This window comes from Pongo pygmaeus, chromosome 14 (assembly GCF_028885625.2).
Source record: "Pongo pygmaeus isolate AG05252 chromosome 14, NHGRI_mPonPyg2-v2.0_pri, whole genome shotgun sequence".
NCBI classification, from domain to species: Eukaryota; Metazoa; Chordata; class Mammalia; order Primates; family Hominidae; genus Pongo; species Pongo pygmaeus.
In genome coordinates, this window is record NC_072387.2 from 24,514,728 (window position 1) to 24,618,444 (window position 103,717).

The window sequence follows — 103,717 nt, forward strand, 5'->3', positions numbered from 1 at the left end:
TACTATTCACAATAGCAAAGAAATGGAATCAAACTCAGTGCCCATCATTGGTGGATTGGATAAGGAAAATATGGGCCATATACACCATGGAATACCAGAACACTATGCAGCTATATAAAAGAATAAAAGCATGTCCTTTGCAGCAACATGGATGTAGCTGGAGGCCATTATCCTAAGCAAATTAACACAGAAACAGAAAACCAAATACCACACGTTCTGACTAATAAGTGGGAACTAAACATTGGGTAGACATGGACATAAAGATGGAAGCAATAGACTCTGGGGACTTCAAAAGTAGGGGGGGGAGGGAGGAGGGGAGGTAAGGATTGAAAATTACCTACTGTGTACTATGTTCACTATTTGGGTGATGGGATCAAGAGAAGCCCAAACCTCAGCATCACATAACATAGCCATGTAACAAACCTTCACATGTACTCCCAAATCTCAATTTTTTAACCAGATTGAGGAAGGTGTCTCAATTGATAGAGGTTTATTTAGCCAAGTTTGAGGATGTGCCTGAGTAAAACACAAGCCACAGGAGCATCTGTGACTTGTGGTTTCCGAAGGTTTTGGGAACTCAATATTTAAAGGAGGAAGAACAAGCAGGGGGAAAAAGGAGGGCAGGTAGGCAGTGAAGCAAATGCTTGCATTCTTGTGTGGCTCTGATTAGCATCAGGATATCTACATTTTACATAGGAAAGGAGGGAGCAGGGGAAACAATTATGCGTTCATCTCGCATTCAGTAAATCTTCATTTTACATAAGGTAAAGTAAGCATGTGAATAGAGGGAGTGGAGTAGAGGAAAAGTCAATGATTCATTCATCTCAGGATAGGCAGAGGGATGATTTCTGGTCCTGACCTTGTCCCAGAACTATGAAAATAAGCTGGTAATTGAGATTGTCAGTGTGAAATTGAGCCCATTCACTTTTAGGGATAGTTTATAGGTGGGATGTGCATTCTGAAAGATTTAGGGGCTCACAGCAAATTGTGAGGGAGGACATCTGAGGAGACATGCAGCCTTCTGTCACTGTGGGAACCTGGCTTATGGATGAGGCTATGACACAGGGTTGTGAAGTTATAGCTCTATGTTTGAGAACAAGGAAGGCAGTATTGCATAACTCATTCCCAAGATTAATTTTCCCTTTGACACAGTGAGCTTGGGGTTGGTGTCTCTATTCTCTTTTCTCTCACAAAATCATATGGGAACATTCCAGAAAATGTGAAGTTCTGCACTCACTGTTAAATAAAAATGACCAGGAGAGCCATGGGTAAGCTCCCTCCTCAGTCATCAGGACCGCAACAGAGAGCTTTCCCCTGTGTGGACAGGGTCCTGAACTCTGCAGGATCCCATGGGGACACAAGTGCCAGGATAGAGGCGTTCATTCAGCCAGGCACAGTGTCTCACCCCTGTAATGTCAGCTACACTGGAGGCTGAGGTTGCCCTGAGGCCAGGATTTCAAGACCAGCCTGGGCAACATAGCAAGATCCCATATCTAAAAATAAAATTAGCCAGGTGTGGTGGCATGTACCTGTAATCCTAGTTACTTGGGAGGGAGGCTGAGGTGGGAGGATTGCTTGAGCCTAGGGGTTGGAGGCTACAATGAGCTAGGATTACACCACTGCACTCCAGTCTGGGCAACAGTAAGACTCCATATGTAACAACAACCAACCAGTTCTGTGTTCTGAGTGTAAATTACCATAGCCTTTGTAACAGAAATTAGGCAGCAACTTTTATCATTCAAAATGCATAAGCAATTTGGCCAAGCAATTGTACTTCTAGTTTGTTTATTTATTTATTTATTTAGTTATTTATTTAGTTATTTATTTATTTATTTATTATTGGGACAGAGTCTCACTCTGTCCCCCAGACTGGAATGCAGTGACATGATCTCAGCTCACTGCAACCTCTGCCTCATGGGTTCAGGCAATTGTCCTACCTCAGCCTCCTGAGTAGCTGGGGCTACAAGTGCGCATCACCATACCCAGCTAATTTTTGTATTTTTTATAGAAACAGGGTTTTGCCATGTTGGCCAGGCTGGTCTCAAACTTCTGACCTCAGGTGATCCACCCACCTCAACCTCCCAAAGTGCTGGGATTACAGGCACTAGGTCCCTAATTTAGAGCCATATTCTTTAATGTCTAAAAGCCCTCTTGCATATTTATTACTGCATTGTTTGAACTTAAATATCCACAACAGGATAACAGGAAAATTAAACAGTTAATTGCACTATGGCACATCCATCTGTTAACAAAATGAAATTGATCTCTTTGTACTGTGGTGGAAAGATTTTCTGAACATAGTTCAGGTAAAAAAAAGACCACTGTTGAATAATGCTCTGGTATAACACAATGTGTTTGAAAATGTACACAATACACTGTAATATCCAATGCATACATCTATCAAAGTAAATATATTTTATTCTAGGGTAATTATTAAAACATTAAGAAATATTCTTTAATCATATATGTTAAAACTTGTAGAAAATCAATAACATACAAGTAAAGAAGATCAAGAAGCCAAAAAAAGTAATTCCAAGTATAGAAAACATGGTGAAAAGTGATGGAAGAAAACTGCAGAAATTTAAAATGCAAAATTAAAATACAGCCCTATAATTCATGATACATAATTCTTCATTGAACCCCGAATCTGTCAGGACATATGTGTGATCTTGGATAATGCATTCAACCTCCTCGACACTGAATTTTCTTGACTGTAAAATGTTTTAGAGATGTTCCTCACCGGGTTGCATGAAGCACATCCATGTGTGTTAAGGCACTTCCCATAGCATCTGTGACACAGAACAGTGGCAACTGTGCTCTTCGTGGTCCCTGCACACAGACCCACAGCAGAATGTTGTGTGGTTTTTTTTTCATATAAAAGGCTTTGAAAATGTCCCACAGCTTCCTCAGTAACTGACTGTCAAAAGGGGCAGCCTTCAAAAGTAGAATTCTGGCAAATGTCTTCAAAAGACACAAAATTCTGGCAATGGGCACATTTCCCCCTCCCGCCTTGCTCTTCTGGATGGATCCATTCTCTCCCACAGCATAGTCGTTTTCTTCCACTCCACGGTAAAAATTGTCCTTCTAGTGGCAAGAGTGACGTAAGTGATATGCGGAAATTTCTTTCGAAGCCTGCTTGGAGAAGCTTCCTCTGCCTGCTTCTCTTTGGCCACCTCCAGGGCTGCTCTGTCATCCACAACAGCATGGACCTCACTGCAGTCACTCTGGAAGCTTCCCTCTAAAGGAAGCTTGTGCAGGAAACATCATGCATCGAGCAGCATGGGGACAGGGGCTGGCCAGCTGGGCAGGGCTCACACCCCTGACACCCAGACTCCAGGATACTCCTCTGTCCCCACCCAGGGCAGATCCCTGCCCTAAAAGTTTTCCCTCTCATGTCCAGCAAATGCTGCATGGAGCCCTAGAATTCCATGTGGAAAGCTAGGAAGAGGGAGGGCTGAAATGAGGATGTAATCACCCTTTCCAAAGAGGTCAGTCCAGTACTACCCTGTGCCTCTGGGCAAGCTCTCCAGGCTGAGGGAACAGGAGCAGGGGTTATGTTGGGTGAAGGTGGAAATGAGGGACCTCCCAGGAAGTGTAGAATATTCCACTACGGACACCTCATACCCTTCCAGGATTAGACCTTGAGGCCTGGAGATCCCCAGGCAATTAGTATTGAAGGTCGAAAGGCCAATGACAGGAATAGGAAGGCCCACTGTGTCATTCACAAAGCACTTCCAAACCCATCACCACAGGTGACCGTCACAACAACCTGTGAGACCTGCAGGGCAGGGGCTCTCACAAAGGGGGTGTTGGGTATGTCAAGATTTTAATACCTTCTCCAAGTCAGGCTCAGAAAATGCTGTCCCAGCACTGACCTATATTCCCTATGCTTCCTCCCACAAAACAGCTTAGGGTGACTGCCAACTTGTGGGTAGAGACCCTCACTTTCCATTCCCCATGAGGGGCTGTGCAGTGGGGAGGACAAGGCTCCCTCCTCTGACTCTCTTCTCCAAGACCCTGTTTTCTGAGGAAGGTCACTCTGGGAACTATTGGCCTCTGCAGATGGGGGCCGGGACCATGTGGAAAGATGACGTGAAGGTCACACCTGGCAGGGACCAGCACTGGAGGGCAAACCTCACCTTTAAAAACTCACACTTTTTATTTTAAATTTATTTTTATTTTTAATTTCTATGAGTACATAGTAGGTGTATGTATTTATGGGGTACATGAGATAGTTTGACACAGGCATGCAATGTGTAATAATCCCATCAGGGTAAATGGGGCATTCATCACCTCAAGCAAGGGAAATGCCAGATGCTTATAAAACCATCAGATCACATGAGAACTCACTTACTATCATGAGAACAGCATGGGGGAAACTGCCGCCATGATTCAGTTACCTCTCACTGGGTCCCTCCCATGACACATGAGGCTTATGGAAATTACAGTTCAAGATGAGGTTTGGGTGGCAACACAGCCAAACCATATCACCTTATAAAATGAATAATGTGAAAATAGCAGTGGGCCTGAGGCCTGGCACCTGTCCTGTGATGCCCCCTCTTGGGGAGGGCCTGGCTTCTGTGCCATGAAGAAACTTCCCTGTGCTTCCTGTGGGCTTGGGGTGAGCCAGGTCCTCCTGGGGGAGCTGGGCACTGTGGGACAGGAAGGTCCCTGCACTGCGGTCTCCATTTGCCTCCTTACCCCATCAATGAAACACCAGAGGGGCCAACACAACAAACCTCAATGCATGGCCCTTCCTGGATCATAGGTGTGCAGGGCCCCCTGAGCTGCCCTGGGGCAGAACACTGGGCAGTGGCCAGTGCTTCCTCAACAACTCCCCCATGCACAGATGCCTGGTGGACACACTTCCTTTAACCCTGCTCAGCTGGAGCTCAGCCCTCCTCCTAGTACCTCTGCCTCCTCCTCCAGGGCAGGAAAAGAAAACCCAACTCCAAACCCATGGAGAATCCCCATCTTGGGTGAGGCCCTGACTGAGACTCAGCCTCTTGTCAGCCCCTCGAGGAGCTCCATCTTTCCCTGTTTCCCTGCCCCATGGGACCCTGGGCCTCTGGGAAAGAGTTGAGAGTGTCGTCCGCTCAGCAGGTACCGCATGATCTTTGGGAAGGATTTGTGTTATACCTGCTCCTGGTGGGATAGGAGCCTCTGGAGCTGGGCAGTATTTGGGCTGCAGAAAACTGAGAAGCCCCTGACCCATCATGCATCAGAGCCCGCCCTCTAGATGTGGAGCCGTCAGCTGGAAGAGCTGGGCAGTGGCAGGGGACCCGTGACCCTGAGGCCTTCCTCCCTTCCATCAGGTGACCCTACCATGTGGCCTCAGCTCTAGGGAGGTGGGCCCTAGCTGGAGGCACTGCACAGCAGCATCCTGGGTAGAGGTGCCAGGAGGGCAGGCCTGCCTGAGGCTGTGAGGCAGGGCTGAGGCAGGCAGTGGCCAGTGGAGGGAATGGGGTGGGTGCTGAGGGGCTACATGGCCATCTCCTAGACATGGGGTCGGGCTGGGGGACATGGGATGGGCAGACACTGCCATCTAGACTTCATTGGCCCATCTGTGGGCTGGGAGGGCAGCTGGGAATGTGGCCAGCTGGGAAGTAGGAGGACTCTTGGGGAAGTGACAGTCACCTGCATGAACTCAGGGCTAGAGGGCTGTGGCTCTGGGACACACAGGGTGGCCAGGGGGAGGCTGCAGTGCCCTCTGCTGTTGGGGATGAAAGGTGTCTGCCTTGAAGTGAAAGGGTCCCTGTTCAGCTCTGGGCTCCTGTGGGACCCTCAGCAGGGATGCCCTGAAGCCTCCTAAAAAGCTGGAATGCAAGGAAAGTGCCTTGCCTGGATGTCAGGATCACCCAGCCAGGGTGGCCTTCCCATGACCTGGCTGTGTGTGGCCCTGGGGGTTGCTGTCTCCCTACCCTGCAGGGAGTGCCTCTCCTCGGCCATTAGCTGATCCAGTGCCCAGAAGGTGTCTTCCTCTGGCAGATACAGGAGGAGGATGGCAGTTAGGCAGCTCATGTCCCTGTGGTAGCCCACCTCCTGCAAGAGCCAGAGTCACCATGGAAGCATGTCACCTGAGAGGGCTGAGGCCATCTGGGAGGACTCATGTCACTTGAGAGGACAGAGGTCACCTGGGAGACCTCCCTCAGGCCCTAGGGGATTTAGGGTGCAGACTCTGCACCCCTCCCCTGACCCTGGGCATGAGGACTAAGCAAGTCCCCCAGAACTCAGTTGAAAAGGGACCTGGAGGGACTTCTGCAGTGAGTGTCCAAACTCACATGGTCCAAAGGGGCATGGGCAAGGATCATTCACGTCCCCTATCCTGGGCCAGGCTGGGAAGGCCAGTGTGCCAGGCCTGGGGCATCACCTGTGAACTGCACCCACCACAAGCGCAGGCAGTGGGCCACTGATCACCACACAATGGGTCCTGTGATGGCCCAGGGGCTGCCTGACAGGCACAGGAGGGTGGCTGGGTCCAGACCCCATGTGAGCAGCCCATGGAGTGATCTCAGTGGCTCTCCCTGCCTGGAATGGTCTGGGAAGTGAGGGCCAAGCAGGAACAGCCACCTGGGTGACCTCCTCCCTGTCTACTGTGCTCCTACGTGGTTAAGGCAAAGGGGAAATTGGATCCCTGACAGGTTTCCAATAAAAAGTCTTCCTCAGGATGCAAACTCATTTCATGAAAAGAGCCTGTCCCCATCAGGCACCTCAGCAACTTGTCAAACATGTCTCCTGCAAGGACTATCCTGTGTGCAACACTGCTAAGCTCCTTGTTTGGGGCAACACCAGGAGGGGAGGGTCATTTCTTCTTCTGAGACATGGTGGTTGAGTCCAGGTGACATCAACAGTCTGGGCCCTGACCCCTTTCCATCTCAGCGGGACCCCTTGAAACACCAGCTTCCCTTCCTTGATTGGGTGTCCATGCCAGCAGTTCTACCTACTACGTTATTACAGCCAGATCAGGATAAATGTCCTCTCTCTGGAATAAATGCAATGACCACTGTTCTTTGAGCATTATTTATCTTAAATTATTGTTTTAATTAGAAATATATCTAACTTATATTAGCCAAATTTCCTTTCAATGTAACCAAATTTCTTTTAAGTGAAAATTAAATGTTTACCTTCTGCTATCAAGCATTCTATGAATACAAAATATTTATTGTTTTCAACTTTAGAAGAAATTTAAAATGTCTACATGCTACTAATCTAAAAATACAGGCTCTAGGTTTATATGGTGTTAACCTTTCTTCCAAAATTTAAGGAATAGATATTTAAATGCCATCTACTTTGTTTTAAAATACATAAAATGTTTTAAGGTTTTGACCTCAAAATTTACAGTAGCACAGCTACTGCATAATGAATAAACCACAGAATAAAAACAAAGAAAGATTCTACAGACCAGTCTAACCAACAATACAATTATAAACTAGTGGTTCAAATAACAAAAACCAATTTCAATGACAAATGCATGGTATGAAAACCCCGCAAAGGTCAAGTCAAATATATTATACTTGAATGAAATTATGAGTTGAGAGTAGGAAATCTATGTTTAACCAAACAAATTAAATAATGTTTATGAGGAAATTATACTGCTAATGTTTTATTATTTGGCAAGCTATTCAGTGGAACACAAAGATATTCTTAATGAAGTCAAAAATATATTTTAAAATGTTACTGAAGTGGATTAAAAAATAATGAGGACATGAATAACTTTTAAAAGTATTCAGGGATGAAGAGAGAAAAATAAATTTCATACATACATAAAATATATTTAAAAAGTTGTGTTTTTTGGTTGCTCGAATAAAGGGAGCAGATATTTAAATTCCATGCCTTTCATTTTAAAGTTTAGAAAATGCTTATAGCTTTCCACACTGACATTTATACTAACACAGTTAATCTAATCGAGTGATAACAAAATCAAAACAAGCAGAATTCTCTTGACCAATCTATTTTTTTTATTGTAATTATTATTATTATTATTATTATTATTATACTTTAGGTTTTATGGTACATGTGCCCAATGTGCAGTAAGTTACATATGTATACATGTGCCATGCTGGTGCACTGCACCCACCACCTCGTCATCTAGCATTAGGTATATCTCCCAATGTTATCCCTCCCCCCTCCCCCCAACCCACAACAGTCCCTGAAGTGTGATGTTCCCCTTCCTGTGTCCATGTGTTCTCATTGTTCAATTCCCACCTATGAGTGAGAATATGCGGTGTTTGGTTTTTTGTTCTTGCGATAGTTTACTGAGAATGATGATTTCCAATTTCATCCATGTCCCTACAAAGGACATGAACTCATCATTTCTTATGGCTGCATAGTATTCCATGGTGTAGATGTGCCACATTTTCTTAATCCAGTCTATCATTGTTGGACATTTGGGTTGGTTCCAAGTCTTTGCTATTGTGAATAATGCGGCAATAAACATACGTGTGCATGTGTCTTTATAGCAGCATGATTTATAGTCCTTTGGGTATATACCCAGTAATGGGATGGCTGGGTCGAATGGAATTTCTAGTTCTAGATCCCTGAGGAATCGCCACACTGACTTCCACAAGGGTTGAACTAGTTTACAGTCCCACCAACAGTGTAAAAGTGTTCCTATTTCTCCACATCCTCTCCAGCACCTGTTGTTTCCTGACTTTTTAATGATCGCCATTCTAACTGGTGTGAGATGGTATCTCATTGTGGTTTTGATTTGCATTTCTCTGATGGCCAGTGATGGTGAGCATTTTTTCATGTGTCTTTTGGCTGCATAAATGTTGACCAATCTATTTTCTTGATTTTTAAAAGTAAATGTACTCTCAAAGAAACAAAACTATTATTCGTGGATTCTGTTATTTGAAAATATTTACTGATCATTTACCTTACACCAAGTGATCTCCAGCTCATGGAAAAATATGTAAAGTTGCCCAGCTTCATTAAGCTTAAACTCTTCTGAAGGAGAAAAGAAGCAATGGAGTACGGACATTAAAGCAGGAGTGTGGTGATATGGCTGAGACTTCTACTCGTACACTGTGGTAGCTGTGTGGAGAATGGATTGAAAAAAGGGCAATGACAAAAGCTTAAATTAGTATCAAATATGGCAATCCTATAATTTTAAGGGTCCTTGAAATAAGAATGTATAGTAGTTCTCATTATTTCCCCAAGAAATCTCTGCACTTGGCCTTGTGAGGGAAGCGCTATAGTTACCAAGTGGTGGCGGTGGGAAGGTGAATTTGAAACAACATTTGGAATTACTACGCTTTAAAGGTAAAGCTGGCAGGAATTCCATACACATCAGATCTGAAAATATGTGTGGGTGTGTATGTGTGTGTGTGTGTCTGTGTGTGTTTGTGTGTGTGTGAAGCAGGGAGAGAGAGCAAGAGTGAGAGTGAGCAAGAGAGAGAGGAGAGAGAGGCAGAGAATCAGACAGATACAGAAAGAGAGTGACAGAGCTACAAAAACAGAATTAAAAGGGGACACCAAGAATATTGAGCTGAGAAACTATAAAATGGGAGTTGCCATTAAACAGAATGGGGAAGAGCAAATTTGGGGAGTTTCAGTGGCTCCATATAGACACATTAATTCTGAGATTCCTAACTGACATCCACGTGGATAAGTCAGGGAGTGTTGGGTGTAGTGTCCAGTGTTTAGGTGTAATATGAAATATCAGGAAATTAATGACACAAAAATTAGTAAGAAAGCAAAGATAAGAAAGATAAGAAGTCAAAGTCCTGAGCCTAATGGTCCTCTAACATTTAAAAAATTGTAAAGATGAAACCTGCAAAAAAGGACTAGGGGTAATTATCAAAAACATGGTGGGGGGAAAGTAGGTTAAGTGTTCTGGAATTCTATAAAAAAAGTTTTACAAAGAGAAGGTGGAGATGAACTGTGTGAAATGCTGCTGATATATAAATTAAGACAAAGGCTGAGGATTTATGGTTCAATTTATAATTTAACAATATGGATCGCACTTATGTTTTGATACGAGCAGCTTCATTGGAGTGAGTAGGTGAGAAACCATATTGGAGTGGTTGCTGAAATGAAAGTCTGATCTCTGGATTCTTAAGGAAAAATTTTATTGGACTGCAGAGGCATAAATTGGATTTTTAATTCTGGAGTCAGGATGTGCTCAGTAAACATGTGCCAATCAATGCCTCCTCACATTTTTTTTTTTTTAGCTAGGTATTCTGTTATCTTTTAATAATATAATAATTACCTGAAAAACCTACACCCATTTTGCAGCAAATCACCATGACACATGTATACCTATTTAACAAACCTGCATGTTCTGCACATTTATCCCAGAACTTAAAGTATATATATATATATATATATATATATATATATATATATATGTATAAAGAAAAAGAAAACCCAGCCAAGTGTGGTGGCTCATGACTGTAATCCCAGCGCTTTTGGAGGCTGAGACAGGTGGACCATCTGAGGTCAGGATTGAGAACAGCCTGGCCAACATGGTGAAACATTGTCTTTACTAAAAATACAAAAATTAGCTGGGTGTGGTGGGGGGCACCTGTACTCCCAGCTACTTGAGAGGCCAAGGCAGGAGAATCACATGAACCTGGAAGGCAAAGACTGCAGTGAGCTAAGATCATGCCACAGCACTACAGCCTGGGTGACAGGGTGAGACTGTCTCAAAAAGAAAAACAAATACAAAAAAACACCCATTTAATTGGGAAACGTTATAAAGACTGATACTAGAGGTTGTTGGAGGGGAGTTTGTTCCACAAAATATTGTGTGAGTTGCCGATGGACAAGTAAGATGGTAAAATGCCTTTGAAAAACTGACCATACCTGCTATACTTAAATATTCAGATACCAAACATCCAGAAATTCCATCTTGTCATTTATTTCCACAAGAAAAAACAAGAGACTTGTATTAAAATATCCATTTCTATTAAAAATAATCACACTAGTTTTCCTGAAATTTTTTTATTAATAGCTCTTGTTTTCATCAGTACAACTTCTAATATACATGTGTATATATACTTAATATATGTATATATATACACATATACATATATAATATACATTATATATTATATATTATATATATTTATACATATCATCATATATTATATATTTATATATTATTATATATCATATATCATATATAATGTATATTATATATGATACTATATATACTATATAATAGTATATAGTATATATAATACATATAATAGTATATAGTATACATAATACATATAATAGTATATAGTATATATAATACATATAATAGTATATAGTATATGTAATCCATATAATAGTATATATTATATGTAATCCATATAATAGTATATATTATATGTAATCCATATAATAGTATATATTATATGTAATCCATATAATAGTATATATTATATGTAATCCATATAATAGTGTATATTATATGTAATCCATATAATAGTGTATATTATATGTAATCCATATAATAGTGTATATTATATGTAATCCATATAATAGTATATATTATATATAATACATATAATAGTATATATAATACATATAATACATATAATATTATATATCATGTATGACATATAATATATAATATATAATAAATATTTATTAGATATTATATATTATATATATTTATTATATAATATATATAATATAATATCATATATAATATATAATATATTATATATCATATATAATATATAATATATTATATATCATATATAATATATTATATATCATATATAATATATAATATGTATTATATTTATTACATATTATATATATTATAATATATTATATAATATATATTATATATAATATATATTATATAATATATATTATATTATATATTATATAATATATAATATATTATATATTATATAATATATAATATATTATATATTATATAATATATTATATAATATATATTATATATAATACAACATATAATATATAAATATATTATATATTTATTTATTATAGTTTATTATATTTTATATATTTATAAATATATTTATATATTTTATATATTTATAAATATATTTATATATTTTATTTATACATTTATATATATTTATAAATATATTTTATATATTATGTTTATTTATTATAATTTATTATAATAAATAATTATATATTATATATTACATATAATATATTATATACATAAACATATACACATATGTATATATGTATTATATACATATTATATATGTATTATATATATATAAAATATATTATATATTTATATATAACATATATTATATACATATGTGTATATATAACATATATACACATATGTATATATACATATATACATTATATATGCAAATACATATATGTATATGTATAATATACATATATATCTGTGTTATATATACATATATAATATATAATATATTACATAATATATGTAGCCTATAATAATATATAATATATTATATATATTATATATATTATATATTATATAATATATATAATATATTATATATTATATAATATATATAATATATATAATATAATATATTATATAATATAATAGAATATATAATATATAATATAGTTTATTATATATATAACATGTATATATGTATATATTAGACAGATATATATGTATATTCTACATATACATATGTGTATATATACACATATGTATATATGTTATATATACGCACATATGTATATATGTTATATATATATACGCGTATGTATATATGTTATATATACACGTATATGTATGTATGTTATATATACACGCATATGTATGTATGTTATATATACGCATATGTATGTATGTTATATATACGCATATGTATGTATGTTATACGCATATGTGTGTATGTTATATATACGCATATGTGTGTATGTTATATATATACGCATATGTATGGATGGATATATCCATACCATACGTATGGATGGATATATCCATACCATACGTATGGATGGATATACCCATACATATGTATGGATGGATATACCCATACCATATGTATGGATGGATATACCCATACCATATGTATGGATGGATATACACATACCATATGTATGGATGGATATACACATACTATATGTATGGATGGATATATACATAATATATGTATATATATTAGGCAGAGTTTTGCTCTTGTTGCCCAGGCTGGAGGGGAATGGTGCAATCTCGGCTCACTGCCACTTCCACCTCCCGGTTTCAAGCGATTGTTCTGCCTCTGCCTCCCGAGTAGCTGGGACTACAGGCATGTGCCACCATCCTCGGCTAATTTTGTATTTTGTTAGAGATGGGGTTTCACCATGTTGGTCAGGCTGGTCTCGAACTCCTAACCTCAGGTTATCCACCTGCCTCGGCCTCCCAAAGTGCTGGGATAACAGGTGTGAGCCACTGTGCCCGGCCTATTTTGAATTTTTTAATGTACCACACTCTAAGAACACATATTTTAAATCAATTTGTACATTCAGTGCCTAGAACAAAACCAGCATTTTGTAGATTCCAAGGAATTATTTGTGGTATAAATGGTGAGTAACTTAAATAAGTTATTATTTATAACATCTATATACAAACAATATATTACCTCAGAATACAGTGATAACATTTTTTATGTATAAAATGATTTCAATCTCAGTTAAATATTTTTTGCATGAGTTATTGTCATATACAGATGGTCACATCGTTTTGTTTATATGAAAATGTCTGTAACTACTATGGACATTTTTGTTACTTAAGCCTTTTGGTCTTGCTGCCGTAGCAAATACTGTGCCTCTTAAGAACATGAACCTGTTTTACTTCATTTTTTAGCAGATTTCTTAATGAAATATATACCATACTATTTTGTTTAACACATAAGCAGACACCCTGTCAGAAGCAAAGAGACATCTACTCCACAATTACCACCCATCCCTCTGCTAATGTGGCTGCTGAAGATTTTACCTAGAGCAGAGGACTTTTGTGTTCAACCTAAGCACTTTATATCCTTTATTTTCAATTGGGTAGGAGATAAAATAATTCAGCAGCAATAAAAGTCACACTTCTTAAAGTTGCAGTCTCACCAATGTACCACAGTGTAGCAGTCTGTCTTGTGAGGTATCACCTGGAGTTCTTCATCTCACCACCAAGATGATTAAGGAACAGGGACACACGGGTGAGGTTGGAGTGAAAGTTAAATAAGCAAAAGGGGGAGGCTCTGTGCAGCAGACAAGGGGGTCCGAGTGGATTGCCATTTTTACAGTTGAATCAAAAAGCTTTTATAAGAAACTCCTCTCAGCTATGTATAAAACTGTCTGCACAATTCCCTTTCTATGTCCAGCTGTGTGTATGTCTCTAGTCAAGCACAAAGTGGGCTTCTTTTGTTTCTATAACTGGGTTTGTTTTAGGTAAGCCCCCCTCCTCCCTGTGCAAGTTCCCACAGAGGCCACCATGTACATGCCTGAAAAAGGGAGGAAAATTTTTCCTGGGAGCTTGCCAATTACACAAAGGACAGAAGGCCTCTGTGCTGGACCCTGCATGCTTATCTGTTCAGGGCTTATCTGTAGGTGCAGTAGTTCTGATTTTTCAGGCAGACAGCTTCCCTGAGGACCAGTCTCTTACTTGTTTACTCAACTAATTTTCCTTTCCTTCTCCCTCAACATTATGCAGCAAAACAGAGTACACTTCTCTTTCCCAGGAAATCAGTGTTGGTACTCCACTCTGAATACTTGTATTATTGGATTTCTTAGAAAAAAAATATTTGGGATCATAATTTAGATGCCATCAAACAATGAACAAAAATATGCTACTTTGTTTCCCTTCTCTTCTCTTGTTACCAGACAATAGCTAGTTTTCTTTTCTCTCCAACTCCTATTTTCTGTGCTTCTACCTGATTTTTAAAAAAACTTCTATACATTTCCAATCTTAGTATAGCAGATGTTAAATATGTGGTCAAACTACGTACATAAGAAGAGTTGAATTATATAATTATATTTAAGCATTTTAAAATAACTCCCCTTCAGTTTGTTTTGCAGTTATTTTACATAATCAAATGTCTTCCTGATATACATCCCAACCCAGTGGTTGTCAAGCTCTGCTTTGTTTTCTAATTGCATCAGAATTAGCCACAATTCTTTTTTTTTTTTTTTTTTGAGATGGAGTCTTACTGTTGCCCGGGCTGGAGTGCAGTGGCATGATCTCAGCTCACTGTCATCTCTGCCTCCCTGATTCAAGTGATTCTCTTGCCTCAGCCTCCCAAGTAGCTGGGACTACAGGTGTGCACCACCATGCCTGGCTAATTTTTGTATTTTTAGTAGAGATGAGGTTTCACCATGTTGGCCAGGCTGGTTTTGAATTCCTGACCTCTAGTGATCCACTGCCTGGGCCTCTCAAAGTAAGAGTTATCCAAAATTCTTATGATAAATATGGGTAAATCAGCACAACTCAAGATTTAAGAAATAAAAATTTCCAAGAGAAGAACCCCAGGATTATGCATTGAAAATGTCTCCCTCAGGTGGTTCTGATGTGATATGTGGTCTGAGTTTAAAATGCAAGGAAAATTACCTTCCCTGCCCTCCAGTTGGCCCTTATGTCCAGATGTCCCTCTTCCCCTTTCTTATTGTGCTCTCTCCTTCTGTGCCTTTGTTCTATTCTCCCTCCACTTCTCATCCAGATGTCAAGCCTTCTTCCATCAATTGTCCTAAAACTCCAAATGGTCAGTTGCCTCTAAACTTCCCTCTGTCCCATGAACAAGTTATGCAGGCAAATGTAGAATTTAAGCTTGGACCAAGCTGAATCAAGAGCTGCAATTAAAGATTTCCCTAAGCCCAGAGGGGACCAGCAAATATGTATAGAAGATTTTGGATTTCCTCTGAATGCATAAGGCTCTGACTAACCTGACGCTATAGACCAAATGTTATTGTCCCCCTCAAATTCAAGTGTTGAAATCTAATTCCCTGTGTGATGATATTTGGAGGTAGGGCATTGGGCAATGATTAGATCATGAAGGCAGGGACCACATGAGTGGGATTAGTAGCCCCTGTTGAAGGCACCATGGAGAGCTCCCTCATCCCTTTTGTCATGTGAGGACATGGTAGAAACATGGCTGTCTATGAACCACAAAGCAAGCCCACACCAGACATGGAATCTGCTAACCACTTGACCTTGAATTTTGCCATCTCCAGAACTGAGAGAAACAAATTTGTTCATAAGCTTCCTCATCTATGGCATTCTGTTTTGACCCCAGATTAGCTAAAAACACCAAAATATCAACTTCTACACCAAATTTTGGAAATGGATGCTAAAACTTTGATGGCAAAAGGTGACTGATCTGCCTGACAAATGAACCTACATGATCCCTCTTTCCACAAAGCTGGAGGGAGAGTCAACACAAGCAAAAATAGGTCAAAGTCTTCTAAAAGCCATACCTGAAGGGTTTTCAATATCACTTGATCAGATGGTAATTTAATCACACAAAGAACCACAACAAAACACACAACTATCAGAGGTTTTCAATGCCACCTCAAAAACACTATCTACAATATTAGGGAGTGAAAGAAGTCATGGAAGTTTCAAAAAATCAAACTTTATTTCAGTGTTACGGTAGAAATTTGAAATTCTTAGTTAAGCTATGAATAAATCCTTGGGCAGGTGCAGGCATGGAGATTCTAGGGTGCAGCTGCTGAGTTTAAAACCTTCCTTTGGAGATGCCCCCTGGCCCCCTCAACCCCTGTCTGCCTGTCAAGAAGAGGCCATCCTGGGCAGCACATTAGAGGCAAATTGCCCAGATGCCCAGCTGAGGGCAAACCTCCATGCCTGGAGGAGGAGGTCGCCTCTGGGAGCAGGAGGACCTGCTGGAACCCCTGCTCACAGGCTCCTTTTCTTGCTCTCCAGCACCTCCTGCAGGCAGGCAAACACCCCCAGCAGCAGTAGCAGCAGGCCCTTCAGCAGCAGGACTGCTGCTCTGCTCAGTGAGAGAAGTCCCTCTCCAGTGAGGCAGAGGAGCCCAGGTTGCACACCCTGGTCTCTGCCTCCATATCTTCCACTGTGCCCAGGACTGGGAGCAGTGTGGGAGCTGCTGGCTGGAGCTGTGCTGGTCACCCCCTCTCTGCCACCTCTAGCTCCAGCCACACTTTCAGCTCCAGGGCTGAGGCCGGTGGCTCTACAGGAGGTGCCATGAAGTCAGGCAGCTTCTCACTGGGCTTGTCCTGGGCAGTCCCAGGGCAGTGGCAGGAGGGCCCTGGAGATTCCTCTAGCTCCAGCGCTGTCCTGGAGGGGGCTCTGCCCCTGGTGCTGGCACTGGCTCAACAGCTGGCACTGGAAATAGCTGTATTTCTGCACCTGAAGCAGGAGCTGAAAAAGGAGAGAGGTCACCAATATCACTCACTTTCCACTGGAATTTCCAAACATGAAAACAACCTCACTGAATTTAAAGGAATTTCAGCCTGAAAACATTGTCCCTGGAAAGACTTCCAGACTGCAGGTGACCTCACCATGTGCCTGTGTCTCAATGAGCTCCAGAGGCTCCAGCTGGACAAGGACAATGTGCAGATGTCGCCCTGGTGGGATCACTGGTGAGGCCTGGCCTGGTAGCTCCATCTGGGGCCTGGTGTCTACCTGGTGACTCCTGTGCTGTGGTACCTGGGGGGCCTTCTGCCAAATGGCCAGAGGCATCTGGGGTGAGGGATGAGCCTACAAGGGCATCATCGGAAAAGAAAGGCTCTCACTCCCGCCATTCCTGAAGCAGGAGCCTTGAGATGTGGGGATGCAGCACAAGAACATCTGGCTCTCTTGAGCATCTCCCGCCAAGTGAGCTGGCTATGGGGCTAACTCTAGGATGTGGGTGCCTGGTTATCGGAATTCATTTTTTTTTTTTTTTTTTGAGACATAGTCTCATTCTGTTGGCCAGACTGGAGTGCAGTGGCATGATCTCGGCTCACTGCAACATCTGCCTACTGGGTTCAATCAATTCTCCTGCCTCAGTCTCCTGAGTAGCTGGGATTACAGGCATGAGACATGTACCACCACACCTGACTAGTTTTTTTGTGATGGTTTTTGTTGTTGTTGTTGTTGTTGTTGTTGTTTTTAAGACAGAGTCTCGCTCTCTTGCCCAGGCTGGATGGAGTGCAATGGCGCGACCTTGGCTCACTGCAAGCTCCGTGTCCCGGGTTCATGCCATTCTCCTGCGTCAGCCTCCCGAGTAGCTGGGACTACAGGTGCCCACCACTACGCCCGGCTAATTTTTGTATTTTTAGTAGAGACGGGGTTTCACTTTGTTAGCCAGGATGGTCTCGATCTCCTGCCTTGTTTGTTTTTTGTATTTTTAGTAGACATGTGGTTTTACCATATTGGTCAGGCTGGTCTCGATCTCCTGATTTCATGATCCTCCTGCCTCAGCCTCCCAAAGTGCTGGCATTACAGGTGTGAGCCACTGTGCCTGGCCTGGTTACCAGATTTCTAAGTTCTCTTAGGGTCTGTTGCCAAGGAAGTGAGGTCACTTCTTTAAGGTTCCATCCCCTCGGCCTCCTCCTTCCAGAAGACCTACTCAGGACCCCAGTGGGCTGCTGACTGCTCACCTTCCCCACAGGCCAACTCCTTACCTGTATACAGTTATGTCCACCCAGGGCCTGTTTGGACACCTGCACGTGATGTTCATCAGGGGCCTAGGAATCCACTTGGGGCCTGGGATCCTACAGGGGCCTAATGTTACCCTGCAGATTGGGTAGCTACCTGGGGACCAGTTATCAGCCTGGGGACTGTGGTTGATTTGCGGGCTAATGTCCACCTGGGGACTGGTTATTCACCTGAGGCCTGATGCATACCTGGGGCCAAATGTCCCCCTCAGGGTGAATTCCACCTCAGGCCTGTATGTCCACCTGGGGCCTGATGTCTGCCTTAGATCTATGTCCCACTGGGGCCTTGTGTTCACCAGGGACTCGTATCCAGCTGTGGCCTGATGGCCTACTGCATCCTGTTGCTCACCTACGGCCTGGTGTCTACCTGGAGCTTGGTGATCCCCTGGGAGCTGGATATCAACCTGGGGCCTGGGTGTCCACTTAAGGCCTGATGTGTGCCTGGGGCCTGATTGTCCATCTGGGGACTGGGTGTCCACCTTGTGTCTGATGTCTACCTGAAGCTAGGTATCTATGTAAGTCTTGGTGTCTACCTGTGGCCTGATGTCCACACGAGTCTGGGGTTCGGTTGGGGCCTGCTGTACATCTGGGACCTTGGTGTCTACTGAGGCCTGATGTCTACCTGGTGACTGCCATCCTCTTGAGGCCTGATATCCACCTGGGAATGGTTTATCCATAGAAATGGTTATGTCCGCCTGGGGCTGGATGTTGCCCAGGGGCTAGATGTCCACCTGTGGCCCTGAGTCCACCTAGGGCCTGATGTCTACCTGGGGCATGGTGTTCACCTGAGACCCGGGTGTTTACATAGGGCCTGATGTCCAGCTGGTGCCTAGGTGTCCACTGGGGGCCTTGTGTTAACCTGGGGACTGGTATCCATCTGGGTCCTAATGACAACCTGGGTTGAATTATTCACCTAGAGCTTGGTATTCACTTAGGGCTTGAGTGTCAGCCTTGGACCCGGTGTCCACCTGGGCCTTGGGTATCAAACTAGGGGTTTGGTGTCCAGTTGAGACATCATTTGCACCTGGGGTCTGAGTGTTCTCATGAGGCCAGATGACCACTGGGGGCCTGAATGTCAACCTGGTGTCTGAAATTCACTGAAGGCCTAGGTATCCACCTGGGGTCTGATGTCCATCTGGGACTAGGTGTCAACATGTGGCCTGATGTAAACCTCTAGTTCAGTGTCCACCTTGGGCCTGATGTCCACTGGGGGACTGATGTTTACCTTCGATCTGATGTTTACCTGGAAACAGTGTATTCACCCACGGCCTGATGGTCACCTGGGGTTGAATGTCCAACTGTGGCCAGATGTGCATCCGGAACCTGGGCATCCACCCAGGGCCTGATGCTCAGCTGGGGCCTGGAGTTCACCGGAGGCATGATGTCTACCTGAAGCTTAATGTTCATCTGAGTGCTGGATGTTCACCTGGGGCCTGATATCCACCTGGAGCCCAAGGACCCTTCTCAGGCCTGATGTCCACAAGTTGGCCTGGTATTCATCTGGGGCCTTCGTGTTAACCTGTGGCCTAATGTACTCCTGGGTTCTAGTGTCCTCTTGGGACCTGATGTCTACCAGGATCCTGGTATCCACCTGGGGTCTGGTATCCACCTAGGGCTAGGAATCCACTTCATAACTGGTGCCCATTGGGGTCCTGATGTTAACCTTGGGACTGGGTAACCACCTGAGGCCTGATGTCCACTTAGGGCATAAGTGTTTATCTGGGGTCTAGTGTTCACATGGGGCCTGATGTCAACCTTGAGACTAGGTATTCACCAGAGGACTAGTGTCCAGCTGGGGCCAGATATTCACTTGGGGCCTGGTCAACTTGAAGCATAGTTGTCAACCTAGGACCTGATGTCCAGTCCAGTGTCCACCTTGGGCCTGTTTTCTACCTGGGGCCTGTCTGTCCACATAGACTCTGGTATCAATCTGGGGCCTGGGTATTTACCGGGGTCCTGGATATTCATTGGTACATTATGTCTACTGGAGTCTTTGTGTCAATCTGAGCTCTGATGTCCACCTAGAGATTTGGTATCTACCTAAGGCCTGGTGTTTACATGGGGCCTGTAACAGGAGGTCCCAGATGAACTCAGATGTCTACCTGAGGCCTGATGTCCACCTGAGTTCTGAGTGTTTACATAGGGCCTGCTGTCAACTTGGAACCTAAGTATTTACCTAGGGCCTGGGTGTCCACCTGGGGCCTGACTTCCAACTAGATCTTGTGTCAACATGGGGCCTGATGTCCACTTTGGGCCTAGGTAACTTCCTGATGACTAACGTCCACATGGCTCCTAAGGACCATCTGAGGCCTGGTATTAATTTAGAGACTGGTATCCATCTGGAGTCCAGGTATCCACTTGGGACCTGATGTTCACCTGGAGTGTAGGAATTCATGTGGAGCCTGGTGTCCACCTTGAGTGTGTGTATCCAATTGAGTGGTGGTGTCCACCTGCAGTCCAGTGTATACCTGGGGCCTGATGTACACATGGGGCCTGGGCATCCATCTAGGACCTGATGTTCAGATAAGGGCTGGAGTTCTCCTGGCCTGGTGTCCACATGGAGCCTAGGTGTACAATTGGAGCCTGATGTCCCAGGTGGATACCTGGGCCTCAGTGGTCATCAGATCCTAGGAAACTCTCAGGCCCCAGGTGCACATAAAGCTCCAAGTGGCCACCTAGGCCACAGGTTGATACACAGGGTCCAGGTGGACACTGGGTGCAAGATGAACACCAGGCCCCTGGTGAACACCAAGCCCCAGATGTCTACCTAGTCCTCAAGTGGACACCAGGCACTAGATTGACACATAGGTACCAGGTGGATATCAGGCTGCAGGTGAACACCAGGCCCCAGGTGGTTGGGTTACTTATACCATAGGTGGCCGTCAGGTCCCAGGTCTGTATCCACTCCCCACCTGAAAATCAGGATCCAGGTGGATACCCATGTCCTAGGTGAACACCAGGTTCCAAATGAACATCAGGCTCCAAGTGAACACACAGGCACCAGTTCAATACCAGCCTCAGGTAGACATCAGGACCCAGGTGGACCCCAGGCCCAATGTACATGCCTAGTCTCTTGGAATACATCATTTTCAAGGTGGACACCCAGATTCTTCGTAGACATCTGGTGCCAGGTGGATATCTGGCTGCAGGTGGACATCAGGCCCCATGTGGAGACCCAGTACACAGGTGTAAATCAGGCTCCAGTATTTCATCAGGTCCGAGTTAAACACTTGACTAAAGGTGTGCATCAAGACCCGGGTTGACATCCAGGCTTCAGGTGCACACTAGGCCCAAAGTGTACACCCATGCCCAGGTGGGCATCAGGCCCAAGGTGTACACCAGACCCCAAGTGGACATCAGGTTCCAGGTTGACACCAGTCTCTAGGTAGATCCTTAGGCCCCAATTGGTCATCAGGCCCAGGGTGGATACCTTGACCCCAGGGGGTCACCAGGTCCCAGGCAGGCCTCAGATGGACACTAAGCCCTAGGTTAACACAAGGTCTGAGATGGTTTCAGCCTCCATGTGGACTTTAGTCATAAGGAGCTTACCTAGGCCCTAAGTGGACATCAGGCCCCAGGTTGACATCAATGAACCATGTAGAAGTCAGGCTCTAAGTAGACACCCAGGCCCTAGGTAAATACTTTGGTCCCAAGCCGACATCAGGCCCTATGTGGACACCCAGACTCCAGGCAGATGTCAGGCCCCAGGTGAACACTGAACTCAGGGTTGTCATCAGGCCCTACGTTGACACATAGGCCTCAGGTAGACAATAGGCCGAGGTGAACTTCAGGCTCCAGATGAACATCGGGCTCCAGGAAGAAGTCTGTGCCCCAGTTAAACACCTGGTCTTAGGTAGACATCAGGCCTCAAATGGATGCCCAGGCCCCAGGTGTATACAAGGCCTCAGGCAAACACCAGGCCCCAGGTAGACATTAGACACAAGATGGACATTCAGGCCACAAGTGAACGTCTGTCCCCAGGTGGACATCCATCCCAAGATGGACATCAGGCCAGAGATGTACACCCAGGCCCCAGGAGAACCCCGGGCCCCAGGAGGACACTCAAGCACCAGAAGGACACCCAGTCCCTAGGTAACTACAAGGCCCCAAGTGGACATGATGTTCCAGATGGATATGAGGCCCCAAGTGGATACTAGGCCCAGGTGGACCCCAGGTCTCAGGGGCACACCAGGCCCCAGGGGAACACCAGGCCCTAGGTAAGCATGCAGTCCCAGGTGGATATCAGGTGCCAGGAAGACACCAGGACCCAGTTGGTCATCAATCCACAGCTGAACACCAGTTCCCCATGAACACCAGTCCTCAGGTGTGCACCCGGTCCTCTCATGTGCATCAGGTGCCAGGCTGACATAGGCACCAGCTGAACTCTGGGCCTCAGGTGAACATCAGATCCCAGGTTGTCACCCAGGCTCCAGGTGAACACCAGGTTTTAGGTGGACACGAGGTCCTAGGTTGATGTCTATGCTCCTGGTGAACCTCAGGCCCTAGTGGACACCCAGGCCCTTTATAGACATCTGGCTCCATGTGCACTCCCAGGGCCCAGGTAGACATGAGGCCCCAGAGGAACACCAGTCCTTAGTCACCTAAGACTGAATTCCCCTAGGGCTGGAGACTGAGTATTCACCTTGGGCCTAGGAATCTACCTGGGGCCAGATGTCGATCTGAGACCTGATGTCTACTCAGGTTCAGCTGTCCACCTAGGGCGGGGTGTTTTTTTGTGATCCAGAGTCTACCTGAAATCTTGGTGTCAACCTGGGGCCTACTTGGCCCCAGACTCCACTTGGAGTCTGATGTGCACCTGAAGCCTGAGTTTTCACCTAGGATCTGATGAGCACCTGGGGCCCAGGTTTCCATCTGAAACATCAGGCTCTAGTTATACATCTGGGCCCCAGGTATACACTAGACACCAAAAGAACTCCAGCCCCTATCTTAACATGAGGTCCTAGGTGGATGCCCAGGCCTCATGTCTACACTAGGCCTCAGGTAGACACGACTCCAGGTGGGCATCAGGCCTGATATTGGCTCTATATCTCCACCCAAATCTCATGTTGAATTGTAATCCACATGGGTTGAAGAAGGGGCCTGGTGAGAGGTGATTGAATCATGGGGGCAGATTCATTTGCTGTTCTCGTGATAGAGTTCTTATGAGATCTGGTTATTTGAAAGTGTGTAGCACATCCCCCTTCTCTCTCCCTCCTCCTCCCCCATGGTAAAAAGGGCTTGCTTCCTCTTGGCTTTACATCATGATTGTAAGTGTCCCAAGCCCACCCAGTCATGCTCCCTATTAAGCCTGAAGAACTGTGGGTCAGTTAAACCTCTTTTCCTCATAAGTTGCCCAATATCAGGTAGCTTTTTATAATAGTGTGAAAATGGACTAATACAAGGCCTTAGGATAACAACCATGCTTCAGGCCATAGGTAGACATCTGGCTGCAGCTGGACACTATTCCCCAGGTGGATACCTAGGCTCAAGGTTGACATTAGTCCCCAGGTAAACAACAAGCCCCAGGTGAATACCTATGCCCTAAGTAGACATCAGGCCTCAGGCTGACACTCAGTCTAAGCTCAACATTAGGCTCCAGGTGGACACCCAGACTCCAGGTGGATACTAGACCCCTGGGGTACACCAGACTCCTGGTAGGTATAAGGCCCCAGGAGGACACTAGAATCCAGGTGTATAAAGCCACTGGTTGACACCAAGCTCTCAGATGAACACCAGGCCAACTAGTGGACTTTAGGCACATGAGAACACTTGGGCACCAGGAAGGTATCAGGCCCCAGGTAAACATCAAACTTCAGGTGGACATCATTCTCCATGTAAACTCTAGCCCCAGCTAAACATCAGGCTCTAGGTGGAAGCCCAGACCCCAGGTGCACTTCTGGCCACAGTTGAACATCTGTCCCCAGGTGAATATCAGACCATGGATGGATAGCAAGTCCCCAGGTGGACATCAGGTCAAAAGTGAATATAAGTCTCTAGGAAGACATCTGGCCCCAGGTGGATACTGAACTAGAGGTTTACATCAGGCCCCAGGTTGACAGCAAGGCCCAGGTAGACAGCAGGCCCCAAGTGAAGACCAGGCCCAGGTGTATACTGAACTAGAGGTTTACATCAGGCCCCAGATTGACATTTAGTCCCCAGGTGGTCATGACACCTCAATTGGACACCAAGTCCTCAGGTTGATACCCAAATCCCAGGTGGACACCAGGTCAAAGATGAACACAAGACCTAAGGTTGACACTCAAGCCCTAAGTGGACACCAGGCTCTAGGTGAATAATATGACCCAGGGGATCATTAGGACCCAGCTGCATACCAGTCCCCAGGTTTACACGAGGCTCCCAGTAGGTTCCTAAGCTCTAGTTGGACATGTGGTCTCCAGTAGACACCCAGGACTAAGGTGGACATCAAGCATCAGATGGACGTCTGGCCGCGGATGAACATCAAGCCTCATATGGATACCTAGTCCCCAAGTAGACATCAGGCCCCAGTTTGACATCAGTTTCTGGATGGATCCCTAAGCCCCAGGTGAATATCCAGTCTCCAGCTGAACATCAGCCCCTTGTGGATGCCCAGGCCCCAGGTGGATATCAGGTCTCAGGTGAACACAAGTCCCCAGGCAGACATCAGGCACCAGGTGCACACTCAGACCCCAAGAGGACATCCATCCCCAGGTTGACATCACTGTCAAGGTGTACATTAGGCAACAGATGTACACCCAGGTCCAAGGCAGACACGAGTCCCCAGTAAAACTCAAGGCCCCAGGAGGATACTCAAGCCCTAGGTGGATGCCCAGACCTCAGGTAATTACAAGGCCCCAGGTGGATATCAGATTCCAGATGAACATTAGGCCCCAAGTGGATACCTAGGCACCAGGTAGACACCAGACCTCAGGTGCATCCCCCAGTCTCAGGTGCACACTAGGCCCCCAGTGAACACTGGCTCCAGGTGAACACCCAGTCCAAGGTAGACACCATGACCCAGGTGGTCATTAGGCCACAGCTGAACACCAATCTTGAGTGAACACCAGATCCCAGGTGGGTACCTAGTCTCCAGGTGGATATTGGGCCCCAAGTGGACACCCAGCCCCCAGATGAACATCAAGCTTCAGGTGGACATCGTGCCTCAGGTGAACTCCGGGTCCCAGCCCAGCTGAACATCAGGCCGCAGGTGGATGCCTAGGTTCCAGGTGCACAACAGGTCACAGTTGGACATTCATCCCCAGGTGAACATCAGGCCATGTGTGGTAAACAGTCCACAGGTGGACATCAGGTCAAAGGTGAACATCAGTACTCAGGTGGACATCAGGCTCCAGGTTGACATCAAGCCCAAGGTGGACACTGAACTAGAGGTTTACATCAGGCCCCAGGTTGACACCCAGGCTCAGGTGGACATTAGGCCCCAGGTGGATACCTAGGCCCCTAGTAAACCTCAGAGCCTAGGTTGACATTCAGGCCCCCAGTAGTCATTTGGCCCCATGTGGACACTGAGGCGCCAGGTTTACATGATGTCTTAACTGGACACCATGGGGCCAGTTTGATACCCAAGTCTTATGTGGATGCCAGGTCCAGGGTTACACTCAAGCCCCAGGTGGACACCAGGCCCTAGGTGAATAATACAACCCAGGTGGTCATTAGGCCCCAGAATGACACCAGTCCCCAAGTTAACAGGAAGCCCCCAGTGGGTACCTAGGCCCCAGCTGGACATCAGGCCTAATGTGGACACCCAGGATCAAGATGGACATCAGGACTAAGGTGGACATCTGGTGACAGGTGGACATCAAGCCTGGTGTATACCTTGTCCCCAGGTGGTCATCAGGCCCCAGATCAACACCAGTCCCTGGGTGGATTCCTTGGCTCCAGGTGGACACCCGGTCTTCAGCTGAACATCAGACCCCAGGTGAACACCAGGTCTTAGGTGGACATTAGGCCCCTGGTGGACATAAAGTACCAGTGGACATCCATGCTGCAGGTGGACACCCAGGGCCCAGATGGGCATCAGGCCCCATTTGGACATTGAGGCCCCAGGTGGATATCAGGCCTCAGGTGAACCCTAGGTCCAACATAGACATCAGGCCTTAGGTTGACACTCAAGCACCAGATGGACTGCTGCACCTAAGCAGAAAACATTCTCCTATCTGGATATCTAAGATACAGGTATACAACAAGCCCTAGGCTGACATCCAGACCCCAGGTGGACAATATGCCCTAGGTGGACACCATAGCCCAGGTGAACAGCAGGCAACAGTCTGGCACCAAGTACCTAAGTGAAACAAAGCCTTAGGTGATTACCAGGCCATAGGTAGTCATTAGTCTCCAGCTAGACAATAGTCCCTAGGTGGATACGTAGGCCCCAGGTGGACACTAGACCCCAGATTAACACAAAAAACAAGTAAAAAATCAAGCCCCAAGTGGACAACCAGGCCCTAGGTAAATACACACATCTCAAGCTGACACCAGGCCCTATTTGGATACCCAAGCCCTAGGTGGACTTCAGGCCCCAGGTGAACACTGAACTCTAGAAGGTCTTCAGGCCTCGTGTTGACTACCTGGACCCAGGGGGACACCAGGCATAGATGAACTTCAGGCACCAGCTGTACATCAGGTTCCAGGTAATTATCCAGGCCCCAGGTGGATATCAAACCTCAGATGAAAACCAGGCCCCAGGTAGACATCACAAACCAGGTGGACACTCAGGCCCCTACTGAATATCCATCCCCAGGTGGACATCCATCCCAAGGTGGACATCAGGCCACAGATGTACACTTAAGCCTAAGGCAGACCCCAGGCCCCAGGAAAACTCCAGGCTCCATGAGGGCACTCAGACCCCAGGTGGATGAATTGGTCCTAGGTAAATACAAGACCCCAGGTAGACATCAGGCTCCAGTGAACATGGGAGCCCCGGTGGGTACCTAGTCCCCAGGTGTGCATCAGGCAGAAGGTTGACCCAGTCCCCAGCTGAACTCTGGGCCCCAGCTGAACATCATAACCCAGATGGTCACCCAGGGTCCAGGTGAACACATAGTCTTAGGTGGACATCAGGCCCCACATGAACATCCAAGCCCCAGGTAGATATCAGGCCTTAGGTGTACACCAAACCTCAGGTGGGCATCTGGCTCCAGATGGCCATAGGTGGATAACTAAGCCTCTCCTGGATATCGGGCCCCAGGTAGACACCAGGCTCCAGGCGAACATCTAGCCCCAGGGGGACATCCAGCCCCTGGTGGACATCAGGGCTCACATGCATAAACAGTTTACAGATGGTACCTCACCTCTACTCCCTGAAACCTCACTTCCCCTCATGGGCCTTCTGTCCAACTTGGGGTACCCCTAGCCACCCTAGGCGCACACTGGACTCGAACCAGGGACGCCAGGGTCCCTGGGGCTCAGCGCAAGGGTTCATGGGAATACACTTTCGTCCGTGGGGAACCCAGTCCCCGCTTCTCGGCGGCGCAGTTGTTTTTTTTTTCTCTGCCCCAGGTGCCTCACCTTCCCCTCATGGGCGTTCTGTCCACCTTGGGGTACCCCTAGCGGCCCGAGGCGCACCCTGGGCTCGAACCAGGGATGCCAGGGTCCCCAGGGCGCAGCGCAAGGGCTGATGGGAGACACTTTCTTCCGTGGGGGACCCAGGCCCCGCTTCTCCGAGGCACGTTTTTTTTTTTTTTCCTCTGCCCCAGGTGGGTCACCTTCCCCTCATGGGCCTTCTGCCCACTTTGGCGTACCCCTAACGGCCTCAGGCACACGTTGGGCTCGAATAAGGATCGCCAGGGTCCCCAGGGCACAGCGCAAGGGTTGATGGGAAGACACTTTCACCCGAGGGGGACCCAGGCCCCGCTTCTCCGCAGCGCGTTTTTTTTTGTTTTTTTTTTCTCTGCCCCAGGTGACTCACCTTCCCCTCATGGGCCTTTGCCCGCTTTGGGTTACCCCTAGCAGGCCAGAAGCGCACCCTGGATTCGAGCCAGGGACGCTAGGGTCTCCGGCGCCCAGTGAAGGGCTGATGGGTAGGGACGTTCGTCCGTGGGGTCCCAGGCGCCACTTCTGGGCGGCGCAGTTTTTTATTTTTTTCTCTGCCCCAGGTGTCTCACCTTTCCCTCATGGGCCTTCTGTCTGCCTTGGGGTACCCCTAGCAGGCCGAGGCGCACCCTGGGCTCGAGCCAGGGATACCAGGGTCCCCGGGAGGCAGCGCAAGCGCTGACGGGAAGACAGTTTCTTCTGTGGGGGACCCAGGCCCCGCTTATCTGCGGCGCGGTTGTTTTTTTTTTCTCTGCCCCAGGTGCGTCACCTTCCCCTCATGGGCCTTCTGCCCGCTTTCGGGTACCCCTAGCGGCCTGAAGCGCACCCTGGTCTCGAACCAGGAACGCCAGGGTCCCCTGGGACCAGCGCAAGGGCTAATGGGAAGACACTTTCGTCTGTTGGGGACTCAGGCTCCGCTTCTCCGTGGTGCGGTGTTTTGTTTTGTTTTGTTTTTTTTCTGCCACAGGTGCCTCACCTCTCCTTCCTCAAACCTCAACTGTCCCTCATGGGATTTCTGCCCGCCTTGGGGTACCCCTAGTGGGCCCGAGGCGTTCCCGGGGCTCGAACCAGGGTCTCCAGGGTCCACAGGGCCCAGCGCAGGGGCTGATGGGAAGGCATTTTCCTCCGTGGGGTACACAGGCCCAGCTTCTCCTAGGCGCGGCTTGTTTTTTTGTTGTTTTTTTTTTTTTTCTGCCACAGGTGCCTCACCTCTCCTCCCTCAAACGTCAACTTCCCATCATGGGCTTTCTGCCCGACTTGGGGTATCCCTAGCAGCCCAAGGCGCTCCCTGGACTCGAACCATGGACACTAGGGTCGCCGGGGCCCAGCGCAGGGGCTGATGGGAAGGTACCTTCGTCCGTGGGTACCCAGGCCCCGCTTCTCAAAGGTGCGTTTTTTTTTTTCTCCGCCCCAGGTGCCTCACCTTCCCCTCATTGGCCTTCTGCCTGCTTTGGGGTACCAGGAGCAGGCCCGAGGCGCTCCCGGGTCTCGAACTAGGGTCGCCAGGTTCTCGGGGCTAGCGCAGGAGCTGATGGGAAGGTACTTTCGTCGGTGGGGACCCAGGCCCGGCTTCTCCGAGGCGCTGATATATTTTTTTTTTCTGCCACAGGTGACTCACCTCTCCTCCCTCAAACCTCACCTTCCCCTCATGGGATTTCTGGCTTCCTCAGGGTACCCCTAGCGTGCCGGAGTCCCTTCTGGCCCTTGAACCAGGGTCGCCAGGGTCCAGGGGGCCCAGTGCAGGGGCTGATGAGAAGGCACTTTAGTCCGTGGGGGACCCAGGCCCCGCTTCTCCTCGGCACGGTTTTTGTTTTTTGTTTTTTTTTTCCTGCCGCAGGTGCCTCACCTCTCATCCCTCAAACCTCACCTTCCCCTCATGGGCCTTCTGCCCGCTTTGGGGTACACCTAGCGGGCCCGAGGCGCACCCAGGCCTAGAACCAGGGTCGCCTAGGTCCACGGGGCCCAGCGCAGGGGCTGATGGGAAGGCACTTTTTTCCGTGGGAGACCCAGGCCCCGCTTCTCCGTGGCACGGTTTTTGGTTTTTTGTTTTTTTTTCTGCCACAAGTGCCTCACCTCTCCTCCCTCACAGCTCACCTTCCTCTCACGGGCTTTCCACCGGCGTTAGGGTACCCCTAGCGGCCCGAGGCTCTCCCTGGGCTCAAACCAGGGACCCCAGGTTCCCCGGGGCCCAGCGCAGGGGCTGATGGGAAGGCACCTTCGTCCGTGGAGGACCCAGGTCCCGCTTTTCTGCAGCGCGGTTTTTTTTCCTCTGCCCCAGGTGCCTCACCTTCCCCTGGTGGGCCTTCTGCCGGCTTCTGGGTACCCCTAGCGGGCCCGAGGCGCACCTGGGGCTCGAATCAGGGTCGTCAGGGTCCATGGGGCCCAGTGCAGGGGCTGATGGGAAGGCACTTTCGTCCGTGGGGGACCCAGGCCCCACTTCTCTGTGGCTCGTTTTTTTTTCTTTTTCTGTGACAAGTGCTTCACCTCTCCTCCCTCAAAACTCACCTTCCCCTCATGGGTTTTCCGCCCGCCTTTGGGTACTCCTAGCAGACCCAAGGCGCATCCGGGGCTCGAACCAGTGTCACCAGGGTCCACAGGGTCCAGTGCAGGGGCTGATGGGAAGGCGCTTTCGTCCGTGGGGGACCCAGGCCCCGCTTCTCCGTGGCGCGGGTTTTTTTTTTTTTTCTTTTTCTGTGACAGGTGCCTCACCTCTCCTCCCTCAAAACTCACCTTCCCCTCATGGGCTTTGTGCCCCCAAAGCCACCCTTGGGGTGCACTTAGCAGCTGAGGCGCACCCTGAGCTCGAACCAGGGACACCAGGGTCCCCAGGTCCCAGTGCAGGGACTGATGGGAAGACACTTTCGTCCGTGGGGGACCCAGGCCGCGCTTCTCGGCGGCGAAGTATTTTTTTTTTCTCTGCCCCAGGTGCCGCACCTTCCCCTTAGGGGCTTTCTGCCCACCTTGGGGTACCCCTAGTGGCCCGAGGCATACCCTGGGGTCAAACCAAGGACGCCAGGGTCCCCAGGGCCCAGCGAAGGGGCTGATGGGATGACACTTTCATCCGTGGGGGACCCAGGCACCGCTTCTCGGCAGCGCGTTTTTTTTTCTTTCTGCCTCAGGTGCCTCACCTTCCCCTCATGGACCTTTTGTTCGCTTTGTGGTACCCCAAGCGGTCCCGAGGCGCACCCTGGGCTCGAACCAGGGTCGCCAGGTTCCACCGGGCCCAGCGTAGGGCCTGATGGGAAGGCACTTTCATCCGTGGGGGACCCAGGCCCCGCTTCTCTGAGGCGCGGTCCTGTTTTTTTTTTTTTTTTTTTTTTTCCTGCCGCTGGTGTCTCACCTCTCCTCCCACAAACTTCAACTTCCCCTCATGGGCCTTCTGTCCGAGTTGGGGTACCCCTGGTGGCCCGAGGCGCACCCTGGGCGCGAACCAGGGATGCCAGGGTCCCTGGGGCCCAGCGCAAGGGCTGATGGGAAGACACTTTCGTCCCTGGATGACCCAGACACCGCTTAGCGGCGCTTTTTTTTTTTTTCTCTGCCCCAGGTGCCTCACCTTCCCCTCATGGGCCTTCTGCCCGCTTTGGGGTCCCCCTTGCGGCCCCAGGCTCACCCTGGTCTCAAACCAGGGACGCCAGGGTCCACAGGGCCAAGCGCAGGGCATGATGCGAAGGCAATTTCTTCCGTGGGGGACCCAGGCCCCGCTTCTCCACGGCGCGCTTTTTTTTTTCTCTGCCCCAGGTGCCTCACCTTCCCCTCATGGGCTTTCTGCCCTCCTTGGGGTACCCCTATCAGGCCGGAGGCACACCCTGTGCTCGAACCAGTGTTGCCAGGGTCCACGGGGCCCAGCGCAAGGGCTGATGGGAAGGCATTTTCGTCCGTGGGGGACCCAGGCCCCCCTTCTCCGTGGCGCTTTTTTTTTTTTTTTTTCTGCCACAGGTGCCTCACCTATCCTCCCTCAAAACTCACCTTCCCTTCATGGGCCGTTTGTCCGCCTTGAGGTACCCCTAGGGGCCTGAGGCGCACCCTGGGGTGGAAACAGGGACGCCAGGGTCCACTGGGCCCAGCCAAGGGGCTGATGGGAAGGCACTTTCGTCTGTGGGGGACCCAGGCCCCACTTCTGTGCACGCGCGTTTTTTTTTTTTTTTCTCTGCCCCAGGTGCCTCACCAGCTACTTGGGAGGCTGAGTCAGGAGAATTGCTTGAGTCTGGGAAACCGAGGTTGCGGTGAGTCAAGAGATCACAGCACTGCACTCCAGCCTGGACGACAGAGTAAGAGTCCATCTTAAATAAAGAAAGAAAGAAACTAAAGACATAATAGGCATCACTGAAAAAGTTGGAATTAGTTAATACAGGGAATATTAGGATGAATGATATAAAAGAACTAAAATCAAAATGAAAATAAGTATGCTGACTCCTCACACTTTTATCTCCATGATGAAATAAATACAATTTAAATACCAAGATATGATATACATATTAAATGAGTTTTGAGGAAGGTCAGTAAAAAGTAACCATGCATCTTGTATTAATGAACCAGATAACCTATTACATATGGTTTTAGCAGTAAGATTTGATAATATATGTATTTCATATTATTTCATAAGAAATATTTATACATGGATTTTTCTAATAAGATTTGATTATATGTATTTCATATTTCATAAGAAATATTTAAATTATACGTGGATTTTTCTAGTGGCTACTTCATCTCCCACTTCTTTTCATAGTACTGACTAGATTTTAAATTACTGATCATAATGTGTCTTAGTTCACTGAGATGATAAATAGCAAAACATTTTGAATTTAAATAAAGGACAGAAATTTTAAGTTTGATTTTTCCACTAAGCTGAGCTACCTTCCAATTAGATTATTTAAGATCTCACAAACAAAATAGTATCACAGCAGGACATAACCTCAGGATTCCTTTTCACTTCAAAGTTTTTTACTTTCAAAACTCCAACCTTTACACTATATTGATATAAAAGGCAGCAAGACCCATAGACGGGAGGTAATGTTATAAATGTATGAATCTCTTATCTATATTTAGATTTATACTTTACATAAAGATGTTCCCAAAACAGAAATAATATTATTAGAAATACTAAAATTGAATTTCATTAATAGCTAATTTAGATAATACTTATGAGGAAAAGCATGTATTACACTTCATTGTACCTTAAATTTTTCCCATACCTTCATTCACTAGATTCACCATCAATTCAAAATTAGATAACCCATGAAGGAGCTCATGTATATGTATATATACTGATGAAGCACTACTATGTTACTTTTGGAATAAAAATTAATGCTTATCTATATAACTTGCCCATTAAAATCCCCAAGCATGGCAATGGGTATAGTCAAAATAGCTACTAGAATTTATTTTTAAATTCTTGTATATATAATTCTAAGATATAACAGTAAATTAGAGTCTGGCACATAAGGTTTTTTTAAATAAAAGAGAAACTATAAAAGTGCACATGAAATTACACTCATTAGAAGAGATTTAATTTTTACATAAACTTGGATTTGCCACTAGTTAGATTTGAGTCCTCAAACATAAACTATATATAAATAAGGGTTGATGTCAATTAATATTATGCTAGACTTATGCCACGACAAAAGCATCATAAAATAATACCACTCTTTAAGATATAAATTATGTAATTGCTAATAAATATTATTCTTCTGAATAATTTTACCCTAGTAATTTTCTTCAACCTGACAGAGTTTCATGGACAATTTGAACCATGAGTATATGCAAATGTAAGGTCAGGATTCATATTTTCCCTCAACTACATATTATAATCACTATGCTATCTTTGTTAAGAATTTTCTATTTATTGTCACAAACGGCATTCCTTTATGATATAACAACCTAAGTGTCAGGGTTTTCTTTATTTATTGTATAAATATCTATCTGCATTAGTTCTAAAAAATTTATTAGCACTTTAAGGGCAGAACCCAAATACTGTAATACATTTACACAGCATGAGTACATCATGCATAGTCTAAGTGTGTATAAAATACCAGCAATTGCACATGTAAAGAAAACTTACCAGACAGTTGTTTCCACTTGACTGTCATTGAGCTGCCAACTATCCAATTGGGGAAACAGTGGAAAAAGCACTTGAATCTGTCCAATTGAATGAATTGCACTATGAATTGAATGTGTTACTATCCCTTTCACATCCTATGTCTAAAACCAAAAATGTTTATTAAACTTCTATAGAATGATTTTCATCACTATTTCCTTGGTCCAAATACCTTTATAAGGGAATTAAATAACATAGTTGGACATTTTTTAAGGCTTCAATTATAATTTTTATACACATATAAGACAAAAAAGTGAGTACCTTTGCTAATCACTTTTAAATTTCAAATCTTAGGTTGAGACATTTTTACACTAAAAATATGAAGTTAAAATCAAATATTATTTTAAAATCAGAAATACTATTGATGGATTTAAAGACAAGTAATTTTAATGTTACAGAATATTAGTAATACAATCTTAAAGCAAAGTATATTTTTATATCTAACAACTAACTTATTCAGTTAATTGATTTAATTTGAAAGGCTGTATAATATGTAAGATAATAGATATGACAGATTTCCTACTAAGGAGACAAGGCCAGGGTAAAGCATATTGCTACAGAAAAGATAGACATTCTTTAAAGTTTCACTTAAAAGATCTGCAAAAGCCAAAAAGAAACAAAAAGTCACAGATTTATAGATGAGCAATGTTTGATATATAAAATAAAGATACTGTTAAATTCTGACAACAACATGAAAACAAAGCCACGATTCACCCACCTGAAGCATTAGAGCATGTTGGGAATGCACAAAAATTGATGCATCCTCTTTTGGTGATGATTCCAGGCAGAGTTGAGCATCAGTGGCCTTAGCATTATATGTAAAGACAATGCTACTTGAAAGTTTCCCATCGTATAAAACCTGTTTATGATGTTCTGCCAAATGAATATCACTCTCAGATTTAAACTTGAAGGTACTCTGAAAAAATAAAACTAAGGTAAACACTCTTTTTAAAAGCAACAATTAAAACACAAAAGTTTTAAAGCAGAGAAACATTTGCAATAAGAAAGTACTTGTGTACCTTTCATGTGTCAGGGACTATTCAGTGGTGTTACTTTGTTATTGTCACTTCAATTTAATGAGAGTTAAGTTTTATTATGCCAATAAAGATGCTCAGATCTTCATTTTCTAATTTAAAGTTTTTGATTACTGGCAAAATCATTTCATTAGAAAAAAATATCAAACCTGATATTATATATAATAGGATTTTACTTGACTATATCATAGCATAAGTTTAATTTTTCTTGTTAACACTTTAAAAAGTATTTATGTAAATAAACAGTGCCTGACACATGAATTACTTATAAAAATGACTATCATTTGAGGCTATAAAAAGTTAATATGCAAAAATATTCATATCTTTACTCAAAAGCAAATCAACCTATGAAATACCAATGCTACTCGACAATAATATCACAATATACATGCTAAACTCAGAAGAGAAGTTTGTTAAAACATGTTATTACTTTTTATGAAAGACAACTAAACATATGCCATCGATAACAAGAAAGGTATTGTTAGACGTGGTTAAAATTGCTCTGCAGATAGGAGTCTAATAATGATAAATGATATTTAACCTTTGCAATAATCACATATCAATATTACTATTACTTTCAACTTACAACTATGAAAGCTTAATGTTAAGAAATTAAGATGTAGAAGGGAAGGGGCCAGCATGTAATTCTAAGTCTTCTGATTTATAGTCCATATTCAATGTATCGCTAGTGAAATCATCTTAAAATCCTGACTCTGCCACTAATTATCTTTTTCAAGCTTAGGAAGTCATTTAGCTGATGTGGCTCCAATTTTCTCACTCAATGTTATAATAAGGTTAAATCAAATGTCCCAAACTCAAGTTCTCACAGGAGGCACACAGATACGCATGTAAGTGAATTTGGCCAGATGGGGACTTCCTCAAACTAGAGAATGTCCTTTCTAAAAGTGGCCCCTACTCCTCAGCTCAAGTCAATTGTTCAATGTTGCTAATTCTTCCATATTTTTCAAGAGAAACATGAAATCCGAATTTTTATCTAAAAGCTCTATATTTTAAAATTTAATTCAAACATTTTAACACTGTGAAGACCAATCATGTCAGTTTTTACTTCTGGACTAGTGTGTAGAGACTAATACAAAACTGGATGCAAACTATTAATTATTAGGCATGTGTCAAGACAAGAGCAACATGAATAATTAAAAATTCGTGTAGGCTGTAGTCTGAAGTATTTCATTGATAATACTTTTTTTTGAATGAGGAGGGTAGTGTTATCACTAGAATGCTTAAGAAAGCATATCTGCATTCAAAAAAACAATGACTGAATTAAAACACACAAGATATGTTGTTAAACACTAAATCAGCTTTCCGTGTCTGCATTTTACCACTGCTGAAACATTTGTACATCCCATTGTCTAGAACAAAACTCTTGCTTTCATTTTGTTCATATTGCTTACACTGGAATTAACAAGTTTTAATATATTATCTTAAAAGATTTGAAATACTTTTGTGGAAATGTAAGATGTCTAATAAAACCTATTCTTATTTGGAAATACATTGGTCTTAGTTTTTCTGAGTCCATGACACATACCATACCCTATTTTGGTTTGTAGGAGGAAAACAAGTTTATGTAATTAAATCTAACACTTTTGGGTTAAAAAAAGTGTATAATGTAATTTAAATATAAACATAGAATCCATTAAATAAAGATAATTTTCTTATCTTCCCTTATTTGTAGTATTAGGTTATTTCTATGTCTTTAAATTTATATATAAAGGCAGACATGGGCAATGGCTCACACCTGTAATCTTAGCACTTTGAGAGGCCAAGGTGGGAGGATCACTTGAGGCCAGGAGTTTGAGATCAACCTGGGCAACACAGAGAAAGACCCCATCTCTACCAAAAAATTAAAAATTAGCCGAGTGTGGTGTCACATGCCTGTAGTCCCAGCTTTTCAGGAGGTGAAGTGGAAGGATCACTGAGCCCAGGATTTTGAGGCCACAATGAGCCATGATCATACCACTGCACTCCACCCTCGGTGACACAGTGAGACCCTGACTCTAAAAAAAATTTAAAAAGAAAAAATTTTACATAAAAGTATAAGCCTTTATATAAATATCAATATTTATTGTATTATTTCTTTCAGAAGGATTTTCAGAGGAAGAATTGTTATATAAAACTGTATGAACAGGACATGGATGAGAATGAGGAGTGACTGCAAATAGGCAGGTAGGATCCATCTGGGGTGATAGAAATGTTCTAAAATTAAATTGTAGTGATGTGTGCACAACTTTGTAAGTTTATAAAAAATAATTGACTTGTACACTTAATATTAATGAGTTGTATGGCATGTAAATTACACTTCAATAAAACTGTTATAATTATTTTAAAAGAAGAAAAGAAGGTATGAATATATTTTGTACCAATTATACTCAAATGAATAGAGTATTATGCATGCTTTTCAATACGGATCACTTCAGCATAACAAAGAAGGTGGGTGGAAGCAAAGTTATACTGAGCTAAGGAAACGATTCCAAGTGGTAACTGAATCCACAGAAACAAATGAAGGGATTCATAAATGATAAATCAGAAGATCAATATAATAAAATCTACAAACATATACTGTATCTCCTTTCTTCTCTCAGCTTCTTTAAAATACACAATTATATGAAGTAATAATTATGTCATGTTGGGTTTGTAACATATACAGATACTATATGTATAACAATAATGTCACAAAAAACAGAAAACAAATAGAGCTATATAGAAGTGACATTTATATAACTCACTAGGATAAAATTAGTATAAATCTGAGGCTGATTCCAGTGAGTTAAGATGTATATGGTAAGCCTTAGTGCAATCACTAAGGAAATGTTTTTTTTAAGTGAAAAAAATTATTTAAAAATTGAAAATGCTATATAAGAAAATAAGCACATAATCCAAAGAAAGCTGTAAAGAAGAAATAAAGAAATAAAAAGAACATGAGACACATAGCTAACAAAAAGTAAAATGACACATGGAAACCTATCAATAATCACATTAAAGATGAATGAAATAACCAATCCAATCAAAAGGCAGAGATTGTCAGACTGGATAATAAAGTAAGATTCAATAACATACTGTTTATAGAATATTCAAAGATAAGAACATATTTAAAGTAAATGGGAAAAAAATAAATCACAAGAAAGCTGGAATGGCTGTGCTAATATCAGACAAAACAGACTTTAAAACAAGATATATTACTAGATATTAAAAAGACATTGGATAATGATAAAAGGGCCAATCATGAGGAGGATATAGCAATTGTAAACATATACGCACCTAACAGCAGAGTGTCAAAATACATGAAGAAACATCTGGAGAAATGAAGGGAGAAATGGAGAAAAGAAGTTAACAATAATAGTTGGGCACCTCAATACTCAACTTTCCATTCATAAAATCAAGAAAGAAACTGAAGATTTGAACAAAAACCAAACAGAACTAACAGTCAACTCTAGAACACACCATCCCAAAGCAGCAGAATACACATTCTTCTAAAGTACACATAGCTGGGCTAAGTGGCTTATGCCTGTAATCCCAACACTTTGGGAGGCTGAGGTAGGAAGATCACTTGAGGCCAGGAGTTCAAAACTAGCCTGAACTAGCAAGACCCTGTCTCTATAAAAAACTGAAAAATTAGTCAGACACAGTGGCTTGTGCCTATAGTCCCAGCTACTCAGGAGGCTGAGGCAGGAGGATCACTTGAGCCCAGGAGTCTAAGGCTCCAGTGTGCTAGGACTGCACCACTGCACTCCAGCTTAGGTGACAGAAGGAGAGATCCTGTTTCCAAAAAATACATACACACAAAACATTCTCCTGGATAGACCAAACTCAGGTCATAAAACAAACCTCAATAAATTTATGAAGACAGATATAATACAAAGTATATTATCTGTCCAAACTGGAATGTTAGAAACCAATAATAAACAGGAATTTGAGGAATTCACAAATATGTGGAAATAAACACATTCCTAAATAACCAATGTGTCAAAGAAGAAATAATCAAAAGGGAAATTACAAAATATTTTGAGATGAATAAAGGCACAAATACCAAAATATAAGCAGTTAAGGCACTTAGAAACTTATACATGTAAATGTTTTTATTTAAAAAGAGGATTTCAAATCAACAACTAAACCTCCCACCTTATGACCCTGGAAGCAAAAAAGCAAACTAAACATAAAACAAGCAGAAAGAAAAAAATAAAAAGAATTATAGAAGAACTTAATGAAATAGAGAATAAGAAAACAACTGTGAAAACACAATAAAATCAAAAGCCAGTTCTTTGAAAAGATCAACACTACTAACAAGCCTGTACCTAGACTGATTAACATATTAATATTATTATCTCAACAGATACACAAAACCTATTTGACAGAATCTAACACTTTTTATAAGAAGCATTGAACAAACTAGGAATAGAATGGAACTTCTAACTACCAAAAAAAAAGCATCTATAAAAAACCTACAGCCAACAACATAGTGCAATTTGTTGCAGGATGTCAGAGCATAAGAAGGGTAAGAAGGGTAGGTAGGAGAGCTGCCCAGTTCATGAAGTCAGAATTCCAAAAAAGTGATAAGGCGTCTACCTGAAACAATAAGGAAGAGGCAAGTGGGTTGTGCCTTGACATAAAGTTTCTGAGTATGTGCAAGGTAAGGAAGGTTAGGCACACTAAGGGCTTCTCTGTGTAGAGAGTCAGAGCCTGAAAAGGGTGAGAAGGCATCTGCCTGAGAGGAGAGGGCAAACCATGGGAGGCAGCTGGACCTAGAGTGGGGGTTGAAAATCATTCATTTGGTGTGTGGCTTGACATATTGGAGTCTGGGCAGCCAGAGAAGGGCATCCTCACAGGGGGTTGCCTGGCTCAGTTTGTTGTAGCCTGAAGATGATGAGAAAATATGCATAAAGGGAAGCAACCAGGCAAGGGAAGGCACAACACCAGCAGGGCAGGGAGCACATTGCCTAAAGGAGTAAGCCAGGATGGGGTGTCAATAGTTCTAGAGAGAGGGTAGCATCTGAATAAGAGGGCTTCCCAGCAGGAGGTAAAGAAACCTGGGGCTCCAGAAGGATATAGGGAAGGCATCAGCTCAACAGCCTAGCTCAGTGTATTGTGCTAGAACTGAGGAAGGTTTAAGAGGGCATCCATGATGGAAGGTAACCAGAAAAGAAGCCAACACCTGCCTCAGGTGAAGAGGGCATCCATATGGAAAATGCAGGAAAGACTGAGAAGCTGTTTGATGCATTATAATGTAAATGCAGTAAATTGGATCTTTTTACTATAAAATATACAACAATTAGCAAAATTTTAATGGAGTCTGAGAATTAAATGGTAGTAACAAATCATTGCTAATCTCTTGATTTTATGTTACAGAATAATTATGTGAAAGAATGTTCTTGTTTGTAGGAACATGACATTCAGGAATGATGGATCATCATGTCAGTAGTTACTCTCATAGTTCAGGAAAAAAACTGACTGGCATAGTGCTTGTAGCTTTTCCGTAATTTTTATTTTACTTTTAAATTTAAAAATGAGAGAGAAATAAAGAAGGAGATAAAGATTTAAGAGAAAGTGAAATAAAATAAGTGATTTAAGAGAAATGTTAAAGATAAGCAAAGTAAATAAACATGCATAGTCAAGTCTCTGGAGAAGAAAACCAAAGCAAGGAAATAGAAGAAATTCTAAAAGTATAGTATAAGAACAATTTCTTAAAATATGAAAAGATGCAAACTACATATGAAAGTGCACACCACATACCTGAGAAATTAACTCAGAATGACCAACACCAAGACATATCTACCAAAATTACTAGATTTAAGGAAAAAGAAAAAAAAGTCCTTTGAACATCTAATAAGACTGAGTGTCTTGTAATGGAGAAGATATTACATTGTCAACAGACTTTCAATACTAATACCTCATGCCAGGGAAAAATTAGTAGCATATTTAAGACATCCAAAGAGAGAAAGAAAAGTCAAGGGTTTTGTAGCCAGGCAAAATGACTTTCAAGTAAAAAATATAAAGCACCTTACAAACAAGTATCAAAATGCATTTCTCAAGAAATACTGTTTCCCTGAACTCTTCCTGAGGAATCTACTACAGAAAGAGCTAAAATGCAGCTAAAACACATCAATATAAGGAAATAATATAAGCCTTAAACACACAGGTACTTATAGGACTATGATTAAATAAGAGTTAAGAGAGAATGGTATGTAATAACTGTGTGTGCTCACAATGTAGATAAGACCTTGTATTAGCTTGCTGGGTCTGCTATGACAAAGTACCAGAGTCTGGATGGCTTAAATAAAAGTTGTTTATTTTCTCATAGTTCTGGAGGCTGTAAGTCTAACATATGGGTGTAAGCAGGGTTTTCTTCTGAAGGCTCTCTCCTTGGTTTGAAGACAGCCTAACTACATTTTCTTCCCTGTGTCTTCACATGGTCTTTCTTTTGCATGTGTCTGAGTCCTAATTTCCTCCTCTTTATAAGGATACAGTTATACTGGATTAGGACCCAATAACCAAAATGACCTCACTTAATCTTAATTACCTCTTTAAAGACCCGTCTCCAAAAACAGTCACATTTCAGGCTACTGAGGGTGAGAATTTTAATGAACTGTAGGGGAACATAATTTACCTTGTAACATGCCTCAATCATTTTAAAAATGGCAAGAGGGAGAATGAAGAGAACACATAAAAAAACAAATTAACTGTATTTTCAGTAATTTAACAATTGGGCATTATTGGTATTATTATTCTGAGGCTGTTCTTTGTGTATAATTATGGGATTTTCTAATCTATTATCCTGTGTGTATTTGACAGTCAGTCTCCTCAATGAAGAAAGGAGATTTAACTTCAAGTAGGTCAAGTTAAAACACCACACTCTCCTGCTTTTTCTCCTTATTCCTTTGCTCTCTTCTTTCTCCTTTGCTGGTTCCTCTGCATCTCCTCAACCTACAAACGCTGGCTTTCCCAAGGACTCATTTCTCAGTTATCTTTTTCTCTGAACTCACTTCATTGGCACCTAAATCCAGTCCTTTACCTTTAAATCCTGTCCATATCCTGCCAATGCCAAATTTCTATCTCCAACCTAGATGTCACCTCTAAACTCCAGACTTACTTCATTTTTCCATTTAGATGTTTATCGGGCATCTCAAACAACTATGCCCATAACCTATGTCCACAACCTAATATTTGATCTTCTTTGCCAAAACTTATTTCTTCATAGTCCTCCCATGTCAGTAAATGACAACTCCATCAGCTCAGTTGTTCAGGCTGAAATTCATGGGGTTACTTGCTCTTCTCAATCCTCTCTTGCTCCCTTACCTCATGTTCACAGTGACAGAAAATCCTACTGGCACTACCTCCAAAGTATATCCAAAAGCTGACCTTTTAGAGTCTTAGATATTTTAGATATGCTTTATCAAAAATCTAATCAAGTCTCAATACTTTCCAGAGCTCTTTCACTAAATAACTGCAACAGCCCCCTAACTAGTCTGCCTATTTCCATCTTTTCTCCCTATTTACCATAGTAACCAGAGTGATCCTTTTCAAATTGGTATCAGGCCAGGACACTCAAAACTTTTCAATGGCTGTCCCTCTCACTCAAGCGCAAAAATAAAGTCATAACAATCCTCTGGAAGCATATAGTTGTTCTCTGAATTAATCTTCTTTGACTCTCTGCCTTGCTCCTTCTGTGACAGTCACAGGAAAACGTAGTCACAGTGTTCTTTAATCTGTGAAGTAAGCTTCTGCTAATGGCCTTCATTCTTGCTCTGGCATTTACCCCTAAAGCTCTTCCCCGGATATCCACTTGGCTAGCGTCAACTTCCATCTTTTTTACCTGCTTTGTGTGTCTCATAGCTCTTATCACCATATAGACACTATATATTTTTCTTTTGTTTTGTTATGTCTTCTCCCATGATACTGCAAACCCTACTTCTCCAAAATACAGACATGGGGTTTTTGTTGGTTTTGTTTAATTGTTATGTCCCTAGCATCTAGAACAGTGCCCAACTGTTTAATAAAAGAATGAATGGATGAATTAGTGAAGGCTAATTATTTGTATTTAGTTAGCATTGATTTATTTTGTTTTTTCTTTCAACTGGGCTGTTGTTATCTTTAATTTGAAAGAGGGGTCTACAGCATATGCTGTGGGTAAATGAAATACTGGATACATACCTATCATTCAAGAAAAGACACGCAATTTTGACTTTGATAATTTTGTTTTAGCCATTGAATTGTAGTCAACATCATTCTATCAAGACACATTGCAAAATACATAACTTTTCAACTACATAGGTGCATGTATAGCCTCTCCCCAAATCTTTCTGTTAGTTATCATATGTATTACATGTATATACTCTGAATCTTCCAGGTTTTCTTCTTCAGTCAGTAATGAGAGTCAAATAACAACAAATTTTTTAAATTTTCTTTCAAAAGACTTAAAGAATATTTTCACTGGATAAAAAATTCTAGGTTGACAGATATTTTTCTTCCTTTCAGAACTTTAAAGATTTTGTTCCACCTCTACGGCTTCCCTGCTTTCTGATGAGATGTGTACAGAAATTCAAATTATTGTTCTCTTATCAGTATCTAGTTTTCCTCTGCCTGCTATCAAGATTTTCTCTTTATCTTTGGTTTTCCACACTTTGACTGTAATGTGCCTACTTTGGTTCTCTTTGCATTTATTTTGGTTGGAGTTTTCAGAGTTTCTTCAATCTATAAATGTAATCCTTTTACCAAATCTGAGAAGTTTTTTATCATCATTTATTCAAATATTCTTCTGGCTCTTTCTCTTACACTGTGCCTATTAGACCTTTCAAAACTGCCCCCATACATCTCTGGGGTTCTATTTTTTCACCCCAATCTTTCATAACTCTCTTCAGATTTTCTATCAATCTATATTCAAGTTCATTTACTTCTCTATAATATTAATTCTGCTAATAAGCCCATACAGCTTATTTTTAATTCTGATATATTTTTCAGTTCTAGAATTGCCATCTGATTTTGTTTTATTTCATGGCTGATACTTTCTGTCTTTTAATTCATTATAAGTAAACTTTTCTCTACCTCGCTAGTTACAATAGACCTCATGTGATATTTCCAACATGTGGGTTATCTTAGAGTTGGTATATGATGATTTTCTCTTCCCTTGAGAATAAGTCACATTTTCCTGACCATTTTTAGAATAAGTACTTTTGGATTATATGCTAAATAGTGTGACTATTACTCTGTACAATATTATGGAGAAACTTTCTGGCCAGAAAGTTTCCTATAAAGCAAAAAATGGGGATATCAGTCCATGTAGACTGACTCTTCCATATTTTGACTACCCTCCAAAGCTTGCCTGATTTTATTCAATCTCCACAACCCTCAGATAGATGTTATCTATATTATGTGCAGAGTTTACAAATGGTTATTTGTGAGAAGATCAGTTTGTTAGGAGCTCACCCCTCCACACAAGTATTGGAAATCCTCTGAAGTGATTTTTAATATTGGAGGTTGTGTTATACTTTTTCTCTTATCAGTTAGAACTTTATTATGATATAGCAAATTATAAAAACCATTATGCTATCATATTCATAAATGAAAGAGAGAACTCAAAGCTAAATTTTCAAATATCTGGCCATGAAGACTAACTGCTTGCTACAAGGGATTAACAGAACAATGAGAAAATGTCTAGTAATAATTATAAAATATACAAACTTTGTTAATATCTGATTTGCAAGCTTATGTCAAAGGGCCACCTCATACAGAATCTTGAAGACATTAAATAACCCCAAATAGAGATCCACAGTAAACTTATCTGGTAGTAAATTTTACTATACTAGACAAATCTACAGTGAGATTTTCTGTATTTTAAATATTTTCTGTATTTCTGTATTTTCCAAACTGAATGGTTTATTTAGTTAATAAGTGATACCCTAACTTATTTACCATTTCCAGAAAATAACCAAGTACAGAATATTTACTGATAAGCTGCAATGCTCAAAACCAAATATTCGACAGAAAAAAATTTACCTAGCACTACAGTGACAAACAGGTCAAAATCATTTGTGAGAGGCTCTATTGAATATATAGTTTGATGACATTATTTGAAGGTAGAATTAACTTATTTTATTAACTTCAAAGCCCATATGTTGACATGCTATCCACACTAAGCTCAGAATCATAAATTTTGTCTGACCATTACAATGAAAGAAAGTTCCATATAACTTAAGGCACTAAATATAAATACTATGTTATTATACAACACTAAGTAATTTAAACTCCATTTGTGATTTATCCAAATGTCCATTAATTATTATATTCTCTACACCTTAAAAATTCCACTGTAGCCCTCTACCCCTTCTCTCACAGAGAGTGACTTTACTTAGATAATTGTGACTATGATGTGTGAACTACTCAGCTTTTCTGTCAAAACACAATCTGATCATTTGCATTCCTCCTTCTCCATGTTCTCTGAATTTCTAAAAAAAAAAAAGCTTTTTAATATAAAAAAATTTGCTGATGCCTGTCATGGTGCAATTGTACTTATAATATTTACAAATTGGGAAAATGCATGTACCTGTGGATTTATCAGCAACCCCCACTAACAACAAGAGTGCAGTAAGCTGAGAACTTTCAAAACTTAATAAAATGCTATCTGATGTAATGCCCAAATTTACAGGTATATCTCTTAAAAGTTCTGATTTTAGGTACTCTACTGTGTGTTAGGATACTAAGGATACTCTATGTCACATGAGCTGTGCACACATGATGACCGGGTTACTGCTCATTATCACTGTTGTTAAAAAGAATGACAAGAAAGACGTGTGAAAAGAGTACTACAAACTACAGAGTTTGCAAAGGTGTTCACGACAAAGTTTGCTTCTTTGTGAATAGAATTACAAAATTGCTTATATTCGGCCTTTTTCCTTGATGTTGCCAGGAAGCTCCCATCAATTCTGAAATTTCACATTAGCAATCATATTGGATTTGTATTTTCTTGATATTCTACCTTTTTATATTTCATTTGTTTGCTTGTCACTCTATTTAATATCATTCTACTAGAGCTTAAAAAGACACTGCAAGTATTTTATGAAACAACTCAAAGAAGTAGGAAAGAAAAGCAGGCAGCATATTAATAAAAAATATGAATTACAAAAATATTCCTATGCAAGATCGACAATGGCAGAACCAGGATGCAAACCCAACAAAAAGACACATGAAAGAAGAAGTAGCTGGACAAGCACAAATTCATTTCTAGAGCCAGTAAGACAAAAACAAAAATGATGTGGAAAATATATGATAGCAAGTATTGTTACCTTGACATAAAAATAATAACATTATTATTCTTCAATATTATTATGGTTATTAAAGTCACAGAAAAAAACGATCTTTTAATATAGGTAAATTCAAACTTTCCTCTCTCTCTATATATGTGTGTGTGTGTGTGTGTGTGTGTGTGTGTGTGTGTGTATGACATAAAAATAAAAAGAGAAATACCAATGCAAAAATACAAAGGCCAAAGAGGGAATTTTTTAAATGTTTTTCCTTTCCATAACACAATCTTCACATTAATTATTTAAATTGAGTTCAATAAATAAACCACGCTTCCATACAAGACAAGTACTCCTTCAGAATTATAAATACTTTGACTATAATGTGTAATTCTCCTTCAACTCCAAGTAGTTTGAGACTTCACAATTCCCAATGTGATTTAAACAGAACCTTTATATATTCTCCTAGCCAGGTGTACTGCACATTTAAAACTAACTCATATATGTGCGTGCTATATCTTACCTAGATTCTTTGTTCTTAAAGCTTAAAAAACAGAAAGAATATGATAAATTACATTAAATAATTAGTTTTGCTAAATTAGTTTACTCACTACTGTACCTACTTCCTCACTGCAATTAAAGCAAAAATATAAACTAAAATTAAATAATTTCAGGCCCATGAAGTATATTATCTTAGATTCCTTCTAAATCTTTAACTCTTCTTTCCAAGTTACCAGTAATATTAACAAGTTATTTATTATGTTCATTATGTAATATATATATTTCAAATTTTTGTATTTTAAATACTACATTAAGCAAAATAGTTTTATAAGATTTATTATTTCAGAATTTTTAACAAAAGGCATGCTATCAATATTAGGAAATATTCTGAAGAATAAAAATGTTTATAAAGAGAAAACAGTTGAGAAAAAAAGCATCTTTGAACCGAAAAGAAACACATAATAAAAACTGACTACATTCCAAAAATAGAAATGACTCAAACTGTATTAAAGAAAGATTTTCACTAAAAATTATATTACATCACATTTTACATCTAGAACACGCCATAGAATTTATAAAATTACAGTTATTACTACCTTATATCTAGGTCCTAACTGATGAATTGCAAATATCTGTGCTGGGTTGAGTGCTTCACTGAACACATACATGGCACCAAGTTGACTACAGAATACCCTATTTGCATCAACAGTTTCTGATGATCCAAGAAAGCACTTGTCATAGCTCCATTTTTAAAAGTCATTAAAAAATGCATCATTTTTAATGATGAAAAGGTTAAAATCCTTAAATCAGCCTTAATAAATATTTTAAAATATAACAATAATAATAGAAGAAAGCATCAATTAAGACTTTATTATTTAAATAATAAATGCCAGTCAAGTTTTTTGGGAAAAATGATCAATTACATGTTTTACACTTATGTTTAAGCAAACAAACAATAGCTACCTACTCAATCTTCCGACTTGCCACTTTTCAAATATTATAGTTAAAGGCAAAAGAGCTTACAATTATTTATTTACAAACATTAAAATAATTTAAAACTGTAATGATGTATAATTATCCATATATAGAGAGATTGATCTGAATCAAGGGAATGACTGTTCCAAAATGTAATCATGAACACATAGGGTCTAATTTTTTTATTCTACTTTATTTTTGAAATTATGAATCTATTCCTCTATTCCTCCATATTTAGTAAAAGACACAAAGAAAATAAATCCCCTCTCATATATGAGTAGGAACTACACAGAATCAAATAAACAATAAGACTAAAATCTACTGCTTAATGCGGATGGTACAGTGCTCTCCACATTGAGGAATTCAGCACTGAAGAAGCCAAAAGCTTAACAAGATCTTTCCAGCCTTTACTTCTTACAACCCACCCACCCAAACCAGGGAAACCAGTCATGGCTCAGTTCCCTTCACCTATCCCCAAAGGCTATTTCACACCTTAGAATGAATAAGCAAGAATTATATATGTAAGAAGTACTTTTGGTACTCCGATAAAGTAACAAAAATAAATTGTGAATGCATACAAAGGCAAAAAGAACTGTCGTCATTAAATACCCAATCTTTAATTAGAAGTATAGGAACTTAAACTTTAACTGCATAAACTATGCATATATGTGTTATTATCTAGAACTCTCCACTTCTTAGGGCACTATTATGAATAACCAAAAAACTAAGTCTTTTCTTTCCAAGATACTGTCTTATCATTGAATGAGTCAAGAAGACCACTGGGATTTCTCCCACTCTATAATAAAAAGACTCTGGAGAGAAGATCTCCTCTGGAGAGAAGATAAAAAGCAGAATTTCATCTGTGTATTCTAATTCTGAAAACAACATTCCATTAAATATTTATTGGTTGTGGCACAACCATGAGTTTCTATGGCAGGGAAAAGCAAATTTTTCTATAAAGGGACAGACAGAAAGCATTTTAAACTTTGCTTGCCACACCTGGTTGCTGTCCCATTCTTCTTTGATTTTGTTTGTGTCTCAAGAAAACAAACAAACAAACAAAAAACCTTTAAAAATTAAAAGCCAAGAGTCTTAGCCCTTAGCTTACACAAAACCAGAAACAGGGAGAGGGTCAGATTTGGCTCATAGGGTGTAGTCTGCCAAGCCCCGATCTAGGGGACAACCTATGGACCATACACACAGTGCTAGTTAAAAGAATACAAGACAGGATAAGCAAATCCCTGCCCTTCGGGAGATTAAAGCCTATAGACATGCAAACAAAACTGAGAAATGAATTGTGTTTCAGAGGTAAGTTCTTATAAAACCAGGTATGCTTGAAGGGTTGTATATTATTGAGCTTGGAGGTACTTTCAGCATTAAAACAAACCTTTTACTTTGGCTCTGACAGGCCGGAATATAGACAATGGAAAGCCCAAAGTAGAGAAACCGTAAGGACCCTTGAGGTTTTAATTCGAGTTGTTCTCTACCTAGAATCCAACTGTGTCACTTCTTCCACTGCTAACATACTGGTAGAAACTAATATAATCTCTTTGTTTTATTGCAATAAGCCATTTAAGTGATCTTCCTGCTTCTGTAATTTCCCTTCAAAATATTCTCAATACTGCAGGCAGACTGATGCTTTTAAAATATAAGCACACATCACTTGTCTGCTGAAAACCTTCCAAGGATTTTTAAGCTGAGTAAGATGCAAAAGCCCAGGCCTTATATTTGCTTATGAAGGCCAAAATGATTTCTGCCTAACCTCGTCTCTTAATATTATTCTGCTTCTACCTACCTCTGCTCCAGACAAATTGCCTTTTCCTTGAACTTTCCTATTCTGCCTCAAAGCCTTTGCACTCACAGTTCCCACTGAATAGAAGTTCCCCCACATACCTCTCTTGCTCAACTTTTCCTGCTAAAATCATCTCTGGACCATCCGGCTCCTCCCTTCCCTACAACTACACTTTCTGTAGCCCCAATTTATTTTCTCCATAGCATTCATCACTGTGTAATTAATAATAGTGACTATATGTTACACTTCTGTTTAGGGTCTTCTTTCTATATCTAAATAAGGGGTAAACCACATTTTTTAGTGCTTGATGCTGGAATAAATATAATACGGGATTCATGGTTTTTTATCTAAAAAACTTAAAAACTTTGGCCAAATGTTCCTGTTTTTGTATCAGTAATCATGTCTTTTAGCAATTTTCTTATACTAAATTTAACAATGAGAGATGTATTTAATAAAAGGAATAAACTTTAAAGTTTTAAGTTTCTACCAAACTATTTTATTATTCAGTTCATTTTGTAATGATAGATCATACTCTCAAACAAATTAAAACACAGACAGAAAAATAAAGACTTACATCATTTGTGTTAACATGTCAAACCATATCACCATAAGATACCAGTTGTCCATTAATATAACACTGAATTTCACTGTTCCTCCATCGATTGTAAATGTGGACAATGCTGATCATGTGCCACTTAAATAAAAAAATTAAATATATCAATATGTAATGTTTGGTTATTATGGTCTAAAATGCAATTATAACATTCATAAAACCCTACAAGAATATGCTGACAGGACTATTAATGATCATCTAATACCACTTCCTCAAGTTCCCCCTCCCATCTCTCATTTCACAGATGGTAGAAGTGGCACATAAAGAATATTCATGGAGAAGACAAGAACTACAGCCCCTTGACCTCCAGAATGATATTCTTTCCACTATACCAAGATTCAAAATTGCAGAAATACAATTCATTTGTGTTCATTCATTTAAAATTTACATTGTGCCAGGCACTGCAGATACCCAAGGCTGTCCAGTTCTCCTAGAATTTATGAGCTAAAAAAGAAATATATATGACACAATTAAACAAATGTAGAATTATAAATCATGGTGATTACAGTGAGGAGAAAAAGAACAGTATAAACTGAAAAAGAATAAACTAGGATTCTACTTTGGATTGCATGGTCAGGAAACATCTGTCAAAGAAACAACATTTTAGCATTTATAATATGATTTAGGTAGTTTCAATTTCACAATTAAGATTTAGTAAATCCAGTGATAATTCTATATTTAATAACTTAATAATGTGTGTTTATTAAGAATCAATGAATGAGTTCATATTAAGTGCCCATTTTATAGTTACTGCTGTCAAATAACATTTTAAGTATCTATTTTGATATGGATGGTTTGATTTCTGAAACAATCTTTAGTCTCTTGAGAGTTAATATCCTAAAATAGAGAATATAGAAATATTTTTTTCTAAAGCATAGAAAAATACAAATGATTTATAAACATTTGAACAACTATGCTTTCTGAAGTTAAGAGGGGAAAATTAACTGGTTTCTCCCTCCCACCAAAATATAAAATACAAACTTTGTTCTACAGATTACTTGAATGCACTATTCAATTATTTCATATATATTTTGAGAAATAAAAAGTTATAATAATCCTTAATCACTAAAATATTAGTCATTTCAAGGTATCTAAAATACTTTGAGCAAAATTCAATTTTGTTCATTTCAATTTAGAAAATAAAAATAGGCTGGGAACGGTGGCTCTTGCCTGTAATTCCAGCACTTTGGGAGGCCAAAGTGCACAGATCAACTGATGTCAGAAGTTTGAGACCAGCCTGGCCAACATGGTGTAATCCCGTCTCTACTAAAAATACAGAAAATTAGCCAGGCGTGGTGGCATCTGCCTGTAATCCCAGCTACTCGGGAGGCTGAGGCACAAGAATCACTTGAACCTGGGAGGCAGAGGTTGCAGTGAGCCAAGACTGCACCACTGCACTCCAGCCTGGGCGACAGAGCAAGACTCTGTCTCAAAAAAAAAAAAAAAAGGAAAAAGAACAAGTAAAAGAAAAAGAAAAAAAATAGTGTGTTAAACAACTCAAAAAAGTCAGTAATACAAAACAACAATGTGCTTCTATAAAAGCAAGGTCAGGTCCAGACATTTAACTGTCTAAAATGCACACCCTTTTTTAAGGTTTTCATTCCAGGTAATCATTAATTTATTGCAAACTAAGTCTTTCACTTGATTCGAAACTGACATATATGTTAGCCCTGATTAAAATTAGAAGAGAAAATCTTTAATGTAGTCAGTTAACCAGTTTCTAAATATTACAAAATTATCAAGAAGAAACCATAAAAAAAGAGCTTCAAATAAATTTAAGGAAAATCTTATAGAATTTTACATGTATAAGAATTAAAGTTTGCACATATTACCTTCACTGAGTTTGAAACTACCCAACCAGAATGCTGTCTAAATAACACAGAAGACACAATCTTTATATTCTGGAGTAAAATGTGTAAAAACTTTACATTTCTAAAGAGAAGAGACACAAATAAATACCTATATATAGGCAAAGATTTCCTGCCCAAAGACAATTTTAAGATAAATACTAGATGTATTATCATACTTATTGATGTACTTACAATAAAAAAAGTACTCATTCAAACAATACTTACTGAGTTCTTACTACTTCAGATAACTTAATGTACTGGGCAGCATAAATTTTACTTCCTAAAGACATGAATTGGGTTCCCAAATTACTAGCTCTATGGCTTTTGGCAAATTACTTAGCATCTCTGAAACTATTTTCATCTCTGAAAAAGGGGAATAATAGTGCCTACTTTGTGGATTCCTTCTGAATATTATAAACAGATAATGTATGAAAACTATGAAGAAAAGTTCCCAATGTATTTGGCACTCATAAATAACATACCATCAACTAAACTACTACTTTGATTTTATCTACTATGTCCTCATGATGAGGTTCATTTATGCTAAAATTGATTATTATTTACCTTTCAGAGTCATTCATTCATTCAAAAAAATGCACTAAGAGCCTACTTTATGCCAAGTGCCCTGTCCCAACCTTGGATGATGGATATATAAAGACAGACAACATCCACACACTCAAGGAAGTTTCACTAAAGAAACAGTATGAGAACAATAGAGAATAGCTAAAATACAGATTTGAGAGTAATAAAAGTAATTACTATAAGTAACAGGGAAGGAAAGACAAATAGAGAAGAAAGACTATCATAGAAGTATTCACTAAAAGAATAAAATGAACCATAAGACTATGCTTGAAGGATGAAAAGGAATAGTTCAGTAGACAGGTGTAAAAAAAACATTCCAGGTGGAATCTTAATATGATACAGCACAGATGCTTGACAAAACTTTCTTCAGTGTGTAGGTTTAGCAGGAAAAAACAAAAACAAAAACAAAAACAGGCAAAGACCAGATTGTAAACAGACCTTTAGGAAACTGGCCTTTGTTTTTTGCATAATGTGGTATAACTAAATAATTTTGAGCAGGAAAGTTAAATGATCAGCTTCATAGTTAAGGAAAATACCTGGCAGCAATGTGGAGGTGAGATAGGTAGGCAAGTGTGGACAAAGATAAAACTGAAAAACCACTGCAAAGGTTTAGGTAAGACATCATAAGCCACTGAACTAAGACAAAGTCATTAGTAATTTTAAAATGAGGATGGGAATTAACTAACAGAACTGATAGGACATGTTAACATACAACAGAGGAGTCTAAGATGGCTTCCAATTTTCACTTAGATGGGTAAGGGTACCATTAATTTAAGATCATTAATACAGGAAAATTAATCAGATTTGGAGTTTATCAAGGTTTGCTTTTGGCTGTAACAATAATACATGATAAAATTAAATGAATGAATAAATGAATGCACTGATGAATTAATGAACTGATCTGTTAAGACCATAGTACTTATATATAAGAAAAGTAAATTTTCTCTTTCCTTGGTACATCAAACTGTACTCTACAGATAACAGACACAAGTGAGTTTTTCAATGGTTAAAAAATGCCTAACTTTTGACCTGATATATGTTGACTAAAGAAAATAAAAATAAACTTGGAAACTACCTGTGCATAGTGATATTATGTATATTTAGTGAAGTCTGCATTTAGTTTGAGACTCAAAAAGAAATTTATAAAAGAAGGACACATCCAGGAATAAGGAAAAAAAAAAGATCCATATTAAGAATCTGCAAGATATATATTACAAATTGAAGATAGGGAAATAAATTGAAGATAAAAAAGTACAGGTGATATCAATAGTAGCTAATATGTCTAGAGCACATATTACCATTAGGTAACATGCTAATGGTTTATATCCATTTTCACAAGTTCTAACAGCTGTAAGTGGTGCATCTGGGAAAGCAAAAGTTTTAATGTAAAGATTTCTTTTTGAAAGGCCAGTAAATCTCTTATTAGGAAGGATAACAAATACTTAGCTAGGGCATTTTTGGGAAATTAAAGAAAGGAAGAAATAAGAGAATAAATTTGTTTTGAAAAATGAAACACAATAAAAGCAAATAATTATGACTTTTCAAGGTTTGTGAGAATCTTCACAGAAGACTTTTTAAAATCCACATCATTCTCTGGCCCTGCTCCTAACGAGACCCCTTAGAATCATTGCATACTGAGAGCTTTACAAAGGAGAATGTGTTTTCCACAAGTAAACAGTGAAGAAAACACAAAACAGAAAAAGTGAGAACAAATGGGTTAAAGCGCTTTTTATTGGTTAATGACAATTTCATTTGGTTATAACTTCACTCTAATTGTTTGCATGTATATTCTTTAAACCAGTGTTTCCTAAAACTGTCTGATGAGAAAGTTACCTAGAATATTCATTAAAAACACACAATCCTAACATGAAAAATTATAATACCAACAATCTGTACTTCTAATCAATTCCACTGAAATTCAGAATAATTTGGCAATTTTAGCAATCTATCTTGGTCTTATCTTAGTTTTAATAAAACAGAATTTCCAGAGCAAAGGCAATGTGATTGGTATTAAAGTAATCAATTTGTATTGAAAAAGAAAGAATACACCATTATAATGAATGAATATATTTATTCAGATCATTGCTTTTTAAACTGTTTTCTAAGTATATATTCATGAATTATTGTTAAATTGATATTCTTTAATAGAAACCACAATTACTGACATTAAATATAAAACAAATATTGTCATTAGAATTATATAAAATCTAAACAAATTTTGAAAATATCACCCAAAATATTTTTTTCTGTATATGACAAGACACACATCAGATCATATAAGCAACAAGAAAACAAACAAAAAAGATATGAAAAAGATATAAAGACCTCCCCCTCACCACATTTGGATTCATCATATCTATTATGATTGTACCATTAGTCACAAAGGGTAAGGCGATATTTCTGTTAGGAGGAGGCAGTGTGCCCTAAAAAACATTGAAAATCTCACTGTCATATACCCAAGAAAGAACCCTGAACCTGGAAGGGGAAAAAAAGCCTTAAACATGTGTGATGGGAACTGCTATTCACTCTGTCCTTGTTTTCTTTCATCTGGACTTTCAGATGGTTTGCTACTCTGACACAAAGATGGAGTCTGGTACGCAGGCAGGAAAATCTCTCTAGAAAATGCCACCTGATTGTGAATGAATTATCTCTTATAATTCTAATTATACAGTTGCATATCTCTCTGCATTTTCTCTTTACAGCAGTTTTTAAAATATGTTTTGACCTTGTTTTTGCTATTATTTGGGATATTAAGTAAAGACATATTTCATGAGCCAAAACTAACAGTACAGCAACATTCCACTCCTTGAAGCCAGCATTATTAAAGCATCAGAAATTAACAAAACCTCCAATCTTAGGAAACAAGATTCAGAACTACTAGGATTAGGTGAATCTCCCACAAGAAAAGTATCTGTGCATTGCTTAATCTGGGGGTTTAACATTTAACTTTTTTTAAAAAGAGGCAAAGATTTATAAGTCCCTAGTGCCTTCAATGGTGTCCAATACTCAGTAAATAATAAGTTTATCTATTGAAAGAATGCCATAGAACAAATCAGGCTGAGATAATGAGAGAATGTAAGAGAAATACACCACAAGAGATCAAAGCACTGATCTTATAGAAGACAAAAATTAGACATAAAAGTAAAAAGAAAATGCAAACAAGGATAAGAGAAAACCATTAAAAGCATAGGAAATCCAGTGAAAGAGAATACTACACAGGTCATAAAAGGACAGTTAAGAATTCTGTCATAACAAGTGAGTTATCAAAATATTTACTTTTACCTACCTTACGTGGTTGAAAATCATATTTCACACAATGCTGAAAACATTTTCCTTTGGACTTCAGTGATGTGACTATAAAACAGTTGCCAACAAAATGAGCAGAGTAACCAACTCCTTTACTAGTATGAAAACTGTAAAGACAACTGAGAATAGTATAATATCCTCTGATAAAAAGAACTAAACACCTAATGGTTATTAAACATTCTTATAAAAATAAAAGTTATTTCCCTGTATGGTAGAAGGAGTTTAATATGTGTCAAATAAAAACTAAACAAAAATATAAAAGGTTTAGTTATAAGTAAATATAAGAAATTTAAACTAGGAAATAAAAGACTATGGAAGCTCTTAGTATTTCAATCTAAAATCTCAGAAATACATAAAAACAAATTAATTGCCAATAAAAGCCTACCACCAAGTAGACTTTATCTACCTTTAAGGACCATTTGCAATCAGCAAATACAGAACACATTTATACAAAGTTCACATTTTAAATAACAAGCTGCTCTCTAATTCTGGTATACCTTTGAAAATAGCGTACAAATTAAAAAGAAAAAAGAAAAAAAAAAAACTTGGTCATAGTCAAGTTTGATAAATACCGCAGTTGATCGAGCGAAGCAGTACATTTTTAGTTTAAAAAATTAAAAAGATATAACTATGAAATATAGTTTTTTTCTTCTACAGGAGCATTCCCCTTAGCTGTAAATTTAATCATGAGGTAGAAAAATGTGTAATCACTGAAAAATGAAGGTACCACTGAAATTAATGTATAATCTCCCAAAATGACCACTTTGAAGTTCAACCCCATTTATGTTTGGAAGTTCAGCTGCTTATTTAAAACTTGCTCTCCTATTATCCATATATAATATTTTATAATAGAGCTTAAAAGATAGTAATAGCTCACATATTTCTGTGCTCACATTTCTGACCCAGCCATTATAAAAGGGCTTTAAATATGATTCTCTCATTAAATCCTATGGGATAGGCACTATTCCTATCCTCATTTTATAGTTGAAGACTCCAAAAGTACAAGGTGAATAGTAGGTGGTGAAGCCAGAACTTGAACACAGGCAGTCTTATTTCAGAGTATTGCAAGTATTAAATGAGTTCATGCATATAAACACTTACAATGCCTAGCATATAGAATGGCAATCAATGAATGTTTGATGTTTTTATTGGTAAGTATGCAGTACTGTGCATTACTGGCATACTAAAATTACCAAGGTTTCAATCCTTACAGATCAACACATTGTTAAGTTGATCAACTCATTGTAGTGGTTTTCAGTAGTAATCCATTTGGTTAAAGGAGATTGAATATTTAAAGTCAAAAATGACTGAGCTAGAGAAAGTTAATGGAATCAATATTGAAGAAATGCAAGCATTAAGAGATAATGTTCATAATGTTAACAACATTGAAACCAAGAAAGGCAAAACATGACATTTATTACTCAGAAACATAACCACTGATATTTATAACCAAAAAGATTTAAATCCATTCATAAGCAGAAAAGGAATAATATAGGACTCCCTTGAAAATAGCAATCAAATAAAATGTAGCCTTTCTAAGAAATAAATGAGAAAGTAGCTGATTATTTCACCTGACTTCAAGAAACATCTGAATGGATTTATTTATCTTCCTAGACTTTATCCAAATTCTACATGAAAGATAATTACCCATTATGACTTTAAAATTAATCTGTTCCCCAAACAGATCCTTCACGTTGCTGATAATGGCCTTTCTCAAATACAACATGGACCTTCCATGTCAAAAATCTTCTGCATTCAGAATAAAATTTTAATTTCTTCAGGTTATACAAGACTTCCCGCATGCTATGGCTCCAACAAACCCTTTCGATTTTATCCTCCTCTAGTACCCAACCCCACATTCCAAAGTACATCTAAATATACCAGCTATTCCACTTGTTCTTTTACAGTTCCTCTTCCTATACATCACGTTGCTTCTATCCAAATCATTCTTCCTTCCAACAAAATCTCAATTATTCTTTAATAGCAGACTAACATGTTCCTCATCTGTGAAGCTTTTCTGGACTTCAACCTAGCTTGGTTTCTCTTTTCAATTGTGTCCCCATAGTTTTGAGTACCTAAATCTACAGTATCATTTATAAAACAAGCTGTATTTGCATGCCTAGCCATCAGAGTTCTTCAAGAGTAAGGAATGTAATCTACTCCAAATGTAATGGCTGAAGATATAGAAAATACTCTGTAGGTGGCCAATAAATAATTTCAAAGTAGTCAAAGAATTCTAAGTGCTTGCCATGAAAAAAAATACACATACACACGCACATACACGTGCGTGCACACATACACACTATTTCAAATGAGCTAAACCCTATGTTAACCTTTCAGATTTTTGTGTGTAAGCAACTAGTTCAGGCAGTTTTATTATCATACAATATAAATAGCATTTTATTATCAACCAATATAACTTTTCTTATCAATTTGCTATAAATGTTTAATTTAGCCACCTTGTAGTGACACATTTACTACATTATTAAATAAAAAGTACCCCATTGAACTTAACATACTACAATACATTCAGATGTGAACAGTTAGTAGTGTTTTGGTGGCTACTGGTTCTTCCTTAGTATAATATTTAAAGTTTAATTTCTCTGTTAAAAAGCAAGACAGAGGTATTTTTCTGACATTTATTCCCTTCTCATATCCTTCCATCATCAAGCTCTTTTGAAGGGAAATACTAGAAATTACAAAAAGTGAAAAATTTTGTGTTATTAATATTATTACTGAGAAAAAGATAGGAGAATTAAGAAGCTTTATATAATAGCAATGTCAAAATATGAACTTCTATGGTACAATCACCCTTACTGTGAGTTTTACATTTCAGTGTTGATGAATTATGTACCAGTAAACTACGATGCATGTAATTTTGGCTCATTTTCTAAACTGCACTCCATAGAGCAGCAGGCAATTTACAAAAAAAAAAAAAATTAAGAGCTTAAACTCAGATATAAGAATTGAAGGATCATATGATGTTCTATAAAACATGTGTACACATAAGTCTATATTAATAAATTCCTATCAAGTAACTCTAGAATTTATAGAAATGCTACTATTAACATATCTGTATTAAAAAGGTATTTTAAGAAATAGATGTCTGAATCTCATTATTCACCAAGTTAGCCATCAGTCCCCAATACAGGGGTGCTAGGTCATTATAAAAAAAAGACGGGGGGAGGAGCCAAGATGGCCGAATAGGAACAGCTCCGGTCTACAGCTCCCAGCGCGAGCGACGCAGAAGATGGGTGCTTTCTGCATTTCCATCTGAGGTACCGTGTTCATCTCACTAGGGAGTGCCAGACAGTGGGTGCAGGTCAGTGGGTGAGTGCACCGTGTGCCAGCCAAAGCAGGGGCGAGGCATTGCCTCACTCAGGAAGTGCAAGGGGTCAGGGAGTTCCCTTTCCAGGGGTGACAGACTGCACCTGGAAAATCGGGCCACTCCCACCCAAATACTGTGCTTTTCCGACGGGCTTAGGAAACGGTGCCCCAGGAGAGTATAGCCCGCACCTAGCTCAGAGGGTCCTACACCCACGGAGTCTCGCTGATTGCTAGCACAGAAGTCTGAGGTCAAACAGCAAGTCGGAAGCAAGGCTGGGGGAGGGGCGCCCGCCATTGCCCAGGCTCGCTTAGGTAAACAAAGCAGCCGGGAAGCTTGAACTCGGTGGAGCCCACCACAGCTCAAGGAGGCCTGCCTGCCTCTGTAGGCTCCACCTCTGGGGGCAGGACACAGACAAACAAAAAGACAGCAGTAACATCTGCAGACTTAAATGTCCCTGTCTGACAGCTTTGAGGAGAGCAGTGGTTCTCCCAGCATGCAACTGGAGATCTGAGAACGGGCTGACTGCCTCCTCAAGTGGGTCCCTGACCCCGGACCCCCGAGCAGCCTAACTGGGAGGCACCCCCCAGCAGGGGCAGACTGACACCTCACAGGGCCGGCCAGGTACTCCAACAGACCTGCAGCTGAGGGTCCTGTCTGTTAGAAGGAAAACTAACAGAAAGGACATCCACACCAAAAACCCATCTGTACATCACCATCATCAAAGACCAAAAGTAGATAAAACCACAAACATGGGGAAAAAACAGAGCAGAAAAACTGGAAACTCTAAAAAGCAGAGTACCTCTCCTCCTCCAAAGGAACGCAGTTCCTCATCAGCAACGGAACAAAGCTGGATGGAGAATGACTTTGATGAGCTGAGAGAAGAAGGCTTCAGACAATCAAATTACTCCGAGCTATGGGAGGATATTCAAACCAAAGGCAAAGAAGTTGAAAACTTTGAAAAAAATTTAGAAGAATGTATAACTAGAATAACCAATACAGAGAAGTGCTTAAAGGAGCTCATGGAGCTGAAAACCAAGGCTCGAGAACTACGTGAAGAATGCAGAAGCCTCAGGAGCCCATGCGATCAAATGGAAGAAAGGGTATCAGCCCTGGAAGATGAAATGAATGATATGAAGCGAGAAGGGAAGTTTAGAGAAAAAAGAATAAAAAGAAATGAGCAAAGCCTCCAAGAAATGTGGGACTATGTGAAAAGACCAAATCTATGTCTGATTGGTGTACCTGAAAGTGACGGGGAGAATGGAAACAAGTTGGAAAACACTCTGCAGGATATTATCCAGGAGAACCTCCCCAATCTAGCAAGGCAGGCCAACAACATTCAGATTCAGGAAATACAGAGAACGCCACAAAGATACTCCTCGAGAAGAGCAACTCCAAGACACATAATTGTCAGATTCACCAAAGTTGAAATGAAGGAAAAAATGTTAAGGGCAGCCAGAGAGAAAGGTCGGGTTACCATCAAAGGGAAGCCCATCAGACTAACAGCGGATCTCTCAGCAGAAACCCTACAAGCCAGAAGAGAGTGGGGGCCAATATTCAACATTCTTAAAGAAAAGAATTTTCAACCCAGAATTTCATATCCTGCCAAACTAAGCTTCATAAGTGAAGGAGAAATAAAATACTTTACAGACAAGCAAATGCTGACAGATTTTGTCACCACCAGGCCTGCCCTAAAAGAGCTCCTGAAGGAAGTGCTAAACATGGAAAGGCACAACTGGTACCAGCCACTGCAAAATCATACCGAAATGTAAAGACCACCGAGACTAGGAAGAGACTGCATCAACTAATGAGCAAAATAACCAGCTAACATCATAATGACAGGATCAGACTCACACATAACAATATTAACTTTAAATGTAAATGGACTAAATGCTCCAATTAAAAGACACAAACTGGCAAATTGGATAAAGACTCAAGACCCATCAGTGTGCTGTATTCAGGAAACCCATCTCACGTGCAGAGACACACATAGGCTCAAAATAAAAGGATGGAGGAAGATCTACCAAGCAAATGCAAAACAAAAAAAGGCAGGGGTTGCAATCCTAGTCTCTGATAAAACAGACTTTAAACCAACAAAGATCAAAAGAGACAAAGAAGGCCATTACATAATGGTAAAGGGATTAATTCAACAAGAAGAGATACCTATCCTAAATATATATGCACCCAATACAGGAGCACCCAGATTCATAAAGCAAGTCCTGAGTGACCTACAAAGAGACTTAGACTCCCACACATTAATAATGGGAGACTTTAACACCCCACTGTCAAGATGAGACAGATCAACGAAAGAGGAAATCAACAAGGATACCCAGGAATTGAACTCAGCTCTGCACCAAGCAGACCTAATAGACATCTACAGAACTCTCCACCCCAAATCAACAGAATATACATTTTTTTCAGCACCACACCACACCTATTCCAAAATTGACCATATACTTGGAAGTAAAGCTCTCCTCAATAAATGTAAAAGAACAGAAATTATAACAAACTATCTCTCAGATCACAGTGCAATCAAGCTAGAACTCAGCATTAAGAATCTCACTCAAAACCGCTCAACTACATGGAAACTGAACAACCTGCTCCTGAATGACTACTGGGTACATAACGAAATGAAGGCAGAAATAAAGATGTTCTTTGAAACCAACGAGAACCAAGACACAACATACCAGAATCTCTGGGATGCATTCAAAGCAGTGTGTAGAGGGAAATTTATAGCACTAAATGCCCACAAGAGAAAGCAGGAAAGATCCAAAATTGACACCCTAACATCACAATTAAAAGAACTAGAAAAGCAAGAGCAAACACATTCAAAAGCTAGCAGAAGGCAAGAAATAACTAAAATCAGAGCAGAACTGAAGGAAATAGAGACACAAAAAACCCTTCAAAAAATTAATGAATCTAGGAGCTGGTTTTTTGAAAGGATCAACAAAATTGATACACCACTAGCAAGATTAATAAAGAAAAAAAGAGAGAAGAATCAAATAGATGCAATAAAAAATGATAAAGGGGATATCACCACCGATCCCACAGAAATACAAACTACCATCAGAGAATATTACAAACACCTCTACGCAAATAAACTAGAAAATCTAGAAGAAATGGATAAATTCCTCAACACATACACCCTCCCAAGACTAAACCAGGAAGAAGTTGAATCTCTGAATAGACCAATAACAGGAGCTGGAATTGTGGCAATAATCAATAGCTTACCAACCAAAAAGAGTCCAGGACCAGATGGGTTCACAGCCGAATTCTACCAGAGGTACAAGGAGAAGCTGGTACCATTCCTTCAGAAACTATTCCAATCAATAGAAAAAGAGGGAATCCTCCCTAACTCATTTTATGAGGCCAGCATCATCCTGATACTAAAGCCTGGCAGAGACACAACAAAAAAAGAGAATTTTAGACCAATATCCTTGATGAACATTGATGCAAAAATCCTCAATAAAATACTGGCAAACCGAATCCAGCAGCACATCAAAAAGCTTATCCACCATGATCAAGTGGGCTTCATCCCTGGGATGCAAGGCTGGTTCAATATACGCAAATCAATAAATGTAATCCAGCATATAAACAGAACCAAAGTCAAAAACCACATGATTATCTCAATAGATGCAGAAAAGGTCTTTGACAAAATTCAACAACACTTCATGCTAAAAACTCTCAACAAATTAGGTATTGATGGGTTGTATCTCAAAATAATAAGAGCTATTTATGACAAACCCACAGCCAATGTCATACTGAATGGGCAAAAACTGGAAGCATTCCCTTTGAAAACTGGCACAAGACAGGGATGCCCTCTCTCACCACTTCTATTCAACATAGTGTTGGAAGTTCTGGCCAGGGCAATTAGGCAAGAGAAGGAAATCAAGGGTATTCAATTAGGAAAAGAGGAAGTCAAATTGTCCCTGTTTGCAGATGACATGATAGTATATCTAGAAAACCCCATTGTCTCAGCCCAAAATCTCCTTAAGCTGATAAGCAACTTCAGCAAAGTCTCAGGATACAAAATCAATGTACCAAAATCACAAGCATTCTTATACATCAATAACAGACAAACAGAGAGCCAAATCATGAATGAACTCCCATTCACAATTGCTTCAAAGAGAATAAAATACCTAGGAATCCAACTTACAAGGGATGTGAAGGACCTCTTCAAGGAGAACCACAAACCACTGCTCAAGGAAATAAAAGAGGATACAAACAAATGGAAGAACATCCATGCTCATGGGTAGGAAGAATCAATATCATGAAAATGGCCATCCTTCCCAAGGTAATTTACAGATTCAATGCCATCCCCATCAAGTTACCAATGACTTTCTTCACAGAATTGGAAAAAACTACTTTAAAGTTCATATGGAACCAAAAAAGAGCCCGCATCGCTAAGTCAATCCTAAGCCAAAAGAACAAAGCTGGAGGCATCATGCTACCTGACTTCAAACTATACTACAAGGCTACAGTAACCAAAACAGCATGGTACTGGTACCAAAACAGAGACATAGATCAATGGAACAGAACAGAGCCGTCAGAAATAATGCCACATATCTACAACTATCTGATCTTTGACAAACCTGAGAAAAACAAGCAATGGGGAAAGGATTCCCTATTTAATAAATGGTGCTGGGAAAACTGGCTAGCCATATGTAGAAAGCTGAAACTGGATCCTTTCCTTACACCTTATGCAAAAATCAATTCAAGATGGATTAAAGACTTAAATGTTAGACCTAAAACCATAAAAACCCTAGAAGAAAACCTAGGCAATACCATTCAGGACATAGGCATGGGCAAGGACTTCATGTCTAAAACACCAAAAGCAATGGCAACAAAAGCCAAAATTGACAAATGGGATCTAATTACACTCAAGAGCTTCTGCACAGCAAAGGAAACTACCATCAGAGTGAACAGGCAACCTACAAAATGGGAGAAAATTTTCGCAAACTACTCATCTGACAAAGGGCTAATATCCAGAATCTACAATGAACTCCAACAAATTTACAAGAAAAAAACAAACAACCCCATCAAAAAGTGGTCAAAGGACATGAACAGACACTTCTCAAAAGAAGACGTTTATGTAGCCAAAAAACACATGAAAAAATGCTCACCATCACTGGCCATCAGAGAAATGCAAATCAAAACCACAATGAGATACCATCTCACACCAGTTAGAATGGCAATCATTAAAAAGTCAGGAAACAACAGGTGCTGGAGAGGATGTGGAGAAATAGGAACACTTTTACAGTGTTGGTGGGACTGTAAACTAGTTCAACCCTTGTGGAAGTCAGTGTGGCGATTCCTCAGGGATCTAGAACTAGAAATTCCATTTGACCCAGCCATCCCATTACTGGGTATATACCCAAAGGACTATAAATCATGCTGCTATAAAGACACATGCACACGTATGTTTATTGCGGCATTATTCACAATAGCAAAGACTTGGAACCAACCCAAATGTCCAACAATGATAGACTGGATTAAGAAAATGTGGCACATATACACCATGGAATACTATGCAGCCATAAAAAATGATGAGTTCACGTCCTTTGTAGGGACATGGATGAAATTGGAAATCATCATTCTCAGTAAACTATCGCAAAAACAAAAAACCAAACACCGCATATTCTCACTCATAGGTGGGAATTGAACAATGAGAACACATGGACACAGGAAGGGGAACATCACACTTCGGGGACTGTTGTGGGGTGGGGGGAGGGGGGAGGGAGAGCACTGGGAGATATACCTAATGCTAGATGACGAGTTGGTGGGTGCAGTGCACCAGCATGGCACATGTATACATATGTAACTTACCTGCACGTTGTGCACATGTACCATAGAGCCTAAAGTATAATAATAATAAGAAGAAGAAGAAGAAGAAAAAAAAAATTAGCAAAAAAAAAAAAAAAAAAGGCACATGCCACCCTGAAGGTAATTGGATATGATTTTTAATATATTTTCTCAGAAAATCAAATTTTTGGAAATATTTAAATTCAAAGCATTCTTTTTGCAATTTTGCATTCTTTTAACCCATTTTTCATTCCATTCTTTCTCATTTAATGTCTTGTTCCATAAATTTTAAAAATAATTAAATGCATAAGTCAAAATGTTTAAGAGTATTCTCTGGTATCTGAATTACTTTGCAGGATCAGATATAATACTGTGGAGAGTAATATCAGCACTTTTATAATTATGAAAATGCTTTTAGGTCAGAAGATACTTAAGCTGAAGATTCATGGGTTACAAAAAGTAAACATTTCAAATTTTAAACTTATTTTCTGGAATGATACTTGCTCTGGAATAATATTCAAAACACTTTTCTGAAATGCATCTAGCCACACGGGAGAATGAGCATGTAAGGAGGTAAAGGGTTGGTGGTGAAAAAATTATAGATTTCAAAGTTATTGTTTGAAATAACCCAAACAAGCAAAACATTAGTATTTTTATCTTGAAATTCTTGGTGAATTTTATGTTCTAGCCCATAATATATTAGTTTATATTAACACAAAATTCTTCCAAAATGGACATGTCCAAAAGATACACCATGCTGGCGACGGTGGTGGCGGCGGCGGCAGCGGGTTCGGTTGCGCGTGGGGCACGGGGTGGGAGCGGAGCCCAGGCCGGGAGAAGGCGCCTCCGCCAGCGACCATCGGGAACGTGTTGGCTGCCAGCTCGCCGCCCGCAGGGCCGCCACCGCCGCCTGTGCCGCCACCTCCGTCCTCGCCGCCGGGCTTCACGCTGCCGCCGCTGGGAGGCGGCCTGGGCGCCGGCACCAGTACGAGTCGAGGTTCGGAACCGACCTCCGGGGCTGCAACCGCCAGCGCCTCAGGGGCCGCCGAGGATGGGGCCTGCGGCTGCCTGCCCAACCCGAGCACATTCGAGGAGTGACACCGGAAGTGCAAGGAGCTGTTTCCCATTCAGATGGAGGGTGTCAAGCTCACAGTCAACAAAGGGTTGAGTAACCATTTCCAGGTGAACCACACAGTAGCCCTCAGCACAATCAGGGAGTCCAAATACCACTTGGGGGTCACGTATGTGGGGACAAAGCAGCTGAGTCCCACAGAGGCGTTCTCCGTACTGGTGGGTGACATGGACAACAGCGGCAGTCTCAACGCTCAGGTCATTCACCAGCTGGGCCCCGGTCTCAGGTCCAAGATGGCCATCCAGACCCAGCAGTCAAAGTTTGTGAACTGGCAGGTGGACAGGGAGTATTGGGGCTCTGACTCACAGCAGCCATCACCCTGGGGAACTCAGACGTCCTCGTGGGTTCAGGAATCCTCGTAGCCCACTACCTCCAGAGTATCACGCCTTGCCTAGCCCTGGGCAGAGAGCTGGTCTACCACCAGCAGCCTGGAGAGGAGGGCACTGTCACGTCTCTAGCTGGGAAATATACATTGAACAACTGGTTGGCAATGGTAACGTTGGGCCAGGCGGGCATGCACGCAACATACTACCACAAAGCCAGTGACCAGCTGCAGGTGGGTGTGGATTTTGAGACTAGCACAAGGATGCAGGACACCAGCGTCTCCTTTGGATACCAGCTGGACCTGCCCATGGCCAAAGGCTCTGTGGATAGCAACTGGATCATGGGTGCCACGCTGGAGAAGAAGCTCCCGCCCCTGCTCCTGACGCTGGCCCTTGGGGCCTTCCTGAATCACTGCAAGAACAAGTTCCAGTGTGGCTTTGGCCTCACCATCGTCTGAGCCCTCCTGGCCCCTGCCTTCCACACCCTTCTGATTCCACCTCCACCTCCACCTCCCCCTGCCACAGAGGGGAGACCTGAGCCCCCCTCCCTTCCCTCCCCCCTCGGGGGTCGGGGGGGGGCATCGGAAAGGAGGGACCCCGCCACCCCAGCAGCTGAGGAGGGGATTCTGGAACCGAATGGCGCTTCGGGATTCTGAGTACCAGGGGCAGCGTGCCCAGTGGGCCTGGGGTCCCGGGAGGGATTCTGGAATTGAGGGGCACGCAGGATTCTGAGCACCAGGGGCAGAGGTGGCCAGACAACCTCAGAGAGGAGTGTCCTGGCATCCCCATCCTCCAAAGGGCCTGGGCCCACCCCGAGGGGGCAGCGAAAGGAGCTTCCCCATCCCTGGTCAGTCCACCCTGCCCCATCCACTTTCCCATTTCCTCGGTATAAATCATGTTTGTAAGTTATGGAAGAACTGCGATATTTTACAGAAAAAAACAAAAAACAACAAAAATATACATGGGAAAAAAAAAGATACACCATGCTTATCTAAGGCTTTTAGTACCTCCTGTCATAGTTGCATATACACCAGATTGAGGGGCACAGAACTAGGGGAATTTGGTAAAATGCTCATTATACAGAACTGTAATACCTATTGTGGCATTTTAATTATGTAAAAGCTTAATGAAATACTACATAAAAATATACTGTTTATTTTTCTGATAGATTTCATAGCACTCCGTGGTACTAAGATTTTCTAAAATTTAGAAAACAACTTTAGTAATTATGTTTGTCTACTATAGTAATTGTTTTTCTTCTTTCACTTTTCAGGTTTTCCATTAATATAAAAAGTAAAATTTCCATACATTTCCATTTATTTTAAATCAAAGCAGTGTCAACAAATCTACATTACCTACAGAATATAAAGAGAAGTATGTGAAACTTTATAAACATTTAAGTTATACTTTCCTGACAGACAACCCCATACCTGCTATCATGTCATCTACAGCACTCATTTTCAGCAATACTTGTTCAATTAGCCCAGCTTCTGTGCTAGTCTGCACATTCTGAACAATTTTTCATAGAATGGCTGTAAACATGCTCCCTATTTCTGCTTGACATGTTACATCACTGTGCTCTAAAAGTTCTGTCATGCATGTTATACTCTCAGCATCCTGGATAATAAAGTTCATCTCCAGTTCAAATCATCCGCCAACCAGCTGAAAGTAAACAGAAAGAAACAATAGTGTTAACATGGGAGGTTACTGATAACAGTAGAATAAAATAATAACAAGAATTCAAAGCTACTACTCTAAAAAAATTTCAAGGCTTTTGGTATAAAATTATTTTTTATAAAAAGTTTAAGAGCTACAGATAAATGACAGGCATTGTAAGCATTGAAACTAGTGAACACTGAAGGGGTGGCCTGCCCCTCTACACCTGTGGGATATCTCATCAGGTGGGACGAGAGACTGAGAAAAGAAATAAGACACAGAGACAAAGCATAGAGAAACAACAGTGGGCCCAGGAGACCAGCACTCAGCATACCAAGGACCTGCACCGGCACCGGTCTCTGAGTTCCCTCAGTTTTTATTGATTATTATTTTCATTATCTCAGCAAGAGGAATGTGGTAGGAGAGCAGGGTGATAATAAGGAGAAGGTCAACAAAAAAAATGTAAGCAAAAGAATCTATGTCATAATTAAGTTCAAGGGGAGGTACTATGCCTGGATGTGCACATAGGCCAGATTTATGTTTCTCTCTGCCCAAACATCTCAGTGGAGTAAAGAATAACAAGGCAGCATTGCTGCCAACGTGTCTCGCCTCCTGCCATAGGGCAGTTTTTCTCCTATCTCGGAACTGAACAAATGTACAATAGAGTTTTATATCGAGACACTCAGTTCCCAGGGGCAGGCAGGAGACAATGGCCTTCCTCTGTCTCAACTGCAAGAGGATTTCCTCTTTTACTGATCCACCTCAGCACAGACCATACACGGGTGTCAGGCTGGGGGACGGTCAGGTCTTTCTCATCCCATGAGGCCATATTTCAGACTATCACATAGGGAGAAAACTTGGACAATACCCGGCTTTCCAGGGCTGAGGTCCCTGTGGCTTTCCGCAGTGCACTGTGTCCCTTGTTTATCAAGACTAGAGAATGGCGATGACTTTTACCAAGCATACTGCTTGTGAACATTTTGTTAACAAGGCATGTCCTGCACAGCCCTAGATCCCTTAAACCTTGATTCCATACAACACATGTTTTCGTGAGCTCAATGTTGGGGCAAAGTGGCTGGGGCAAAGTTACAAATTAACAGCATCTCAACGAAGCAATGTTCAAGGTACAGGTCAAAATGGAATTTCTTATGTGTTCCCTTTCTACATAGACACAGTAACAGTCTTATCTCTCTTTTCCCTACTAACAGAAATCTAATTTTCACATAAATGGGAAACGGTCATTTCAAATCTAGTAAATCAGAGCAAACTACAGCATGTGATTCCTGGGTGGGATTCAGGAAAAATTCCTAAAAAGAGGGTTTGGCCATTAAAAGTGATAATCAACAGAAAATATAGAATTTACTAAGGATAAATTTTAAGACACGAAATTAATTTTCTTTTTTGATATTACTAGTCTTACAGATAAAGAGATGTAACTGGGACATAATCTCCATATATAGAAGATGAAGAAATATGAAACTGATACAACTTACAATAAATGTTGCAATAATGAAATGAATGTTAAAAATAAGTTGAACAGAAATATGTAAGGTCTTGTAATGCTTTTTTTTCTTTTAAGCACAAATCTGAATTCGGTAAAGAAAGCTGATTTAACAGCAACACATTTGACTTCAGCATTATGGCAAATGAGACCAAAGTCATACTGCCCCTCCCGTTTGGTATTTTAAGTACACTAATAGACAAATACAGAATAAAATAACATAATAATACTCTGTTACTCTCTGTTCATCGAATCCCATAGTAACTATTATATTCAGTTATAAGCATCATTCTTTTTTTTATTATACTTTAAGTTTTAGGGTACATGTGCACAATGTGCAGGTTAGTTACATATGTATACATGTGCCATGTTGGTGTGCTGCACCCATTAACTCATCATTTAGCATTAGGTATATCTCCTAATGCTATCCCTCCCCCATACCCCCACCCCACAACAGTCCCCAGAATGTGATGTTCCCCTTCCTGTGTCCATGTGTTCTCATTGTTCAATTCCCATCTATGAGTGAGAACATACAGTATTTGGTTTTTTGTCCTTGCGATAGTTTACTGAGAATGATGATTTCCAATTTCATCCATGTCCCTACAAAGGACATGAACTCGTCATTTTTTATGGCTGCATAGTATTCCATGGTGTATATGTGCCACATTTTCTTCATCCAGTCTATCATTGTTGGACATTTGGGTTGGTTCCAAGTCTTTGCTATTGTGAATAATGCTGCAATAAACATACATGTGCATGTGTCTTTATAGCAGCATGATTTATAGTCCTTTGGGTATATACCCAGTAATGGGATGTCTGGGTCAAATGGTATTTCTAGTTCTAGATCCCTGAGGAATCGCCACACTGACTTCCACAAGGGTTGAACTAGTTTACAGTCCCACCAACACTGTAAAAGTGTTCCTATTTCTCCACATACTCTCCAGCACCTGTTGTTTCCTGACTTTTTAATGATTGCCATTCTAACTGGTGTGAGATGGTATCTCATTGTGGTTTTGATTTGCATTTCTCTGATGGCCAGTGATGATGAGCATTTTTTCATGTCTCTTTTGGCTATATAAATGTCTTCTTTTCAGAAGCGTCTGTTCATATCCTTCGCCCACTTTTTGATGGGGTTGTTTGTTTTTTTCTGGTAAATTTGTTGGAGTTCATTGTAGATTCTGGATATTAGCCCTTTGTCAGATGAGTAGGTTGTGAAAATTTTCTCCCATTTTGTAGGTTGCCTGTTCACTCTGATGTTAGTTTCTTTTGCTGTGCAGAAGCTCTTTAGTTTAATTAGATCCCATTTGTCAATTTTGGCTTTTGTTGCCATTGCTTTTGGTGTTTTAGACATGAAGTCCTTGCCCATGCCTATGTCCTGAATGGCAATGCCTAGGTTTTCTTCTAGGGTTTCTATGGTTTTAGGTCTAACGTTTAAGTCTTTAATCCATCCTGAATTAATTTTTGTATAAGGTGTAAGGAAGGGATCCAGTTTCAGCTTTCCACATATGGCTAGCCAGTTTTCCCAGCACCATTTATTAAATAGGGAATCCTTTCCCCATTGCTTATTTTTTTCAGGTTTGTCAAAGATCAGATAGTTTTAGATATGCAGTGTTATTTCTGAGGGCTCTGTTCTGTTCCATTGATCTATATCTCTGTTTTGGTACCAGTACCATGCTGTTTTGGTTACTGTAGCCTTGAAGTATAGTTTGAAGTCAGGTAGCGTGATGCCTCCAGCTTTGTTCTTTTGGCTTAGGATTGACTTGGCAATGTAGGCTCTTTTTTGATTCCATATGAACTTTAAAGTAGTTTTTTCCAATTCTGTGAAGAAAGTCATTGGTAGCTTGATAGGGATGGCATTGAATCTGTAAATTACCTTGGGCAGTATGGCCATTTTCACGATATTGATTCTTCCTACCCATGAGCATGGAATGTTCTTCCATTTGTTTGTATCCTCTTTTATTTCATTAAGCAGTTGTTTGTAGTTCTCCTTGAAGAGGTCCTTTACATCCCTTGTAAGTTGGATTCCTAAGTATTTTATTCTCTTTGAAGCAATTGTGAATGGGAGTTCACTCATGATTTGGCTCTCTGTTGGTCTGTTATTTGTGTATAAGAATGCTTGTGATTTTTGTGCATTGATTTTGTATCCTGAGACTTTGCTGAAGTTGCTTATCAGCTTAAGGAGATTTTGGGCTGAGACAATGGGGTTTTCTAGATATACAATCATGTCATCTGCAAACAGGGACAATTTGACTTCCTCTTTTCCTAATCGAATACCCTTTATTTCCTTCTCCTGTCTAATTGCCCTGGCCAGAACTTCCAACACAATGTTGAATAGGAGTGGTGAGAGAGGGCATCCCTGTCTTGTGCCAGTTTTCAGAGGGAATGCTTCCAGTTTTTGCCCATTCAGTATGATGTTGCCTGTGGGTTTGTCATAGATAGCTCTTATTATTTTGAGGTATGTCCCATCAATACCTAATTTATTGAGAGTTTTTAGCATGAAGTGTTGTTGAATTTAGTCAAAGGCCTTTTCTGCATCTATTGAGATAATCATGTGGTTTTTGTCTTTGGTTCTGTTTATATGCTGGATTACATTTATTGATTTGTGTATATTGAACCAGCCTTGCATCCCAGGGATGAAGCCCACTTCATCATGGTGGATAAGCTTTTTGATGTGCTGCTGGATTCGGTTTGCCAGTATTTTATTGAGGATTTTTGCATCAATATTCATCAAGGAGATTGGTCTAAACTTCTCTTTTTCAGTTGTGTCTCTGCCCAGCTTTGGTATCAGGATGATGCTGGCCTCATAAAATGAGTTAGGGAGGATTCCCTCTTTTTCTATTGATTGGAATAGTTTCTGAAGGAATGGTACCAGTTCCTCCTTGTACCTCTGGTAGAATTTGGCTGTGAATCCATCTGGTCCTGGACTCTTTTTGGTTGGTAAGCTATTGATTATTGCCACAATTTCAGAGCCTGTTACTGGTCTATTCAGAGATTCAACTTCTTCCTGGTTTTGTCTTGGGAGGGTGTATGTGTCGAGGAATTTATCCATTTCTTCTAGATTTTCTAGTTTATTTGCATAGAGGTGTTTGTAGTATTCTCTGATGGTAGTTTGTATTTCTGTGGGATCAGTGGTGATATCCCCTTTATCATTCTTTATTGCATCTATTTGATTCTTCTCTCTTTTTTTCTTTATTAATCTTGCTAGTGGTCTATCAATTTTGTTGATCCTTTCAAAAAGCCAGCTCCTGGATTCATTTATTTTTTGAAGGGTTTTTTGTGTCTCTATTTCCTTCAGTTCTGCTCTGATTTTAGTTATTTCTTGCCTTCTGCTAGCTTTTGAATGTGTTTGCTCTTGCTTTTCTAGTTCTTTTAATTGTGATGTTAGGGTGTCAATTTTGGATCTTTCCTGCTTTCTCTTGTGGGCATTTAGTGCTATAAATTTCCCTCTACACACTGCTTTGAATGCATCCCAGAGATTCTGGTATGTTGTGTCTTGGTTCTCGTCGGTTTCAAGGAACATCTTTATTTCTGCCTTCATTTCGTTATGTACCCAGTAGTCATTCAGGAGCAGGTTGTTCAGTTTCCATGTACTTGAGTGATTTTGAGTGAGATTCTTAATGCTGAGTTCTAGCTTGATTGCACTGTGATCTGAGAGATAGTTTGTTATAATTTCTGTTCTTTTACATTTACTGAGGAGAGCTTTACTTCCAAGTATATGGTCAATTTTGGAATAGGTGTGGTGTGGTGCTGAAAAGAATGTATATTCTGTTGATTTGGGGTGGAGAGTTCTGTAGATGTCTATTAGGTCTGCTTGGTGCAGAGCTGAGTTCAATTCCTGGGTATCCTTGTTGACTTTCTGTCTCGTTGATCTGTCTCATGTTGACAGTGGGGTGTTAAAGTCTCCCATTATTAATGTGTGGGAGTCTAAGTCTCTTTGTAGGTCACTCGGGACTTGCTTTATGAATCTGGGTGCTCCTGTATTGGGTGCATATATATTTAGGATAGTTAGCTCTTCTTGTTGAATTGATCCCTTTACCATTATATAATGGCCTTCCTTGTCTCTTTTGATCTTTGTTGGTTTAAACCCTGTTTTATCAGAGACTAGGATTGCAACCCCTGCCTTTTTTTGTTTTCCATTTGCTTGGTAGATCTTCCTCCATCCTTTTATTTTGAGCCTATGTGTGTCTCTGCACGTGAGATGGGTTTCCTGAATACAGCACATTGATGGGTCTTGAGTCTTTATCCAATTTGCCAGTCTGTGTCCTTTAATTGGAGCACTTAGTCCATTTACATTTAAAGTTAATATTGTTATGTGTGAATTTGATCCTTTCATTATTATGTTAGTTGGTTGTTTTGCTCATTAGTTGATGCAGTCTCCTCCTAGTCTTGATGGTCTTTACATTTTGCCATGATTTTGCAGCGGCTGGTACTGGTTGTGCCTTTCCATGTTTAGTGCTTACTTCAGGAGCTCTTTTAGGGCAGGCCGGGTGGTGACAAAATCTCTCAGTATTTGCTTGGCTGTAAAGTATTTTATTTCTCCTTCACTTATGAAGCTTAGTTTGGCTGTATATGAAATGCTGGGTTGAAAATTCTTTTCTTTAAGAATGTTGACTATTGGCCCCCACTCTCTTCTGGCTTGTAGAGTTTCTACCGAGAGATCCACTGTTAGTCTGATGGGCTTCCCTTTGATGGTAACCCGACCTTTCTCTCTGGCTGCCCTTAACATTTTTTCCTTCATTTCAGCTTTGGTGAATCTCATAATTATGTGTCTTGGAGTTGCTCTTCTTGAGGAGTATCTTTGTGGCGTTCTCTGTATTTCCTGAATCTGAATGTTGGCCTGCCTTGCTAGATTGGGGAAGTTCTCCTGGATAATATCCTGCAGAGTGTTTTCCAACTTGGTTCCATTCTCCCCGTCACTTTCAGGTACACCAATCAGATGTAGATTTGGTCTTTTCACATAGTCCCATATTTCTTGGAGGCTTTGTTCATTTCTTTTTATTCTTTTTTGTCTAAACTTCCCTTCTCACTTCATTTCATTCATTCCATCTTCCATCACTGATACCCTTTCTTCCATTTGATCGCATGGGCTCCTGAGGCTTCTGCATTCTTCATGTAGTTCTCAAGCCTTGGCTTTCAGCTCCATGAGCTCCTTTAAGCACTTCTCTGTATTGGTTATTCTAGTTATACATTCATCTAAATTTTTTTCAAAGTTTTCAACTTCTTTGCCTTTGGTTTGAATTTCCTTCTGTAGCTCGGAGTAGTTTGATCTTCTGAAGCCTTCTTCTCTCAACTCATCAAACTCCAACAGACCTGCAGCTGAGGGTCCTGTCTGTTAGAAGGAAAACTAACAAACAGAAAGGACATCCACACCAAAAACCCATCTGTACATCACCATCATCAAAGACCAAAAGTAGATAAAACCACAAAGATGGGGAAAAAGCAGAGCAGAAAAACTGGAAACTCTAAAAAGCAGAGCACCTCTCCTCCTCCAAAGGAAAGCAGTTCCTCACCAGCAACGGAACAAAACTGGATGGAGAATAAGCATCATTCTTAAAAAAGAACACTGTCAAACTGGATATCCTTTTGGCCTAAAGAATGATAAGATTTAGGAATAAAATAATAATCATATACAACACCTCACAAATTTGAAGTCATTAATTCCTTTGTTCATTCAATAAATAATTTATTAAGGTCTAGAAGTTACTGTTTTGGGAACTAGAATATATGAACATCCAAGATAAAAATCATGCCCTAACAGTGCTAAATTCTAGGAACAAAGATTTATATGTATGTATGCATACACTACTTTATTCCAAAACAGCACTGAAGGTGGCTACAAGTTACATAAAGCATGAAGGAAGGCATAAAATATGAGTAGATGAGAAAAGAGGAAGCCAAGGAAAAACAAGATTAGGAACAGACAGGAAGTAGAATTAGGATCAAGAAGTAGAATTAATTTCCTAACACTGAAAGGTATTCACAAATACTGACAGATCACCACAGAATATGATATAAATAAGATAAATAGTAATAATACCACCACCTAACCTTACATGGCATTTAGTACTGTTTTAAAGATTTTACACCCATTATGACACTATTATTATCTTCATTTTACAGAGAAGGAATCATAGGCACAGAGTTGTAAGTATGTTGAAGAACGTTGCAAAACGGGTAAGAGACCCAGGATCCAAGCACAAGAAGTCTGGCTTCATGCAAGTTCATACAAACATTACAATCTTATTTCAGAATATTATTTTAGGAGGGAGGTGAGACAAGATGGTGGAACAGAAAACTCCACAGATCATCCCCCTACCCCTACCATAAGGATACTAAGTTATCAAACAACTACACAGAAAAAAGCATCTTCATAAGAGCTAAAAATCAGGTGAGCACTCACAGTACCTGGTTTTAACCTCGTATCACTGAGACACTGAAAAGAAAGGAAAACAGTTCTGAGTCTCTGACACCACCCCTCCCAGACCCCAGCAGCATGGCTTGGTGCCAAGAGCATCTCTGGGTGCTGGTGAAGGGAGAACAGAGCAATTGTGAAGCACTGAACTCAGTGCCGTTTTGTTGCAGCAAAAAGGAAAAGCTGATCAAACTAAGCTGAAGTCCACCCAAAAGAGGGCATCTCAACCAGCCTTAGCCAGAGGGCAATAACTGATACCAGCGGTCCAAACCTGACTGCCCACAAACCTCAGTACCAAAGGCCACAGTGCTCTTGTTGTCTAAGTAAACTTGAAAGGTAGTCTAGGCCATACGGATTGCACCTCATAGGTGAGTCCTAGTGCTGACCTAGGCCCAAAGACAATGGATTAAAGTGGCATGGGACATATTGAGATACCAGCTGGGGCAGCTAAGGGAATGCTGGCATCACCTGTCCCCTAACCCCAGACTGCACAGCTTGTGGATCCAAAAGAAACCCCTTCCTTCCACTTGAGAAGAGGAGAGGGAAGAGTTGGGAGGAGTTTGTCTTGCATCTTGCTTATCAGCTCTGCCACAGAAGGACAGGGCACCTTGAGGTCATGAGGCCCTTGTTCCAGGATCTAGCTCTGGGATGACATTTCTGGATACACCCTGGGCCAGAAGGAAACCCACTGCCTTGAAGGAAAGGACTCAGTCCTGGCAGCATTCATCATCTGCTAACTGAAGAGACCTTGGGTCCTGAATAACCAGCAGTGATACCCAGGTACTATGTTGAGGGCCTTGGTGAGCTTCTGAGACTTGTTGGCTTCAGGTGAGACTATGCACATTACCAGCTGTGGTGGCTACGGGGCAAAAGTCCTTCTGCTTGCTAAAAAGACAAGGAAGAGTAAAGGAGACTTTGTCTTGCATCTTAGGTACCAACACCACCACAGTGGGGTAGAGCACCAAGTGGGCTCTTGGGGTCCCCAATTCTAGGACTTGACTCTTGGACAGTATTTCTAGACCTTCCCTGGGCCAAAGGGGAGTCCACTGCCCTGGCGGGTGACTCCCAGGCCAGGCAGTATATCACCACAAGCTGATATAAGAGCCCTTGATCCTTAAGGGAACATTGGTGGTACTTTGGCAGTACTCCTCATTGCCAGGAGTGGCGGTGGCTACAGGGTGAGGCTTCTCAGCTTTTGGAAAGGGGAAAAAGTGGAAAGAGTGGGAAGGATTGTGTCTTGTGGTTTGAGTGCCAGCTCAGCCACAATGCAACATAGTGCCAGGTAGATTTCTAAGGTTTTTGACTCTAGTCCCTGACTCCTGTATGGCATCTCTGGACCCACTGGTGGCCAGGGGGATTTTGCCACCCTGAAGAGAAGTACACAGGCCCAGCTGACTTTGCTACCTGCTAATTGTAGAGCCCCAGGGCCTTGAGTGAACATAGGCTATAGCCAAGGAATGATTAAGGCAGGCCTTGGGCAAGACCCAGCACTGTGCTTGCTTCAGGTGTGACCCAGCACAGTCATGGTGGTGGTGGTCATAGGGGTGCTTGTATCATACATCATACCAGCCCTAGCTTTAGGTATCTCAGAACAGAGAGAGAGACTGTGTGTGCTTAGGAGAAAGTAAGGGAAGGGAAAAAGAGACTCTGCCTGGTAATCTAGAGAATTATTCCAGATCTTATCCAATGCCATCAAGGCAGTACCTCTACAAGTCTACAAGAACCACAGTGTCACTAGAAAGCCTTCCCAAGAAGGATGGCTACAAATAAGCTCAGGCAATGAAGAGTACAATAAATACCTAACTCTTCACTGCTCAAGCCCCAAGGAACATCTACTAGCATTAACACCATCCAGAAAAACATGACCTCACAAAATGAACTAAATAAGGCACCAAGAATCAATCCTCGAGAAACAAAGATATGTGAACTTTCGCATGGAGAATTCAAAATAGCTGTGTTGAGGAAACTCAAAGAAATTCAAGATAACACAGAGAAGGGATTCAGAATCCTATCAGATAAATTTAACAAAGATATTGAAATAATTTTTAAAACTCCAGCAGAAATTCTGGAGCTCAAAAATGCAATTGGCATACTTAAGAATGCATCAAGTCCTTCAAGAGCAAACTGGATCAAGCAGAGGAAAGAATTAATGAGCTTCTGTAGAAAGGCTATTTGAAAACATGCAGAGGAGAAAAAAGAATAAAAACCAATGACACACGCTTACACGATCTAGGGAATAGCCTCAAAAGGGCAAATCTAAGAGGTATTGGCCTTGAAAAAGAGGTAGATAACAGGGTTAGAAAGTTTGAGTAAACCTTCAAATAACAGAGAACTACCCAAAACCTAGAGAAAATATCCAAGTACAAGAAGGTTATAGAATACCAAGCAGATTTAACCCAAAGAAGACTACCTCAAGACATTTAATAATCAAACACCCAAAGGTCAAGAAATAAATAAGAATCCTAAAAGTTGCAAGAGAAAAGAAACAATAACATAAAAAGGAGCCCCAATACATCTGGCAGCAGACTTTTCAGTGTAAACCTTATATGCCAGGAGACAGTGGCATGACATATTTAAATTGCTGAGGGAAAAAATCTTTTACCCTAGAATAGTATATCCAGTGAAAATACCATTTGACCATGAAAAGGAAATAAAGACTTTCCCAACCAAATAAAAGCTAAGGGATTTCAGCAACACCAGACCTGTCCTACAAGAAATGTTAAAGGGGTTACTTCAATCAGAAAGAAAAGGGCATTAATGAGCAATAAATGATCACCTGAAAATACAAAATTCAATGGTAATATAAGTACACAGAAAAATACAGAATATTATAAACACTGTTACTGTGGTTTGCAAACTACTCTTATCCTAGGTAGAAAGACTAAATGATGAATTAAACAACAATAATAACTGCAACAACTTTTCAAGACATAGGCAGTATAATAAGGTATAAACAGAAACAATGAAAAGTTAAAAAGCAAGGAAATGAGGTTAAGGCAAGTTTTTACTAGCTTTCTTTTTGCTTGTTTGCTTATGCAAATAGTGTCATGTTATCAGGTTAAAATAACGAGCGGTAAGATAGCATTTGCAAGGCTCATGGTAACCTCAAACCAAAAAACATACAATGGACACAAAAAAAATTAAAAATCAAGAAACTAAATCACCAGAGAAAATCATCTTCACTAGAGGAACACAAGAATGCAAGAAAGAAGACCAGAAAACCAAAAACAAAATGGCAAGAGTAGATCCTTACTTAATAATAACAGTGAATGTAAATACACTAAACTCTCCAATCAAAAGACACAGACTAACTAAATGGATGAAAAAACAAGACCTATAGATCTGTTGCCTAAAAGAAACACACTTCACCTATAGAGACACAAAACGACTGAAAAAAAAAGATGGAAAAAGATATCCCATGCCAAAGAAAACCAAAAAAAGAGGAGAAGTCACTATACTTATATCAGACAAAAGAAATTTCAAGACCAAAACTAACTATAAAAAGAGACAAAGAAGGTCACTATATAAAGATAAGGGGGTCAATTAAGCAAGAGGATATAATAATTTCAATATATATGCACCCAACACTGGAGCACCCAGATATACAAAGGAAATATTATTACAGCTAAAGACAGCTATAGGCTCCATAATATCTTCAGACTTCAAAACCTCACTTTCAGCATTGGACACATCTTCCACAAAGAAAACAAAGAAACATCAGAATTAATCTAAACTACTGACCAAATTGAGCTAATAGATATTTACAGAACAATTCATCCAGAAGCTGCAGAATACACATTATTTTCCTTAGCACATGGATCAGTTGAAAAGACAGACCATATGTTAGGTCACAAAACAAATCTTGAAACATTCCAAAAAAATGAAATAATATAAAGCATCTTCTCTGACAGCAATGGAATAAAACTAGAAATACCAAGAGAAATTTCAGAAACTATACAAATACATGGAAATCAAACAATATGCTCCTGAATGACAAGTGGGTCAATGAAGAAATTAAGCAGGAAATTGAAAAATTTCTTGAAACAAATAATAATAGAAACACAACATACCAAAATCTATGGGATACAACAACAGTTGTACTAAGAGGGATGTTTATAAGTGCCAATATCAAAAAAGAGGAAAAATAACAAATAAACAATCAAATGCTGCATCTTAACGAACTGAATGATTAAGAGCACACCAAATCCAAAATTAACAGAAGAAAAGAAATAATAAAGATCAGAGCAGAAATAAATAAAATTGAAATAAAAAAAACAAAAGATCGAAGAAATGAAAAGTTTATTTTTTGGAAAGCTAACCAAAATTGACAAATCTTCAGCCAGACTAAGAGAGAGGATCCAAATAAAGAAAATCAGAAATAAAAAAGGAGACATTACAACTGATACTGCAAAAATTCAAAGGATCATTAGCGGCTACTGTGGGCAACTACACGCAAATTAATTGGAAAATCTAGAAGAAATTTATGAATTGCTACACACATACAACTACCAAGATTGAACCAGGAAGAAATCCAAAACCTGAACAGACTAATAACAAGTTACAAGACTGAAGTTGTAATAAAAGTCTCCCAGTAAAGAAAGGTCTTGGAAATGATAGCTTCACTGCTGAATTCTAACCAAACATTTAAAGAACTAATATTAATCCCACTCAAACTATTCTGAAAAATAGAGGATAAGGGCATACTTCCAAATAGAGGAGTAAGGAATACTTCCAAACTCATTCTATGAGGCCACTATTACCCTGTTACCAAAACCAGTCACAGACACAAATTTTTAAAAATATATTTATTGACTGACCAAAAAATAGAACAAATGAAGGATTCTTACACCAATTTTGTTTGTTATAAATATATATAATATGTCTGCAGTTCTACAGTAAGGATATAAGTTTGGTTAGTTACATGGCTTTAACAAGTTTACATCAAAAAATATCTCATAAGCCACTGGCACTCTGAAAAAGATACTGTGATGCATTTCATTGGTTTCATTACAATAAGGTCTCTTGTAAAAATTGTCACTAAGCAAAAAATAACATAACTCTGGGCTACTAGAAAATCCTTCTTAGTTCTTCATAAGTACGATAAACAAGCACCTAACAGTAGAAGTAAATTTGACATGCTGCCAGAAATTACAACAATGAATGCAAATTTGAATACTAGCTTCATAGTTCTCAGGCTCAAAAGTGAGAACCTTAAAAGGTAAAAAGATTTTGGGATGACAGTTTCAGTAACACTTGGTTGGGAAAAGATTTGTAAAAATACAAAGAATAACTTTATTCTTAGTTTTTCCTAAAAATGAATTATTAGGCAAAAATATAATGGATATCATGCCTATAACTCATAAATTACTGATATTACACAGCATAAGTATTTTTTTCCTCTTTTTTTAATTTTATTTATTTATCATTATTATACTTTAGGTTATAGGGTACAGGTGCGCAATGTGCAGGTTAGTTACATATGTATACATGTGCCATGCTGGTGCACTGCACCCACTAACTCGTCATCTAGCATTAGGTATATCTCCCAATGCTATCCCTCCCCCCTCCCCCCACCTCACAACAGTCCCCAGAGTGTGATGATCCCCTTCCTGTGTCCATGTGTTCTCATTGTTCAATTTCCACCTATGAGTGAGAATATGTGGTGTTTGGTTTTTTATTCTTGTGATAGTTTATGGCGAATGATGATTTCCAATTTCATCCATGTCCCTACAAAGGACATGAACTCATCATTTATTCTGGCTTCATAGTATTCCATGGTGTATATGTGTCACATTTTCTTAATCCAGTCTATCATTGTTGGACATTTGGGTTGGTTCCAAGTCTTTGCTATTGTGAATAATGCCGCAATAAACATACGTGTGCATGTGTCTTTATAGCAGCATGATTTATAGTCCTTTGGGTATATACCTAGTAATGGGATAGCTGGGTCAAATGCAATTTCTAGTTCTAGATCCCTGAGGAATCGCCACACTGACTTCCACAAGGGTTGAACTAGTTTACAGTCCCACCAACACTGTAAAAGTGTTCCTATTTCTCCACATCCTCTCCAGCACCTGTTGTTTCCTGACTTTTTAATGATTGCCATTCTAACGGGTGTGAGATGGTATCTCATTGTGGTTTTGATTTGCATTTCCCTGATGGCCAGTGATGGTGAGCATTTTATCATGTGTTTTTTGGCTGCATAAATGTCTTCTTTTGAGAAGTGTCTGTTCATGTCCCTCACCTACTTTTTGACGGGTTTTTTTGTTTTTTTCTTGTAAATTTGTTGGAGTTCATTGTAGATTCTGGATATTAGCCCTTTGTCAGATGAGCAGGTTGAGAAAGTTTTCTCCCAATTTGTAGGTTGCCTGTTCACTCTGATGGTAGTTTCTTTTGCTGTGCAGAAGCTCTTGAGTTTAATTAGATCCCATTTGTCAATTTTGGCTTTTGTTGCCATTGCTTTTGGTGTTTTAGACATGAAGTCCTTGCCCATGCCTATGTCCTGAATGGTAATGCCAATGTTTTCTTCTAGGGTTTTTATGGATTTAGGTCTAACGTTTAAGTCTTTAATACATCTTGAATTGATTTTTGTATAAGGTGTAAGGAAGGAATCCAGTTTCAGCTTTCTACATATGGCTAGCCAGTTTTCCCAGCACCATTTATTAAATAGGGAATCCTTTCCCCATTGCTTATTTTTGTCAGGTTTGTCAAAGATCAGATAGTTGTAGATATGCGGCATTATTTCTGAGGGCTCTGTTCTGTTCCATTGATCTATGTCTCTGTTTTGGTACCAGTACCATGCTGTTTTGCCTTGTAGTATAGTTTGAAGTCAGGTAGTGTGATGCCTCCAGCTTTGTTCTTTTGGCTTAGGATTGACTTGCTGATGCGGGCTCCTTTTTCATTCCATATGAACTTTAAAGTAGTTTTTTCCAATTCTGTGAAGAAAGTCATTGGTAGCTTGATGGGGATGGCATTGAGTCTGTAAATTACCTTGGGCAGTATGGCCATTTTCACGATATTGATTCTTCCTACCCATGAGCATGGAATGTTCTTCCATTTGTTTGTATCCTCTTTTATTTCCTTGAGCAGTGGTTTGTAGTTCTCTTTGAAGAGGTCCTTCACGTCCCTTGTAAGTTGGATTCCTAGGTATTTTATTCTCTTTGAAGCAATTGTGAATGGGAGTTCACTCATGATTTGGCTCTCTGTTTGTCTGTTGTTGGTGTATAAGAATGCTTGTGATTTTGGTACACTGATTTTGTATCCTGAAACTTTGCTGAAGTTGCTTATCAGCTTAAGGAGATTTTGGGCTGAGACGATGAGGTTTTCTAGATATACAATCATGTCATCTGCAAACAGGGACAATTTGACTTCCTCTTTTCCTAATTGAATACCCTTTATTTCCTTCTCCTGCCTAATTGCCCTGCCGAGAACTTCCAACACTATGTTGAATAGGAGTGGTGAGAGAGGGCATTCCTGTCTTGTGCCAGTTTTCAAAGGGAATGCTTCCAGTTTTTGCCCATTCAGTATGATATTGCTGTGGGTTTGTCATAGATAGCTCTTATTATTTTGAGATACGTCCCATCAATACCTAATTTATTGAGAGTTTTTAGCATGAAGTGTTGTTGAACTTAGTCAAAGGCCTTTTCTGCATCTATTGAGATAATCATGTGGTTTTTGTTTTTGGTTCTGTTTATATGCTGGATTACATTTATTGATTTGTGTATATTGAACCAGCCTTGCATCCCAGGGATGAAGCCCACTTGATCATGGTGGATAAGCTTTTTGATGTGCTGCTGGATTTGGTTTGCCAGTATTTTATTGAGGATTTTTGCATCAATACTCATCAAGGATATTGGCCTAAAATTCTCTTTTTCAGTTGTGTCTCTGCCCAGCTTTGGTATCAGGATGATGCTGGCCTCATAAAATGAGTTAGGGAGGATTCCCTCTTTTTCTATTGATTGGAATAGTTTCTGAAGGAATGGTACCAGTTCCTCCTTGTACCTCTGGTAGAATTTGGCTGTGAATCCATCTGGTCCTGGACTCTTTTTGGTTGGTAGGCTATTGATTATTGCCACAATTTCAGAGCTTGTAACTGGTCTATTCAGAGATTCAACTTCTTCCTGGTTTTGTCTTGGGAGGGTGTATGTGTCGAGGAATTTATCCATTTCTTCTAGATTTTCTAGTTTATTTGCATAGAGGTGTTTGTATATTCTCTGATGGTAGTTTGTATTTCTGTGGGATCGGTGGTGATATCTCCTTTACCATTTTTTATTGCATCTATTTGATTCTTCTCTCTTTTTTTCTTTATTAGTCTTGCTAGCGGTGTATCAATTTTGTTGATCCTTTCAAAAAACCAGCTCCTGGATTCATTAACTTTTTGAAGGTTTCTTTGTGTCTCTATTTCCTTCAGTTCTGCTCTGATTTTAGTTATTTCTTGCCTTCTGCTAGCTTTTGAATGCATTTGCTCTTGCTTTTCTAGTTCCTTTAATTGTGACGTTAGGGTGTCAATTTTGGATCTTTCCTGCTTTCTCTTGTGGGCATTTAGTGCTATAAATTTCCCTCTACACACTGCTTTGAATGCATCCCAGAGATTCTGGTATGTTGTGTCTTGGTTCTCATTGGTTTCAAAGAACATCTTTATTTCTGCCTTCATTTCGTTATGTACCCAGTAGTCATTCAGGAGCAGGTTGTTCAGTTTCCATGTACTTGAGTGATTTTGAGTGAGATTCTTAATGCTGAGTTCTAGCTTGATTGCACTGTGATCTGAGAGATAGTTTGTTATAATTTCTGTTCTTTTACGTTTATTGAGGAGTGCTTTACTTCCAACTATGTGGTCAATTTTGGAATAGGTGTGGTGTGGTGCTGAAAAAAATGTATATTCTGTTGATTTGGGGTGGAGAGTTCTGTAGATATCTATTAGGTCCACTTGGTGCAGAGCTGAGTTCAATTCCTGGGTATCCTTGTTGACTTTCTGTCTCGTTGATCTGTCTCATCTTGACAGTGGGGTGTTAAAGTCTCCCATTATTAATGTGTGGGAGTCTAAGTCTCTTTGTAGGTCACTCGGGACTTGCTTTATGAATCTGGGTGCTCCTGTATTGGGTGCATATATATTTAGGATAGTTAGCTCTTCTTGTTGAATTGATCCCTTTACCATTATGTAATGGCCTATTTTGTCTCTTTTGATCTTTGTTGGTTTAAAGTCTGTTTTATCAGAGACTAGGATTGCGACCCCTGCCTTTTTTTGTTTTCCATTTGCTTGGTAGATCTTCCTCCATCCTTTTATTTTGAGCCTATGTGTGTCTCTGCACGTGAGATGGGTTTCCTGAATACAGCACACTGATGGATCTTGACTCTTTATCCAATTTGCCAGTCTGTGTCTTTTAATTGGAGCATTTAGTCCATTTAAATTTAAAGTTAATATTGTTATGTGTGAATTTGATCCTGTCATTATGATGTTAGCTGGTTATTTTGCTCATTAGTTGATGCAGTCTCTTCTTAGTCTTGATGGTCTTTACATTTTGGCATGATTTTGCAGTGGCTGGTACCGGTTGTGCCTTTCCATGTTTAGCATTTCCTTCAGGAGCTCTTTTAGGGCAGGCCTGGTGGTGACAAAGTCTCTCAGCATTTGCTTGTCTGTAAAGTATTTTATTTCTCCTTCACTTATGAAGCTTAGTTTGGCTGGATATGAAATGCTGGGTTGAAAATTCTTTTCTTTAAGAATGTTGAATATTGGCCCCCACTCTCTTCTGGCTTGTAGAGTTTCTGCCGAGAGATCCACTGTTAGTCTGATGGGCTTCCCTTTGTGGGTAACCCGACCTTTTTCTCTGGCTGCCCTTAACATTTTTTCCTTCATTTCAACTTTGGTGAATCTGACAATTATGTGTCTTGGAGTTGCTCTTCTCGAGGAGTATCTTTGTGGCGTTCTCTGTATTTCCTGAATCTGAATGTTGGCCTGCCTTGCTAGATTGGGGAAGTTCTCCTGGATAATATCCTGCAGAGTGTTTTCCAACTTGGTTCCATTCTCCCTGTCACTTTCAGGTACACCAATCAGACGTAGATTTGGTCTTTTCACATAGTCCCATATTTCTTGGAGGCTTTGCTCATTTCTTTTTATTCTTTTTTCTCTAAACTTCCCTTCTCACTTCATTTCATTCATTTCATCTTCCAGGGCTGATACCCTTTCTTCCATTTAATCGCATCAGCTCCTGAGGCTTCTGCATTCTTCACGTAGTTCTCGAGCCTTGGTTTTCAGCTCCATGAGCTCCTTTAAGCACTTCTCTGTATTGGTTATTCTAGTTATATATTCTTCTAAATTTTTTTCAAAGTTTTCAACTTCTTTGCCTTTGGTTTGAATATCCTCCCATAGCTCGGAGTAATTTGATAGTCTGAAGCCTTCTTCTCTCAGCTCGTCAAAGTCATTCTCCATCTAGCTTTGATCCGTTGCTGGTGAGGAACTGCGTTCCTTTGGAGGAGGAGAGGCGCTCTGCTTTTTAGAGTTTCCAGTTTTTCTGCTCTGTCTTTTCCCCATCTTTGTGGTTTTATCTACTTTTGGTCTTTGATGATGGTGATGTACAGATGGGTTTTTGGTGTGGATGTCCTTTCTGTTTGTTAGTTTTCCTTCTAACAGACAGGACCCTCAGCTGCAGGTCTGTTGGAGTACCTGGCCAGCAGTATGAGGTGTCAGTCTGCCGCTGCTGGGGGTGCCTCCCAGTTAGGCTACTCGGGGGTCAGGGGTCAGGGACCCACTTGAGGAGGCAGTCTGCCCATTCTCAGATCTCCAGCTGCGTGCTGGGAGAACCACTGCTCTCTTCAAAGCTGTCAGACAGGGACATTTAAGTCTGCAGAGGTTACTCTGTCTTTTTGTTTGTCTGTGCCCTGCCCCCAGAGGTGGAGCCTACAGAGGCAGGCAGGCCTCCTTGAGCTCTGGTGGGCTCCACCCAGTTCGAGCTTCCCAGCTGCTTTGTTTACCTAAGCAAGCCTGGGCAATGGCGGGCGCCCCTCCCCCAGCCTTGCTGCCACCTTGCAGTTTCATCTCAGACTGCTGTGCTAGCTATCAGTGAGACTCGGTGGGCATAGGGCCGTCTGAGCCAGGTGCGAGATACAATCTCCTGGTGCGCCATTTCTTAGTTTCTTAAGCCCGTCCAAAAAGCGCAGTATTTGGGTGGGAGTGTCCCGATTTTCCAGGTGCCATCTGTCACCCCTTTCTTTGACTAGGAAAGGGAACTCCCTGACCCCTTGCGCTTCCCGAGTGAGGCAATGCCTCGCCCTTCTTTGGCTGGCGCACGGTGCATGCATCCACTGACCTGCACCCACTGTCTGGCACTCCCTAGTGAGATGAACCCAGTACCTCAGATGGAAATGCAGAAATCACCTGTCTTCTGCGTTGCTCACGCTGGGAGCTGTAGACCGGAGCTGTTCCTATTTGGCCATCTTGGCTCCTCTCCATAAATATTTTTAAACAACTACATTTACATGTAAGAGTTTTTGATATATTAGCTTGCTGGTCTAGAAGCAAAATAATTACCACTTGGAGAATAATAATAAGGAAGAGTGGGTTCATATATCAATGTGCAAAGGAATCAGAGTATCCATATTCTAAAACTGAAAAAGATGTTACAAACCATCTATTTGAATTGCTCCCTTCGTGGAGAGCCTAGCTAGGCTTTTGTAGAGCCAAATGGATACTATTTAAATGACTTTTAATATTTCAAAAAGTATCACATATCATATTCTTGAGACCTAGAACTACATGAGCTATGTGAAACATCATCTTTTATTCTTCACTGACTATAAAGGCAATGTTGTTAATCTAGTTATCTGACTGGAAAACAAAGTCATATTTATTTAGTAGAAATAACAGTAGAAACTGGAGAAGAAGGTAAGGTAAGAAATAATTTTAAAAATTAAATTTTGGTAATCATGGTATCCCTACACCAAGGTCAAAAACTAAGGTAACAGACAGGTAGAACATTCAAATTTCCTGACTAGTCCAGTGATCTTGCCTACCTCCACACTACTTTGAATACAGGACATAAATAATAGATTTAACAAATGTCAAATGTTTACAAAGTGACCATGGAGCAATGAGATTACTGGCAACTTTCCGTTTCTTCTTCACATATATTTTTAAATGATTTGCAATGAGCACATATACTATTATAATAAAAACATACACACACAGGCACACACACACTCACACACATTTAATAGTGAGTCTTCCTAAAGCAAAACCTATAATTGTACAAATCATGTTCAGAAATATGATTTTCCCATGTTTCCTTTTCCATTCACATAATCTTGGAGTATGTTTCGTCATTTATAAAACAAGGGTAATGGTTGGTTCTTACACTATGTTTCACTAATTATTGCTGGGACCACTCAAAAGATAGATGTAAAAGTAAATCTACTAACCGATTATGCAATGAGTGCCAGTCATGCAATGAGTGGTATCTAATAAATAGTCTTCATTCACTAGAAACATATGAGAACTTTTTTTTTTTTTTTTTTTTTTGAGACGGAGTCTCGCTCTGTCGCCCAGGCTGGAGTGCAGTGGCGCGATCTCGGCTCTCTGCAGGCTCCGCCCCCCGGGGTTCACGCCATTCTCCTGCCTCAGCCTCCCGAGTAGCTGGGACTACAGGTGCCCTTAAAAGCCTAAAGGAGAACTAACATTTTATTCCTTACTACACGTATCTATTGAATGTATTTTGCAAGCCATGTGTGGTTTCAAGGTACAGGAAATATAGCTGTAAATGAAACAAAGTCCCTGTCCTCATATAGCTTATGTTCTAATACAGGTCACAGACAATAAACTAGTAAAATGTATATAAATAATATGATTTCAGAAAATGATACTTTTTTATGGTATTTATTTCTATGAAAAAAATATAGTCTTGTAGTAATTTGTTATACAATTTTTTCCTGACTACCTTAGCACTACTTGAAGGCAGGGACTATAGCTTATAAATAAACTCTTCAGCAATAAGCTATGCTCATTGATTGATACATGGTAAATACTTGATAAATGTCTCAATTAAGGAAAGAAAAGAGGAAATAAAGGTAAAAATTCTAAAAATTCAATACATTCAATAGTTTGATACAGATTACTTACCTTACAAGGCAATGCCACATATTAAAGGAAGAAAAACAAAAAGTTTTAAAGTCAGAATAAAATCATTCCTCTAAAGGACTGTTAAATTCCCTAAAACATGATTTTGGGGGAGTAATATGGTCCTCAAAACTAGCATTCAAAGTATTAAACCATCATTGTTGTGTTAAGTAAATTATTTGGCCTCTTGGAGTCTTGATTTTCTTACCAATGAAATAGGAATGAGAGCATAGGAATGAACAGCTCTCATTGTAGAAAGGGGTTGTAAGCACAAATGAGATAAATTATGATCCTTTGAAAAGTACAAAGTATTACAGAGAAGCAATAGCATTAATTCTGGCAGCAGTCTGGAATGGAGCAGTAATTCCAGTCATCTGGAAATACAGGCAGTAGTGAGTCATGGCTGTAGACTCAGAGCAGGGAACTGGTTTGGATAAAGTGTGTGACAAGTTGCGGGGGATGTTAAAAGGAGCTAGGCAGGGCCAGGCATGGTGGCTCACACCCATAATCCCAGCAATTTGGGAGGCCGAGGCGGGCGGATCACCTGAGGTAGGAAGTTCGAGACCAGCCTGGCCAACATGGGGATATCCCGTCTCTACTAAAAATACAAAAATAAGCCGGGTGTGGTGGTGCATGCCTGCAGTCCCAGCTACTCAGGAGGCTGAGGCAGGTGAATCGCTTGAACCTGGGAGGCAGAAGTTGCAGTGGCCACTGCACTCTGGCCTGGACAACAGAGCAAGACTCCATCTCAAAAAAAAAATCAGAGCTAGGAAGGTTCCACGCCCAGAGCTAGTGGTCAGGAATCAAATGGCAAGGAATCAAAACTAGTCACACAAGTCACAGTTGGGGCAAACCTGAAAAGACAGTTGCAGTGACCATGGATCCTCAAGAACAGAATAGGAAGGCAATATAAAGTTTGGTAAACAGTCAGGAATCTGGAAATGTGATGAACAAAACGAAGGATAATGTAAACAAGAGGCCAAATTTGAGATCTTCAAAAATGCAGCAAGGCAGTTTTGTGCATCAGCTCCAGTGTATGTATAAGGATCCTTTGAAGGAAAGCATTGACTCTTGAGGAGCAGGTGCTCAGAATTACATGACTGAGGTAAGGGAATGTAGGTGGAGCTGAACCAACACTTTCTTCTCAAGAAAATTCTGGCAATAAATATCTTAGCCAGTTTTTAGAAGAATCTTTCCAGTCATCCATTTTCTAATTGGACAGCAAGATAAAACTTCATCAAATCTCTAGACAAATTTCCCTTGGGACTTATGCCATGTTTCCATGATACCACAAAGTATTTTGAAAGTAAAAATACTCAATCGTCGATGTATGCACTCATTATTAGATCCTCAGTATGTATGGTCTCAGCTAGGAATGAAAGCATTGCCTCCTTTCTTGTTGACCTGAGTTTACTAAGTAATTGGCTAAAGTTAATTAATGAATCAATTGTATTGTAGCAACATGCATTGAATGCTAGGCAAAACCCTCCTGTGGATGGGAGAGATATTACTGTCTTTAGGTAACTGTTTGTTTGCTTTCTATCTCTACATTCAAAACTGACCAAGGAATGCCACTAGTTAGACATGTGTAGTGATTACCAGTGGACCTCAGTCCAGGCTCACTCAAAACTGGCTACCCCCAGGATGGAGGGGTGGCATGCCAGTAAGGAACCTGGCCTTAGCAGCAAGTTGTTTTTTTTCCTGCAAGTATCATATATTTCTTCTCCAACCAATTTTGTTCCCCTTGGTTCCTGGGAACCATTATACTGTTAGGTTAATGGATCTATTGGTTTATCCACCTGTACGTTTCCTGAATTTTGGCCATTCAGCGATGCATTCCTGGTGATTGGGTTTATAAGTACTAGTTTCCTAGGTCCAACATCACATTCAGATATCTCTTAACTATAAATCGGTGTAGTAACCGTGATATATCAGCATAGAGATGGCTCCATCCATTAAAAATATATTGGTATTGGTGGTTTCAAAAAATTGTATATTTGTTACTGGCATATAAAACAAATAAAGGGCCAGATACAAAATTGTGCAGAACCCAGATTAGTATCTATTAAAGAATTAATAAAGAATAAGTATTAATGTAGATATATTTATTTACATATTAATGGTTTTTTTCAAATTGGCCAAATTTTTCAAAACAATTACATATTAAAAATTGAGATATATGGAAATTCTAACTAATAGATTTATAGTCATTCCTAGGGTAGGCATTAACACTTCTTGGTAACTTCTGTAAGTTAATTATAGTTTAACTTCCTAATTAATTAAATCTGTAAGTTAATTTATAGTTTAACTTCCCAGAGGCTTTGGTGTCTTTTTTTACCCTCACTTTAAAATACACACAACAGTATATAATATATCACATTTGGTCAACAGTTCAAATTTTTTTATTCTTTAAAGCATGTACAAAAAATATACTAGTTAAAATTCCTGTGAAAAATTCTAATACAGAGGAATTATATGGCTATGTTTGGAAAGATAATATTTCTTTAAAAATGTGTTTTTTTATGTTTTATGTTTGCAATAAGCATTATTTAAGTTTGATTGAAGAACTTCATGATTTTTATGTATTACTTTCTTGTATTGAGAAATAGTGGTCCATTGTTGGGCTGTATTTAAAATTAATGTGTATGAAACAAGAAATATTTAATTAGAGTTATTAATTTGCCACAAGTAATATGTGTATTTGACCTAAATCAGTATCTTTTATCATGTCAGCCTCACATACAACAAGAATAATAGCAAGAACAACAACAACAAATTTGAATGTTTCCTTTGTGCCTATGCTCCTAACTATCATGTTATACTCATTCATATAAGCCTAACAATTAATTTGAAGTTAGACACACGGGATTTACTCATCAGTACTAGAGCATTCGCTGTTATCCAGGAAGAAAACTATCCCTGGTGCTGAAACTGCTCTGTGTAGTCCTTGCGGTTGAAGAATTAAAACAGTTTCTTTTAGACATTTCCTTTCATTGAAATTATGAATTGGATAAGTGTTCATACCTTAAAGGAAGTATTAAATTTCACATATGTTAACATCTTAATTAATATAAGATGAATATTCTACTTATGACTATGTTTTAATATTGAAAAATGAGTTTATGATGAGTTTCATTAGTTTCTAGAGAAAACAATGGTTTAAAAAATTTCAGTACATAAGACATTGAAGAGTCTATGAATGTTCCAGAAATCTGAAAACATATACCACTAATCAAAAGTTTCTCCATTCATGTTGACTAGCATTTGCCTTAGGCATCAGAATTAATGGATTTGTGTTCAAAATAAACACTTGAAATCTAATTCCCTAACTGCATTATAACACACTTGATTACAAGTATGTAGCTTTTATTTAATGCTTATAATGACTTTAAATTGTAGCAAAATGGGCTTCCCCCAAGAGGATTGCTTTGTTGATCCTGAGTTGGGGTCCTAAGCCAGAAGTTAACTATGCTTTCATATATTCTTGCAAGTGGAAATACAGTGTTGGTGTAAATTCTCCTTATATGGATAGCTAAGCCCAGAGGAAATAATGGTAATTGGCACCATATGACCGTATGCAATTCATGTGCATATTTATATCAAGAAAAGAACATTACAGGTCTGGTGAGACCCTATTTCATTCTGACAATGTCATCTGTATTTATGTGTCTGTTTCGGGAGTTTGGAAGTCAAGGGATTCTGTGCTGGATTGTAAAGCATGTGCTTATGCTTGATGTAGCTACTCAATTTTGTATTCTTGACTAATAAAGTCATAAACATAATTCAACCTGTGTGTGTGTGCTCTCCTTCCATTAATTTATACTTTAGCAAAAAGTATTGAATGTGTGTGTTATGTAACAGTTTCCTATAAATTATATTAAATGATTTATTAGCTTTATTCAATAAAGTTTTAAGTGTTTTCTTCTATGACTACATTACTTGTTAACAAGAAATTTCTTTAACTGAAAACTTCAAGCAAGATTATCTGGGTAACTCTTTCAGAAAGAATTGTACCTGTATTTTGGGATTGAATATATTAATTTCTTTTACTGTTTTAACAGGATATAATTTTACAAGACAAGCCACTTTTTCAAAGCCTGCTTCTCCTCCCATTTTCCCTATCTCTGTGATTGCCACCTCCAACCCCTGTAGCCTGCCTCTGCTCTCTCTTAACCAAGTCCTACCGATACTGCTTCCTAAGTATTTTTCAGCCCTGTCCTTCCTCTCCATCATGATGGACTCACTTCCAGTTGAAATCCTTATGGTACCCTCCTTGGGTTATTGCAGTAATCAGAGAGCTGGTCTCCTTAACTCAGGATTCACTTCTTCTCATCTGTTGTTCACAGTGACATCAGAAAGATATTTTAAAATGATGAACTAGAATTAATTATATAAAACACACATACACACATAAATAATACTTAAATCTTTCAATGATGTTCCAATTATATAAAATATAATATAGGAGGCACTTTATGTTCTGGCCTCAATCTTTCAATTCAAACTTATCTCCTGCCACTATCTCCTTTGAGAATTGTATTCCAGCTACTTTATAATAGTAATAATATATAATATTCATAGGGCCTTTCCTGGGTTCCTATCACTGTACAAAATACTTCACATATAACATTTAATCTTTGACAACTTTATTAGGCAGGTACAATTATTATCTATCTATATATCTATATCTATATATATATATAATCTATATTTTATAGATAAGAAAATAGAGGGTAAAAACTTGCCAAAATTACAAAGCTTAGAAGTGTAGCAGTTGGGATTTGAATCTAGGCATCCTGCCTCTATAGTCCACAGTGGCTTTCTTGTGCCAAAAGGCTTGCAGTTCCCTAGACTTGACATTTCTCAAAATCTATGTCTTTCACATGCTCTTCCAATTGTCTGGAAAATCTTTCCCAACCTCAATCTACCTGTGGTACTCATGTTCACCCCACAAGAATTGACTCCATCTGTCCCCTCTCCATGAAAATTTCTCTGAATCTCAGCACTTTGGGAGGCCGAGGCAGGTGGATCGCCTGAGCTCAGGAGATCGAGACTGCCCTGGGCAACATGGTGAAACCCCATCTTTACTAAAATGCAAAAAACTCACCAGGTATGGTGGCACATGACTGTAATTCCAGCTGCTCTGGAGGCTGAGGCAGGAGAATTACTTGAGCCTGGGAGGCAGAGGTTGCAGTGAGCCAAGACTGCACCACTGCACTCCACCTTGGGCTACAGAGTGAGACTCCATCAAAAAAAGAAAGAAAGAGAGAAAGAAAGAAAGAAAGTTTCCCTGGTAAGGGCTCATGCCTTGGCACTGAGGGCATCTTGCAAAACTCAAGGATGCCACTTGGTGTAGCAGATAGAAAATAATTGTGATATGAGACAGGCCTGAATTGGATTTATGGCTCTATTGCATATTGGTTTTGTGATTTTGGGAAAGTCATTTAATCTCTCTGAATTTTAGTTTCTTTAGGGATTAATAGTACCTTTTCCAGGGAGCTGTTATTAGGATGAGACAATGACCAGAACATAGCAAGAATTCATTAGTGCTGTCACCACCCTTCCTCCGTTGCAGCCCTCAGTACCTGAATGGCAATCGTGCATCTTCTCATCGGCCTGTGAATTGCTTCCCCTTTCATCTTTGGCTCTGCAGTATTCAGTGTCACTAGTGAAATGCGTGAAATGAATGAATCGACAACTGAAGCTTAATACCTAATGAGACAAGTGAGTGAATCCTTTTGTTCATTTTATGGCCAGAAAGATAGTGTAATTAAGTAATAACAACTGGCAAAAAAGAGAAACTCCACCTATACTTTGTCCTTTTCTCAAGTAGCATCTAAAACTTTTTCCTTCTGATTAAAAAATTATCACTGAAGGATCTCTTCGAATGTGTCTTGAATTTTATATAAGCAGATGATCACAGCTCAGCATAATATTAGAAGATTATATGATTTTAAAAATTGGTTCATAGTTTTATAGTCTTGGAATATCTATCTATCTATCTGTCTCTCTGTCTATCTATCTATCTAGGTATCTATCTATCTACCTACCTACCTCTACCTACCTACCTACCAACCTGTCATCTTCAAATATATTTAGGCTGCTTTCCTGAGGCCAATTTTTTATTCCATTCTTTCATCTTTTTCAAGATCCTGGTATTCCCTGGTGTATTGGGTCTAGGTATTTATGATTAGGAGAAGAAATGATTCAGTGGCAGCTCCCCAGGATTTTGAATTATGAGATATGAAACTAGAAATGGCAACTTAGGTGGATTGTTTGAGAACACTGTGTATTATTGCTTCTGTATCAACTTCTATTCTCCCTTGTTCATACTTTTTTTAATACGCATTTCAAGTACTATATATTGGTGAACATTTGAACCCAAATCATATAACAATAGAAGATGCCATAGTTGGAAAGGCATAAAAGGTCATTCTAAATGTGTGAACAAATTAGAGAACTACAAAATTAGAGATCATCATAGCTATATTGCAGACAGACTTCATTGCTTTTCACAGAAATTAAGCCATAGATAACAATGACAGGTTGAAATAGGTCGTGATTTCTAAAAATAATGTCATGTAAATTACTTATCTAAATACATTAAACTATGAATTATTTGAAAAAATGAATAGTAGGTCCTCAGAATGGCCCTAAACATAAGTATATAATAAAAGCATGAGTTCAAGAGCAGAATGTTAATGAAGCTCCCTGTCTTGGTTTCTTTAATAAGATTCTTCTATTCTGCTTTCTGGAGCTATTACGTCCCCATTATAAACTTTGTACCAAGTTAAAAGTAAGGCCCCTTTTGCCCCTTTTTTCTGCCTTCCTGGCTCTCTAGTCCTAGGAAGTTAAAAAGAGTCAGAAAATCTCATCTTTTCTTCTATGAAGTTTGGGAGAAAAGTCAAGATAGGCTATAAAGTGTTGCACTTGATAATCCAAGCATCCTTCTACTGATAGTAGAGTCTCATTATCCCTCCTCAGATATATGCAATGAGGAAAATAGATAATGAGAAAGCATGCACCCAAGCAACTCTTTGAGTGTATAAGGGCTGATTAAGTTGAAAGAAGATTGCCAGGCGAGGTGGCTCATGCCTGTAATCCCAGCACTTTGGGAGACTGAGGCAGGCAGATCACTTGAGGTCAGGATTTCGAGACCAGCGTCGTCAACATGGTGAAACCCTGGCTCTACTAAAAATACAAAAAATATTCAGGCATGGTAGCGCATGCCTGTAATCCCAGGTACTCGAGAGACTGAGGCAGGAGAATCACTTGAACCCAGGAGGCAGAGGTTGCAGTGAGCTGAGACAATGCCACTGCACTCCAGCCTGGGCAGAAGAGTGAGACTCCATTAAAAAAAATTGCCAAGTATCTACTAATCTAAAAAATACACAGCCTCAGTTCTCAAAGAGTTTATGTTGTATGATCATGTCAGTTCCATATATAATTTGTTTATCACAACTGCACACTGTTACTGAATCTGAAATGCTTCAAAATCTGAAAGTTTTAGAGCACTTACATGATGCTCAAAGGAAATGTTCATTGGAGCATTTCAGATTTCAGATTTTCAAATTAAGGATACTCAACTGGTAAGTATAATGCATATATTCCGAAATCTGAAAAATATCCAAAATCCAAAATACTTCTGGTCCCACGCATTTTCAATAAGGGATACTCAACAAGTATTTTAAAAGATCAAAATAAGGGTAAGAGAATATGGATATTTAAGCTTATAGTTATTTACATGGAACACTTGAGGCCATTAAAAAAATGTCTAAGACATAGGCAGTGGAAGGCTGAATTCAAGAAAAAGTCTCAGAGCTGAGGAAACAAAGAACCTATGAGGTTAAGGTGTTAAATGAGTCAACCACATGAGTGTGAAAGGGAGGCCAAATGAGAAAATGATGTTGCTTGGGTGGAGAGGAAGTTCTGGAATAAATGTGGCAGTTCTTAGAAGACATTATAGTTAGAAGACACTATAGTTAGATGGATAGACAGTAAAGAAGGGGCTTTTGTATTAAAATAGAGGAATAGTGCTTGGGAATAGGAAATATGGAGCTAAAATTATGCCAACCGACTTCTACTAAATAAATTCTATGACACCTTAGCCTTTGGGAAAATGACTAGCCTTCAGTGGTGCACATGTCAAGGGAAGCAATGTCCCCATAGAGATACCTAAACACTAATTAAAGCAAAGAAATGGAGTCAATGTCCTCTAATGAGGTTTCCAGAAGTCACATTGAAAATATTTGGGAGGGAGGGAAGATTGATTCAGAAATAAAACACAGAGCAGTGATTGCACGAGAGGCGGGAGCCAAGATGGCCAAATAGGAACAGCTCCAGTCTACAGCTCCGAGCGTGAGCGACGCAGAAGTCAGGCGATTTCTGCATTTCCATCTGAGGTACCGGGTTCATCTCACTAGGGAGTGCCAGACAGTGGGCACAGGTCAGTGGGTGCACGCACCGTGCGCAAGCCGGAGAAGGGCGAGGCATTGCCTCACTTGGGAAGCACAAGGGGTCAGGGAGTTCCCTTTCCTAGTCAAAGAAAGGGGTGACAGACAGCACCTGGAAAATTGGGTCACTCCCACTCGAATACTGCGCTTTTCCGATGGGCTTAAAAAATGGCACACCAGCAGATTATTACGGCACCTTGCTCAGAGGGTCCTATGCCCACGGAGTCTCGCTGATTGCTGGCACAGCAGTCTGAGATCAAACTGCAAGGCGGCAGCGAGGCTGGGGGAGGGGCGCCCGCCACTATCCAGGCTTGCTTAGGTAAACAAAGCAGCCTGGAAGCTCGAACCGGGTGGAGCCCACCACAGCTCAAGGAGGCCTGTCTGCCTCTGTAGGCTCCACCTCTGGGGGCATGGCGGAGACAAACAAAAAGACAGCAGTAACCTCTGCAGACTTAAATGTCCCTGTCTGACAGCTTTGAAGAGAGCAGTCGTTCTCCCAGCATGCAGCTGGAGATCTGAGAATGGGCAGACTGCCTCCTCAAGTGGGTCCCTGACCCCTGACCCCTAAGCAGCCTAACTAGGAGGCAACCACCAGCAGGGGCAGACTGACACCTCACACAGCCGGCCAGGTACTCCAACAGACCTGCAGCTGAGGGTCCTGTCTGATAGAAGGAAAACTAACAAACAGAAAGGACATCCACACCAAAAACCCATCTGTACATCACCCTCATCAAAGACCAAAAGCAGATAAAACCACAAAGATGGGGAAAAAACAGAACAGAAAAACTGGAAACTCTAAAAAGCAGAGCACCTCTCCTCCTCCAAAGGAACGCAGTTCCTCACCAGCAACGAAACAAAGCTGGACAGAGAATGACTTTGACGAGCTGAGAGAAGAAGGCTTCAGATGATCAAATTACTCTGAGCTATGGGAGGATATTCAAACCAAATACAAAGAAGTTAAAAATATTGAAAAAATTTAGAAGAATGTATAACTAGAATAACCAATACAGAGAAGTGCTTAAAGGAGCTGATGGAGCTGAAAACCAAGGCTCAAGAACTACGTGAAGAATGCGGAAGCCTCAGGGGCTGATGTGATCAACTGGAAGAAAGGGTATCAGTGATGGAAGATGAAATCAATGAAATGAAGCAAGAAGGGAAGTTTAGAGAAAAAAGAATAAAAAGAAATGAGCAAAGCCTCCAAGAAATATGGGACTATGTGAAAAGACCAAATCCACGTCTGATTGGTGTACCTGAAAGTGACAGGGAGAATGGAACCAAGTTGGAAAACACTTTGCAGGATATTATCCAGGTGAACGTCCCCAATCTAGCAAGGCAGGCCAACATTGAGAATCAGGAAATACAGAGAATGCCACAAAGATACTCCTCAAGAAGAGCAACTCCAAGACACATAATTGTCAGATTCACCAAATTTGAAATGAAGGAAAAAATGTTAAGGGCAGCCAGAGAGAAAGGTCAGGTTACCCTCAAAGGGAAGCCCATCAGACTAACAGTGGATCTCTCAGCACAAACTCTACAAGCCAGAAGAAAGTGGGGGCCAATATTCAACATTCTTAAAGAAAAGAATTTTCAACCCAGCATTTCATATCCAGCCAAACTAAGCTTCATAAGTGAAGGAGAAATAAAATACTTTACAGACAAGCAAATGCTGAGAGATTTTGTCACCACCACGCCTGCCCTAAAAGAGCTCCTGAAGGAAGTGCTAAACATGGAAAGGAACAACCGGTACCAGCCGCTGCAAAATCATGGCAAAATGTAAAGACCATCGTGACTAGGAAGAGACTGCATCAACTAACGAGCAAAATAACCAGCTAACATCATAATGACAGGATCAAATTCACACATAACAATATTAACTTTAAATGTAAATTGACTAAAAGGTCCAATTAAAAGACACAGACTGGCAAATTGGATAAAGACTCAAGACCCATCAGTGTGCTGTATTCAGGAAACCCATCTCATATGCAGAGACACACATAGGCTCAAAATAAAAGGATGGAGGAAGATCTACCAAGCAAATGGATAGCAAAAAAAGGCAGGGGTTTCAATCCTAGTCTCTGATAAAACAGCCTTTAAACCAACAAAGATCAAAAGAGACAAAGAAGGCCATTACATAATGGTAAAGGGATCGATTCAATAATAAGAGCTAACTATCCTAAATATATATGCACCCAATACAGGAGCACCCAGATTCATAAAGCAAGTCCTGAGTGACCTACAAAGAGACTTAGACTCCCACACATTAATAATAGGAGAATTTAACACCCCACTGTCAACATTAGACAGATAAATGAGACAGAAAGTTAACAAGGATACCCAGGAATTGAACTCAGCTCTGCACCAAGCAGACCTAATAGACATCTACAGAACTCTCCACCCCAAATCAACAGAATATACATTTTTTTCAGCACCACACCACACCTATTCCAAAATTGACCACATACTTGGAAGTAAAGCTCTCCTCAGTAAATGTAAAAGAACAGAAATTATAACAAACTATCTCTCAGATCACAGTGCAATCAAGCTAGAACTCAGCATTAAGAATCTCACTCAAAACCGCTCAACTACATGGAAACTGAACAACCTGCTCCTGAATGACTACTGGGTACATAACGAAATGAAGGCAGAAATAAAGATGTTCTTTGAAACCAATGAGAACCAAGACACAACATACCAGAATCTCTGGGATGCATTCAAAGAGGTGTGTAGAGGGAAATTTATAGCACTGAATGCCCACAAGAGAAAGCAGGAAAGATCCAAAATTGACACCCTAACATCACAATTAAAAGAACTAGAAAACCAAGAGCAAACACATTCAAAAGCTAGCAGAAGGCAAGAAATAACTAAAATCAGAGCAGAACTGAAGGAAATAGGGACACAAAAAACCCTTCAAAAAATTAATGACTCCAGGAGCTGGTTTTTTGAAAGGATCAACAAAATTGATACACCGCTAGCAAGATTAATAAAGAAAAAAAGAGAGAAGAATCAAATAGATGCAATAAAAAATGATGAAGGGGATATCACCACCGATGCCACAGAAATACAAACTACCATCAGAGAATATTACAAACACCTCTATGCAAATAAACTAGAAAATCTAGAAGAAATGGATAAATTCCTTGACACATACACCCTCCCAAGACTAAACCAGGAAGAAGTTGAATCTCTGAATAGACCAGTAACAGGCTCTGAAATTGTGGCAATAATCAACAGCTTACCAACCAAAAAGAGTCCAGGACCAGATGGATTCACAGCTGAATTCTACCAGAGGTACAAGGAGGAACTGGTACCATTCCTTCTGAAACTATTCCAATCAATAGAAAAAGAGGGAATCCTCCCTAACTCATTTTATGAGGCCAGCATCATCCTGATACCAAAGCTGGGCAGAGACACAATCAAAAAAGAGAATTTTAGACCAATATCCTTGATGAACATTGATGCAAAAATCCTCAATAAAATACTGGCAAAGAGAATCCAGCAGCACATCAAAAAGCTTATCCACCATGATCAAGTGGGCTTCATCCCTGGGATGCAAGGCTGGTTCAATATACGCAAATCAATAAATGTAATCCACCATATAAACAGAACCAAAGACAAAAACCACATGATTATCTCAATAGATGCAGAAAAGGCCTTTGACAAAACTCAACAACCTTCGTGCTAAAAACTCTCAATAAATTAGGTATTGATGGGACATATCTCAAAATAATAAGAGCTATCTATGACAAACCCACAGCCAATATCATACTGAATGGGCAAAAACTGGAAGCATTCCCCTTTGAAAACTGGCACAAGACAGGGATGCCCTCTTTCGCCACTCCTATTCAACATAGTGTTGGAAGTTCTCGGCAGGGCAATTAGGCAGGAGAAGGAAATAAAGGGTATTCAATTAGGAAAAGAGGAAGTCAAATTGTCCCTCTTTGTAGACGACATGATTGTATATCTAGAAAACCCCATTGTCTCAGCCCAAAATCTCCTTAAGCTGATAAGCAACTTCAGCAAAGTCTCAGGATAGAAAATCAATGTACCAAAATCACAAGCATTCTTATACACCAACAACAGACTAACAGAGAGCCAAATCATGAGTGAATTCCCATTCACAATTGCTTCAAAGAGAATAAAATACCTAGGAATCCAACTTACAAGGGACATGAAGGACCTCTTCAAAGAGAACTACAAACCACTGCTCAAGGAAATAAAAGAGGATACAAACAAATGGAAGAACATTCCATACTCATGGGTAGGAAGAATCAATATCGTGAAAATGGCCATACTGCCCAAGGTAATTTACAGACTCAATGCCATCCCCATCAAGCTACCAATGACTTTCTTCACTAAATTGGAAAAAACTACTTTAAAGTTCATATGGAACCAAAAAAGAGCCCGCGTCGCCAAGTCAATCCTAAGCCAAAAGAACAAAGCTGGAGGCATCACACTACCTGACTTCAAACTATACTACAAGGCTACAGTAACCAAAACAGCATGGTACTGGTACCAAAACAGACATATAGATCAATGGAACAGAACAGAGCCCTCAGAAATAACAGCGCATATCTACAACTATCTGATCTTTGACAAACCTGAGAAAAACAAGCAATGGGGAAAGTATTCCCTATTTAATAAATGGTGCTGGGGAAACTGGCTAGCCATATGTAGAAAGCTGAAACTGGATCCCTTCCTTGCACCTTATACAAAAATCAATTCAAGATGGATTAAAGACTTAAATGTTAGACCTAAAACCATAAAAACCCTAGAAGAAAACATTGGCATTACCATTCAGGACATAGACATGGGCAAGGACTTCATGTCTAAAACACCAAAAGCAATGGCAACAAAAGCCAAAATTGACAAATGGGATCTAATTAAACTAAAGAGCTTCCGCACAGCAAAAAAAACTACCATCAGAGTGAACAGGCAACCTACAAAATGGGAGAAAATTTTCGCAAACTACTCATCTGACAAAGGCCTACTATTCAGAATCTACAATGAACTCAAACAAATTTACAAGAAAAAACAAACAACCCCATCAAAAAGTGGGCGAAGGACATGAACAGACACTTCTCAAAAGGAGACATTTATGTAGCCAAAAAACACATGATAAAATGCTCACCATCACTGGCCATCAGAGAAATGCAAATCAAAACCACAATGAGATACCATCTCACACCAGTTAGAATGGCAATCATTAAAAAGTCAGGAAACAACAGGTGCTGGAGAGGATGTGGAGAAATAGGAACACTTTTACAGTGTTGGTGGGACTGTAAACTAGTTCAACCATTGTGGAAGTCAGTGTGGCGATTCCTCAGGGATCTTGAACTAGAAATACCATTTGACCCAGCCATCCCATTACTGGGTATATACCCAAAGGACTATAAATCATGCTGCTATAAAGACATATGCACAAGTATGTTTATTGCGGCATTATTCACAATAGCAAAGACTTGGAACCAAGCCAAATGTCCAACAATGATAGACCGGATTAACAAAGTGTGGCACATATACACCATGGAATACTATGCAGCCATAAAAAATGATGAGTTCATGTCCTTTGTAGGGACACGGATGAAGCTGGAAACCATCATTCTCAGCAAACTATTGCAAGGACAAAAAACCAAACACTGCATGTTCTCACTCATAGGTGGAAATTGAACAATGAGAACACATGGACACAGGAAGGGGATCATCACACTCTGGGGACTGTTGTGAGGTGGGGGGAGGGGGAGGGATAGCATTGGGAGATATACCTAATGCTAGATGATGAGTTAGTGGGTGCAGCGCACCAGCATGGCACGTGTATACATATGTAACTAACCTGCACATTGTGCACATGTACCCTAAAACCTAAAGTATAATAATAATAAATAAAAATAAAAATAAAAATCATTGCATGAAAAAAAATAAAAAA

The 103,717-nt window shown here is 40.2% G+C and overlaps 2 pseudogenes; one reads left to right on the top strand and one right to left on the bottom strand.

Moving 5' to 3' along the window:
* Window positions 1–16,554: 16,554 nt before the first annotated feature.
* LOC129032037 (uncharacterized protein C2orf27A-like) lies at window positions 16,555–56,349 on the bottom strand (annotated as a pseudogene).
* LOC129011929 (mitochondrial import receptor subunit TOM40 homolog) lies at window positions 49,214–67,125 on the top strand (annotated as a pseudogene).
* Window positions 67,126–103,717: the final 36,592 nt, after the last annotated feature.